The sequence below is a fragment of the Stegostoma tigrinum genome, chromosome 26 (assembly GCF_030684315.1).
Source record: "Stegostoma tigrinum isolate sSteTig4 chromosome 26, sSteTig4.hap1, whole genome shotgun sequence".
Lineage (NCBI taxonomy): Eukaryota > Metazoa > Chordata > Chondrichthyes > Orectolobiformes > Stegostomatidae > Stegostoma > Stegostoma tigrinum.
In genome coordinates, this window is record NC_081379.1 from 28,972,472 (window position 1) to 29,094,367 (window position 121,896).

General features: G+C 40.5%; 5 protein-coding genes and 2 non-coding genes across 9 annotated transcripts in view; 2 read left to right on the forward strand and 5 right to left on the reverse strand.

Moving 5' to 3' along the window:
* bri3bp (bri3 binding protein) overlaps positions 1–6,581 on the reverse strand; it is a 12,168-nt gene extending 5,587 nt beyond the window's left edge. Inside the window, exon 1 of the mRNA XM_048556621.2 lies at positions 6,316–6,581. Within this exon, the coding sequence (XP_048412578.1) occupies positions 6,316–6,522 (207 nt within the window). The 5' untranslated portion in view covers positions 6,523–6,581. The remainder of the gene's footprint in view (positions 1–6,315) is intronic.
* An 18,825-nt stretch (positions 6,582–25,406) lies between these two features.
* On the forward strand, positions 25,407–58,569 carry dhx37 (DEAH (Asp-Glu-Ala-His) box polypeptide 37). The gene is made up of 27 exons (XM_048556471.2): positions 25,407–25,607; positions 26,929–27,098; positions 27,888–28,000; positions 29,101–29,476; positions 30,590–30,738; positions 31,864–31,956; positions 32,565–32,661; positions 34,938–35,051; positions 35,552–35,653; positions 36,047–36,161; positions 36,467–36,565; positions 38,180–38,247; positions 39,722–39,866; positions 40,136–40,212; positions 41,378–41,610; positions 42,571–42,682; positions 42,855–42,961; positions 43,092–43,280; positions 43,824–43,948; positions 44,972–45,088; positions 46,374–46,546; positions 48,559–48,673; positions 49,738–49,875; positions 50,126–50,220; positions 52,653–52,726; positions 55,774–55,871; positions 57,757–58,569. Exons 1-27 carry the CDS (start codon positions 25,496–25,498, stop codon positions 57,837–57,839), a joined length of 3,489 nt encoding a protein of 1,162 aa, XP_048412428.1. The 5' UTR covers positions 25,407–25,495; the 3' UTR covers positions 57,840–58,569.
* Positions 58,570–63,883: 5,314 nt separating this feature from the next.
* trnaa-ugc (transfer RNA alanine (anticodon UGC)) lies at positions 63,884–63,955 on the reverse strand. The gene has a single exon. It is a non-coding gene; the product is annotated as a tRNA-Ala (tRNA).
* Positions 63,956–64,490: 535 nt separating this feature from the next.
* trnad-guc (transfer RNA aspartic acid (anticodon GUC)) lies at positions 64,491–64,562 on the reverse strand. Its single transcript has one exon. It is a non-coding gene; the product is annotated as a tRNA-Asp (tRNA).
* Positions 64,563–69,911: 5,349 nt separating this feature from the next.
* On the reverse strand, positions 69,912–80,809 carry iscua (iron-sulfur cluster assembly enzyme a). 2 transcript variants are annotated; one of them, XM_059655070.1, is made up of 5 exons: positions 80,379–80,809; positions 77,539–77,652; positions 75,342–75,452; positions 72,528–72,606; positions 69,912–70,299 (listed from the first exon to the last, which is right to left on the reverse strand). In XM_059655070.1, exons 1-5 carry the CDS (start codon positions 80,442–80,444, stop codon positions 70,232–70,234), a joined length of 438 nt encoding a protein of 145 aa, XP_059511053.1. In that variant the 5' UTR covers positions 80,445–80,809; the 3' UTR covers positions 69,912–70,231. The 2 variants fall into 2 exon arrangements, with proteins under 2 accessions (XP_059511053.1, XP_048411980.1); XM_048556023.2 differs by lacking the exon at positions 80,379–80,809 and adding an exon at positions 79,967–80,134.
* sart3 (spliceosome associated factor 3, U4/U6 recycling protein) lies at positions 80,438–111,560 on the forward strand. Of its 2 annotated transcripts, XM_048556020.2 has the most exons (19): positions 80,438–80,802; positions 83,695–83,821; positions 84,122–84,226; positions 85,552–85,736; positions 87,601–87,706; positions 88,886–89,010; positions 92,589–92,744; positions 93,768–93,906; positions 94,919–95,026; positions 96,693–96,770; positions 98,284–98,342; positions 98,872–98,981; positions 99,528–99,640; positions 102,821–102,897; positions 104,536–104,695; positions 106,312–106,757; positions 108,134–108,286; positions 109,137–109,324; positions 110,766–111,560. In XM_048556020.2, exons 1-19 carry the CDS (start codon positions 80,659–80,661, stop codon positions 110,953–110,955), a joined length of 2,769 nt encoding a protein of 922 aa, XP_048411977.2. In that variant the 5' UTR covers positions 80,438–80,658; the 3' UTR covers positions 110,956–111,560. The 2 variants fall into 2 exon arrangements, with proteins under 2 accessions (XP_048411977.2, XP_048411979.2); XM_048556022.2 differs by lacking the exon at positions 94,919–95,026.
* A 2,178-nt stretch (positions 111,561–113,738) lies between these two features.
* On the reverse strand, positions 113,739–118,724 carry ficd (FIC domain protein adenylyltransferase). The gene is made up of 2 exons (XM_048556172.1): positions 118,472–118,724; positions 113,739–116,170 (listed from the first exon to the last, which is right to left on the reverse strand). Exons 1-2 carry the CDS (start codon positions 118,698–118,700, stop codon positions 115,089–115,091), a joined length of 1,311 nt encoding a protein of 436 aa, XP_048412129.1. The 5' UTR covers positions 118,701–118,724; the 3' UTR covers positions 113,739–115,088.
* Positions 118,725–121,896: the final 3,172 nt, after the last annotated feature.

A 121,896-nucleotide genomic window follows, 5' to 3' on the forward strand; every position in this document is an offset into this window, starting at 1 on the left:
TGTAGTCAACAGCAAACTAATCTGAGGAAGTGGAAGGTGTGGGACTGTGCAATGGTATACCACTGAACATTAAAAAAAAGACAGCAATTCTCTAGCTGAACTTGACAACTGCCTGGAACCCAAGACACAAATATTTATTTTCCATTTATCATTTAAGGTCCAGATGGTGTATGTGGAAAGGTGATGTGGTGTAACAATCAAAAGATCACACTACTACTTATTGAGGCACATGGTCAGTGATATTCGTGCTTTATTATGCTGTTGTTTGCAGCAGGTTGCACTGTTCTTGCACTAGTTATGCTTGCTCGAAATCCATCAAGCATGAAGCCCACTTTAATTGATTATATGGCAAGAAATAAGATAAAGCAAAATTGAAGCTTTTCTTTTAAACAAAAGGGAGTTCATCAAGGAACTACAGCACAGCCTCTTCCTTTTAAATAATTACAAATACTTCAACAATATGCATTTACACAAGTTAAATTTAAAAGCAGTTAATTTGAAGTAGAGGAAAGACTTCCCAGAAAACCAAAGCAGTTAAACACAAACATTGAGAGAATAGCAGACAGGAAAAGACTAGACACACAGAAGTCTTGATCATATACATCAGTAGCAAATAGCTCCACCTTCTGGGTACTATCAAGTTCTGTTGACATAATGACTACATTTAAACAGTACAGATCAGGGTTGAAGGTATTTCCAGCAAAAATGGATCTTATCTATAATATCCACATAATTTTAGAGCTAGATACTGGGGGCAAAGAAAAATAACTTAAATTAATACATAATATTATATGTTATGTGCATTAAAGGTTCAGATGTGAAAGAGAGAAAAGGAGGTATGAAATCTAAAATAAGTAAAAAAAATCCACATACATAAAAATTGAAATAGAGAGCCAGTCAGCAAGCAGCTCACAGAAATAGATTAACACTCCAACAAGTCATTGTTACAACACACCATCTATCAATACTATATGCAACCACCTCAACTCAAATGCTAGAAGTGATATCCTGTGACTGTGACCACAAAAGCATTGTCCTTCTGATATTCCTTGCGGCTTTCAGCTCGGTCAAAACCACTATTTTCCTGCAAAACTCCAGGAACGGGAGCGAAGCATTTGGGTTAGAGCTGTTCCACCATTCAAAGAGATCACAAAACATCCATAGGATACCACTAAATTCCTACATTCTTACTTGTACATTCAAGTTATTGCAGTGGTAATAGTGGTTCTCCCCTAATTTCTGCACCTTTCCAGGCCATCTGTTGCCACTCCTTTCTTTCAGCATCATGCTCTTACTTTTTGGCATCACTTGTACATTGATTACATTCAGATATACCTCTCCTACCACCAATTTAAGCCCCTTCACTGCTCCTGTGCTGTTTAATGCTCATTTGATATCCATTCTTGAAAAAGCTGTGATTCCACTCAGCTAGACACTTGAGAGACCAAACTTGAAGCAGATCATTCATAATTGAGAAATTCAATCTAACTTTTCAACTAAACAATTGCACCAGTATTAAAAAAAACTCCACTAACAGCAGCCGTTCTTTATCATTTCTGAACCAGACTATCCCATGCTTCCCTCCACAAGCTAGATTCACATCTATAATTGTTGGTACAAACTTTGCTGACTGAACATCACCCTGCACAAAGTTCCGTAAGTGAAGGTGATGGCCTAGTGGTATTATTGCTAGACTTCAGGAATTGAGGGTCTAATGACTTTAAAACTGTGAACGACAATGACTGTTGTAGAAACCCATCTGGTTCACTAATGATCTTTAGGTAAGGAACTTATCACCTTTCTCTGATCTGGCTGACATGTGACTCCGGTCTCCAGCAACATGGTTGACTCTTGACTGTTTTCCAGGCAATAAAGTTGACCTACCATTGACACCCATATTGCATGATGCGTAGATAAACAATTTTGATCATCATCCCTATTCTCACCAACTTGCACAGTCATACGTAATAATTGTGGTCAAAACTAGAGGTAACTCAGCAGGAACTTTAAAAATAAAACTTAAAAAAATGTATGTGAAACAAATGACTGACATGGGAAACGAAATGCAATTCATATCACGAGCAACCATTATGTCCTGTACGCAATGCTGTCCTATGACCAGTCTAGAGTTGAAGATGACAAAGGTTTAAAAGAGACAGACACAGGCATACAAGAGGGAATCACATGCACGTTGTAGGGCAAAGTCACTGTAAGGTGCAACTATGCCACTTGAATTAGTGGAATCTCTCTCTCACACATGCACGCGCACGCACACACACAGCGTGCTCTCCCAACCCAAGGCGTGCACGCTCCCCCAATTTCTCTCTCCCTCTTGCACGTTCCCCATCTCCCTCTCGCGCGCGCTCCCCCAAATCTGTCGCATTCTCGCAGGCAAGCGCTCACCCCAATCACTCACTCTCTCACACATGCACCCTCCCTCTCCCTACCCCCCGAATCCCTCTCTCCCTTGCACTCTCACCACCCCTCTCTCTCGCGCGCTCTCCAACCCCCCTCTCTCTCCCTCGCGTGCGCTCTCTCACCCCACCGAATCCCCCTCTGCCCCTCTCGCTCGTGCTCTCCACCCCCCCCGAATCCCCCTCTCTCTACCCCACCTCGCTCGTGCTCTCCACCCCCCCCGAATCCCCCTCGCTCGTGCTCTCCAACCCCTCCGAATCCGCCATCTCTCCCCCACTCACTCGTGCTCTCCACCCACCCCGAATCCCCCTCTCTCACCCCCCAACGAATCCCCCCCTCTCTCTCTGTCCCGAATCCCCCCCTCTCTCTCGCACGCACTCTCCACCCCCCCAAATCCCCCTCCCTTGCGCAGACTCTCCACCCCCCCCGAATCCCCCTCTGCCCCCCTCGCTCGTGCTCTTCACCCCCCCCGAATCCCCCTCTCTCTACCCCACCTCGCTCGTGCTCTCCACCCCACCGAATCCCCCCTCTCTCTCCCCCACCGAATCCCCCTCTCTCTCTCCACCCCCGAATCCTCCTCTCTCTCTCCCCCTCGCTCGTGCTCTCCACCCCCCGAATCCTCCTCTCTCTCCCCCCCGCTCGTGCTCTCCACCCCCCGAATCCTGCTCTCTCTCCCCCCCGAATCCTCCTCTCTCTCTCCCCCTCGCTCGTTCTCTCCACCCCCAGAATCCTCCTCTCTCTCGCCCCCCCGAATCCTCCTCTCTCTCTCCCCCTCGCTCGTTCTCTCCACCCCCAGAATCCTCCTCTCTCTCTCCCCCCCGAATCCTCCTCTCTCTCTCCCCCTCGCTCGTTCTCTCCACCCCCAGAATCCTCCTCTCTCTCTCCCCCCCGAATCCTCCTTTCTCTCTCCCTGCCGAATCCTCCTCTCTCTCTCTCCCCCGAATAATCCTCCTCTCTCTCTCCCCGCCGAATCCTCCTCTCTCTCTCTCCCCCTCGCTTGTGCTCTCCACCCCCCGAATCCTCTCTCTCCCCCCCAATCCTCCTCTCCCCCCCCCCGAATCCTCCTCTCCCCCCCCCCGAATCCTCCTCTCTCTCCACCCCGAATCCTCCTCTCTCCCCCCCCGAATCCTCCTCTCTCTCCCCCCCGAATCCTCCTCTCTCTCCCCCCCGAATCCTCCTCTCTCCCCCCCGAATCCTCCTCTCTCTCCCCCCCGAATCCTCCTCTCTCTCCCCCCCCCGAATCCTCCTCTCTCTCCCCCCCCCGAATCCTCCTCTCTCCCCCCCCGAATCCTCCTCTCTCTCCCCCCCCGAATCCTCCTCTCTCTCCCCCCGAATCCTCCTCTCTCTCCCCCCGAATCCTCCTCTCTCTCTACCCCCCCTCGCTCGTGCTCTCCACCCCCCGAATTCTCCTCTCCCTCCCACCGAATCCTCCTCTCTCCCCCCCCGAATCCTCCTCTCTCCCCCCCGCTCGTGCTCTCCACCCCCCGAATCCTCCTCTCTCCCCCCCGCTCGTGCTCTCCACCCCCCGAATCCTCCTCTCTCTCCCCCCACCGAATCCTCCTCTCTCTCCCCCCCGAATCCTCCTCTCTCTCCCCCCCGAATCCTCCTCTCTCTCCCCCCGAATCCTCCTCTCTCTCTACCCCCCCTCGCTCGTGCTCTCCACCCCCCGAATTCTCCTCTCTCCCCCCCGCTCGTGCTCTCCACCCCCCGAATCCTCCTCTCTCCCCCCCGCTCGTGCTCTCCACCCCCCGAATCCTCCTCTCTCCCCCCCGCTCGTGCTCTCCACCCCCCGAATCCTCCTCTCTCCCCCCCGCTCGTGCTCTCCACCCCCCGAATCCTCCTCTCTCTCCCCCCACCGAATCCTCCTCTCTCTCCCCCCACCGAATCCTCCTCTCTCCCCCCCACCGCGAATCCTCCTCTCTCCCCGCCGCGAATCCTCCTCTCTCCCCCCCGCGAATCCCCCTCTCTCTCCGCCCCCCTCGCATCCCCCTCTCTCTCCGCCCCCCTCGCTCGTGCTCTCCACCCTCACCGAATCCCCCTCGCTCGTGCTCTCCACCCCCCAAATACGCCTCCCTCTCCCCTGCCGAATCCCCCCCTCTCTCCCCCCTTGCTCGTGCTCTCCACTCCCCCGAATCCCACTCTCTTCCCCCCCCCTTCGCTCATGCTCTCCAACCCCCGAATCCCCCTCGTTCATGCTCTCCCCCCCATTCCCCCCCCCCCTCTCTCTCTCTCCCTCGGGCGCTCTCCCCCCCTCTCTCTCCCTCGTGCGCTCTCCACCCCCCATTCCCTCTCTCTCTCCCTCGCGCGCTCTCCCCCCCATTCCCTCTCTCTCTCTCTCTCCCTCGCGCGCTCACCCCCCCATTCCCTCTCTCTCACCCCCCCTCGCGCGCTCACCCCCCCATTCCCTCTCTCTCTCCCCCCCTCGCGCGCTCACCCCCCCCATTCCCTCTCTCTCACCCCCCCATTCCCTCTCTCTCTCTCGCGCGCTCTCCCCCCCGATTCCCTCTCTCTCCCCCTCGCGCGCTCTCCCCCCCATTCCCTCTCTCTCTCCCTCTCTCTCTCGCGCGCTCTCCCCCCCCCATTCCCTCTCTCTCTCCCTCGCGCGCTCTCCCCCCATTCCCTCTCTCTCTCTCCCTCGCGCGCTCTCCCCCCCATTCCCTCTCTCTCTCTCCCTCGCGCGCTCTCCCCCCCATTCCCTCTCTCTCTCTCCCTCGCGCGCTCTCCCCCCCCATTCCCTCTCTCTCTCTCCCTCGCGCGCTCTCCCCCCCATTCCCGCTCTCTCTCTCCCTCGCGCGCTCTCCCCCCCATTCCCCCTCTCCCTCGCGCGCTCTCCCCCCCATTCCCTCTCTCTCTCACTCCCTCGCGCGCTCTCCCCCCCATTCCCCCTCTCCCTCGCGCGCTCTCCCCCCATTCCCCCTCTCTCTCTCTCCCTCGCGCGCTCTCCCCCCCATTCCCTCTCTCTCTCTCCCTCGCGCGCTCTCCCCCCCATTCCCTCTCTCTCTCTCCCTCGCGCGCTCTCACCCCCATTCCCTCTCTCTCTCCCTCGCGCGCTCTCACCCCCATTCCCTCTCTCTCTCTCCCTCGCGCGCTCTCACCCCCATTCCCTCTCTCTCTCTCCCTCGCGCGCTCTCACCCCCATTCCCTCTCTCTCTCTCCCTCGCGCGCTCTCCCCCCCATTCCCTCTCTCTCTCTCCCTCGCGCGCTCTCCCCCCCATTCCCTCTCTCTCTCTCCCTCGCGCGCTCTCCCCCCCATTCCCTCTCTCTCTCTCCCTCGCGCGCTCTCACCCCCATTCCCTCTCTCTCTCCCTCGCGCGCTCTCACCCCCATTCCCTCTCTCTCTCTCCCTCGCGCGCTCTCACCCCCATTCCCTCTCTCTCTCTCCCTCGCGCGCTCTCACCCCCATTCCCTCTCTCTCTCTCCCTCGCGCGCTCTCACCCCCATTCCCTCTCTCTCTCTCCCTCGCGCGCTCTCACCCCCATTCCCTCTCTCTCTCTCCCTCGCGCGCTCTCACCCCCATTCCCTCTCTCTCTCTCCCTCGCGCGCTCTCACCCCCATTCCCTCTCTCTCTCTCCCTCGCGCGCTCTCACCCCCATTCCCTCTCTCTCTCTCCCTCGCGCGCTCTCACCCCCATTCCCTCTCTCTCTCTCCCTCGCGCGCTCTCACCCCCATTCCCTCTCTCTCCCTCGCGCGCGCTCTCCCCCATTCCCTCTCTCTCCCTCGCGCGCTCTCCCCCCATTCCCTCTCTCTCCCTCGCGCGCTCTCCCCCCATTCCCTCTCTCTCCCCCCATTCCCTCTCTCTCCCCCTCTCTCCCCTCCCCCGAATCCCCCTCTCTCCCACGCGCTCTCTACCCCGCCGAATCCCTCTCTCTTCCACACACACACACACACAGGCTTCCACACCTTTTGCACCGCCTGCACGTTTTCCTCTCCGAAAACCGCCGCCAGGTTCCGGGAAATGCCGTTCGCCGCCCGCCTGAAGAAGTTATTTTGTTTCTCGTGTCCCGGCTGGCGGCGGGATTTCACTGCATCCACCGACACGAAGGTGGCGGCGAGCAGGACAGCAGCCATCACCATCAATGTCACTTTGCGCCCGCAGAACGCCGCCATCACTGAGCAGCTCCGGCCCAACTGTCACCGCGTGCAACCTACAAACAAGTCCGACCGCAGCACCCGGAACTAATCTGCTGTGTAACCCGATGATTCTTCCCGCCACCAACTTACAGACGTAGTGCTTCTCATCGTTTAAATACAAATTAGGGCTCTTCTGGCACAGTGGAAGGGACTGCTTTTCAGCTAGGAACTGTACGTTCTAGTTACACGTCGTTCAGAGGGGTGTAATACCATTCCTGAAAAGGCTGTTGAGAAAATATATATAAAACAAGTTTTACTGACCCCACTTCTGGATCAACAGGCTTGGTTTCAAGCGTACCTAACTCCAGAGGTGTGTAGGAACGTCTCTGAGCAAATCGATTAGAAATTAAAGAGAAGTTGAAAAATTAATGGAAACAGCTGGTTATTGCCCATCTGTGGAGAGTAACAGAATATTTTAAGATGAAGACCTTTCTTTCTAAATCCCCAAACCAAATATGAGGCGAGTTTGAGATAACGATAAGTTGTTTGTATGACAGCTGTCATTTTCACATGATAACTTTCATAATGCATTGTTGTTTTTATTCGTGTGAGGAATGTGGGCTACACTAGATGGGCCAGTATTTATTGCTCATCCTAAGTTGGGCATCGCTGTGAGAAGGGGTGGTGAGCTGCCTTCTTGACGCTCTGTACTTATATGTGATAATCCAGAGAATTAGTCTTGATTACATGTACATACTCATTTCAGTACATGTGACAATAAAGCCAATTTGTTCATATTTTCAGAACACTTAGATTGAAAGATGACTAAGCTATTCAGCCCCTAACTTTTTATTTTAAAACCGTAAGACCATTACATATATCAGAAGATGTAGATCATTCAGCTCAGTGAGTCTTTTCTATCAATTAGATCATGGGCTGATCTAATAATTCTGAACTCCACTTTCCCGTTTACTCACATAGCCAGGATGGGATGGTGGCTCAGTGGTTAGTACTGCTGCCTCACAGCACCATGGACCCAGGTTCAATTTCCCCCTTACACAATTATCTGTGTGGAGTTGCATATTCTCCCTGTGTCTATGTGGGTTTCCTCCCACAGTCCAAAGATGTGCAGGCTAGGTGGATTGGCCACGTTAAATTACCTGTAGTATTCAGGGATGTGTTGATTAGTGGGATCAGTGTGGACTTGTTGGTCAAAGGGCCTGTTTCCACACCGTCTCAGTCTTGAATATATTTACAGTCATGCCTGAGTAAGTGCGATAGTCCTACTTTTAAGAACACCCACAAATGATGAAATTTGAAAATGCGGAGCCCATTAAAAATGCCAGTTAAAATATGTTAAAAATCATGGATATGCACCTTTGTCTGTGGATCTTGAATATCATTGCCACATTTTAGCATGGATAGATAAAATCATGAGTCATGAATTCTCAGATATTGTACCATCCTAGCCTTGTCAGTTCTCTGCAGAAGAGAATTCAATAGAGTTACTTTATTCTGAGAAAAACAATTATTTCTCTGTTTTAAATGAGCAAATCCTTAGTCTGTGATTAAGCCCTCTGGTCCAAGACTCTCCCCATAAGGTGAAACAATGTCTGTAGTGCCCTAAGGTTCTTGAAATTTCAATAAGGTCCCCTCTTATACTCCTAAACTCCAACGGGTAGAATAACCCTGTACATTCAGAATCAAATTAGTGAACCTTCTCTATTGCCTCCAATGCCAATATATTTATATATTTTCCTTAGATAAGGTTTCAATGTTATTCATGACATTCTCGGTGTGGTCTTATTAGTACCTTATGTTGTTTTAGCAAGACTTCCCAATTTTTATACACCATCCATTTTGAAATAACAAATGAATAATTCATGGAAATAATAAATCAGTCTATTTGCCTTCTCTATTGCCCACTAACATGGATGCTAGCTTTTTGTGATGCATGGGCAATGACCCATAATCTCTCTGTGCTGCAGCTTTCTGTAATATTTCTCAATTTAAATAATATTCAGCTCTTCCTAAAAAGTGTATAACTTCAGATTATCCCACATATATTCCATATGCCAAGTAGTTACCCATTCATCTAACCTGACTATATCACTCTGTTGACTCGTCGTGTCATCCTCATTACTTAGGTTTCCACTTATTTTTGTATCGTCCTCAAATCTGGCAATAGCACATTCACTTTCCTCATTCAGGTCATAACATGCAGAGTAAATAATTGTGACCCAGCACTGATGCCTGTGGCACTCCACGAGTTAAAAGTTACCAATGCACCCTGGAAAATAACCTTTTAAGCTAACTCTGTCTTCTAGTTAACCAATTAATGCTATTATGATGCACTTGCTTAGCATGAAACTGCTCTTTGATGCTCAATTTAGGTTCCACCCAGTTCCCTTAGCCACTGGCTTCATTACAGCATTGGCTCAAACATGGACAGAAGAGCTAAATACAGAGGTGAGGTGTGAGTGACTGAACTTGATATCAAGGTTGCATTTGATCAAGTCTGGCATCAAGGAGACATAGCAAAAGTAGAATAATTTGGGAATTAGAGATAATTCTCCACTGATTAAAGTCATACTTTGTACAAGGGAAAATGGTTGTGTTGTTGTCATCTCAGCTCCAACACGTCAGAGTAGGAGTGCCGCAGGCTAGTATCCTAGGGACCAAACATCTTCAGCTGCTTCATCAATTACCTTCTCTCCATCATAAGAGTGTGAGATGGGGTTTTTTTTTGCTTATAATTGCACAATGTTCAACACCATTCACAACTCCTCATTTGCAGCATGATCTGGACACTATCTCAGCTTGGTTTGACAAGTAGCACACAAGTACCAGGCAATGATCATTTCAAACAAGAGGGAATCTAACCACTGCCCCTTGACAATCAATGGTTTCATCGTTACTGAATCCCCCGCTATCAACATCATGGGGTTTACTATTGATTAGAAACTGAATTAGACCAGCTGCGTAAATACTGTGGCTACAACAGCAGGTCAGGGGTTAGTAATCACGAAGTGGGTAAATCACTTCCTGACGTGCAAAACCCTGTCCATTATCTACAAGGCACAAGTCAGAAAAATGGTGGAACACTTCCCATTTGCCTAGATGAGTGCAGCTCCAACAAAAGTCAAGAAGCTTGAATCCGTCCAGGACAAAGCACCCCACTTGTTTGGCACAACATTCAAAAATGGCAGCAGATACATGGGAACACCACCACCTGCAAAAAACCAAAACAGCTGCAGATGTTGTACATCAGGAACATAAACAGAAGTTGCTGGACTAGATCAGCAGGTCAGGCAGCATCAGAGAAGAAAAATCAGAGTTAATGTTTTGCCTCCGGTGACCCTTCTTCAGAACTGAAGAAGGACAGTTCTGAGGAAGGGTCACTGAACCCGAAATGTTAACTCTGAGTTTTCTTCTCAGATGCTACCAGACCTACTGAGCTTTTCCAGCAACTTCTGTTTTTGCACCACCAGCTGCAAATTTCCCTCAAGACATTTACCATCCTGAAGTGCAAATATATCACTATTTCTCCAGGGTAACTTGTCCTGAAATCTGGAAAATTGTGGAATTCCCTCCTTAATAACATTGTCCATACACCTAAAGGGGTAGCACAGTGGCTCAATGATTACCATGGATTCAATTCCAGTCTTGGCTGACTGTCTGTATGGAGTTTCCCCAGGTCTGCGTGGTTTTACTCCAGATGATCCGGTTGCTTCCCAGAGTCCAAAGATGTGCAGGTTAGGTGGATTGGCCATGCTAAATTGCCCATAGTGCGCAGGAATGTGCAGCCTAGGTGGATTAGCCATGAGATATGCAGGGTTACAGAGTTGGATAGGGGTGGGTCAGTGTGGACCCGATGGGCCAAGTGGCATGCTTCCACGCTGTGGGGATTATATGATTACAGCAAATGGACTTAAACACTTCAAGAAGGCAGCTCATCACCACCTTCTTAAAGACAATTAGGAATGGGCAATAGATGTTTAGCTAGCCAGACCAGTCAACATCCCCTGAATGAATAAAAAGATATGTGTGCTGTAATAACGTTGTCATTTTTCCATATAGTCTATGAGCCATTTCATTTTGAAGTGCACTTATAAAAATGTTCTTCCCTCAGAATTCAAAACATTCATAACATCGCCAGGGGAGGTAATGGGTTCATGCTATTATCACTAGACTGTTAAGTCAGAGACCCAGATAACATTCTGGGGACTCAGGTTCAAACCCTGCCACAGCAGACGGTGGAATTTGAATTCAATGAATGTCTGGAATTAAGAGTCTAATGATGACCATGAATCCATTGCTGATTGTCAGGAAAAAAACTCCATCTCGTTCACTAAAGTCCTTTACCTGGTCTGGCCTGCATGTGACTCCAATCCCACGGCAATGTGGTTGACTCTTACCTGCCTTTCGGGCAATTCGGGATGGGCGATAAATGCTGCTTAGCCAGTGGCACCCTCATCCTGTGATGAATAATGAAAAAAAATCATCTTTATCAGCAAAGGTGATAATGACTACTCAGTCTGGATTTGGATGGGCACTGACATTGTTCGGAGGATATTTTATTTTCTGCTGCATAATTAGATACACTTTTCTCGCTGGTGCACTCTATTTTGAGAAGAAACTGAAATTGAAAATATTGTGTATAATAACATTGGTGAACTAACCATTATGTCCCTTAACGAGGAAGGAAAGTACACATATTTAATCAACAAGAGTGCAGGAAAGCATTTATCCAGTAAAAAGTAGTAAAGGGAAGAGTAAACTGGAGAATCATGCAACAGAATACTTACATTTTCATTACCGCTAAGTGTGATTTGTTTGGAGAAAATTATAAAATGTTATAAAAATATTAAAATGAATGCAATCAAACATTCATGCTGTAATCTGAAAGCTAGCCATCTATATTAGATGTTTCAGATTGCTAACTTGTTAGGTTGCCAGGTAGTTTTCTGACAGTAAGTCAGCACTCAAGGGACAGCCGGCATTTTATGGAATTAAACTACAGAAATAAATCGTTAGTGTTCACTTTTTGTTCTGTTTGCTTTTTATTTTGGCTCCGCTTTGTTTTAGTCTGTATTTAAGGAATTGTAATTGCATCAATATGGCAGAAACCTGTCCAGCAGAAATTAATATTGAAGGGCTGAAATTTACCAGAATTTGGCACAGTGTCATTTTTGCTGAGATTCCTGGATAGTTTAAGCTACGTGAGCCCCATTGCTTGGTCTCACACCATTCTCTGCAGTTTGCCTTATTAGCTATGCACCATGCCTCTGGTACCGTGCTCACACTATCTTCCACTTAAAAATGGAGGAAGTACTTGCTCAGCACCAAATGCACGATGACAGGGCGATGAAGGACTTGATTTCATTCCAGGTGCCCCTTCCTCTCAAAGAGGCAGTGTGGAACTAGCAGGCATGGAGAAGTAAACATATACATGCCCCCCGCTAAAAATCTCCTCAGAGGACACTGACTGACTGGCATCTTCAATCCAAAGCAAGTTCAAGTTCATTTCTTGATACTGACTTAGTTACCTGATTTCAACGTCTTCACATTAAAATGGTCATTTCAGTGTAGGTGGCTCTGTTTGTTCCACATGGGTCTCACAAATCTTGCCTCAATATATATTCAAGTGGCCAATGCAACCACTTTAGGTTTGATTATTTTTCATTCTGAAACAAAACTAATTCATGAAAGGTCTCAGGCATGTCAATCAATTGATGGAAGTTAAAATTTAATAGTTTTCTAATGGAACATTGTGTCCAGCCATATGAGGTAAAGACAGGACATGGGGGGGAAGTGACATTTCCAATAGCTCACAGTACATTGATTGACAGTGTCATCTGTCTGTGGTCAGGTTTGTATGACTGTGTGTGTGTGTGTGTGTGTGTGTGTGTGTGTGTGTGTGTGTGTGTGTGTGTGTGTTAGTGCACGCACACAAACGTCTTCAGCAAGATGTGGACCAATGCACATCCTGTCAGAAGGTTGCATCCACATTTTTGAGCTGAATTTCTCTCCCTGCCGGTATATATCACAAACATGTTCATAACATGTTTCATTCTTGTCTGAATAAACATACAGGCTAAAGTGCAAGATAAAGAAAAGCACTGCAAAAGCTGTAAGTTTAAAATAAAAATAAAAATGCCGGAAATACAGAGGAGGTGTATGAAAATATTGAAAAAGAAAGGATGGGTGTACATTTCAGATGCAATCATTGAAGACTAGCCATTCAACCGACTCATCATTTTGAAAAGTCCAAATTTTTAAAAATGCATTACACTGGTTAACACTAACTAAACTTGCAAATTACAGTCCCATTGGGTCAAAAATTCAAGACCGCGAATACTAACTGAAGAGTGATATGCCCAATTACTGAGTTCAATATTTGCATAGATAATGGCTAGTACTGGCCAACAAAGATCTATATTACTGCTAGTGTTTTGACATTCAGCACCTACAAACTGAAGCAGAAGTATGAACCTGTATAGCACATTAATAAGCATCATTAGTCTTTAGTCAAATGGAGCTGAAAAGGAAATCCTGTTTAGGTCAGTGTGCTAGCTAATTTAAAATGGAAATTATCTCCTGTTGGTTCACAGATAAAATCAAACGTAAAATGAAATCGAGGATAAAAGAAATGAAATAGAGAAAGAGGACACAGGCAAGCCTGCAAGTTAATCATTAAATAGTGACAAATGATGCTGTTAAGCTTTTAAATCTTCTTTGCTCATGAGTCATGTGGCTAAATTTAGAACAGCACTGTTAAATAATTTAAACATTTGGCATCTTTGGAGAATTAAGTGAAGTACGTCCAGTGCCTAGTTCAATAATAAATGCAGTTTGATCCATATAGTTCAATGCTGTGTAAAATTCAGCATGTATTAACTCAGAGGAGACATGCGGCTGGACTTTACCAGTTCATTGGAGATGCACAAGGGGCAGTAAATGCTGGCAGAAGGCATTAGGAAGAAAACCTGGTGCGTTCCTAAACCTCACAATATTTCAAAAGTTGCAAACAGCAGTAGCTTTGATGCCACCAATTATGGTGGGCTGCCAATTAAACTAATAATTTGGCCCGTTAAATGCCATTTTACTAAGCCACCAACATTCAACTGGTGTTGGACGAACACCCTGACATGCAAGGTGTCCCGCTGCTACATTGAGACAGACTCCAGTGGCTTCTTGGTGAATGGGTTAAGGGTGGTTTCTTTCCCAAAGGTCACACACAGGCTGAGTATCAACTTGCTAATCCTTCCAATTAAAGTTTACAAAGAATAGTAGGTAAAAGTGTATACTACAACAGCCTGACTCAAGACTTCCCATACAGATGCTGTGTTTAAGATTTAAAAAATGAAATAGAGAAAGAAGACATAGGCAAGTCTGCAAGATAATCATTAAATAGTAACAAATGCCAGGGAGCCAATATGCACGGGATCCAAAAGAAACTTCATGCAACCAAGAGACAATCGTAAAAACAGAAAGTGACAATATTCAGGAGGAACAATGTTCATTGATGATGGGAATAATACATGCAAAGTTTGAAAGTAGAAATGCTGGAAGTAGTGAACAGGTCTGGCAGCATCTGAGACTACTCTACACCTTAGCCACCTCCATTTATGCCTATTTTGTCTGATTGTTTGGCCTCCTCCTGCTGATCTGTAGAAACAGTCCTCTCACCTATCTCCAACAGCTCCAAGGAGTGTCAACTAACTGTGGGGCTGCCTTTCCAATGCACGTTGATGAGTTGGTGTTCCACTGTATTCTAGTCTCTGTCTCTGTCTAAGGTGCTGGTGTCCATAATCATGGATGTCAGGTTCCTTTGAGTCCAGCCCTCCACATGTACATTGCACTTTCTAAACTTGCCTGTTGTATCTCAACAGACAATAAACACTCAAGCAGGTCACTAATTGGCCATTTCTTGCAAAATAGCCTTACATGTCCTGTAACAACGTTAAGCAGGTTTGCAACCCAGAAACAGACTCAACATGGGTATCCCGATCCTAGAAAGAAATTTCAATCCATTAACTGTGTTTGTCTTTCCACGGACGCTGCAATATTTTCACAATTTTAGATTTCCAGTATTTTGCTTCTGTATGCTTAAAGCATTTATGCATTCAAATAAAAGTGTTAACAGAGCAATTTTTTTATTCCTGATATGTTATGAAAGGTATTGAAACAATGAGCCTACAATTTTGTATCTAGTTTTTTTATGGTATCAAGGCAAAGAAGGACAACATATTATCAACGTACAAGGCTTAGGAAAGTTGCTGAAACAATGAAACCCTGTAATAATCAGAAACATGTCTGAATAATCCTGCCATTGGGAGGAGGAGCATCTCTAAAGCAGCAAATCTATCTATGCAACCAAAATTATAGCTAACATATTGCCATGGAAAAAAGCTTTTTAGAGTTCCAAATTCTGCCACCGCATCTCCTGTAGTTTTAAACCCTACAGCAAATATTTTGATACCAAAGATTGTTTATTCAGCACACTCCTGCATTAGCCTGCATCAGCCGCTTTGGAGAGTATGCATACATTGCAGGTATGTGTCTGAAGACTCGGTGGATAGTGATATCAGTCATTCACTCCTGCTGATTTGACACCACACCACCATTTTTGACAATATCAATTCATCTAACACTCTCTCCTGATAGGGCAAACATGTTTTCACCCAGCAGTTAGTTAAAGATCATGCTCAGATTTTCAGGAATCCTTTCTTGGGATGTGAGCATTGTCCATTGTCCATATTGTCCATTCCTAATTGCTGAATCATAGAATCCTAACAGTGTGGAAGTAGATCATTTGGCCCACTGATCCTCTGAAGAGCATACCATCCAGACTCACCCCTTTCCCTATCCCTGTAAGCCTGCCTTCCCCATGGTTAATACACGTAATCCACACATCCCCAGACACTATGGGCAATTTAGCATGGCCAATCAACCTAATCTGCACATCTTTTCGATTGTAGAGGGAAACGAGAGCACCCACACAAATATGGGTAGAGTGTGCAAACTCCACACAGACAGTCGCCCAAGAGTGGAATCAAACCCAAGTCCCTGGCACTGTCAGGCAGCAGTGCTAACCAAGGAGCCATTGAGCTGATCTTCAAAGCATGGCAGTGAGCTGTCCTCTTGATCTGCGGTAGGCTCTCAGGTGTAGATACACCAAAGAGCTATTAGGAAGGAAGTTCTGGTTTATGACCCAGTGACAGCAAAGGAATAGTGACATAGTTCCAAGGAACTGTGATGTGTAGCTCGGTGGGAAATATTTGAATTAATTTTCCCGGCAATGTTCGTAGAAGTAGAGTTTGTAGAAGTGAACACAAGAAAGAGGTAATAGCAGGATTAGACCATAAAGTCTGTTGAACCTGTTACACCATTCAAGATGATCTTGGCTGATCTAGGACTCCAACTCCACATTCCCATTCAACTCTCTATATCCTTTGATTCTCTGATTGAACAAAAACATTTTTTTCTCTTTATCCTATCTGGGGATGTGGGTATGGCTAAGAAGGCCATTTGTTGTCTATCTTTAATTTCCCATGAACTGAGTGGCTTTCTGGGCCATTTCAGAGGGTAGTTATGAGCTAGCCTTGAGTCCCACGTAGACCAGATCAGGTAAAGATGGCAGACTTTCTCCCTCAAAGGACATCAGTGAATCAAATGGGTCTTTATGACAATCAATGGTGCACTTGCTGTGGTGAAATTTGAACTTATATCCTCAGGACATTTAACTGGATCTCTTGATTACTAGGTCAGTGACAATCCCACTGCATTACCATCTCCCCATCTATCCCAACTAGAAATATACTCAATAATGGTGCATCCATAACTTTTTGTAGTTGAGAATTCCAAACTTTTGCAATGCTTTAAGTTCAATAATTTCCCCTTATTTCAGTCCTAAGTGAACAGGCCTTATCTTGAGATAATGTGCTTCGAGTTTTAGATCCCCCAATCAGCAAAAACAATCTCTCAGCATTTACAATGATCAAGATTCTTCTGATTGTTGTATATTTCAATGAGATTGCTTCTCAGTCTTGTAAACTCCAGAAAATAAGCGCCATTTCTATGGTTGCATCACAAAGCAACCCTCTTATCCCAGGGACTAGTTTCATGAAACTTTGCTATACTGCCACCATTACAAATATATCCTGCCTTCAATATGGACATGAAAACACCAAGTGGTCTAGCCCAAATGTGCTCACCAAAACTTCACACAATTGTAACAAGACTTTTTTATTCCTATACTCCAATCTTCTAGTAACAAAGGTCAACATACCATTCACCTCCAATTGCTATATTTATTTCTGAATTTCTGTGCTGCTTATTTGACCGCATTCTCTGAACATCAGCATTTATAATTTTCAAAAGCAATTTCTTTTAATCTTATGGCTAACATGAATAGCCTCACATTAATCTTTATGATATTCTATCTGCCATTTTGCTTAAAGTGCCTGTAGCTGTTTGTAACCTCTGTACATCCTCCTCATAGTTTATGTTTACAGTGCTTTAGTTCCCATTGTTGTCTAAAGTTGGTGACACAACAGGTGAGGGAGAATTTGGTTTTGACTTCATGTGTTCCTGTCCAATTACATAGTCATGAGTGAGTCATGAGTACTAATAGTTAGCACTCTGCTAATGACCTTCTCGCCACTTACATGCCCCAACCTCCCACTCTCCGTTGCCCCACCTTTGGGATCCAAATGAAAGGTGGCAGCAAATAAGAGGACAAAATTCTCATAGTGAAGAAGAACAGAGGAAGGGGGGCTATCGGCAGGAGCCCATAAAAATACTTCGCAAGGCGAACTCGCTTCCAAAGGCATACATTTACTTGAAAGTAGAACCACTTGTTAAATCCTCTTGTTGCTAAATGAACAACATGAAGAAATGGGGAATACAAAGCACTATTATTAGATCCAAAAGAAGTTCCATTAAGTAGGTATTAGCAAAATTCCAATTTGTGCAATCAGGTGCCAACAATGATGCCACAGAGAATGTCAAGTTTCAGTTTGGTAAAAAGAGGCAAAGGCTTCCTGTCCATATTATGTCTCAATATGTTATTACTTCACATTCTCCTGCTTTTCTGTTTCTGGTTTTTGTTTTCTTCTATCCATAAATAACACTCTCCACTTCACCATGATGCTCACAGTATATTAGAAAACTTGGACTTCTAGCTCTCTGTCTTAAGTAACCCAATGTTTATGACTCAGCATGAAATACGAAAGCAGCAGCAAGGAGGTTTCAAAATTATTAAAAGAATTAAATGCATTCTGCAACAATGAGTACACAGATCCTAAATAGCACGATCTGATACTGAAAATGCACATACTCCAGAAAAACCTGAGATATTGTTAGGAAATGGAAGATGACATGGGCCAATTCATAAAATTGAGAAATGTACATTATCTACAGAAACCTATTGTTGAATGGAATATTCAACATATTAATTTCCTAATATTGGAACATTAAAAATCAATCCATTTCAGCAAAATTATTTGTAAATGGGATATGGTAGTTCTAATTCTGTTATTGCATTTTACCACTTCACTTTATCTGAGGGAACAGCTGCCAAGATAAAAGCAATAAACAGGACATTTCCATAATTTCAAAGAAATCTGACATTTCAACATATTGCATACCACTGGAATGGTTATTGATGTTATCAAAATCTGAAGGCCTTGAAAATTCAGTAATTCACATTAAGATGTTTAACAAAAGTAAACTGTGGAAGATTTTCAATTTTTACTGCAAATTGTTTCTCTGTCTTTAGGAGGCATTCAGTGACACTGAAAATACAATAGCAGAATCTGAGCAAAATTGTTTTACAAAATCTGGAACAAAGTACTAGAAATATGAGTTTAGGCCCTTTGTTTCTTGTAAAACATTAGATTCAAATTTACAGCCTGTTCAGAACAGGCGTAAATGCAGGAAATTTGAATGAGCTGTACTTTTCCTTGGGCATGATGGTATGTCAATGAGTGATATATACAGTCGTAGATCATAGAGATGTACAGCACAGAAACAGACCCTTCGGTCCAACTTGTCCATGCTGCCAAGATATCCAAAATAAATCTAGAACCATCTGCCAGCATTTGGCCATTATCCCTCTAAATCCTTCCTATTTATATACCTATCCTGTTGAATGTTGTAATTGTACCAGATGCCACCACTTCCTCTGACAGCTCAGTCCATACACACACCACCTTCTATGTGAAAAAGGTGCCCCTTAGGTCCCTTTTAAATCTTTCCCCTTTCACCTTAAACCTATACTCTCTATTTGTGGACTTCCCAACCTGGGGAAAAGATCCAGGGAAAAGAGTTGACAAGTGAGTATTACTTTAATTTTATTTGCCTGTAGCACCACTGCTGAGACCAATGGGGATTTCCAATGGTTCATCTAGATATAGAAAACCATTTTCAACTTGTAGAAATGGGGATTCACCTTGTAGATGCTGGCAGAGCAAATTTAGCTTGTGTGATTCTGTATTTATAATTCTATATTTATATTTTATATTTTTTCACTTCTTTATTTTGTATCTAAGATTTCTGCCAAGGTACTTTGTACTTAAGATGATGCCACGAGGAGTGATATTGTAGACTTTTCATTGCGCTGTTGTAACTCTGTGCTCGAGTACACGTGACAATGAACTTAACTCTAAACATAAATTATGAAATTATGATCAAAAATGGCAACCTGACATCCAGGAATCCACATGAATTTATTGTTATTTCACAATTATTTTGCAGACAAAGACTCAATGAGGCAGAAAATACTGGAAACAAAAACGTAGGAACATAGGAAGTACATTTGTGTGTACATGAGAATGAGAGACAGTGTTGTGGTACAAACTCTCTAACTTGTGTTGCAAAACAGGAAGGTCAATTTTCTGAGGAAGTTATAGTATTCTGTATATGTTTTTATTTGTTAAAATTACCACAATATAATCCTTACAACTTAATTTGAAACGTTTACCTGTGTGTGGCGTGTCGATGTTTTCTACATCTAGAAGGTCTCACAACAAAGAAGTGTGTAAATTGCACTGGTGTAGTGTTTCCAAAATAAATTTCTGACTAGCCGCAAGTTTGATCACTGTGATAGCAGGTCAGCCACAGACAGTTTTAGTTGACAAATTCTTTCCCACATTCACACAGTGCAGAGTAAAACTACATCAACGTGTACATTTATTTAAATAACATCTATCACCATTCATTAATGAGGGAAGTAAGCACTCACTCACAAAATCAAAAAGCAAGGAAGGATGTTATGAAACTGGAAAGGGTGCAGGAAAGATTTATAAAGATATTACAAGACTGGAAGATTTGAGTTATAAGTAGAGGCTGTATAGGCTGGGACTTCTTTCCCTTGAGCGTAGGAGGCTGAGGGGTGACCTTAGAGGCTTGTAAAATCATGAGGGACAGAGATAAGATGAATAGTCAAAGGCTTTTCCCCAGGGTAGGAGAGTCCAAAACTAGAGGGTATAGGTTTAAGTTGAGAGGAGAAAAATTTAAAAGGGACCAGAGGTCAGTTCCTTTTATCGTTAACAGAATGAGGGTGTTACTGGCTAGGCAGCTTTTATTGCCCAGAGGGAAGTCCAGAGTTAACCACGTTACTGTGGGTCTGGAGACATATGTGGGCCAGACCAGGTAAGGTTGGCAGTTTCCTTCCGTAAAGGACGTCAGTGAACCAGATGGTTTCTTACCCCAACAACCGCCAATGGATTCAATGGTCATCGTTGGTTTCCTCATTCCAGATATTTTTTATTGAATTCAGACTTCACCAGCTGCCTTGGCAGGATTCGACCTGGGTCTCCAGAATGTTATCTGGGTCTCTGGATTAAGAGTCCAACGATCATACCACTAGGCCATCGCCTCCCTGGTTATTACCACACTTTAGCTCGTGGAATCTTGCTGTGCACAAAGTGGTTCCCATTAATCCCAAATGACGAACATGACTAGACTTTAAAAGTGCATTATTGACTGTAAAGCATTTTGGAACTTCCATGAAAGGTGTTTCTAAATGCAAGCCATATCATTTTTGCCTTTCCTGGCAAAGTGCCCTGAAGTTAGACAAGGTCAGTGTAGCATATCCTCACAAGTCTTTACTATAGCAATGCTTCTGATTGTAAGAATTTAGTGAAAAATAATAGGAAAACAATAACTGAACTTCCGGATTTATTTCAGTGCTTCACGCAAAATCTTAACAGAAGCACAGAAAACAAAGCAAGAATGAGCCAAAAAGGTCACAGCAGCTGCTGGCTGATGGGTCAAATCCAAAGCAATTTGAAATACAAACAACTAATATATTGGACAACACTGGGCCAGCGATCCAGCACCATTGACTGTTAAGTGTGTGAGACCTCGGCTGAGGGCAAAATCCAAAGAGCTGGCACTTCCAGATTATAATACAGGCAAGAATGGACAATATTAAGTGGGGACTATTTCATGAAAATGCTGTTAACTCTAATCACACGTAATAAAAGTTGTTCTTTACCGATTTCCTTCTGAGTTGACATCATTATTTTCTCTACCAACTTTATTATTACAGCAAAATGTAGATTTTTAGTCGTATGAACATACTAATGAGCACAGACAGTCATAATTTTGACAAAATGTGAAGAGACTAGCTGGAAATCAATCCTCTATTTAACAGGCTGTGAAATTTGCACTGAATGTTTATGTACAATTTTACTTGATGTTAACTTGGTCCTGGGAATATTTTGTTGAAATTTTCAGTATAAAGGTAAAGATTGATATCAAAAGTAATGTAAATTGCATGTGCTGAGCACTGATCAAGAAGATGAAGGACTAAAAGAAACCCTAAAATAATAGCTATTCTGTGAATTGTAACTGGGATTTGCACGATGTCAAGTTCCTCAAAAGAAATAACAATATAGCTTTGTATATTCCTTTGCACTGAATTGTTTATCACCACTTTCGTAAGCCTGTCACCTCTGTCTGTTAGAGCATTTCATGTGTGTGAGTGATGATTTGTGGAATGAGCCATTCTCATCTCATTTCCAGATGGGATGTTGGTCACAGTGTATTCTGAGAGATCAAACAGTTTCTGTTGCTCCCATGAATATTAATACATCAACAGTAAACATTAGGGAGATTGCCTCATATTAGATTGATTATTCATTAGACATGAAACAAGTCCTGCAGGCATTACTGTATACTTATTATTCAGTTGGTGCTCACATCAAAGGAGTGCAATTAAAAGAGAAAATCTGTTCTAGAAGTATGCACACTTGTTTAGTTTTAATATTACTATTTTTGATTCTTTAAGGGGAGGTGACAGTCTAGTGGTATTATTGCTTGACTGTTAATCCAGAGACCCAGGTAATGTTCCAGGGACCTGGGTCAAATCCCACCATGGCAGAATTCAATAAAAATCTGGTATTAAAAGTCTAAAAAGGACCATTGTCAATTGTTGAAGAATAACTGTCTGGTTCAGCGATGATCTTTAGGGAAGGAAATCTGCCATCCTTACCCAGTCTGGCCTACATGTGACTCTAGGCTCACAGCAATGTGGTTGATTCTTAACTGTTCTCTGCATATTAAACACTGGCCTAGCCACCGATGCCCTCATATCATGAATGATTAAAAGAAAACTGTAAATGGAGGCACTGCTGTAATTCTGGAGATGTAACAATCATTGCCCACATTACAAACTACAATACCATTTAATACAGATACTGCCCCTCCCCACTCCACTTGCATCTAATACCTGTTCATTTAATACTAGTCAGAGCACAAGCCCTTCTAATAGGTTTCTTTTTTTTTATTAAAGCAGCCTCCAGTTAGCACATAAAATATGAACTCCTCCCCCTGCCTCAACCTGTGCTGTGGTGAAGAATCAGCCAATTTATATGTTAGGCATCTTTGGAACTGGGCTTCTATCTTCTGCTTTAGGACAACCTAGTAAACTTGCTTCTTTATCGACACTACTCCCATTTTATTTGCTATAGAGTTATTTTAGGCTTGTGTTACAAGTGATTATCGAGCAAGGGCATCTATTTGTCAGGTTACTAATGTCCATTGCAGAAGAGAAAGCTTATTTGTTATAGTTGGCATCACTGCAAAGCAACAGCAAGATACAGATAACATAGTGTGGAGCTTGAGGAACACCGCAGGCCAGACAGCATCAGACAAGCAGGAAAGCTAATGTTACAGTTTGGGACCCTTTTTCAGAAATGCCCAGTTCTTACTATCTCTAACAGCAAGATATATCCAGTTTTTCTGCTTTCTTGAAATTCCAGTCAAAAACTGCACCTACACCTCTTTGCATGCTCCCACCAAATAGCCCAGGCTGTTGGTTGACAGATCTAGCCCCTGCATCCGCAGTTAGGAAATCAAATAAGTTTTCTTCCTCAGTCATTTTAAAGCATTTCTCACCCTGACTAATTCAAGTTGACCTGAAAAAGCAATTGCCTTCCTACACCACAGTATTACATTTGCATCCAATCTTGATTTTTTTTTCCACTGCAGGCATTAGGCAGCTTTAGAAACCTTTTTGGACACAGCAAGACACAATTTCATCAACAGCAAATAAGATTAATGAGCAGTTAATCTGTTTCTGGTGTGTTGCTGGTGAAGGACAGAAAAAACACTCCTGGCCCTCTTCAAAATGTGAGATGGAATCATATGCAGTCAGAACTGGTTTTCTCAGCTGAAACAAACTTACAACAATCATTTGGTTTTACAGTGAGCTCAGTTAGTACGGTAGCAGGTTTGCAATGCATAGATAATACCAACAGAGAGGGTTCAGTTCACGCACCAGCTGAGGTTACCATGAGGGGCTCTTCTTCTCAATCGCACATGTTGCCTGAAGTGTGCAGCCCTCAGGTTAAGCTCACCACTATTCATCTCTCTGTAATGAGATAGCAGATCAATGGCCCAGTCAAACTATGATTTTTCTTTATATCTTCTAGTAGGATGTGGGCACTGCTGGCTGGGCTAGCATTTATTGCCCCTCTCTGCTTGCCCTTGAAAAGGTGGTGGTGTGTTGCCATCTTGAATGATTACAGTTCACCAATGCCTTGAATATGCGCACTGTATTTTTGATCTCCCCCAGGATGACTCGGATAACCATGATGATTACTAAATATTTTTGTTCATGTCCATGTGAATTTGACACTGCTTTCCCATTTGTATACATCCTTCAATTCCTGATCTGACCTCTGGCCTCCTGCACCTTTTGAACCACGTATAATGAAAGCTTCAGAAATCCTACCTGATCTGCTTGGCATTTTTGAGGCCCAACTGGTGGACTCCAAAAGGCATGAAATTTTTCATATGCCTTTCTTATCAAGATTACTCGTAATAATTTCAGATTTTATTCTGGCTTTCTTGAAGGGGTGGTGTAGTGTGGTGGCCATGGGAATTATTAGCTTCTGAAGAGGAAAGGGCCCATGTTAATGAACTTTTCCAACACCTCAATGATGTAGACAATGCTGAGTCAATTGGGAAAATAAGGAGAAATTGGAAAAATGAGATTCTCGACATTGAGATAACAGGTGTGATGTTGCTCTCAAGGTTTGAACAGTGAGATGAGAATCTCATTGGTGAACGGTGAGAGATCCAATTGTACGCGTTAGCATCTCATTCTTCTCTTGCCTCATTTATGTGGAGTTTGCTATTCTCCAGTGCAGCGGAGAGAAACTAGATGGTAACAATTCCTGATGTGTATTTCAGAACAAATTCTTGTCGGCTCCAGCTCACCATTTTTGCCTCTAGGCCTCCATCTTGGCTGGAAGCCCCTAACATCTCAAGGGTTTCTCTATGGATAGTGACTGTCTGCCTGCTCATTCCTGTCTACGCGGGTTAGCATTAGACCATCACCGGCCTCATCACATTATCATAGCACATCTTTGATTTACTAATAATAGTTACCTACTTCAATATTGCACTTCGATGTGCGTGGGCATCTTGCATTGTAGTACAGTTGCATGCTGGGACAGGCACCTGTTTCACGGGCCAGAGCAGGGAGTTTCTCAGGTCTCTTTGCTTCCCTGCCTTAACTCTCACTTACTCTGCAGCTACTTGAATGCTCACAAAATCCCTGCCTTGCATTGCTTTTTTGCAAAATACGACATCATTTGTAACTTACAAACTCAGTGTTCTTTTGTCTTATCATGCCTTGCCTCTTAGTGCAGACATAAAGTCAGGCTGTTTGTTATGTCAGCCAGCAGTAATCAATAAAGGGGGTTGACATGTTGCTTAATAGCACCATGGCATATCAATGACACTCGCAACATTTGCAAACAGCCTATATATCAAACATACTGAGTGTGTTTTCATTAAATGTCCATTTCTGAAAATCCAAGAGAATAAACGTCTTAGACGAGTTAAGGATTGTAAAATGTTACCATGCTGAAGTAGGCCATTCAACCCACCATGACAGAGTAAAACACTCCCTCAAACTCCCTGAAATTGACACTGAGCCTAATTTGGTGAAATTCAGTCCGGAGTTAAGAGATATTTACTCAATGGCTGAACTCAAGGAATGGACAGTAGGTTCTTACAGAGGAGGCTGAACCTGATTTGGTTTGGAAGGTCTCCTTTTTTTATTGCTAGACTTTTGAGTTATTTTAATCAGCCTCAGATTATGGCATCTGAGGCAGGCAGGACACTACCATAATACGAGAAGACTCGTGAGGACAATATTTTAAGGTCAACAAGGTGTAGAGCTGGATGAGCACATCAGGCCAAGCAGCATCAGAGGAGCTGCTTGGCCTGCTGAGTTCATCCAGCTCCACACCCTGTTATCTCAGATTCTCCAGCATCCGCAGTTCGTACTATCTCAGAAACAATAAGGTTTGGGTTTCGCCAGCGAAGAATTTGACGGAACAGTTTCCGCCGGACCGGATTCCAGCCGGAATACTTTTGTAAGGTGCCGACGGACACTTCCGGTGGGGACACGTGTGTTGGATCCCTCAACCCAGATTTCGGATGCATAACTGTGTTTCTAAGGGATTTTCTTGTACCTCTGAGGATGGGCAGATTGCGGAAAAGGCATAATTGGAAAGCGAGGCTTCAGGTTAAAGACGTGGAAAACTCTTCAGAACAATCCTGTAATGGAGTTAAAGTTGAGATTGAACTGGAAGGTGTGCTTTAAAAAGAATGTTTTACTCAAGTCTATCCTTCATCAGAAAGTCTTCAATAGGATACGTAGCCCATTTAAAATAAAATGGGGTGACAGCGTGCTGCCACAGAAAAACGACATCTTAATGGGCAAGATCTCGTTTAGTTTGTTCTCTAACGCGTTAGAAACATCTAGAAGAGCATTTTTAGTTTAACGCTGAGCCCTACGGCAGACTTACATTTCAATATTTCTACCCATAATATCGACTGTCTCCAGCATCTTTTGTTTTATGGACTTTATATAGCCCCATCTTAATTTGCTAAACGTACCAATCTATTCTGATGTAGATACTTATGATACAGAAGGAGTCTGTCTTGTTTCTGAAATAGAATGAACCCGATCGCGGCTTTTCGATGTTTGTTCCTGTTCCTGCAAGTTGCAGCACTGGAAATGTACCTAAATGGTCTTTTTAATCCTATAGTTGCCTCTACCAACCTGTCAAACAGTGAGTTTTAGGTCCCACCACACTCAGGGTGGGGGAAAACATTGAATTTTCTCTCCGGTTTTTCGGCCAGTTTCTTATGTTGTCCAGCTAATGGCTTCTGCTCAGGAAAATAAGACCTTGTTATCCACATTGTATTATAACACCATGAAATATGGCAGCAGAATTAAGTCATTCAGCCCATCGAGTCTACTCTGCCATTTGACCATGGCTGACGTGTTTCTGAACCCAGTTCTCCTACCTAAATAAAACCCAAAAAACTACAGATGCCATAAATTAGGAACAAAAACAGAAGTTGCTGGAAAAGCTCAGCAGGTCTGCCAGCCGCTGTGAAGAAAAATCAGAGTTAACGTTTTGGGTCCGGTGACCCTTTTTCTGTTTTTGTTTCAGTTCCCTTGCCTTCTCTCTAATTCTTGATCCCTTTAATAATCAAGAACTAATTCATCTCTGTCTTAAAGACTGTCAATGCTTTGATCTCCGCAGGGCTGTCCATAACATTTTGTGCCCTCATTAAATTATCCCTCAGCATTCTTTAATTGTGTGTGTATTTGTATTCTGAATTTCATGAAGGAGAAGAAGGAAAAAAATGGATACTACAATATTCTTTGTAGCTGTTGACTAGAGCTTTACTGGCAAATAAATGTTAGAAAAATTGGCTGGAAAACCACATGCAAGACTCTTTTCAAGTAATATATGTTTCTATACATTTTGATACCTGTGAATTACCAAAAGTATATGTTGTAACCATTTTAATTTGTATTTTGGTCATGCTCTGCATGTTTTCCTGTTGTGAAGTTGAGCACGTTTCAATGGACATATAAGACCATTTACACTATTACAGATGGAGTTACAATCAAAGGTATTGATGAAAGCAATGCTCTGGTTTTACCTGCAAAGAGAGCAAAAAGAAAACAGGTGAGCGAAGATGCTAGAAAATCAAAGCAACCTTTGAGCAAGAAGCAGAGGAAACAACTGGAGAAAATTCTAGAACAGAAAGAGAAGAAAACGCAGGTGAACTATGAAATACACATTTTAAAAACTACTGTATACAGTCAAAGCCTGTTTAAACACAATGTTTCAACACTGATATAACTTTAATTTGGCATGATTATGATTTTAGCTGTTCAGTTGTTGAAGACAAGTAATGTACTGAATTTCCTGGTGTTTGTTTCACTGCTGGGAGTGAGATGCCTTGCAGCCATGAACAGTAATCCAGCCTCAAATCCTGAAAACTGACCTTCATTAACATGTTCAGAATGACTGCCTGTGTGTCTGTAGGTATTTGGAGACTGTTTCTGGCTTAATATTAAGTGTGTACTGGCAATTAAACTCTGGTGCAGTAAGGTACTCAGTTCTGCTTGTGTTGGTTGTGTTTACGTTAGGCTGCAGTTTGAGGTGTCAGTGGCATTCAGACCAACTCATCTAGATGTATATGAACATTTCCTGAGTGGCGTTCCTGAGCTAACTGTAAAAAATTGTAGGTTTTTTGTGAGATGGAGTGCTTACCTTTATAAGTTTGCACTATATTCTTGTTGCACCCAATGCAAAAACAGCATTAAACAAATCTTTTCTTGATAGTAATGAGCTGGTCAAGGCATATGTAGTTGGAAAAAATAAGATTATTCTTGTTGCACCCAATGCAAAAACAGCATTAAACAAATCTTTTCTTGATAGTAATGAGCTGGTCAAGGCATATGTAGTTGGAAAAAATAAGATTTGACCTGTTTTGCTTAACAAAATGTACATATGTTGAGTGGTTATAAAATCAAATGAACTTTCTTTTCCCATTTTCCATTGCAGAGAAAAGACATTCTGAATAAATTGGCAAAATGCCAGGTCTCAGAGTCTGAGATGAAGCTTTTCTATACCACCTCAAAAATGGGCACCGGAAAGCGTTTATATCAACCTAAGCTGTATGTTATTTTCTTCTTTTTCATTGAGACAATTATTTGTTTAAGTACTGTTGGATGGTCAGAATGTCCACTGAATGCTTCATATTCACTTCAAAGCACTTAGGAAGATTCTGGTTGCTGTAGAGTTGAAGATTGATATTTATGTGCTGTGAAGTGTTTGATCTAGAGTTTACTTAAATAAATTACAATATTGTAGTTGTGGATAATCTGTTGTGAAACCCCAACTAGCATTTGAATCATTATTCGGACCATTAATGTTTAATGGAAACTTCTAATTTGAGAAATGTTAGATATAGAGACACTGACAATAAGGAACTTGCTAAATGTGCAGAAATGGCAGCAGATTGTTTGTTCAGCTCATTCTTGTTGGGGATGTAAGTATCATTCAAGAAGTGCCCATTTAAACCAATAAAATCATATTTAAACATTAATAGATTGGTGTGTTTACTAAAGTTAAAGTACTATCCATTTTAAATTTTACTCACAAAATATGAAAAAGAGCAATGGGTGTATCTACAGGAACATTTTACATAATTTCCTCGATCATGACTAATGTTTTTACAAAAAATTGTCACTTTTCTGTAGGATTTTTTCCAAGTTGTTTTAGATTTTAACTGCAATATATTAATGGCAAGACCAAAACTTATTGATATACTAGCTTACTCTTTTACATACCTAATTCTGTCACAACACTCAATGCCGTTACTTTTGATACACAATCTATACTTTGGTACAGTTGAAGATCAGCTGAATGTTGTAATTGTAATTGAAGTATTTTTAGTTTAAAGATTAAAGCAGGAAATGTAGAAATCCAAGCATAATCGCCTGATGTGGGAGTTGACTAGGGGCTTCAGTTTTACTGAAGGAAAAATATTTCTGATTTTCTTTTCCCTAGGACCAGTTTTTGCCATTTACAGGAACTAAAAGTAAATCAATGTTTACCCTGCAGCATGTAATAATTACCGAATATTCTGTCCCATGCTGAATAACTTGGCACTAGTTTATCAGTTTTACACTTTTCTCAAGGGAAATATATTAATTTCAGTACTAAGTTCTCATTTTGGTTTGATAGAAAGGTTTGCTGCTACTTCATATTTTAGGTCTGAACAGGAGGCTAACAGTGAGTGCAGAATCAGTAGTGTTAGCGGGGTCAACAAGAAAAGACACAGAAGAACCTCTGAGATTGTGGAGTCGGCATCAGAGTCTGAGACTAGCACCTCTTCGGACAGATCAGATGATGAAGAACAAGTGGGTGATGCAGAGAAAATGAAAAATGACAGCATGCAGTCAAGTGGAGAAGAAAGGGATGTCAACACTGCTGAACAAATTCAAAACTCCTTGAGCAATACAGAGATGATAACTGAGAAGCCATCAGCGTCAGTGTTGGTTAATGAGAAAACGAGTCAAAATGTAATGCAACAGTCTTTCTCAGAACCTGCTATTTTCATTCCAGTGGACAGAACCCCAAAGATTCAGGTACTCAATTGTGGTAAATTGTGAAATGTGTTTTAACATTTCAACTTTAAATTCAGTTATTATTTGAGTAATGAATTAATATTGGCTGCAATACGTATTCTTAAAAGACAATTCTTTTGGTATTCTAATTTCTTAATGACCAATACCATACTGCAGGTGGTGGAAATCACGATGGGATGCCATTTTATGTATATACATATTGTGTATTAGTTGTTATAAGTAAAATAGGAGCAGGAATAATTCAGTTTTTTTACAGGGCAGTTGTTTTTCTTCCTTTCTGTTTCCCTGATCACTGTAACAGTGGACAGATACTATTTGTCTATTGTACAAGAGGCAGTTTGAACGGACAAAAAGTCCGTCCGTTTTTTAAAATGCTATCTGTCTTTGTACTAGCGTTATGTATTTAAACAATAATTTCTAAACTCAACAGTGCTGTGAGTGGAACTCTTTGTCAAACAGGATTTAACCCCAGTATTAACTTGCATTGCATGTAATTGGTTCTGAATAACAGAATCAAAGAAGTGTTTTGGTGTCGAAGAGAACATTCAGTACATCATATTCCACTGTCTCCAACTGAGCTCCATGAATTGGTAGCATTTCCCTGCATTTTTATTTCCCATACTCCTGCACATTATTTCCATTTAAATAATAATGTTTTGCCCTCTTGAATGCCTCAATTGAACCTGTCTCCCCCACACTTCCAATTAGTGATTTTTTGCAAATCACTTTAAATCGATGTCCCTCATCATTTTGTGAACAAGCACAGTTTCTCACTATCTGTTCTATTCAGGTCCCTTGTGATTTTGCAAGCTTCTGTCAGATCGCCTGTTGGCCTTCTCCTCCCCAAAGAAAAGAGTTTCAGCCTCTCCAATCCATCCTCGACTGAATGAAGCCACAAGTTTGCTTCTGGAGTTATTATCAGCCAGTGAATTTCAGCTTGATACAAGCCACCTGAATTGGGTCCGAAATGGACAGAGGTCCCATAAGAAAAGTCAACCATTAAAAATATTTTAACAGACTCTGCTGTTTGTGATAACCTACTTCTATTTTCATTAACAATTTACAAATATGTCAATTAACTGTCTCTAACGGAGATATTTTCTTTTCTTCCAGGAAGCTCGTCTGCAGTTACCAATACTAGCAGAAGAACAAGTTGTCATGGAGGCCATTAAACATAACCCTGTGGTAGTTGTTTGTGGAGAGACTGGGAGTGGTAAAACCACACAGGTGCCCCAGTTTCTCTATGAAGCTGGATATGCCAGGTACAAAGTTCTTAAGCTTGAAAAGTGTATTTTGTGATGTTAATATGTCTAAAATGTCACAGAATTTCAGAGAGCCACTGAATTGTGACTGCAGAATGAGGCCATTTGTCACATCGTGTCTGCACCAGCTCTCTGAATGAACAATAACTTCATGCCATCTCCCTCTTTCTTTCAATAACCCTGAGCATTCTTGCTTTTCAGATAATAGTCTGATTCCCTTTTGAATGCTTCAATTTAATCTGCTTCCACTCAGGCAGTGCATTCCAGAACTTGACCAGTGTCTGCATCAAAACATTTTTCCTCATGTTTGTTGCTTCTTCTGTCAATTACTTTAAATCTGTGTCACTAATTCTTGACCCTTTCATGACCTATTCTGTCTAGACCACTCATGGTTTTGAATATCTCTATCAAATCATCTCTTGGCCTTCTTTTCTCGAAGGAAATCAGTCTTAACTTCACCAGCCCTGTTTTTTAATTGAAGTATTCAGTGTTCCTTAATAAAATTCTCAGTTGTTACAGTAGGTATTGAATTTATGTTTCTGAATCATTAGTCCATGCGTCTGGATTTACTGGTCGAATAATGTAACATTTATGGTCCGAACCCCTCTATATGACAGCGTTTAGAATGGGAGTTTACCAACAAGTCTGATGAAATTTTGTTACTCAATCCTGGATCAGTTGTATTCTTCTGAACAAAAGGAGATTTAAAATGTTGTACGTGAAAAAATTCTTCCGAGCACAATTTATCATCATGTGACAGGGACAAGACAGACTGTCATACTTTGGTCAGCTTCTGAGTGGGTGTCAATAAGACAACTCGTTTCCTTATGCCTATTTCTGCTTTTATTATAACCTAGACCATTTAGAATGTTTTGCTTTCTTTAAAAACACCCATAATTTTATTATTATCCATGATGATTTAAAAAAATTGAGGTTCCTGAGTTTTAAACAACTTAACCCACACCCTCCTTTATAAGGTATGATCCCATTCCACATTACAATTTTTGAGCAGTCTCTATTTCAATTCAAGGTTATCATTAATTATTGCCTAGAAAATCATCAGATCTGTGCAGGTGTTTGCAGCAGATGCCAGGCCATAAACATCTCTCTGGTCATTGTTTACAGTGGTAATGGAATCATTGGAATCACAGAACCCAGACGGGTAGCAGCTATAAGTATGTCCCAGCGAGTTGCAACGGAAATGAACCTTTCACACAGGTAAAAATGTTTCTAGATGTGAATTGAAACTCGATAGGGATTGGGGAAGGGAGGAGGTCAACAATACCAGCAGTATTCAATATTTTGCCTCATAGGATCATATGTGCATATGAAGGAGCTTTTTAGGTGTAAATAAGGTTTAAATTTATCTTTGCATTGATATGGAGATTTTTCAAGTAGCTAATGCAAACAGATTTAGTGTTCATCTGCCATTGAAGCAACAGTACCAAAAAAATTGCAAACCTTCAGGTCCACAGATTTAACCTAAATATGTTAGTATGTAGATAGCAGAATTGCTTATCAAATGGTACCTTTTAGTTATTTTAATGACTTTTAAGCTCAATTATGTTCCCTAGCAACCATATGCATGTCTGGGGTTTCGATATATACCACAGATCTTTACAAGGCATGTGACATGCCAGTTGCCAAGTTATTTGCATGTGTGGTGTCAGTGTAACTGGTCTAATTTTTGTTTCCATTTTCTTCTTATTATTTATATCTTTATCTAGTATGCAATACCTCAGTTTATACTATGAAGGTCATATAAAGACAGCTGATATTGTTGACTACTGAAGCTATGCAGTAGACTTAACTTGTTGTATCTATAGGGTGGTTTCCTATCAAATACGATACGAAGGAAATACAACTGAAGACACAAAAATAAAGTTTATGACAGATGGTGTGCTTCTAAAAGAAGTACAGAGGGTGAGTTGAATTTCCTTATTGAATATATGTTGAGTTGGAAAGGTAATTGGCTTGGATTGAGGATTGGCTGTCTGACAGAAGGCAGAGAGTTGGGATAAAAGGCTCTTTTTCGGAATGGCAACCGGTGACGAGTGGTGTCCAGCAGGGTTCAGTGTTGGGGCTGCAGCTGTTCACCTTGTATATTAATTATCTGGATGAAGGGACCAGGGGCATGCTGGCGAAGTTTGCCAATAAAAGAAGATAGGTGCACAGGCATGTAGTACTGAGGAGGTGGGGAAGCTGCAGAAAGATTTAGACAGTTTAGGAGAGTGGTCCAGGAAATGGCTGATGAAATTCAATGTGAGTGAATGCGAGGTTTTGCACTTTGGAAAAAAGAATACAGGCATGGACTATTTTCTAAATGGTGAGAAAATTCGTAAAGCAGAAGTACAAAGGGATCTGGGAGTGTTGGTCCAGGATTCTCTAAAAGTTAACTTGCAGGTAGAGTCCGTGATTAAGAAAGCGAATGTAATGTTGTCATTTATCTCAAGAGGGTTGGAATATAAAAGCAGCGATGTGCTTCTGAGGCTTTATAAAGCTCTAATTAGGCCCCATTGAGAAAACTGTGTCCAATTTTGGGCCCCACACCTCAGGAAGGACATACTAGCCATGGAGCGTGTCCAGCAGAGATTCACACGGATGATCCCTGGAATGGTAGGTTTGACATATGACGAACGGCTAAGGATCCTGGGATTGTATTCATTAGAGTTTAGAAGGTTGAGGGGAGATCTAATAGAAACTTAGAAGATAATGTATGGTTTAGAAGGGGTGGACGCTAGGAAGTTGTTTCCGTTAGGCGGGGAGACTCGGACCCGTGGGCATAGCCTTAAAATTAGAGGGGGTAAATTCAAAACTGAAATGAGACGACATTTCTTCAGCCAGAGAGTGGCGGGCTTGTGGAATTCATTGCCACGGAGTGCCGTGGAGGCCGGGACGTTGGATGCCTTCAAGGCAGAGATTGACAAATTCTTGATCTCTCAAGGAATCAAGGGTTACGGGGACAGTGCAGGCAAGTGGAGTTGAAATGCCCATCAGCCATGATTTAAATGGCGGAGTGGCCTTGAAGGGCTGAATGGCCTTACTTCCACTCCTATGTCTTATGGTCTTACGGTAATTAATTGCTGAGGATGGACTACAAGCTGGGAGCTATTTTAAGTAACTTTTTCAGCCTTGCTCCTCGTTCAGGTGTTAGTGAGAGATGGCATCAGACACTGAATTTATAAGTAGCCCTTATGGGATCTTTTGTAGTTTCTTGCATTTCTGTAAAAACATGATGTCTGTGTCGATATGCGCGATCTTCTTGGAGATCCTGTCCACTCTGAGCCAACAGTTCGTGGTGTCAATGTTCGCCTTGATGTGGAGGTGCCGGTGTTGGACGGGGATGGACAAAGTCAGAAATCACAAGACACCAGCTTATAGTTCAACAGGTTTATTTGAAAACGCAAATTTTCAGAGCTTCGCTCCTTCTTCTGGTCTTAGTGAGAGAGGTGTCCACCCCTGTCCAGAATCAGCACCTCCACAACATCATATAACTTTTTGTAATTGCTACTAAAGCTTTAACACAACTGAATACTGATCTCTGAAATACATGAAAATGTCAGACCTTATAAATTGTAATTGTTTGCACTCACCGATCTTGACTATACAAAACCATTTAAAGGTCTGACTGCAGGCCAACAGTTGTTGATTCATTGGTCGGATAGTGTGAAGCTATTTACTTCATGATGTGCCATGAAAGAAATTGTTGATCTCACACAGTCATGCATAATGCAGTAAAGATACATTCAATGCAGGTTTTTAATATTTGATTAAAGTTAGCAGTGTGTTCTCGTTAGTAATGCCAAATCGAGCCATTGAGAAATGTATTTAAGATGCTAGCCTGTGGTACAGAATTGAACTCCATTAATATGAGACTTCAGCAATGTGCTTTAGCGATGTTCCACACTCCTAAGGTTGTGCTATAAGGTATGGAAATACAATTAGGTAAACATCTAAATTAACTTGTGGAACTGCAAGAGTAAACTGTTCATTAAAATTGCCAAGATTTTGGTGATATGCTTTTGGTTGGATGATTTTCAGTAATTAAATGGTAAAGATGTACACTACAAAAAGTCTGATACACTTGTATATAGTCAAAACTAGGCTTTTGTTATTTGTAAATTTTGTTGACCTTCCTGTAATCATGTTTACCACAATTAACTAGAAATTGTTTTGTGAAAAAAAATTTAATCTTCCAGGACTTTTTACTGTCAAAATACAGAGTGATTATTATAGATGAAGCTCATGAGCGGAGTGTCTATACAGATATACTGATTGGCCTGCTATCTCGTATTGTTCCTCTGCGAGAGAAGGTAAATAGAGCTTCTGTCCGGTATGAGCCTTTTGTTTTGATTTATTTAAATGCATAATTTCTAAAATGGAGACATGAAATTTTTATATAAAATACTTCATGCCTCACCTTTCATAATATATGCAGCTTAAAGTAAGAGAGTGAAGAATCGACATGATGAAAAGTAATAGATTGTAGATTTAATATTTTGGACACAAAATTACAGCAAAGTACTCTGCATATCCTGATATTATTTATATTAAGCATTTATTTCCAAGAATATTGTTGAACAATTTGTGTGCTTCATAATGGGTTGAAATATTAAAAGGACTGGCTATTGGTGAAATTTCATTAAACCAAACTAACAGATACATTCCATCTAATTCTGATTTTGATGTTGACCATATCAATACAATATTAGATCCATTCTGACTTTCCTAATTGGATTCTTTACACTTGTTGTCTTTTCATCTTGTGCTGGTATAGAGCCTACCCAGTAAGTATTTTGCTTGTTCCCAACAGAAAGGGCAACCAATGAAACTGATTATAATGTCTGCGACTTTACGTATGGAGGATTTTACAGCAAACAAGAGACTCTTTCCAAATCCACCTCCTGTTGTTCAGGTAACTTTATCATGTACAGCAGAAATGTTCACGTTAAATTTATCACCATATGTAGTATGTCGCAAGAAAATGGTTAGTTGGCTCAGTTGGCTGGGCAGCTGATGTGCATTGCATAGGGATGTGAACAGTGCAGTTTCGATTCCTTTACTGGCTGAGCTCTCCAAGAAGGTCCCACTTCTCAAGCTTGCCTGAGGAATGGTGACCCTCGGGGTTAAACCAGCACCAGTCATCTCTCGCTAATGAGAGAACAGCTGTATGCTCTTCTGGGACTGTGGCAACTTTACCTGTAAGAAAACTTTGAAATATCTGCTGTCAGATTTTCTCTGCACTTGAGTTTACTTTCATTAATTTAAACAGAATGCAACCCAGTTGTTCCTCTGATAATTCTTTCAGGTGGATGCCAGGCAGTTTCCTGTCATTGTTCACTTTAACAGGCGAACTCCACTTGATGACTATGCAGGAGAGACTTTTAGGAAAGTCAGCAAAATTCATCGAATGTTACCTCCAGGTAAGACGATTGTTCTACTTTGTTTTCTTTCACAAGTTGCAGCTTTCCATTATACTGTAACTTAATTTCTTTTTGGTGTTTGAATTTTTTTTGTGAAAGATAGCTAGAATTTTCCAGCTCTTGGGCGTGTAAAGAATGAGAGTTTGTCACTTAAAGCACTTTTAGGAATTGAGCCCAGACATGACATGGATATTTCCAATTAGGATTAAATTTCTAATTTCTTTATTCCCAAATTGTTACTTGAACATTTTTGACGACTCCTTCTGGCATTTAATTTTGATTTGTGATTATTTGTTTCCTATTAGGAGGTATCTTAGTGTTTCTGACAGGACAGGCAGAAGTACATTCTATGTGCAGAAGATTGAGAAGAGCCTTTCCTTACAGACCTAATAGCAATTTGCAAGGTAAATATTTTACACTACCGTGCTCAAACACCTGTTTTTAAACACCATTGCACATTTTTTTTGTCAAATGTGTACCACTGAAATATTGGTTTGAGGTTGACTGATTATAGGTTGAAGACCATTCTGGAAGGAGTCTCTTTCGCAACTATGTGTGATGTCTCAATGTGAACACTTCCTGTAGCTGCTGGACAACATGCACTGGGTAGCATAAAAGCTAAATCTTGCATTGCTATAAATTACACATAAACACATAAAACATCATCAGTATAATTATGTAATACTGTCAGATAATTCTCAATATTTGTTTTCTGATCCTTCCCTGGCATTTCCTGCCTGCATTTTTGTAATTTCCTCCAGCCCTGCAACCTTCTGAGATATCTGCATTCATCAAATTTTGACCAGTTGAACAATTTTAATTGCTCCACATTGGTGACCATGCTTTCAGGTACTTGCTCACAAGTTCTGAATTCTTCCCTAAGCGTTCACCATGCTCCTTAAAACCAATCTCTTTGACCACTATTTAATGATCTGCCCTAATATTGCCATTTGTGGGTCAATGTACACTTTTGCTGTATTATTTCTCTGATAGGATCTTGAGATGTTTTATTACATTGAATTGCTGTGTAAATTTAGGTTGTTGTCAAATGTTCGTGCCTATTGAAATATTTAAGAGCTTAAGTTTCCTAACCAGAAAAAAAGTTGCCGAAAGCTTCTTCTTTCTGTTGATTTCCAGAGATATGTTGGAGATGACAATGTTTTCTTGCTTCTCATGACAAAATCCCAGAAGTGTTTGTCAAGGACACGTTCACAATTTGTTACAAACAAATTTAGGAAATATTCCACAGTGTTGAACTGAGGGGTGAAAATCATTGTCAAAAATGTTTATGGTATATCATTTTGGGCCATTTGGATTGAACTGTGGTACATTCTTGCATCAGGAAGTATCTGTTGATTGTTTGAGTAGCCTTTGCCAAGTTCTAGCCGGTAGGTTACACCTACAACTTTGCTTCCCAAACATAAGCCCACTATGATCCAAATTTCAATACTTAAAAATTGGAGAGAGTCACTGAACTGTAGGTAGTTTGTCCACACTTAATTTGAAGATTTTGCTGTGACCTCAGCGAAGAACCACATGCATGCATGTAATTGGCCCTTGGCTCTGATACCAAGGCTGTCTTGCCACAGTCTCTGCTCAACTGTCACCTGCCTTGGAGCTTGCAGTCCAAAATGATTGCCCCAAGAGCCTTTAGATGTTGCAATCCACACCCTGCAAACTCCATCAGATTTCAATTTGCAAAGATCCAAATATCCTTTTCTCAACAGTTTCCTAGGAGGAGACTCTCTTTGTCAGACCTCTTGAGAGCAGCAATAAGTATTCAACTTTTCATCAGCATATTTAGCTTATAATTGATAGCTAGGCTCAATCCTAAAATTACGATGTGTAAATTTAAATAGAAATTATGATCACATTGTTGCCAGAATTTGGGGTATAAAGGCAGTTATTAAGAAAGCATGAATGGCCCCCAGTCTAAAGGTATACATGAGAACGACTACATCTGAACAATGGAGGCCCAGCACTTTTCATGCTTTTGTTTGTTTTCTTTTAAATTGTAGAAGCTGATGCTGCCTCACATGATTCAGTTGAAGCAACCAGGAAGTTTAAAAAGGCCAAACCTAAATCTGTAAGTGTTCTAGTATTTTATTCCATACATTAATTACAGTATTATGATTCATTAAGGACTTAGAGTCAGTATATCCATTTGCTTAATCTTCTGATAACAAGACAACAGAGGGTGGATCATTGAACCCATGTCTATGTTGCCGAATTAACTTCAAGCAAGCACCATAATGTTGTGGAATTACCCTCGTACAATTATTTAATGTGGTGGATTCAACAGCACCTGAAATGGAGAAACAACTTATGACTTCAGACACCAATTTATCATTATGTACTTGCTGTAATAGATCACTAAACAAAACCTCTGTCTGATCTGACAGCTGAACCATCTTCAGCAGCAGTTGGTGCAGCTGCTTCAACAGAAGTCTGCTTCTGTAGACACTTGCAGGAGAGTGATCCTTGAAAAGCAGCACATATGCCTAATTTATCTTGTTGAACTTTAAGCATTGCTTTTTCAAAATCCCTCTCATTTAATTTTTCCTTTTTATGATTACTTGGGAGTGCTTATTACATCTGTTTAACTTTTTTGGTGGCTTAACTGGTTTTGTTAAGTTGCACTGTCAGATGCTTGTATACCATAATGGGAAAGTAGTCAGCAGTTTATTTCAAGTTTTGTTTTCCATGCTTCGTCTGATTTGAATTGCAAAGAAAAATTTCAGTTTCATTTTATTGTACTAACTGATTAAAATTTACTTGCAGTTTCAGTTCACGATTATAGCAGTTAGTACCATTTGGCTTTTCGCAGTGCATCATGTATACAGTTAAACATGTGGCCAAACTTTGTCCTTTTGTACCACTGGTGTGTACTTTGAAGTCTCTCATTATAAATTTCAAATTAATATTCCCAATAATTTGTAGGTATTTCAAGCTGCAAACGCTAAAAAATATTGATTCTCTAAATTAGGATACTGTGTCCACTCTTAGCAAACCATGAAACCAATAGAATTCTAAATTGGACACACAATGAGCAAGTGTACAGATAAAAACTGCATAGTGTCTGAACTTGTTGCATCTGACACCACAAAGTTTTTTTAAAATTTTAATTGAGAGGAAGGTGTCATTGACAAAACCAGGTAAAAGTAAGCCACCTTCTTGAACTGATGCAACCCATATGATGGAGGTACTCTAAGTGCTGTTCATTCAGGAGTTCCAGGACTTGGACGCAGTTGTGAAATCCGGATAATGTGTGACTTGGTGGGGAATTTTCAACAATTGGTATTCACATGTGCCTGATAACCTGGTCATTCTAGGGAGTAAAGATTTTTTTTTACCGAAAAGATAAGTCCAGTGTCTGTTGCGCTGTCTCTATACATCTGTTCGGTTATTATTTAAGTTAATGGAACTTCTTTCAAGTTTTAGAATACGTTTTATTCCTATGATTAATTCGCAAATTGAAAGCCATGACCTTCATTAACGCCCATGTGTTCTTTATCGCTGTTACAAATATTGTTAACTTTTGGTTTAATTTCTTTACACAGAATTTGCCAGAAATTAACCTTGATAATTACTCTGCAATGCCGGTGGATGAGGGAGATGAAGATCGAGAAGCTGGGATTGATGACGAGGATAACATTGGCTCTGATCTAGATCTGGATTTGGGGGATGGTGATGATTGTGAAGAAGGTACATGGTTTTACAGCTATCATGTCTGTCAGTTCTCTAAAGAAATCATGCAGTGGAGAGTGTCAGTGTTTTGTAGGATGAAAATTTAGGCTAATCCAAATTTGGATCAATTGGCCATACTCTCCTCCTTATTAAAATAGACTTTTAGTGAATGCCTTGGCACGTTGCATTGGTATATCTTTTGAAATGTTATTAGGGATTTGCACACAACTTTCCTTGATATGTAGTTTTTATAGAATCAACCTTAGTATCTGTTTTTTTATACACAGTTGAGATATCCGATCCTTCTATTCCACTGTATGTTCTTCCGCTCTTTTCATTGTTGGTGGCAGAGAAACAAGCGAAGGTAAGCATTCTCCTCCCTGACTAAAGTTCAAATGCTGAAATGTGAAGTACTAGAAAAGCAGATACATGCTCATGCTTTGCAGCTAGATTGACAGCATATTTAAATGGAAACAATAATGTTAATCCCTTGTGATACTAACCATGAAAGTTCTGAGAAATTTAATATCTTTTCCTGATTTTATACACTCGCTGAATTACAAAATATCATAGTATTCCAACTTCTGTGTTTTTAGTTCAATTCTTTTATGTGGAAGAAGTAAATGTCTGTTTGTAGACGCATGCATCAATGAGATAAAATTTAACAACTTAGGGAACAATAAATGCTGGCGTAGTCAGCGATTCCAAGGACCCGTGAACTAATTTTTTAAAAAAAATCAGTCTTTTGGTCTGGTCCATCACTTACTAAGATCGAATTGATCTGATTGTAGCCATAACTACTTTCCTTGACTTCCTGGTAGATCAAAAACTGTTCACTTCAGTTGAATATGTTCATTGACCCAGCCTACACTCCTGTCTTTGGAGTACTAGGATTATGCTAATTCCTTCACTGACTAACATTGAGTTCTGTATTGTTTTATACAGATTCTGACAGGGAACAGTCTGTTCATTTGTAACTTGAATGCCTGTGGTTTTACTGCACTTTCTGCAAACTGACAAAAAATACTGTAACTGTTGATGACTTTTTCTGTTTTTTTTTAACCTGTCAATAGTATTTTTTGGAGGTTGCTGTAGGTTTCAGCAATAATTTTTGAACTAAACAATACTGAAGATTTCAAACTAGCCGAATGATTGTCACCTTTTCCTAAGTAGGGTACTTTTTGAAAAAATTGAAGCATGTCCAGGGGACTCCCTCGTCTTTTCTATAAGAATGTCAGTTAACTGAAGAAAATCAGGTTTTAAAGTAAAACATTTGAAATTAATGTGGTAATAGGAATGGAGAGGTAAGAAGTCAACAAAGAATTTACAAAACAATGTACTTATAGCTAAGTAGATATTTCTGGGTGACAATAGAGAATATCTGCCCAAGAACTACCTTGGTGACCACTAACTGTAAGTTAAAAGCCTGTAAATTAATATATTTCCGTGCAAAACAACATTTTTGTTTCCTGCAAAATTAGAAGGAAATTACAAATCAGTATCATGAAATTGTAAATTCCATTACTTAGGTATTTCGTCCACCTCCAAATGGTACACGGTTATGTGTGGTAGCAACCAATGTAGCTGAAACGTCTCTTACTATCCCAAACATTAAATATGTGGTGGACTGTGGAAAAGTGAAGAAACGATTTTATGATAAAGTTACTGGAGTCTCATCATTCAAAATCACGTGGATCTCTCAGGCTTCAGCCAATCAAAGAGCAGGTCGTGCTGGCCGTACAGAACCAGGTCACTGTTACAGGTCAGCTGCGACAACTTAATTTTAAATAGTAACCATTTTTAAACTAAATGGGCCAAAATTCTGTTGCTTTGTGAAACAGCTGATTTTGAGCCCAGGACTGGAATTCTGCACGCAGTAAATTCTTAATTTCTCCAGACTGATAAAAGGTGAGTTGAGATAGAACATCTCCCACCTGCGTTGTCAGGAGGATAAATTATTAAGTTGATCTCAAATGTAATATCTATGTTGTTCTTAGTGGGCCTGCATTGGTCTGAGGAGATTGCAATTACAGAATGCTATGGAAATCTGGCCAAACCCACAAAAGGAAGAAAATCGTTTTTATTTTAATTGTAGAAAAAATGTTAATTAGATTTTGATTCAATTAACATTTTCTTTACAGTAAAGACATTGAACAGTTTGATTTGCCTATCATGGTCAGTGGAGGATACTATGTATTTGCACATTTTACTGCAGTACTGATGCTATGGTACATTCATTGCAAGATTACATGTTGTCTTGAAGCTTGAATATCGAAACAATTGCAATTTTAGTCTGGACCTTGTAAAAATCTTTTAAATCTCAACTGAAGATGATCATTTATTTTTTCTAAAACAATGAGCTTTCTCCGTAATAAATAATTTACAGTGTAATTTATGCCATCCAAGTCCCTAGAATAGAGCCACATCACAGAGAGTGTGACCCTGAGAGTGCAGAAAAAAAATTACAGTCCTAATTTTCTTGAGTCTTGCTCTGGCTGGAAATTTAGGAGCATGGAGTCACCCCAAAAAATTTATTTGCATGGTTGTGCGTTGATAAGCAAGTTTAATATTTAGATCTAACTAGCTGCCTTTTAAAAACAAATTCATGTCCTAGGAATGTAAAATTATTGAATGTTGTATTTGCTATTGAAGTTCACATCAATCCTGTAACATTTCAACATGTGAAGTATGGTAATTAAGTGCAATAAATGTTTGTGTACAGACTTTACTCTTCGGCCGTTTTTGCTGACTTCGAAAAATTCTCTGCAGCTGAGATCACAAGGCGGCCTGTAGATGATCTTGTTCTGCAGATGAAAGACTTGAACATTGAAAAGGTATGAACACAAGATGTTAACTTTGTATTTAAAGTACTTTCTGTTTTTGACTGCAACATGCTCTTGTTATTGAGGTTTAGTTTAGATTGAAGCCCTTCCCAGTTAAAATCAAATAATTCAGGAGGTAAAGATTTATCAAAACTGTTGTGCTGATTGAATTTTTTTTGGGTAGGTGATCAATTTTCCATTCCCAACATCTCCATCAAGAGAGTCATTGGTAGCTGCTGAGAAGCTACTTATTTCTCTTGGAGCTTTGCAGGAGCCACCAAAACATGGACGGTAAGGATTAGTCTGCTTCAATTCACGTTGTTAATTAGGGTTGCTGACTTAAAGGGTTACTTTGTAGATTGCTTAAGCCTTGACCAATTTCACCAAGAACTTGTGCTGAAATTATTGTTTGTCCTTTCAGGTTTAATGAATTAGAACAGGCAAAGCTGACCTGTCCTATCACCCCCCTGGGTAGAGCTATGGCATCATTTCCTGTGGCACCTCGATATGCGAAAATGCTTGCTTTAAGCAAGCAGCATGACTGTATGCCATATACCATCATCATAGTTTCAGCCATGACTGTAAGAGAGCTATTTGAGCAGATCGATAGGTAAAGTTTCCATTCATATTTAAGTAGAAATGTATTTACATGTCTAGTGATTATCTGCCTGCAGCAGAACATTGTTCTGGGATGCGCTGTGCCTGTAATCGCACAGCTCTAAATTTGTAATTACTCTTTAAAGTGACTGCCCTGCTGTATATTTCAAAGAGCAATGACTGATTCTATGAAAAAAACCTTTAAATTAAACTAAAAAGATTATTGTTGATTGTTGAAGTGGCTATTCAGCAGTTGTTTCTATTATGGAATTTAAATGTTAAATAGAAAATGCATGATTAAAATTAAAATTTGTGAAGAGTATGACTTAGATAAGGTTCTGACATCCATTGCTTTTCATCGAACCACAGTTCAATTTTAACTTAAAAAGAATCCCTATAACTTTCAGGTGAAGTGTTCAACATTTTTTCCTCTTTTCACTTGGTATCTTAAAGAAAAGTTCAAATAACATATTGTGTAATGATTTTGCTTTTTAGGTGGTGTGGCAAGTCATGTTTTTAAAAACAATTTTGTCTAACATTTTTGACTTGTTTGCAGACCAGCTGTAAGTGATGAAGAGACAGAAAAACTGAAAAGGAAAAAGGCCAGAATCTCTCAGATGCAGTGGATCTGGGCAGGCCAGGGTCCATCTCTTAAACTTGGAGACATCATGGTCATGCTTGGTAAAAATTAATTTAAATAATGTGCCACTACATTTTTGACTTGCTGTGTTAGATTCTCAAACATTTTGACAATTTCAGTTCTGTCTGATGTGATATTTATGCTCAAGCTCCCATTTTTTTCTGAGAAGGCAGTAGATAGAAAACCACGAAAGAGTAGAACCCTGTACTAAGGGAATCTTGGAAAAGATATCTGCAGACAATAGAATAATTGTTCTATATCAGAGAAGTGCACAGGTTCAAAATCCCTTGCTTTTTTACTATTCTGTTGTCCTTAAGACCTGCAATAAAACATTTATTTTGCCATCTGTCCTAATGCTGCTTATTTGTCTTGTTTATTTCTGTGAAGTGCATGTAGGCATTTTTCTGCATTAAATACATTAATAGTAAGCCAGCTAAAACTTTCCGTCCAAGTTCATGTATGTAAATCAGCAATTACAACTTGCATTTATTATGTTGCCCTTACTATAGTGAGACTTTCCAATATGCTTCATAGATGCGTTATAAAATTAAGTATGGCATTAATCTCCATTAAGAGATATTAGGTCACATGACAAAATGCTGGTTAAAGAGGTAGATTTTAAGAAATGCTTTAAGGGAGGAAAGCAAGATTAAGAGGCAGAGAGGTTTAAGATAGGAATTCCAGAGCTTGAGGGCCTGGATGAATAGAAAGTGAGCCAGTGGTATATTGTATAAGAAATTATGACACCAAGATAATGAAGAACTAATCCAATCATGTTCAGAAGGGTGGTGGTGAAATTTGAAAAAATGTTATTTGGATTAGAATTTAACTCAACTGTTTTGAAGTAGGGTTTAGGATGGAGGCATTAAAACTATGCAAAATTGATTCATTTCATAAGACTTTAAGATAAGTCCCAAACACAGGAAATGATTAGTGATTGATATTAATTATATACAAAATAGCAAAGTAGTGGTACTCGCATTACAACACAGTCTCAAAAACAATGACAACTTGATCATATCTGAGTAATTATCCTAATTTCTATACGTTGCTGTCAATTCCAGGTGCCGTTGGTGCTAGTGAGTATGCAGGATGTACTTCTCAATTCTGTAGTGAAAATGGACTTCGACATAAAGCAATGATTGAAATCAGACGTTTGCGAAGCCAGCTAACTAACGTTGGTAAGAATCAATGAGGACAAATGGACCAATCAATATTATGAAGTTTTAAAGAATGTCTCAAAATCTAATACAGAATGGAATTGGAGATGCCTTGCAATTTAGTTTGGCAGTAATAGCTTAGTACTACACTATTAAAGTTTGAACTTAATACATAAATCCAACACCTCTTCTATATCACTATACGTATAATAGAATTGATTTTTTTCTGGTTGAAGGAACAGAAAATGTCTGCTTGGTTTAACAATGGCTTATGTTATGTAAAGTGTATGGTCTGATAATAGCAAAATTGTTTATTACTGCAAAAAGACACATGTCATCCAAAGTTTTCATCTTGTACACATCAGGATGCTTTGCCAAAACACACATTCAAAGGAAGACAACATTTTATACTACATATTGGAGAGTGTTGATTGGTTGGCAGGTGTGCTTTTACTGATAGAGGCATTGCTATGGAGAATGCACTGATTAATGCAGATTGACAGTTAGCTTCCAAGCATTGTTTACATTTTAAAACAGATTGATTGGTCATGGCATTGTCCCAAGGAATGAATCAGTAAATGGCTGTCAGCCTATTTTTGTTCCGTTGAAACGGGTGCAGTGCTTATCTGTGATAACAAAGTGTGAAGTTGGATGAACACAGCAGGCCAAGCAGCATCTCAGGAGCACAAAAGCTGACGTTTTGGGCCTGGACCCTTCATCAGAGAGGGGGATGGGGAGAGGCTGTGAAATAAATAGGGAGAGAGGGGGAGGCAGACCGAAGATGGATAGAGGAGAAGATAGATGGAGAGGAGAGTATAGGTCCTCCCCGGACTGACCTATCCCCTCCCCACCTATACTCTTCTCTCCACCTATCTTCTCCTCCATCCATCTTTGGTCCGCCTCCCCCTCTCTCCCTATTTATTTCAGAACTCTCTCCCCATCCCCCTTTCTGATGAAGGGTCTAGGCCCGAAACGTCAGCTTTTGTGCTCCTGAGATGCTGCTTGGCCTGCTGTGTTCATCCAGCTTCACACTTTGTTATCTTGGATTCTCCAGCATCTGCAGTTCCCATTATCTCTGATCACATTGCTTATCTTTGTTCTGTCTGTTTGCAAGAAGCAGTTGCCTGTGTGTTCAGAAACTTCACACTCAGCACACACAAGTCTGATGTTAGATACTGTCTACGAGTTTTGCAAGCACAGTCTTTGATAGGTACAGTCAGTATATAACTGCTTATTGGAAAACCTCTGATTAATTTTATGTTGGTTTTTTTTCTGAATGGTTATTCCCTTTCCTGCTGTTCTACAGTGAACACTGTCTTCCCTGGAGCTGGCTTATTTATTGATTCGAAGATGAAACCACCAACAGAAGTTCAGGTCACATACTTAAGACAGATTGTAATGGCTGGTCTTGGGGATCACATTGCCAGAAAAATCCAGTCAGAAGAGATGCTGGATGAAAAATGGAGAAATGCCTATAAGGTGAAGTGCATTGAAATTGGACACTTACGTAAGATATTTGAGTAGGAAGGCTTTCCAATCAATACTGTCAAATGTAAATGAATGATTGGGTATCAAGGATTAGCAGCAAACCAGCACAGTCCAGGTTTTTTGAGTGTCATATCTTTCAGTCATATGGCAGTGTTGTTGAATGAGAAATTTTAAAAACACTCTTTAACCATAATAGTCTTCAAACTGAATCATTTGGGAAGTGGTATGAAGTTAGTTTTTGGATTTGCAATTGCAAAAATTTCATGTTTTTGTTCAGTTGTTGTAAAGGAAGCTTTTTTTTCAAAATTTTCTTGCTTCCTGGAAGAAATGGAAGTGGCACCTTAAATGTCTTCAACATTTTGTTTTAAAAGGTTAACTTTCTTGCAGCTATGTCGATTCTAAAGTAGGTTTTCCCTTTATGCCATATTGTTTAATGTCAGAAAAAACTTGATGTATCATTTAAACATTCACATACCCTGGTGACATCAGTTGCATCACTGTTTTTGGATTGTACCTTCAGAGACGCAGAAAGCTTCCCAGGCCCTGGAAGCAGCACCATAAGCTTGAGAAATGAGAAAGTATTTTTCCAATAAGAATTTTTTTGCTAAAGAGTTTGTCATGTCTGGAGCAAATCTTGACATTTCAAGCTATATCTTGTTGCCTTTATAATTGAGATGTTCAGGAATGGACTGATGTTCTCTGTATTTGGTTTTAATAGACTAGTTTAGCAGCAAGTCACACTGTATTCACAGGTATTAATGGTGTCACTTTTAAAATATGACCTTTCTCTCAGATTCGCAGTCTCCATTGCAACTGTTCTGATGATGCACCTTCTACGGGGGGAACCTCAGAAATGTGTGGGATTTTCCTCAACCAAAGATTCCCTTCCACTGTTGCTGACAGGCTCCTTAGCCGTGGTTGCCCTATATCCCGCACTTCTGCCCTCTTTCCTCCCCGATACTGATTGATGCCCTGCACCATATTAACTTTATACTCCATAGCATTTGCATCCAAAGGATCATAAGCCACCATTTCTGCCACCTCCAGTGGGATGCCACCAGACACATTCCCCTCTCCTCCCCGTCAGCATTTGACAGGGGCTGTTGCCTCTGGGACACCCTGCCCCACTCCTCCTCCACTCCCAACATCTTTCCACACTCCCATGCACCTTCCCCTGCAATCGCAGAAGGTGTAACACTGGCCCATTTACCTCCTTCTGCCTCACTCTCCAAGGCCCCGGACAGGTGAAGCACTGACTTACCTGCACTTCACTCAGTCTAGCCTACTGTATTCACTGCTCACAATGTGATCTCCTCTACATTGTAGGGATGAAATGGAGGCTCAAGGTGACTGCTTTGCGCAACACCTATATTCTACCCGCAAATATGATCCCCAGCTTCCAGTTGCCTGACCCTTCAACAAGCTGCCATGTTCCCTGGCCAACGTCTCTGTCTCAGGCTTGTTGCAATGCTCCAGTGATTCAAGCACAAGCTGGAAGAACAGCATTTCATTTTACAGTTGGGAACCCTGCAGTTTTCACGGGTCAATATCGAGTTAAATAGTTGTAGAACCTTAGCACTTACTTTCTTCTATGTCCTTTACCCACCCCAGGCCTTTGATGACCTGGGCTGCTTTCAGCACACCCATTCCATTTTCACCCACTTATGGTCTCCATTGTCAACCTATCTTTCTCCCTGGTATATTATCATCCATCCCTTTGTCTGCTCTTGTGTGCTCTCTCTCTCTCTCTTTCTCTGTCTGTCTCTAGCTGTCTTGCTCTCGTGCACTCCTCTCTCTCTCTCTCTCTCTCTCTCTCTCTCTATCACTTTTTTTCCTGGCTGCTGTCATTGTGAATAAGGATCACTAGATTTGAAATGTTGGCTCTGCTTTCTTTGTGCAGTTGCTGCCACACCTGCTGAGTTTCTGCAGCAATTTCTACTTTTGTTTCAGATTTCCAGCATCTGCAGTTCTTTGTTTTACCTTTTGACTGTTGTGTTTCACAGACCCCGCTCATAGATGAGCCAGTGTTTATCCATCCAAATTCGGTACTATTCAAACATCTTCCTGAGTTTGTGGTTTATCAAGAAATAGTAGAGACTTCCAAGATGTATATGAAAGGTAGGAAGGAACCAACTCTTTCCAAATTACAATTATTTTTAACAGTTGACATCACAAGATTTTTCTGATTAATAAATAGAAGGCACTGCCAATAACATTCAGATGTTGGTGCATATTTTATATCCCATCGCTGCAGAATTTGCCACTTTGCAGAAAGGAAGTTGAATTATGAATGAGGTTTCAACGTTTAACAACATTGAAACTACTCATTTTTAACTGTATTAGCTCTGTGAAATTTGCCTGAAATTTGCATGAATTTTGCAACAACTTCTTAAACAGCACGCCATATTATCTGGGCAAAATTACTTTTAGTGACAAAGAGTACAGCTGAATTTCACATGTGTAAGTAACTTCAGCCAATGTTTGTTCCATTTATCTATATTTAAATGAAGTTAATATTTAAAGTAGTTTAGCTGGAACTGCACACTTGGTAAATTCTCTTCAAGAAGACCACAACAATTAACTCTTTTTTTAGGTAACATATAATATCTGATGCAAGATCTAGGATGGCTATCTTTACCATGTTTCTAATGATGAACGTTGTAACATGGCATTAATAGTGATTTTCATGCAGAGTAGCTGAAGTTGATAATGCCATTCTGTTTGTGCTCGCTCTTTCCTTCTTTCTCATCTGTCATAAGGAAATTACTTCAAAGGAGAGTAACCTTATCTGATTTTTTCAGTTGGTTCTCGTTACAGTAGGATTGGAAATTATGAGCCTGTAATTAAATGATTTTTTAGTCAGAATTATGATTACTGAGAAAGTTGCAATAATGCTGAGCAGCAGTAAAACAGAAAACTTGATGAATATTTTCCATTGAAAGTATTCATCTCAGTCATGGTGGTTGTTAATAGAAGTAGAAGGGATTAACTCAGGTTACAGCAGTTTTTTGAATGAGGATCTGCTTGACTGGCTGAAGTACATTGTGAAATGTGTTGCATTTTTTAAGCCTTTCTGAGATATGACAGCAACCTTATTATGAGCATTATATTCAGTATAAGCCATATCTTTCTACTGTCACTTAATGCAAGCTGAAAGTTGTAAAATGAAATCTTATTACCAGGACTGACTGTGATTGAAGCCGAGTGGATCCCTCTCCTCCTTCCCCAGTACAGTCACTTTGGAAAACCTCTGGATGCACCTCCTCCACGTTACTGCCCTGAGACTGGGCGGGTTAAATGTCACCAAACGAGTACCTTCTGTAAGTTTGCATAATGGAATTTAAGGTTTGTTTTTTGGTCTTTTTAGTCTATCTTTCTCTACATTAATGGGTGGGTTTTATCTCTGTGGCTTAACAGTGACACGTAAAAATAAAGAATGTTTGGGGAAGGAGTTTACATTTATGCAGTTTATGGGAGTGCAACATAAATATTCTCCAATTTTTTTTTTGTTTGTGTAGATTTGGTAAGTACTTTATATTGATCAGTCTATCTGTTTCTCTCTGATTATAGTCCGAGTTGGCTGGCAGCTTCCTGCAGTAGAAGTGGACTATCCGGAAGGACTGGACCGATACAAATATTTTGCTAAGTTTTTGTTGGAAGGAGTGGTGAGTACTTCCTGTTCTAAAGAAGCAAATACTTGCTCTTTTTAGTTTGACACCCTGCCTAAAGATTTCCATTTCGATATTGCAACCTTTTCACTAAAATTATCAATGGGATGAGTTTAAGAGTGGGCAAAATACATCCGTATACTTAAGTTGCAACTTCTGAGAGGGTAGTGTTTTATTTTTGTTTTTTTTTATTTTCCCTCCCTAGCTCTGTTCTCTTAGAGATGTTTTCTGTTTACTGAGATACATTTTCATGGGTAACAATTGGTACCTGTTCCTTTGCCTGAATAATTGCCTTCATAAGTGGGCCTGGATAGTGAGTTCTAGTTGTGTTATTCAACTACATGAAGCATCGTGCTTATCTGTGTCTTTAATAAACACCCATGCTTGAATTTTTTTTATCCCAACTATCATCAAAGGATGATGTAGCTGAGAGCAGTAAAGTCAACACAGGAAACCTAGGACCACCTTATTTGTAATGCTGAGGTGCTTAAAATTTGAGCATTGCATTCTTAAATTGCAGCAATACATCAGTTCTTGAATCATTGACTCATTTTGTTGCAATGGTGGTGCTTTCGGGCAGTGAAGGTTGAAAGATTATTTCCAAAATATTCCACAAAACTGTTGATGTGAAGAAAGTTGTATGACTTTCAGAAAGCCTTTGATAAAGTCCCACATAGGAGATTAGTGAGCAAAATTAGGGCACATGGTGTTGGGGGCAAAATACTGACTTGGATTGAAAATTGGCTGGCTGACAGGAAGCAAAGAGTAGTGATAAACGGGTCCCTTTTGGAATGTCAAGTGGTGACCAGTGGGGTTCCACAAGGTTCGGTGCTGGGACCGCAGCTGTTTACAATATATGTTAATGATATAGATGAAGGCATTAAAAGTAATATTAGCAAATTTGCTGATGACACAAAGCTGAGTGGCAGTGTGAAATGTGGGGAGGAAGTTATGAGAATACAGGGTAACTTGGACAGGCTAGGTGAGTGGACGGATGCATGGCAGATGCAGTTTAATGTGGATAAATGTGAGGTTATCCACTTTGGTAGCAAGAACAGGAAGGCAGATTACTATCTAAATGGAGACAAGTTGGATAAAGGGGAAGTACAACAAGATCTGGGTGTTCTTGTACATCAGTCAATGAAAGCAAGCATGCAGGTACAGCAGGCAGTGAAGAAAGCTAATGGCATGCTGGCCTTCATATCAAGGGGAATTGAGTACAGGAGCAAAGAGGTCCTTCTGCAGCTGAACAGGGCCCTGGTGAGACCACACCTGGAGTATTGTGTGCAGTTTTGGTCTCCATGTTTGAGGGAGGACATTCTGGCTATTGAGGGAGTGCAGTGTAAATTCACTAGGTCAATTCCCGGAATGGCGGGACTATCATACGTTGAAAGATTGGAGAGACTGGACTTGTATACGCTTGAGTTTAGAAGGATGAGAGGGGATCTGATTGAGATGTATACGATAATTAAAGGATTGGACACTCTGGAGGCAGGGAGCATGTTTCCACTGATAGGTGAGTCCAGAACCAGAGGACACAGTTTAAAAATAAGGGGTAGCCCATTTAGAACAGAGTTGAGGAAAAACTTCTTCACCCAGAGAGTGGTGGATATATGGAATGCTCTGCCCCAGAAGGCAGTGGAGGCCAAATCTCTGGCTACTTTAAAGAAAGAGATGGATAGAGCTCTTACAGATAGTGGAATCAAGGGTTATGGGGACAAGCCGCATACAGGATACTGATTGTGGATGATCAGCCATGGTCACAATGAATGGTGGTGTTGGCTCAAAGGGCCAAATGGCCTACTCCTGCACCTGTTGTCTATTGTCTATCCCTACCAAAACTCAAAAATTCTAATTGAATGGTTACAAAAAGCATAGTCATGTACATTTTTACTGTCTTCAAATCAAATAGATCTTGATTTCATAGCTTCAGTATGTTCAATAGTAATGTGATAGTGCCAGCCTGAAGCAGTATGAAGGGATGATAATGTGCAGCACTATTAAATGGAAAGGGAACTTCATACACCTCCATCAGCCCTCGTTTCATTTATGTTAATGCTCTAAAATGCTGTCCAAAGTTTGGGAACTTCTCCATGTTAGAAACATGCTGGGTGAGCCCTCCTTGGGTTAGACCTCTTAATACCTGAACTTTGAGTGATATTGGGGCAGAAACTTCAGAAAAGGTACCCAACTGACTCATATATGGTCAGGGAGATTTAATTGGGGTTTTGAGGAAGGAAAATAAAGTATTGTCATGTGACTCACAGGGCTTTTGAAGTTTCTTTTGGTTTTGGTTGGAAAGTGAATGGACAGCTATTAATTCCATGGTCAGTGGATTAAGATGCAAGTGAACTTAGTTAAAAATTAATAGTGCAAATATTTTTCTTTGGAGATAATTGTTCATTTATTTTTTTTATCCTCCACTGAAGGTCATTAAAAAACTTGGTTCATATGTCAGTTGTCTACTTTCCAGTCCGTCAACAATGTTGAAAACGTGGGCCAAGTAAGTTTTCTACACTTGCATCAACAACCAGGTTTGAAATCGGTGTTAAGGATAACGTTGTATTTGATACTGCAAACCTCATATGCCTTTAAGACATATGTTGAGAGAAAAGCGACTTTTCATAGATTTGACAAAAGCCTGTTTTGTACCAAATTTGGAGGTGCACCATGTTGGCTTGTGCACATGTAGCGATAGGTTGTGACTTTGGGTAGCACCTTATAGGGGTCTGAACTATATGGACTGTGGTGAGAAATATGGGAAAATCACATGGGAGATCAAGCAAGGCCTACCTCAATGTCAGGAACATTTTTCCAGCAGAGTTTACAGGCACTGAGATGGTAGTGCCTGTCGGCACTAGATAGCTTCTAAATGTTTATAATTAGTGCTAGTTGTCGGCTTCATTAACTGCACATTTTGCCTCATTAATATGCTGTCTCTTAACCTTCCAATGAAATCAGTAAACTGAACATCGAGAATTCTCAGCAAATTGAGAATGATCAGCCATCGTCATCACCATCATCACCTGCTTGAGCGGGTGCCTGGTGAACATAGAACAGTACAGCACAGCACAGTACAGGCCCTTTGGCCCGTGATGTTGTGCCGACCTATTACCCTACTAAGATCAAATTACCCTGCATACGCTGCATTATATTATCATCTATGTGCCCCCAGTTTTCTCTCCCTGCTGCCTCAGAGACTTGTGCAAAGCAGGAACATCCACATGCGGAAGTGAATGTGTCAGCATACCATCTGGCATGTGTGGGGTCTCCAAGCAACTGCATGGCCTCGCAGCTTCAGGGGAATGTTGGGCACAAAAGGCTGGCAGGTGTTTGATACCAGTGCCCCATGGACAGCAGGTGAGCATGGCTGATGCCCTGGAGCACGTCCAAGATGAAGGACCAGAAAAGCAACTGCTGAGTTGGAGTCACTTTTTCCCAGGGTGAAAATGACTGTTACAAGGGGGCATAATTTTGAGGTGAATGGAGGAAGGTATTGGGGAGATGTCAGAGGTAGGTTCTTTACACAGAGAGTGGTGGGCATGTGGAATGCGCTGCCGGCAGTGGTAGTGGAGTCAGGTATTTTAGAGACTTTGAAGTGACTCTCGGATAGGCATATGGATGATAATATGGTATTGGGGCAGAAACTTCAGTAAAGGTACCCAACTGATTCATATGGGGGCTTTACCTAGTTCAGGATCCTCAGGGCACCTTTCTGAACCAAAACCAGAGTGCAATGGTTTAAAGTGAGAGGGGAAAGATTGAAAATGGACCTAAGGGGCAACTTTTTCATGCAGAGGGTGGTGCATGTATGGAATGAGCTGCAAGAAGAAGTGGTGGAGGCTGGTAAAATTACAACATTTAAAAGGCACCTGGGTAGATATATGAATAGAAAGAGTTTGGAGGAATATCGGCCAAATACTGGCAGATGGGACTAAGTGTATTTAGGATATCTGGTTGGTGTGGACGAGTTGGACCAAAGGGTATGTTTCTGTGCTGTACATCTCTGTGACTCAATGATTTACAGGATGCTAGTGCACTTTAAAGCTGCACTTCCAGGCATTCGAGCATGTAGCATTGAAATGCTGCCACAAGGTCACTGTATGTTCAGTAACAGGAACTCAGCACACCTTTTTGGACTAGACTGCAACTCAGCATTGTTCATGTGCTCCCTTATTATCCCTAGTCACCTTGAGACGGCCTGATGCGCACAGCATCCCTGCCTTACTTTTCCTATTTGCACTCTGACCTCCTTTCCCCACCTCACCAGTCAAAGATACCAGGCTGTGCAAGTCTGTTTTACTTTCCTGCTTAGCACAGATACAAAGCTAGGAAGTCATGGTTGTCAGAAGTCCTCAGTCAAGTCAAGGGACATTGGCCTTCAGTCAGGGGCTCTGAACACAATCAGTCAAGTGCGCCCTCTGATATCAGATCAGACACTTTGACACAGTTGGCCACTTGGAGCCGTCAGGGTCGTATTCTCATAGATATTCAGACCCTCAACATCCTGACAGCTTACCACCTGTCTTGGCTCAGGAATATGTGGGGGTTGCTGAGGTCTCTCGAGAGAATGAGCAGTGCAAAGATCATCCAGGGTTTACAAAGTTCGGGTGGGTAAGAGTGATTGTGGGAAGATGTGCATGTAACAGTGAGGGAGTCACGCATGACCCTTGGTACGTGCAGTCAGCAGAGTGAAGGCACTCCCCAATCCAAGCAGCACAGTTCATTGACTTTCTTCCCTTACTGCTGGACATTCCTCTGGATAGCTGTGACTGCAGTGACCAGGGCGCCAACCTCAGATAATGTTGCAGGATCTGATGGCATGGACTTCTCTAATGCTCTTGGGGAAGAGGACTAAGTACCTGTCCACAAAGCAAGATGCCATTTTTCCCTTTCCTGCCGCGTCTGAGGCAAATTTCAAGAATCTGTGGGCAACTCCAGTCAGCATGGAAGAGTTGGACCGCGCTGTACAACTCTGTGACAGTGTTTGTTTGAGTAACCCAAGGGCCTTTTGAAGATGGTGAGACAGGCAGTAGGGATGTCAGAATTTTTCTGGAGTGGCAGGTTCTTCGACTGCAGTGAGTGATAGAATTGATCTAGCGTCAGATATCAGGGTTGAGGCAGAAAGTTCATGAGGCAAGTTTAGGATGATATTGTGAGATAATTCCCTTACCTTTCAGAGAGAAACCCGACATGAAACTCAGCAAAATTAATGCTTTAGCCAAAAAAGGACTTTATACCCATCATCCCCTACAAGGAGCATTCAAAATCCCGGCCTTGCAATTGGAAGAGCTTAATAGGGTGAATTGCAAATCCACAGCACAAAGGTGAAGGAAACGAAGGGCATATTTGTTAAGAACATTTCCCACATTTCCTAGCTGTTGCTTTTCAGCCCTGGTTTTGGCTTCTCACTTGTTAAATTGGTGTTGTGCCTGGTCATTAAGTAGCAACAGTTAAAGTAGATTAAAAATGTACTTTGTAGTCTATATACATCTTATTTGGCAATGCCATTATTTGTTGATCAGTAATCGCAAATCTTGCATTTCACAGGCTTCAGCCGAGGACAGATGCGTTGTTGGGAGCTCTGGTTTCTGAAAATGTAGACAATCGTGATGCATTACTCACTGCCTGGAAGAAAAATAGTAAATGTGAGTATGCTGTTGTATTGGTGTCTTGTGCTGAGCAATCAGCTTTCACAGCTCAAAAGCTGCTTCATGAAAGTAGAAATGCTGCATAAAATTACAAGATGCCAATTATCCCTTTCATTTACTGCTTTTGTTATGGCCTAAAGATCTTTGGTGTGTATGTATAAGACAAAGTTTTTTTTCTGTTAAATTTGTGCCTATGCACTTTTTAAGAATCCTCAGTGTAGTTACAATATCATGCAACTGTTGTTTCTTGAAAATTCCAGATTCCATCACTTTATTTTAGCAAATTATTTTTAAAATGTGTGTAGAGGAGAGAAATTGGATACTTTACTGGATTAGCACATTGTCCTTTCACTAATGTAGCTAATACATGTTCAGTTTATAAATAATTTGCATTTATATAATATTTTTCACAATTTTGGAGCATTACAAAGTACTTTACAGCCAAAACCAATATGAAGTATGCTAACTGTTGTACCGTAGGAGCTAGTCTGAGACTGTTAATTATTAATATGGTCAAAAGAGAAGGAAAAGAAAGATAATGTGAAAACTGAAAGGTGCTTAAAGGGAGTGGGGGATTAAAGTAATGTTGCTGGCCTTCTATGTTTGTCTGTCACTTTCACTTGAAATAATTAGAAGAGGTTGGAGTTTTCAACTTTTTCTGTTATTACTAATTCGAAAGATGATATGCCTTAGTAAATGTCATTTAATTGAACATACAAAGTAAGCAAATTGAGAGTGAATTATATCTGTCAAATCAAAGAAATGAATTTTGTTTCATTATGTCCTTTAGGGAAGGAAACTGCCAACCTCACCTGGTCTGGCCTACATGTGAGACCAGATCCACAGCAATGTGGTTGAATCTTAACTGCCTACTGGGCAATTTAGGATAGGCCATAAGTACTGGCTTAGCTAGCAATGCCCATAATCCTGTGAATGAATTTTTCTTAAAAAGCTAAAACTCAAAAATATTGAGGAAAGAGATTTAGTTGGACTGCGTCTTAAAGTACTTTAAGACTTGGGCCATGGTTTCACTCTAGACAAGAGGGAGGCAAGGAAAGTCTATGTTTTTAACTGCTGTGCCAAATTGAGGTTGGCACATCTCACCCTGTTACCATTAGGGGAGGCAGTGGCCTAGTGGTAAAGACCCAGATAACGTTCTGGGGACCCGGGTTTGAATCCCACCACAGTAGATGGTGGAATTTGTATTTGGTAAAATATCTAGAATTACAAATCAAATGATGATGATGATGAATCCATTGTCGATTGTTGAAAAATACCCATCTCGCTCAATGATGTCCTTTAGAGAAGGGATCCTTACCTGATCTAGCCTACATGCTGCCTGGCCAGTGACACCCATATCCCATTAACAGATAAAGAAAGGTAAGAATAGTAATGCTTAAACAACGTTTGAACTGCTGCTAACATGTTAATAGTAGCCATGATGCGGAGGTGTTGGACTGAGGTAGACAAAGTCGGATATCACATGACGCTAGGTTATACTCCAACAGGTTTGTTTGAAATCACAAGCCTTCGGAGCGCTGCTTCTTCATTAGGTGAAATCTTCACCTTCATTTCAGTTTCACTTCGGAGCTTGCGATTTCAGATAAATCTGTTGGACTATAGCCTGCTGTTGTGTGACTTTTAACATTTTGACACAAATGATCAATCTCCTTAACAGATGCTAAAGGTATGTGGAAAATCAATTATGATGCATTACATCAAGGGATAAGTTGAGGAACCTTAAGCTAGCTTTAAATTCGTAATTGTAAGATGCTATAATATAAAAAAAGTTTTCATTTTGTCAAGAGTGTTGGTTAATTTTTTAATTTCCATGTTGTGATGGTTAATCTTCTATTGTTGCTTTCTTTTTCTTTTAAAACAGACCTGTTATCGTCGTACTGTCAGTGGCTTCCTGAGGCAATGCATGCTGATGTTTCACAGCACTGGCCTCCAACACAAGTTTAACGTGCAAATGAATAGTTCCTTTTTGATGGAAATTGGCTTTCACCAGCAACTCTGATCTCTGCAATACTGACCATTAGTGGAACCAGTGTTTGTGTGTATCTGATCAAGAACTGATTGAGCAATGAGAATGTTTTGCAGAAAGTATGAAGTATAGCTCAAGAAAGGTCTTGAGTGCACCTGTACCTCTGCTTAAGCTGAAGATTGAGGTATATAAAGACAGAAAAGTGCTGTAACTACTCCGGTCTGGCAGTATCTGTGGAGAAAAAAAATGGAATGAACATTTCATCATAACAGTATCAGCTGGTATACTTGCTTGAGGAGAAAACCAATTTGGATTATGGTTGTCTAACATTTGGGTAAATCACCTTTACAGCTGGACCCTTGTGTCCAAACAACTTGCAATTACTACGTCAAAGACCTTCATTCAATTTCTTGAATTCTTTTTACTGAACCATTTTTCTGTGCTGTAAACATTTGTGAAATTTGAAAAATGAATGCTTCTTGCAGCATTTTTTATTGAACTTGAACTGTAAATTTACTGTAACAGTAAACGTACTTATGTACAGTGCAAATACCTTGTAAAGTATTTACAAGTGTTTGTGGTCTTTATAGGACTTGGTGGGGTTGGGAAATGCTTAAGTGCACTACGGGGAGAAAAATACATGAAACTGTTTAAAAGTATATAAATCAAGATGTTTGTACAGCCTAATTCATTATTCTTGTGTGATTGGACGTGTAAAAACTGATTAAACTTTGGTAGCTTTCAGATGAAAGTTATGATAACTCTAAATTATCTTTTGTGTCTTTTGTCTCCCACACTATGCAATCGTTTTAGAATGTTCACTCTGAATTCATAACTTGGGCATCAGTCAGTATTTTTATCGGATTTATACAAATTACGTGCCTGAAGATTAACATGAAGATCGTTATCTTTGTAACCTTTCTTTCTGTAGAAACAGGTGAATCTTGTAAGCAACAAAATTTCGTACATATTCGTCAGGAATGTTTGAGCATTTGATTGTATTAGATTTGGCCACTATCGAGCTGTGCTGTAACTTGCTTCAGTTGGGATCCAAGTAAACTTGCCAAGTGAGATGGATTACTTGCACATTTATACGTTTTTGAATAATTTGCTGGTTAAGAATCAGGGATCAGCAGAAAAGCATGTATGCTCCTGCTGACCTCCAAAGAAAATTGCCCAAAAATGTCTAGTGTTTTTTCCTTTTTGCTTGACGTTAGAGTCATAGAGATGTACAGCATGGAAACACACCCTTTGGTCCACTTGTCCATGCTGAGCACATATCCTAAATTAATCTAGACCCATTTGCCAGCATTTGGCCCATAACCTTCTAAACCCTTTCTATTTGTGAACCCACCCAGAAGATTTTTAAATGCTGGAATTGTACCAGCCTCCTCCACTTCTTGTGGAAACTCATTTCATATATGCACCACCACTCATTCTGTGATGCAACCGCCCATTAGGTCCCTTTTGAATCTATCCCCTCTCACCTTAAACTTACGCCTTCTAGTTTTAGAATCACCTACCCCTGGGAAAAAGACCTTGGCTATTAACACCTTCTATGCTCTTTATGATTTTACAAACCTATAAGGTCACCCCTCAACCTCTGACACTGCAGGGGATATTGCCCCAGCCTCTTCAGCCTCTCCCTTTAGCTTAAACCCTCCAACCCTGGCAACATCCTTGTAAATCTTTACTGCACCCTTTCAAGTTTCACAACGTCCTTCCTATATGCAGGGAGACCAGAATTGAATGCAGTATTCCCAAAGTGGCTGACCAGTATGCCGCAATATGATATCACAACTCCTATACCCAATGCAGCAAACATTGTTGTTTGTTAGTTAATGATAAGGGGTTTGTGTTCATGTCAGACACAAATGGCCAAAAAAACAATTAGATAGGAAACAAGATTCCAAGCATTTTCATTTGTACGAGTAAGTCAACAATCACCCAAAACCCGACCTAAAAATCTTTGCTAAAATTCCAATCATTTATTTCCTATTTGTGGATCTGTGTAAAATCATGTGAGCCCGAAACAAACTAAGTAGAAACTGTTCCCATGGGGAGGAAGCTTGAGAATGAGGGCACTGATTTAAAATGAAGGGCAAAATAACCAACGATAACAAAGAAAAGCTTTCACTTAGCATGTGATAAGCACATAGAATATAGAACTGTACAGCACAGTACAGGCCCTTTGGCCCATGATGTTGTGCTGAACTTTTACCCTAAATCTAAGGTCCATCTGACCTACACCCCTATCTTATACTATCATCCCTATGCCTATATAATAGCTGCTTAAATGCCCCTAATGAAGCCGACTCCACTACCCTCTCCGGCAATGCATTCCATGCCCCGACTACTCTGAGTAAACATCCTACTGCTGACGTCTCCCCTATGTCTACCTACACTCACTTTAAAACTATGTCCTCTCGTAATAGCTACCTTGACCCTAGGAAAAAGTCTCCGGTTGTCCACTCTATCTATACCTCTGCTCGTTTTGTACACCTCTATCAAGATACCTCTCATCCTTTGTTGTTCTAAAGAGAAAAGCCCTAGTGCTCTCAACCTTTCCTCATAAGACCTTCCCTCCATTCCAGGCAACATCCTGGTAAATATCGTCTGCACCGTTTCCAATGCTTCCACATGTTTCCTGTAATGAGGCGACCAGAACTGGGCACAATATTTCAGATGTGACCGAACCAGGCTTTTGTATAGCTGGAGCACCATGTCACAGCTCTTGAACTCAATCCCTCTATTAATGGAAGCTAACACACCATGAGCCTTCTTAACTATTCTATCCACCTGGGTGGCAGCTTTCAGGGAACTGTGGACATGAACCTCAAGATTCCTCTGTTCCTCCACAATGCCAAGAATATTTCCGTTAACCCTGTATTCTGCTTTCAAGTTTGTCCTTCCAAAATGAATCACCTCACACTTTTTAGGATTAAACTCCACCTGCCACTTCTCAGCCCAGCTCTGCATCCTATCAATGTCCCTTTGTAACCTAGAACAACCCTCCTCACTGCCCACAATGCAACCCACCTTTGTATCATCCGTGAACTTACTAATCTACCCTTCCATTCCTTCATCCAAATCATTTACAAAAATCACATATAGAAGAGGACCCAGAACAGATCCTTGTGGTACACGACTCGTAACTGAGCACCATGTTGAATATTTTCCGTCCACTACCACTCTTTGCCTTCTAAGGGTCAGCCAATTCTGAATCCAATCTGTCACATTTCCCCCTAGCCCATGCCTCCTTACTTTCTGCATAAGCCTACCATGGGGAACCTTATCAAACACCTTACTTAAATCCAGGTATACCATACCCACTGCTCTACCCTCATCCATGTGTTCGGCTACTTCAAAGAATTCACTAACGTTTGAGAGGCATGATCTACCCCTCACAAATCCATGCTGACTATCTTGTATCAAACTGTGCCTATCCAAGGGATCATAAATCCTATCTCTCAGAGCCCTTTCCAATAATTTGCCCACTAAATTTGAAATTTAGAATTTGAAATTCACCACCCATGAATTTGATGATAGCAGATTCAATTATGGCTTTCAAAAAGGAATTGGATAAATACCTGAAAAATATTGATAAAGTTCTCATTTAATGTTGATCCCATGAATGTTATTTTGCTTAACATTAAGCTAATGGGACTTGTAACCACATTGAGTGTCAAATGAACAAATGAAAAATTACAGCACAGGAACAGGCCCTTTGGCCCTCCAAGCCTGTGCTGACTATCGTGACCTAATTAATCTAAAAACAAGCCTGCCATTTTTCGATCTGTATCCCTCTATTCCTTCCCTATTTATGTACCCATCCGGGTGCCTCTTAAATGTAACCAACATGCTTGCTTCCACCACTTCTTCTGATGATGCATTCCATGCTGCTACCACTCTGCGTGAAAAACTTTCCTTGCACATCTCCGTTAAACTTGCCCCCTCTGACCTTGAACCTGTGCCCCCATGTAATTGAAACTTTTGCCCTGGGAAAAAGCCTCTGACTATCCACACTATTTATGCCTCTCATAATTTGTAGACCTCGATCAGGTCTCCTCTCAGCTGTCAGTTTTCCAGTGACAACAATCCTTGTCTTTTTAACCTTTCCTCATAGTCAATGCCCTGGAGACCAGGCACCATTCCAGTGAACCTTCTCTGTACACTCTCCAAAGCTTCCACATTCCTTCTGGTAGCGTGGTGACCAAAATTGCGCACAATACTCCAAATGTGACCTGGGAACTCCTTTCAATAGTGTTTCCCATGTGACTTGTTGCCTCCAGATGGTGGCAATAAGAGCTCGTCCGCTCCATCATTTCTTTCTTATTTTGTACTTTTTTTTTCTATCTCTTGGTGTTTCTTCTTTTCTTCACTCCTGGCCTCAGCACAGACCCGGCAAGGCATCCTCTCAGCCTGGACTGGCTGGTGGCAGTCTGTTAGCCTGGTCTCTTGGCATATAGTTGTCTCAGCCTGGTGTGGGGGTGTCTCGGCCCAGTCTTCTGGCAGCCCTCGTTGGTGTCTTGGCCTGAGGTGACTGTCTCTTGGCCTGCCCCGTAGCAGTGTCTCAGCCTGGTCTCTTGGCACAGGGCAGTCTCTCAGCCCAGCATGGCAGTGTCTTGGCATGCGAGTGGGTCCTGCCTGGGCATGTTCTGGAGGCAGCAGCAATGGTATCTGTGGCATCGTTGAGAACGGGCAGTTTTGATCTCCCAGAGATCAAGATAAGCAGAAGACTCATCAAATACTGCGGAAAGAACTTTATTCCTTCATTTTTCTAATTTATATTAAGAAGGACTTTAATGTTAACTAGGTTTTTATTTACTTATTCTATGACGATAACACAACTTTTACAATGTTGCTTCTCTTCCTACTTTGGACCTAAGTTCGTTGTGTGGTGACATTATATACTTTTCACGGTACTCCTGTTCTTGAGTACATGTGACAATAAAATCTATATCTAAGGCTTAATCTCCTGCGCCCTAAATGTGATTTGTTGCCCCTCCCCTTGTGGCCTCGACCTGTTGTCCAATTCTCTGATTAACAGTCTGTCCCTGCTGCTTGCAGCCTCTCCCCATGCCCTGTGTTTATTGGAATTCACAAGAATTCGAGGCAAGCTTATTGAAACATTTGATATTCTTGGGGGACTTTTCAGGGTTGATGCAGACAGCTTGTTTCCCGTTGTGGGAGAGGCTAGGAAGACATAATCTCAGAATTAGTCTTGTACGTTTAAAACAGATGAGGAGGAATTTCTTTTCGCCAAGGGCAAGGGCCTTTACCGCATTGGGCTGTCGACAATTGTATGTGAAGTGTATTATAAATGGTGCAACTGAGAGGCAGAAACAGATTCAGCAATCATCGATTTTTAAAAAATCAATGTTATGTCAATATTTTTCAATTCTCCAGCATATGCAGTTTTTAGTTGAACGGTGATACAGTTGTAGAATTTTTTTTAATCAATCGATTCAAACATATCATGACAGACCTAGAATAGGATCACAGAACAAACTCACCTTGAGTAGGGAAGAAGGCCATTCGGCCCATCGAGTCCACACCGACCTTCCGGACAGCATCCCACCCAGAACCACCCCGTCCCTATCACTCTGCATTTCCCATGGCTTCTCGAACAGTTAGGATTTCAATATGAGACAGCACGAACTGCCAGTGCTGGAGTCAGAGGTAACATCTCTGTTGAACCTTCCCCCTCTGGAGCCAGCGGAATACAGCAGACCGGACAGCACCAAATTTTCTGAAGGGTCCCGACCCGAAGCGTCAGCTTTCCTGCTCCTCTGATGCTGCCTGGCCTGCTGTGTCCTCCAGGATTTCAACATGTAGGGATCGATTGACAACCTCTGCTTGAATTTCACAGCTTCCCCGACAACGAAACCGCTTCAGAAGGGATTGTTGCTTTACTTTGGCGGGAGTGAGGTAGGCGCAAAATGTCTGTGATTTTTAATGATTAAGGTTACCAATATGAAACCAAACAAAAAATGGTCACGTCAAAAATTAGTTGCTGCCGTGGAGATGCCGGGGATTGAACCCGGGGCCTCATACATGCAAAGCATGCGCTCTACCACTGAGCTACATCCCCTACAGCTGTGAGTGTGGCTACAATACTCCATGACATTATTAAAGTATGTGTTGAATGCTTTGTTTCTATTGTCGGGTCTAGATCACGTTTGTTGTATTGTTGCTAGAGACACTTATGTAGCGATTCTGCTCCCCACACGTGAGTACATCATTGTTACATTCTCGGGAAACACACACTGACCGCACATTTACCTTTGAGCCCATCAAATGAGATACAACCCTCCCCCAAATGAGAGGAATTATGTGGGGGTGGGGGGGCTGGATGAGAGGGTGAAAATGTTTTCTCTCTTTCCCCACTCGCTCCCCCCCCCCCCGTCGATGTGTGAGCTCTGACCCCCGGTGAGCGCGTGACGGCAAAGTCAATGATCGCCAGTAAGAACAACATTTGTCTCAACAACAAACTGGGGAATACTGTGAGTTAATTTATATACAGGCGCTCCAAAGAAAAGGAGAAAACCTTTACAGCAATGTTAGGAAATCAGAAAAGAGAAGGCAAAAAAGTAAAATGATAGTACAGCAAATAACGTAAAAGACTCCTCCCCGTCGGGGAATTGAACCCCGGTCTCCCGCGTGACAGGCGGGGATACTAACCACTATACTAACGAGGATTACACACATGTACCATCTCTCTCAGCTCCCTTCTGACAATTAGATACGGCTACAAACGGTGAACGCAGACACAGAAATGTATATGATCGAGTTTGGAGGGACACACAGTTGTCAGTAAAACTAAATTCGAGGCTGTGTTCATCCAGCTTCACACTTTGTTATCGTGGATTCTGCAGCATCTGCAGTTCCCATTATCTCTGATCACAATTTTAACCTCACTGCGAAGCCTCTTTCAGGATGCCTAACCTGAAGAAGTTACCCTCCTCCCTCCGGACCAACCTCAGGGAATCTGTCTCCCACTGCAACTCTCTTGTCTCCTCTCGACCTATCTTCTCCTCTATCCATCTTCGGTCCGCCTCCCCCTCTCTTAATGTTTATTCCAGAACCCTCTCCCCATCCCCCTATCTGATGAGGGTCTAGACCCGAAACATCAGCTTTTGTGCTCCTGCCTGCTGTGTTCATCCAGCTTCACACTTTGTTATCTCCGATTCTCCAGCATCTGCAGTTCCCATTATCTCTGATTCCATTTTCCATTGTTCAGGCTGTATCTGTCTGTTACCTACCATGTTCATCTATTAAATGTATCAATTAATATAGAAATGTTGCTGATGCTCACAACGTTATTTCAAGTCATGCCTTTAACTTGCGTAACATGTTTAACCACACTAAATTACCTTCAAAGCAATATTTGACAGATAATGATGCAAATGTTTCCAAGGCGCCGAATCTGTCAGAATTCCAGCATGCAATCTTCCTGGAACCGGGTCAAACCAGCTTTGAGTAACCATATTTGCTTTTGAACACACAAGATGGTGAATATGTTGCCATGATGTTAAATTATTTGCTTATGTCTAGTTTATTGAAAACAATAAATAAAGGATTATAGTAGTTTTAAGTGGTACAACATTACAGTGGAAGCTGACTGATTTGCAAGGTCCACTATATTTTCTGCATTAGTCTTACATTCGTAGTAATTAGTGCCAGCAGGAGGATGCAGAGTCTAATGGTTCCAAATTTGCTGATGATGCAAAAATAAGTGGGATGGCATGATGTGATGAGGATATAAGTAATCTGACAGGGTATATGGATAGGTTTGGTGAGTGGGCAAAAACTTGACAGGTGAAATTTAATGCAGGGTAGACTAAGGTCTTTCACTTTAGTAGGAGGAATCAAAAGGCAGACTATTATTTAAATGAGAGACTCCAAAGAGGTGCAACATAGTGGAATCTAGGTGCATGGACATAAAAACTTAGCATGCAGCTGCAACAAGTAATTAAGAAGGAAAATTTGATATTTTGATATTTATTTACTGGGCGTAGGAGTTCTTTGAATTCATTCATGGAATGTGGGTGTCACTGGCTGGGCCAGCATTTATTGCCCGCCCCTCATTGTCCTTGAGAAGTTAGTGGTGCTGCCTGTTGAATTGCTGTAGTCATTGTGCGGTAGGTAGATCCACAGTACTGTTAGGGAGGAAGTTCCAGAATTTTGACGCAGTGATAATGATTTGGTCTATGTTGATCATGGTGCCCATTCAGCTAGTTCTAATTGTCCAATTTGGTCCATATCCCTGTCAACCCTTCTCAGCAATGTACTTATCCAAATGCTATTTAAATATTGCTATTGTACCTGCCTCAATCACTTTCTCTGGCAGCCCATGCATATACACACACACCACTGTCTGCATGAAGAAGTTGCCCCTCAGGGCCTTCTTAAATCTTTCCCCTCTCACCTTAAACCTATGCCCTGTAGTTTTCAATTCCCCATCCCTGGGGAAAAGACTATACGTATTCATCCTATCTATGCCCCTCATGATTTTAGGTCAGAAATCACACAATACCAGGTGACAATCCAACAGGTTTATTTGAAAACACAAGCGTTTGGCAGCAGGAGGCTCTAAAACCTTGTGTTTGCAAATAAACCTGTTGGACTGTAACCTGGTATTGTGTGATTTCTGATCTCGTCAAGTGGCACTTCCACCTCATAATTTTACACACCTCAATAAAGTCACTCCTCATTCTCCTAGGTTCCAAGGAATAAAGTCCTATCCTGGCTAACCTCTCCCATTGACAAGTCCTGGCAACATCCTTGTAAATCTTCTTTGCACACTTTCCAGTTAACTATGTCCTTCCTATATATCAGGATGACCAAAACTATACACAATACTCCAAGTGCGGCCTCACCAATGACTTACAGAACTGTAACATAATTTCCCAACTCCTGTGATGCCTTGATGGAAAGTCAGCATGCTAAATGCCTTCTTCACTACTGTCTACCTATGACACTGCTTTTGACAAGTTGTGTACTTGTACTCCTAAGTCCCTCTGTTCCACAAGCCTTTGCAATTTCTTCCCCAGCCTTCCACAACATCTGAAGATGGACTTTATCAGACACAAAGGGTTTAATCTACCTTAATGCACGTTGAGGCTGTAAACTCCTGCTCTCTGGTATTATGTAGGGTAAAAGGTCAGAAGTTTTGTTTTTAGAAACAGGGAGTTCAAACATAATTGCCAAAGCATATTATTTAAATTAATACAAGCAACATGGGAGGTTCTTGATGAAATAAATATTTTTGAAGTTAAATTTAATGACTTACAGAGAAACAGATGACAGCTGCCACTGTTCAGAAATTCAGATTTATATCAGCAGCACTTTGGGGAAGTCTCCAGGTTGTATAATAATACATACAACGCATATGTTATAACATCTTTTGCAAAGAGGACTTTTTCCTGTAGTAAATTTGTTCTCCTTTATTAAAAGAACAATGGTAGCCTTGAGAGACTTTATTCAGCAGCTAACTACTAAAGGTATCCAAACTGTGGTTACTGAAATACACACTTGAGCAGTTTGTGAAATTGCAAAAAAAAAATTGGTGAACCTCTTATTGTATGGATGACATTTTTTGTGTGGAGATCATGAAGAAGAAATGCTTTGGTTGCAATGTTTGGAGCATATGGGGCAAGTATTAAAAACAAAGACACATTTGTCTTGCAGTGGAAGCATCTTCTGTACAATTTCTAGTTTGGTAGGATCAGATCTAATAGAGTAGATTGAAGCATAAAATTGTTTTGGCTGTTGAAATGTTGATTTGATAGTTGTTTCTGTTGAAAACAAGACTATATTTCCTCAGCATTGTTACCTGCAAGTTGGAGATTAATCACTTCCAGGAATCTTGTGGGCATCTCTTTAGCACAGTATTTAGATCACTTGTGCTTAAACATACATTTTTAATGCCATCCTACTTTAAAAAATTCTTGCTGAAGCTGCAGTCTGTACGATCCATCATTTTCCTGAGGATGCTTTTTGGAATCATTAGTCCAATTTTAGTTTAACCTTTTGTTGAATATGAATGCTGACCTTAAAGAGAGAGACTGTATGCTGGGTTGGGCACCCTGTTTGGGATGCGACAATGCATCATTTTTAAAATCTACTGACAGCATCAAACCAGTTTTTGGGTAAAGATTAGACAATGGAGAGGCTTGAGCTTGCAATCTGGAATCTTTGTTTAAAAACAAAAAAAAACAAACAGTGGTTTAGCCGTACTGACACTGGACTAGTAATCCAAGAAGTCCAACAAATGGCATGGGGACCTGGATTAAAAATCCTGCCAAGCCTGATGAAATCTAGTTTCAATAAAAATCTGGAATTAAGAGTCTAGTGATCAGAAATGGAGAATTTTATTCTCCAAAATTCAAAACATTACAGAGTGCAGTTAAGGTTTGTCACAGTATAAATTGCAGGACACAGATCTATCAGGTAAATAAATTCTTTATTCATCCATGCTATTTGTGCAATTTGTAACTTTGCAAAACAATGATGTATGAATTAGTCAAGCATTACTTTCACTTGAAGGGCTCAGGTATAGGTCTTATCAATTGTTTTGTAAATTTCCTGTTTAAAATTGCATTCAAAAACAATACAAATCAGTATGCCTTGTATTGAAAACTGACTGCAAGACTAGACTAGATTTACTTAGTCACCATTACATCTCCATAGATTTTCTTGAATGATACTCTGTCTTCCAGTATCAGGTTTGGTGTTGCATTCAGGTCTGTGCCCATATTAGCCAATATCTATTCATACAAACATTTCTGATCCAAATTTGGTAGTCATCCACATACCCTTTTTGTATTTCAGTTGGCAAACTGAAAACCTTTATTGAGATGAGGCCTGTTAAACTGCTTTATTTCAAAGAGAATATTGAGCAACAGTTATATTCAAATCCCATTTTAACTAAGCTCAGATAGCACAAGCAAATAAATATATGCCATACACTGATGGCAGGCTCACCCAATTTTTTTTTATTATAAAAAGGTGACATCCTGTTGCTGATCAGTACTGGCAGGCCATGAAAACTTTTCAAATGGAAGGAGTGACATTTGCATTAGCGTTTTGCCTTTCGAGCTTTGTTTCTCATTCATCTGTAAGCTAGTCAATAAAATCACATTCAACATTTTCCTTCCTACATAACAGCCACCTTCACCTCTTTTTCCCTTCTAAGTTGGTCCATAGTCATCTACTTCTATTCTAAAAATGAATTGGTGACCACTTGACATCCAGTCTGCAAAGAACTAATCATTATAGCTTGGAAATAAAGTAACAGCCACTAACAAAGCTATTTCAGTAGCTGCAAAGGGAATTTTAAAAGCTAATGAAGCAGCTTGATTTAAAACAAATTGGTTTCAGAGTTAAAATAGTTACATGCTTGCTTTTAAATACCAGTTGTGTATCAAGACTTTTTAAATAGATTAATCTGAAGTAGTGCAAATTACACTTTAAAGCATGGGAAATTACTTTTAAAATTACAGATAGTAAATAATAATGGAACACTTATGACAGATGTAAAGTTAGTATTTCCTTAGTTGATGCCACTGTAATTTGAAACTAAAAAATTAGTAGAAAGATTATTCTTAGTTGAGATGTTTCACTGTCTTCCATTAACTTAGAGCATTCACAATTGCTGTAACTTAATACTCAATTCAGAAAACTTATACTACAGGAGAGTGAAATTATAAAGGAAATTTAATTATAGAGCAAATCATTTCTTTGGCAATGTACAAATGAAATGACAGGATTCTTCATTGTGATAATGTTGGATAGTTAAATGTGACACCAGTGTCATTGTAGAAGGTGCACTGTGCAGGTAGAGACAAAAATTTTAGTTTTGCATCTGATTCAGTTCTTATTTTAGATGCAAAAGAAGTAGCACTTGAAGTAACCTTAGCCAGTAGAACTGAACAGCTTAGGATTCAAACCCATATCCACTGAATTGTCAAACAGATGATTAACAAGTAGACCAAAGTCTGTTAATTCTTGATGAAATTGAAACAGAGCAGACCAAGAAACGAAACTAATTACTTGTTTGTTTATAATATTTTTCTAGGCACAAATATTACAATCAAGCCCATTACACAGCTAAGATATTTACGTTTTCTCAATGTTATAAAATTTCAAGAAACTAAATATTTTTCCAGAATAATTTTCTATAACTCATAACAGCCACAATCACACATTAAAGAGCTTGTTTATAAACTAACATCTTGCTACTGCCATTTTTTACACTAAGATTTTTGGACAGATAAATTGCCCTTTGAAATTTGAATACACAAAACGGGGTCATTGCATTGGTTACACAGTTGTTGAAGCATTGTTGCATTAACAGTTTGTAGTCTCACGTTTTCTTTTGCTGTTTCACTTTGTAGTCAGCCAGAGCAGCTCTGATTGCATCTTCTGCAAGCACTGAAACAAGAGCAATTGCATTGTGAATTTAAGCTGCACATTTACTTAACCCCAAACCAAGAAAGAGTCAGACATTTCCCCTCAAATGCACCAGCTTTGAGCCCTTGAATCCAACAGTTTGTATAAAGGTTAGCAGTCTGAACAATACAAGTCATAAGGTGATATTCTTCAGAAGGGTCAGATCTCAGCCTGAAACAGAGTGGTTCAGTCTCATCAAATCCAGCATTCCCCACCCATTTCCCAATATGGCCACAATAGCTCCTCTGTAGATCAAAAATCTAACTCAATCTTGAATAAATTAAATGTCAGTCTCCACAGCTGTCCAGGGAATGAATTCCACCGACTAACAAAACACAAATTTCTCTTCACCAATGTAAACAGAGACTCTTGTTCTAATGATAATGGGAACTGCAGATGCTGGAGAATCCAAGATAACAAAGTGTGGAGCTGGATGAACACAGCAGGCCAAGCAGCATCTCAGGAGCACAAAAGCTGACATTTCAGGCCTAGACCCTTTGTGCTCCTGAGATGCTGCTTGGCCTGCTGTGTTCATCCAGCTCCACACTTTGTTATCTTGTTCTAATATTGATTCTAGTCTTCCCCACAGCAGGGAATTGCCTCCAAGAATCTAAGCTGAGGAGACTATATGAAGAATGCTACTTATCATTCTAACTTTAATGTGTAGAGGCCCAATCTTCCTACATAAAATGACCTTTACCTAGGAATGATTGAACAGAACCTTCTGAAGTGTCTAACAGTAATTTTAATTAAGAAAACTGGTATAATACACAGAACTCCAGATGTGGTATCACTAAGGTTTGTACAGCTGCAGTAAAACTTCCCCATGCATTAAGACCAACATTCAATTTGCCTGCCTAATCAGTTCTTGCACCTGCAGACTAAGTTTGTGATTCCTATACCAGGATACAGAGATCTCCCTGTAACACAATTTTGCAACCTTGAAATAGGCCAGAAAAGGAGAATGTAACTGCACTGGTCATTAAAGCTACAAGCTTCTGAATCAGGAGCACACATGCTCCACTTAAGTCACTGAGTCACACAGTAAGGCTATAAAAAAGAATCATATCAAGCAGGATACCTAAACTCTACCAATTTAAAAAACATTTTTGTTTAGAAATAAACAGACAACTCATCTTCACAAATGCTTTAGAGCAACCCTCTGCAAGCTTTAAGTGGATTAATTGTTCAAATCGAGAGAGACAGGTCACAAATTAAGCAATCTTTGCAAACAGTTCTAGACAGTTTAATAAATCCCTCAGTGCTTGCATTAAACATTCCAGCATACTGGAAGCAATAAGTGTTTTCATTGGTAGGACTCCATTTGGACCAAAAATCTTCCATTAGCAAATCAACTTTCAGATGTATCCCAAGGATATTCTATTTCACCTCCACAGTTAACCATGACAATTATATTGTTAAGATGCACATGCGAATGTCATGTTTAGTTGAGTACTTTGAAAACTTATAACTAGGGAAATTTAGGGGGGCTGTTACTCGCTGATTTAGTTCAATGTTTGTTTGTTTCAAATGAGCAGAAAAGATAAATACTGGTATACAAGTGACATTTCATGCTGCATTCTGTAAATAAAGTTAAGAAAAGATCAATTTCATAACTCATCTGGCCCAGAATTGAATTATCACATCCCCATTTCTGTTGGCAGAGATAGTAAGAACTGCTGATGCAGGAGTCAGAGATAACAGAGTGGAGCTGGATTAACAGCAGACCAGCCAAAAAGTAGACGTTTCGCGTCGGGAACTGAAATGTCAACTTTCCTGGTCCTCTGATGCTGCCTGGCCTGTTGTGTTCCACCAGCTCCACACTTATCTTTGACTGTTTGCCTAGATACAAGGCAACTTATGGATGCAGGAGACTTTCTGCAGTACAATATGGTCATGACCAAAACCATCCTCCAAACTCCTGTCATACGACCATATCATCCCAGTTTCTAAAACAATCACTTGCAAATCCAGAAAAAAAAGCAATAAACCACAATTACCCACTACCTCCACAATCCATCTATACAGCGATCTTAATGTTAAAAAAAATTTCAAACAGCTTTAGTGTAATTAGGAAAAAGTTGTATGTTAAGCCAAAGGAGAAAATATTAGGAGGGGAGATGTCAAAACAACAAAAAAGCCTTGAGAAATATAATCAAACAGAAGAGTTGCATCTGCATTACATCACCAGAAACCTAAACCCAACTTACTTGAGCAGTGCAGTTTGACTGGAGGGAGGCATAGTTCCTTAGCAATGTCTGTGTTTTTAATTGTTAAAGCTTCATCGACCTGTAAATGAATGAAAGTCAATGACATTTTCTTCATATTAAGCACATAAAGCACAAAAAATATTTCACAGGATGTAGTTTAAACATGTAGTATTGCAATGTGATTTTACTATGTGGTGCCATTGTAGAATCCAATACTAGAGATCTGAATTTGAATTAGATAATACATTTCCTATAAACAAAAAAAAAGCAAACTGAATAAGACAATAGTACATAGAAGCAGAAATTGGGCCATTTGGCCCATCGAGCCTGTTCTGCCATTCAAATCATGGCTGATAAGTTTCTCAATCCCATTCGCCCACCTTCTCCCTCAAAACCTCTGATTCCCATAACAATCAGGAACCTTTATTTCTATCTTAAATATACTTGTGACCTGGCCTCCACAGCCTTCTGGGGCAGTGAGTTCCATAGATTCACCACTCTCTGGCTGAAGACATTTCTCCTCAGCCCTATTCTAAAAGGGTCTACCCTTAACTCTAAGGCTGTGCCACTGGGTCCTAGCTCAAGTGTTCATGTGTTAAGCCGTTCATTCCTGGAATCATTCTCATGAACTCTTCTGGACCTGCTCCAGGGCCAGTACATCCTTCCTAAGAAGTCGGGCCCAAAATTGCTGACCAAAAGTACACGTGATAATGGGAACTGCAGATGCTGGAGCATCCAAGATAACAAACTGTGGAGCTGGATGAACACAGCAGGCCAAGCAGCATCTCAGGAGCACAAAAGCAGACGTTTCGGGCCTAGACCCTTCATCAGAGAGGGGCATGGGGAGAGGGGGGGGCGGGAGGAAGACTGAAGACAGAGAGAAAACAAGATAGGTAGAGAGGAGAGTATAGGTGGGGAGGTATTACAAGAGAGTTGCAGTGGGAGAGAGATTCCCTGAGGTTGGTCTGGAGGGTAACGTCAGCTTTTGTGCTCCTGAGATGCTGCTTGGCCTGCTGTGTTCATCCAGCTCCACACTTTGTGACCAAAAGTACATCCCTGCTTTTATATTCTAGTCCTTTAAAAATAAATGCCAACATTGTATTTGCCTTCCTAGCTACTAACTCAACTTGCACAAGTTACTTTGAGAATTCTGGACTAGGACTCCCAAATCCCTTTGCACTTCAGATTTCTGATTTTTCTCCCCATTAAAAAAAAATAAACAGTATATGCTTCTGTTCTTCCTATCAAAGTGCGAAACTATAAATCTAGAGACCCAGATTCAAACTCAAATTGAATTAGAGTTCAAAAAACACAACTGTCCTGCATGTGATGCCCAACCCACAATGTGGTTGACTCTGAAGTGGCCTCTAAATGGCCTAACAAGCCAATTAGTTGTACCAAGGTGTAGAGCTGGATGAACACTGCAGGCCAAGCAGCAGAGGAGCTGGAAAGCTGATGTTTCAGGCCTAGACTCTTCTTCAGAAAATGAAAGTTTCTGAAGGGTCTAGGCCCGAAACGTCAGCTTTCCTGCTCCTCTGCTGCTGCTTGGCCTGCAGTGTTCATCCAGCTCTACACCTTGGTATCTCAGATTCCCCAGCACCTGCAGTTCCTTCTATCTCTGAATTAGTTGTACCAATCGCTTCGAAATGAAAGTGGACAGCTCACCTGGAACAAGGCACCAGGAAAGATGACAGCAGAAACAAACCATCAACCCTGCAAAGCCCTTCTCACTAACATCTGAGGGCTAGTGCCAAAATTGATCTCAGACTAATCAAACAACAGCCTGACACAGTCATACTCTCAGAATTATACCTTACAGACAATGTTCCAGACACCACCATCACAATCTCTGGTGAATGTCCTGTCTCACTGGCAGGACAGACCCAAAAGTTCATTTACCTTATTTTGTATACTGCATGCACTCAGACAACACTTTCAGTCGTGTATTTACCATCCCTCTTCTCATTGTAATCCCTTTATTCAACGTGCTTGAAGTTAGATTCCTAACCCTTTTCAAACATTGTCCTAGTATGTTCTGGATACTTTAATAACCAAGTTCACTTTCCTTTTCATTTAATTTCTACACTTTTCCATGCAATTGATTGGCCATTATACTTCTTGCAGTTTTACAAGCTGGGGGGGGGGGGGGGGGAAGGAAGAGAGAGAGAGAGAGAGAGAGAGAGAGAGAGAGAGAGAGAGAGAGAGAGAGAGAGAGAGAGAGAGAGAGAGAGAGAGAGAGAGAGAGAGAGAGGGAGAGAGAGAGGGAGAGAGAGAGGGAGAGAGAGAGGGAGAGAGAGAGAGAGAGAGAGAGGGAGAGAAAAAAAAAGAGTATATCCTTTTCACTATAACATTAGTCTCAGCTTGGGTCAAAATATGTATCTGCAATCCATTTCTACACAAGTAGCTTTGCTGTACTATCATTTAGTATTGACTTTGGAGTTTTGGCACCAGCTTATCTTCAAGTTGTCCAAGAAGAATTTCTGTTCTGTCTCTGTTTATGACCAATGAGCTGTGTATTTTTCTACATTGTCCTCAGATACATTTTCAGGCAGCATCCACAACTGCCATGAAAGTAAGAAATAGCTTGTAGCCAGTACATTTTACAAAATCTCAAATCATACAACTGACTAGTCATGGGATATTGGATAAATTGTATATAGAAGCTGACGTTGTTCATGCAAGTCTGAGGGACTAATAATTTCTTGGGTAGTTACAACTGATTAAAGTTGGCATTCAATTTTAAAGTCATCATTTTAGGACTGATCCCATGTGATATTTTCATTAAAGTACTTCAGAGATCATTACTATCCTTACCGTTTTCCCTTTCACCCATTCTGTAGCCAGTGAGCTAGATGCAATTGCCGATCCACAGCCAAATGTTTTAAATCTTGCATCAATAATTTTCCCATTTTCATCCACTTCAATCTACAGAAGATAGTCAAAATGCAAACAAGTTGTAACAGTTATAATCTATCACAAAATTGACATCATTTGATTATTAACCAGGCAGAATTGCAGCATAATCCAAACTGAAACTACTAGATGACAGAGGAGAAACAGCAGCCACACACGTCCTTCCAGTTTCCACAGGACAATGCAACAGGCTGGTCATATCCTCCAAAGAGAGAGTCGGGGGGGGGGGGGGGGGGGGCAGGAGGAGGAGTTACCATTTGCTCTCAATGTGATCCTGATCTTTCAGGACAAATTGGCTAGAAATATGTGCAGCATAATTAGGAAGTGGCAGATCACTAAAAAATACTGAGGAACTTCAGTCAAACAAGATGAAACAGGATTGAAGTTCATGAAGGAACCACGCTCTGGTTAAGTGTTCAATGAAGCCAAACACTAAGAATGCAATTCTGACTAGAAAAAAGCAAACCTTCTCTGAAATATATGCATGTATATAAGCACATCCATGTCAGCCCATGGGTCATAAGCTCACTCTCTCCATACGCACCCAATGTTGCTGACATACATTCCACATTCGGCCCAAGCGCTCTCACTTCATCACCGTCCTTGGTACTATACACTCAGCCTATTGCTGAGATGTTAGCCCTATTAAAGGACACAGGAGTCAAGATAGAAAAGTGTGCTTTTGAGGTTACAAGGGAATAGAGTTTCAGCAACAGCGCACACTTACTTGGGCTGGTAGAGTCCAAGGCTCTGCAGAATAGGACATGAGTCCTATCATTTTCACAGGCATCCCCAAATTCCAACCCCATGGTATAATAGCTTAGGGCAAGGCTCAAAGTGGGGGCCAGGACAATCAACAGTGGGTGGGAAGGACTGAGGAACTGAGAGGGAGTACATGTTTGCATTGGCATACAAGAGAATGAGAATTCCTAGATGGGGAGCTGGATACATGTACAAGTTTCCTCCCTGCTTTATAAAAAGCTATTCACAAGACTAGAGGAATAAAAAAGTCTCAGACTTAAACAGCACACTTTCAAGCCCCTGCTTCACATGAATTCTGCCAACATCAGCTCAGTACTTGGCAGAAGCAAAAACAAGGTCAGTTTTAGTTAAACCTAAATCAGTTTCGATCCACTGCGATGATTGAGAATTAGGGATTCTGTCTGCCTCCAGCTCAGGTTTAGTTGGTTCCTTCTGCTGCTTGGTACTTAGATTGCCACTTAGTTTTTTCTGTTTGAATTATAATTACTTTAATTTTTTTTCAATGTCTAAGTATGTTTCATGTTGTGCCAAATCATATCTTTCTGAAATATGCATTCAGTCCTTGAGAGAGAAAAGAATTTGAAATCTGATTACTCAAGAAAAAGTTGGACAATCCCGAGTCAGACCTTTGTAGGTGCTCACTTCTGTCAATATCATGTCAGCTACAACTCAGTCAATCTGCAAATTCTCCAAACCATTTGACGACAAACTGTTAGCGATTTGTTTTGAGATATCACTGGATCCAAGCAACCAGGATACAGGTAATTCAACAACTATGTTCATTTTATATCTCCTAGGACAGTACAAGTTTCTATTAGCTGTAGCTATTATTGGATGTTAGTATGGAAACCAGCTTTCCCTTCGTAGGAAGTTTATACTTCTAGAAATACCCTATTAAGTTTGGGGAACTTTTAAAAAAAATATGCATGATTTCTGGTGTGCTATGCTATTCAGTTTTCTGTCTGTCTGTCTCCCCTCACTTGAACGTGCCAATGCTTGAGGAGATGGCTCCATAGACATTAATAGCTTTACAGGTTTGAAGAACATGCTACGTTTAAACGCAAACTTCTCTGGATCACTGATCAAAAGTTGAGCTCTAAATTTAATTCATCTAACTATGGCACTGAAGCCAACTGCTGGACTGAGAACAGCTCATTCATCCAAAGAGCTCTCTGAAATGGTGACCCATATCTTACCTTTGGGAAGCAAACTGAACCATTATACGCAGCCCTTCAACTTTGCTAAATAAATTAAAAAGGGACATAATGGCTCAATTGATAATGTTACATTTAAATACATTGCTACCCATATCCTGGATCACCTCAAAAAACTTTACCTGTAGTTTCATGACATCACCACAAGCCGGTGCACCAACCAGGCCAGTTCCAACATTTTTTGCATTCTTATCCAAGGATCCAACATTTCTGGGATTCTCATAGTGGTCCACTACCTACGGTAGAAGGAAATACAATAGTGCAAGTCATGATGACTCAATAGAACTCTAGCTTCTGATTTCAAAACTGTGTTCAAGTTTCATTAAGCACAAAGAAAGACCAAGCCTATAGTCTAGTTCAGGACCGACAGAACGCAGCGCTGTCGGAACTGTCGTCATTTGAAAGACATCAGTCTGCCCTATCAGGTGGGTGGAAAAGATTCCACCGCATTACCTCCACAGTTCTGGTCAGAATCTATCCAGAGATAATTTGGTCATAAGACCATACAGCTCTTTGCTGAAGTTTTATTTGTAATGTGCAAATTGGCTGTTGCATTGCATACAATCTGGACTAGACATGAAGAATATTTCACCAGCTGTACAGCACTGCTGCCCAAAATACTTTATAAATTCAATTACAACTTCCTCTCATCACCACTGCATGCCTACACCCCCTGCTTCTCCTCAACACCACATGCCCATGCCCCCTGCCTCTCCTCAACACCACACGCTCACGCTGCCGCCACACCCCCTCCACCCTTTCCATCTGGACTACGACCCCATCGCTAATCATAGGTTTCCACAGATGATGTTGGGACCTATCCCCATTACTACTTCCCACCTCATTATCCCCAACCCTGCACAGCCTGCTACAACCTTCTTCCCAAAATCCACAAAATAGGCTGCTTGGACAGATCCACAATTTCAGTCTTCTCGCTGATCCACATATTTCTTATTTTCCTCTTATTCACTTTCTTCCCATATACACGTGACTCTTCTGATGCTTTACATTGGCTCCACAATTTGTTTTTTTTGGCCCTAGCTGCCACCCCTTCACAATGAATATACAATCCCTCAATTTCTATCCTTTTCACTTCCACGAGGTCCACTTCTGACTCTTCCTGGTCTTCTATTCCCATTTCTGGGGATAGGGTGCCCACCAGTATCCACTACAAACCCATCAACTCTAGACAGTTGTATTTGGAACTGATGCTGAAGAATCTCAGATAACAAAGTGTACAGTTGGATGAACACAGCAAGCCAAGCAGCAAAGCTGACATTTTGGGTCTAGACCCCTTCTTCAGAAAACCCAAAATGCTTGGCTACACTTCCTTGTACAAGGACAGCATTCCATTTTCCAAGTTTCTCCATCAAGTGTTGACAGGGTTGCCTTTGAAATGTTTTTTTTCCTTCAACCACAATACCAAACATTTTTCCATTCCCCACTACTGATTCTCTGAGACACCCTGATCTATTTCTCTACTTCACTTCTGACACTTCCTCACCTCTATGGCATATTTCTATACAATTAGAGATTACATATCACTTGACCTCCTCACTGTTCACAGCCCTAAGTACACATTCCAGGTGAGGAAGTAGTTTGCTTGTACTACTTTGCATGTAATCTATCACTTGCTACTCACATTGTTGAGGCCAAACACAAAACAGACAAATGGCTTGCAGAATACCTTCACTTTGTAAGAATGAATTATGTCCCAGTTGCTTGCTATTTCAACTATCTCGCTGTCATTGAGCATTTTTGTCCTAGGCTAGCTGCAGTGTTCCATCAAACCTTAGCACAAGCTGGAGGAACAGCATCTCAATTCCCATTCCAAAAAGCAACAGCCTCCACAACATTGAGTTCAATCCCTCCAGGGCATGCCATCTTTCCTCTGTTTCGATTACAGCACACCACCCAAACTCTGGCACTTTGCATCTTGTCAACTTTGCTGTCAGCAGAGCAGACGCATTTTCTTCTTTGCGCACCTCTTTCAAGTCTCAATGTCTTCTTTGGCACCGTTAATACACTCTTTTGCCTTCTGTTCTGGTATCCTCGCCATCTGTCACACTCACTCCAACATCCCATTTGTCTACAGCGTGGTACACACGCTGATTCGGTTATAATGGACCGGAGGCATTGAGAAAACTTTCTCGTTCGACGGACGGTGCCAGACTTGCTGTGTTTTGCCAGCATTTTCTCACTCTGTTTCACGTTTCTAGTAGCCATTCTGCTTTACTTTTACAGGCATTCCTTCTTTACCCACCACTCCACTTTCCCCTGCACACCCTCTTAACTGCAGCCACAACACTTTTTGTATCCTTAGAGACTAAGTGTTAGAAACGCTCATGCCACACGGCATATGTAAGATCACCCTCATCACCAGACGGTGCTCTCATTAGCTAACAGCCTCCTACCTGCCGTTTTGAATAGATTAGATTAAATTACATTCACTACAGTGGGAATTTGCGGACTCCCCTGGCCCACCCCAACGTGGACAGCCTCGGGACCAGGCGCAGAGTAAAGGCTGCTACCATTCCCAAGCGCAGTTACCTTTTTGTGATAAGCAGCGACGAGGGGTGCCCGAGCCTTCAGCACAAGCCGCGAGAGAGAACCAGTAATTATAACCGCCGCCATCACTACCAATAGCCGAGTGCGTCACAACCTCCTACTTCACCGCCCGACGTCACCAACACTGACACCCCCTCCAACAAGTGCTGTTACGTAAGACTGACCACGCCCCCGCGTGGTTATGTCATGCACTGACCACGCCCTCCCCACGGGACGCATTGACGAGTGAGCAACGCGCCACTAACAAACGTGTCCCTATGTTGTTTTGTTTACCACGCCCCTTACGTGACCATGTGGCTGGCTGGGCACGCCCCTTGCGTGGTTGCGTTACCAACTGAAAACCGCTCTGGAAGGTAAACAAAACATCGCGACGCGCTCTGCATCGCGGCCTTACCAATATGGTGACAATTCGTACCCCGCTTTCGTCATATGCAATCGTCAGTTTCATTAAAGCCCACATGTCGCGTTGTTATGTTGTAAATATTACATCCATTTGTCCCATATTCTCCCGAAAATTTCTGTTTAAAACAGCTCCCGCTGTAATGCGTGGAATTGTACTTCAAACTGAAGCTTCTATTAAAATAAGGAATTGTTCTATAAGAAGTAGTTGTGTTTCTCAGGATGTGAAGTGTTCTATTTGATCGGGCGTCTCGGCCTTTCCCGCACTGCTGCGCATGATGGCGACTATCGGGAGGCGACGGTCGAGTGAGGCTGAGGAATTGGAGGTTGGAACCGGGGGCGACTCGGAGGAAGAAATGGAAGACTCTTCGGAGGACGAGCAAGAAAACGAGGCGGAAATCCAGCGTTTGGAAGAGCAGGTGCGACGTGATGGCGGGCGGGAGTGAGCCCGCGGGATTTAAAACTTCAGCACGAGCTCCCCCTTCCCCCAGCCCCGTCCCAGTCCCACTTACTCTCCCAGCCCTTTCGCCCTCATCCCACCTCTACCACGCACTCTCGACCCCTCCCCACTCACCCCGAAGTTCCCTCTCCCATTCCTCCGACCTCCTGCTGACTCCTGTCCGCCTGGCCTGTTCACTGTTGTGAAATAAGTAAACCAAAACATTTCCGTCATTGCCGAAGTAAAACAAACATCTGAAAAATCACTTGAAAACCACGTAGTCAGGACTAATCCTTCGAAGAGCCAAGAGAAAGGCAAAATGCCTGAGGTCATCTACGGAGAGAAAATATAATTTTCTGGGGCATAGTACTCAGGTTCACGCTGAGTTGAATGAATGGCCCAATTTCTAGCTATGTATGTATGATAAAGTCATGACCAATAAAATCCAAATGACTTGAAGCATATGCCTTGACTCACAATAAATCTCACTGGCAGCCAGTGACTAGTAAGTTACCACAGGGATTAGTGCTTGGATCCAGCTATGGAGTATAATGGATATATATGCAATTATCCACTTTGGTAGCAAAAACAGGAAGGCAGATTATTATCTAAATGGTAACTGGAAAAGGAGTAGGTCCAAGAGACATGGGTGACCTTGTACACAAGTCAGTGAAAGTGAGCATACACATGTAGCAGTGAAGAAAGCAGGTGGCCGCCTTAGTGAGAGGATCCTACTGCAGGAACAAAGATGTCTTGTTGAAATTGTACTGGGCCTTGCTGAGAGCGAAGCTAGAGTATTGTGTTCAGTTTTTATCTTGTTACCTGAGGAATAGTGTTCCAGCTTTGGAGATAGTGCAACAAAGGTTTACGAGGCTGACACCGGGACAGCAAGACTGATATACGAAGGCTTTGTTAGGACAATCTTCATTGGAGTTTACAAGTATGAGGTTGGAATCTTGTAGAAACCTATAAAATTATGACAGGACTAGACAGGCTTTATGCAGGAAGGATAGTTCTGATAAAAGGAATCCAAACTAGAGGTCACGATTTAGGAATATGAGAATGCCATTAGGGACTGAGATAAGAAATGTCTCATGCAGACTGGTGAGCTTGTGGAATTATCTGTTACAGAAAGCTGTTAGAGATAAGACATTGAATGTTTTCAAAATGGAGTTAGATATAGCTCTTGGGGCTAAAGAATCATAGGGTTTGGAGAGAAGGTGGGAACAGACTACTGAGTAGGATGATCATTATTGATGATTGCTAGGTAATTGAGTCCATTTAAGACGGAGATAGATAGGTTCTTAATTATCAAGGGGATCAAGGGTTCGGGGAGAAAGCAGGTGAGTGGAGCTGAGGAAATTATCAGCCGTGATTGAATGGTAGAGCAGACTCGATGGGCCGAATGGCCTAATTTCTGCTCCTATGTCTTATATGTTCTTATTATATTGAAAAGCAGATCAGACTTGAAGGACTGAATGGCCTAATTATACTCAGAGGTAAAAGGGAACTGCTGATGCTGGAGAATCCAAGATAACAAAGTGTGTAAACTGCATGAACACAGCAGGCCAAGCAGCATCTCAGGAGCACAAAAGCTGACGTTTCGGGCCTAGACCCTTCACAGAGAGCCTCTCTGATGAAGGGTCTAGGCCCGAAACGTCAGCTTTTGTGCTCCTGAGATGCTGCTTGGGCCTGCTGTGTTCATCCAGCTACACATTTTGTTATCTTGGCCTAATTCTACTCCTATTTTTTCTAAATTTCTCAAGACTCTATGATCATTACTAAACTTTAATTAGTCTTGATCTAGACTAAAGTCACATCTCAGAAATTTGGGACACTGTGGTTCCTCAAGAATCTGCTGCTTATCCTTTCCAATGCTATTGTGAAAAATTTAAGTGCCAGTTGTGATGGGCCAGTTTAATGAGTGTGATATTTAAGTCAGTTCTCTTGCTAGCAAATTACAGACGTAAGCTGTTTATAACTCTCACCAGTGCAATGAGATCATCATACTCAAACATAGTGAAAGTGTAAGATAAACTGTCAGGATTCACCGTCAACATCTCAAGTGAGGTCATTTATTTGAAAATTGTTGGATATCACGGACGTCTAAGAACGGTTTAGCTCTGGAAGCTGTATTGTGTCCCAGCTATATCTCCATGTAAACAACTTTCTCAGCAGTTTCCATATGTAAACTGAGTGAGATTCTGGAGAACAGTAATGCGATTCTTTATATTGTATACCGTTTATGGCAGTGGAAGTACTTTATTCCACTTGGGCGACTATGTTCAATTATGGAAATTACCACAATTCTGTGGACTGAAGTACTTCATGCTCAGTGAAATACTGAAATCTGATTTATTATAAATAAAATTATTCAGTAGGAAGAAAAAAGACACTGAAGAGTCAATCTTACCTCCGATTTGTTCCCATGTTTACAGAGACTTGCTGCCCTCAAAGCAATAAGGCTGCACTTTTACAGAAGAATATTGTGGTTTTCATGGTAGAGCAGTCCTCTATGCAACAATGTAAAATAGTGTATCATTTCACACTAAGTGATGATGAAAGGGTATTTTTAAACCCTCTGTTTATCTGTTTAAAACATTTTACTTCTGAGTTTCATATGGCTTTATGCTTGTTATGTCATTGGCCAGGAAGCTTGATGTTTTTATTTTGTGGCATTAACACAGTTGTCAAGGTTTGCCATAGACTAAATAGACGCCCATTTTTGTCTGATGTGAATGACAAGTTTAAAAATTGAGAAGCAGACTTATTGATAACCAATTGGCTATTAGAAAGTTTAATAAAATGACAGATGTATTCTAATATTAATCACTGGCATGAGGACAGCAGTAATCTGTGCCATTTATTTTAGCTTTCCATAAGTGCCTATGATTACAACTGTCATGTCGATCTAATAAAATTGCTGCGTCAGGAGGGGGAGCTGGAGAAGTTACGAGCTGCTCGACAGAAGATGAGTGAACTGTTCCCTCTTACAGAAGGTAAGACTATCCTTGTTAGACAATTGCAACACCAGCTGAAACCTGATAATGTAATGCAGATCAGACTTTGTAATATGTTTATGACCAGCATCCTGATAAAAGTTTGAATTAATCCACTTTCCACAAGATTTTGGCTGTTTTTTTAAAAATTTCTCCTGTTTCTTCGAAACTGATCATGTGAACATTCTGTTATTGACATGGCAACCTTAAAGCCACAGCTCTCGTAATCCTGACTAGTTCTGTTTGTGAAGGTTCTGTTCTCAGTTATATTGAGGAAACCAATCCAATTCTGTTTTTCAGAGCTTTGGCTGGACTGGCTAAAGGATGAGATTCTAATGGCAGAGGGATCAACTGACAGGGAGAAAGTGTATGAACTGTTTGAGAAGGCCATCAAAGATTATATTTGTAAGCTCTTTTTTACACTTTAGTGTTTGCCTGACTCTTAACATTGAGTAATCACAGCTTTCTTTGATGAATACAAACATATCCCCCACTGTTCTGCTTCAGGTAGAACGTAGCTGTTGGCTGGGCAAAGTGTTAATCTTTCTAGCTCCCCCAGTGAATTGAAGTGGGAAGGAGGAAAGAGACTTTGTTTATTAATTTGTGAATGTATCAAAAGACTAAAAGTATATGTAATTTCAAATAATGAAATCTTGAAAGTTAGTTCTTCTCATTTGCAAATACCCTCAGCTTTAAATCAACGCTGATGACTAGGCAATTTAAAAACCCAAGCAGACAAAAATTGAGTAATTAACTTAACTGTAAGTGATGATCTAGCACCACAGCATGATGAAGCTCCCCATATTTGAAACAATTGAAAACAGTGATGGTCATGTTCCCTGTTGTTCGTTCAGGTGTTTAAGCTGGCCCAATTTCAGGAGCTTCAAATACTGGTGGTATCCAGGTAGTTGGCACTCAGCTGTTGAAGCTGCAAAGATAGCTTTGTGAATTGATTCCTAAAGATTTTATATGATAAGAAAACACTCTCTGCTGGATAGAAAGCAGAATTTCGATCAGCTCCACAATGCAGTGGACTTTGTTAACTCCGTTAGGAAACCACCAGGACTTAAAAATGAATGACCACGTAGACCTTGAAAATAATATCATGGGATAAAAGTGTTTAAGTTTGCTAATGGTTACCCTCTGGTGTATTTTAGTAGGGTGTTAATTTTTTTAGAATAATTGGGTTAACATTTCTTCTAAAAGTAGAAGTAAGTGAACAAGCATTTATGGTCTGTTAACCCACAACATAATTTTTGAGTCTAATAGAATATGACATACAGATTGTTCCACAGCAGAGTCAAGTCTGTCAAGAATAAGAGTTCCACGGTGTGAAGTTGGAGGAACACAGCAGGCCAGACACCTTCGGAGGAGCAGGAAAGTTGACGTATTGGGTCAGGACCTTTCTTCAGAAAATTTTCTGCTGTGTACCTTCAGCTTTACACTGTGTTAGCTCTGACTTTAGCATCTGCAGGCCTTGCTATGTCCACATCCATTGGGAATGTGTTTTACTACTGTTGTGAAGTTAAGTGATGTCTGATGCTGACGGCGACTTTCTCTCTCTCGTGTGCACGCATTCACTCACTAGGTTTGCTGAGTTTGCAACACATTAATGCAGAAGTCCTCAAGTTATTATCGGATGCTGACATGAAGAGTTGGTTTTAAAAATCATGAATTATTTTAATTCTGTTTTGATGCACACTAATGTTAATAAATAATTTTCATTACAGGTCCTGAGATATGGCTGGAATATGCTCAGTACTCCATCGGTGGGATTGGTCAGCAGGGTGGTATTGAGCGAGCTCGTGCAATATTTGATCGAGCTTTAACTGCTGCTGGATTACATATGACAAAAGGAGTAGCAATCTGGGAAGCCTTTAGAGAATTTGAAAATGCTATTTTAGGAACCTTACAGGTAAGAGAATCTGAAATCCAGTTTAATTTAATGTGAATGAATGATAAGTTTGTCAACAATTTGGTGCATGAAGCAAAATGCAAACCGACGAGAAATAATTGGCTGGTACGGTAGAATATTTGAGATTATATACATTTCTTTCTTGCTATTTATTCATTCATTGAACCCTACTTAAATTTGGGTTTCTCCACCTAATGTACACGGTGAGAATATGTTGGTTTTGGCCATGGGAATTCAGTACCAGGGAATGGAATGATTTCCAATTTGTATTTCCAAATCTGATTTGAACTATACAGTTTGACTATAAATCAAATTGTGGCAGTGCAACAAATTTGTTTGAGACAGTTGTTATTCTCAGTCTGAAAGTGAGATTTTATTGACACATTCTTGATTATTATTTTGCCGATACTTTCTAATTAGAAACGAGATTGAGATGATTCAATCTAATTTTTAGCTAATAGAAAGGAGTCCTGTACCCCAGTACCTGTACTGGATTTTCATTTGGGTCTCAAAGATGAAACAGTCTTCACAAGCTCACGGCAGCACTGTACCTTGTTTTTGCCATTGGTGAACTTTCGGCTGAACTTACCAGTCTGTTTGTGATATCTACTTACGTGGAGAGAATGGCATGAAATTTTTTTATTTGGATGCTTGTACAGATACTTTGTCCATGTTACAGTGGTTTTCTCTTGTATTGCTTCATGGGATGTAGGTGTCAGCGTTTACTGCCTGTCTTTAGTCGCCCTTGAACTGAGTGCCTTATTGCACCGTTTCAGAAGGCAGCTATAAGTCAATCACATTGTCGTGGATCTAGAGTCAAATATAAGCCAAATTAGGAAAGAACAGATTTCCTTCCACAAAGAACCTTACAGAATCAGAAAGTTATTACAACAATCAGTGAAGGTTTTAATGATACCCTAGTCTGAGTATTGGTGACAGAATCTTATACTTCTGATTTATTAATTGAGTTAAGTCCCATCAGCTGTTCTGATGGGAATTGAACCCATATCTCTGGAGCATTAGTCTGAATCTCTGGATTGATAGTCAATTAACATTACAATGATGCCTCCATTTCCTCTCAAATGATTTGAAATTGTGAACTAAGAATGAGTAACAATATTAGAGCTTAAGGTTGCTAATTCTCACTGAATTTGGCATATGTTTATAGTTCTAAATAAAGAACAGTAATACCCACTTTGGTACAGGCCCTTTGGCCCACCAAACCTGCGATGACTCACATTGCCTTGTCTTAAACATAAACCTTGTTCCTCCACGTAGTCCATCTCTGTCTATTCTGTGTCTATTCATGTATCTGTCAAGATGCTGCTTAAATGTTGCTATTGTATCTGCTTCTACTACCACCTCTGGCAACGCATTCTGTGTTTAAAAAAAAATAAACGTGCCTCTCACACCTCCTTTAAATTCACTCCCTTTTGACTTAAACCTATGCCCCCTCGGAATAGACATTTCTATCCTGGGAAAAAGACTGACGATCCATGCCTCTCATAATTTTGTGAACTGCTGCTTCTCATAATTTTGTAAACATCTATTTCATGTTCTGCACCTTGTTTACTAGAAAACACTGAACATTTCTTCTTAATTTTCAAAAAATATGTCAAAAGTATTTGAGTGAGGAACTGCAATTCCTGAACTATGTAGATACTGTGAGTGGCAAGTAGACTGCTCCAAATTTGATGTGTCAGTCAACTTTTGAAATTTTCTCCTGGTTATTGTGAATGTTTAAATTGTTTGCTTGCAAGCAAAGTGTTTAAGATGTTTGGGTGAACTGGAATGTTCAAGCCAGTTCATCCAATTCAATCCAGGAACTGACAGATTAATTAAATGAAAGTCTTTCCTTCCTCAGGCCTCACCTGGTAGCATTTTGACTCCAGAACAGCAGGAGATGGTTAATGCACAACTTGAGCGAATACACACACTTTTCAAGAGGCAGTTGGGTGTCCCTTTGCTTGGTAAAGTGCTTTTGAATTTACTTATGGCTAACCATACTTCCTATGGGAATTGTAAAGTTATGTTGGATTTGTTTTGAGTAAGTGTTTGCGAGGCACTTATAAATCTTTTATATTTGAAGAATCAACGTAAATTACTCAGTGAGGCAAGGGAATTCTGCCACCATGCCCAGTGCTTTCAACAGACTGTTGAAAATTGTATATGTATGCCACACGTTTATCTTTAGATTGATTAATCATTAACACAAAAGTGAATAAATTTTGATTGTATCTGCATGATTCACATCTTTCACCAACGGCACAGATTGTATTGCCTAGGAATAGTTTTGTCCTCCAACATTAGCCTTATAAATCTGCCAGTAATGTCAGCCTATCCCGTACTTAATTCTGGAGCCTCTGGGCCCTCCACTTGTCACTGACTCGATTTTTCTCAATGTTATTTTGCAATATTTACAATACCTACCCAATGATATGGCTCCACTGTGTTCTATATACAGTCAAGTACTGTAGAACTGGCTCCTAAACTTATTGCCAACTTAAAAATGTTTACTTGTTGCTATTTTTCCCTCTTCCCTCTAATTATTTGTTGGGCTGCCTACTAGTACGTTGTTCATGAGGTTTCATACTAAACATACGTGTTAAGGAGAAGCAGTATGATGTCAGAGGCTGGAACCGTTTCTTCAATAATTCCCTCGCTTTGGGCCAGTGGACTAAAATGAAATAGTGCAACTGGATTGGAGAGGATCTTATGGCATGTTTGAGGCCTGTGAGATTGTTGAAACAATTTCATTGGCATAAATCTTTATGTTTTGAGCTTTACATCATGTTTGTCAAATTTTTGCTCCTTATGGCCATACCTGTCTGGGTTTAAGTAGTTCTTGGTGAAGTTGCAAGATTAAGAGCTCTGTATTTTGGAAGCAAGAACAAAAGAAATGATCAGGGCTGTCTGTTCTGGCTCATGTTACTGCACCCAGCGATCTTTATAAATTGGTACAGCAGGAAGCTTCCAGATTGAGCTTTCCTTCTTGAGAAAGTGCCAGTATATGAGCAAACGATATGCACAACTTAGTCTAAATGCATGCATCCTGATGTTGTGGAGTTATTTGAAGACTATCCTTCACCGTAATTTTGATGGAGACGAGTGAAATATCACTTGTTGCTTTCTGTTTGTGCCCCTTATAGATATGGAGACTACATATGCTGAATACGAGGAATGGGCTGATGAGCTGCCCAGTGAATCTGTGACACAACTGTACAAGAAGGCCCTGCAGCAGATGGAAAAACGCAAGCCCTTTGAAGAAAGTCTGGTACAGTTTGATCTTTGTTATTTTAGCATTTGTGTTCTGGAGGTTTATTCTTTGTTCGGGACCAGTTCAAAATGAATGAACGTGGAAAACCGGAGCAGGAGTAAGCCATTCGGCTCTTTAAGCCTGCTTTGTAATTCAGTATGATCATGGCTGATTATCCAGTCAATACCCTGTTCCTGCTTTCTCCCCATACCCTCTATATTTCCTAGGCTAAAGGAATCAATCTACTTCCCCCTTGAAAACATTCAGGTTTTGGCCTGAAATGCTTTATGTGGCAAAGAGTTTCTACAGGATCATCATTATCTGGGTGAAGAAATTTCTCCTGGTCACAGTGCTATATGGCCTACCCCAAAACCTTTAACTGCGTCCCCTGGTTCTGGACTTTATGGTGATTGGGAACATACAGTTGTATGAGATCACCCTCATTCTTCTAAACACCAGTGAAAATAGTTCTAACAGATCCAGTCTTTCTTTATATGCAAGTTCTGCTATCCCAGGAGTCAGTCTGGAAAACCTTGCTTGCGCTGTCTCCATAGCCAGAAAGTGCTTCCTCAGTTAAGGAGACCAAAATTGTACACTGTACTGTGTGTCCCAAATCCTGATATATTTGAACCTTCTTGCTGTGTAGGTCAACATACAATCAGCCTTTTTTACAACCTGCTGCACTTGTACGCTTACTTTCAGTGACTGGTGTACATGGATACCCATGCCTCATTGTTTTTCCACCTTTCCCAATCTCTCTCCATTCGGATAATAACCTCCCTTCCTGTTTTTGCTACCAAAGTGGATAACCTCACATTTATCCACATTATACTTCAACTGCCATGCATTTACTTAGTCCCTCAACTTGTCCAAATGACACTGTAGCATGTCTGCATCCTCCTCACAGTTCACCCTCCCTCCCAGCTTTATATCATTGCAAATCTGGAGATGTTACGTTTAATTCCCTCAACATTGTCAGTAGCTGAGGTCCAAGTTCTGATCCCTGTATTACTGTATTGGTCTCAGACTGCCACTCAAAAAAAAGCGTTATTCCTACTTTACGTTTCCTGTCTGCGAACCTGTTCTATATCCATGTCTGTACACTACCCTTAATCCTGTGTGCTTTAAGTTTTCAGGCTAATCTCTTAGGTAGGACCTGATCAAAAGCCTTCTGGAAGTTCAAGTAAACCACATCCACCGGCTCCCCCTTATTAACTCTTCTAGTTATTTCATTGAAAAATTTCAGTACATTTTGTCAAGCTTGATTTCACTTTCATAAATTCATGCTGACTGTTTCAAATCTTGTCATTGTTTTTCAAGTAATCTGCTTTAAATTTTTTTATAATGGACTCTAGCAATTTCGCCACTACAGTTGTCAGGCTAATTAGTCTATAATTCCATTTACCCCTCTACCTCCTTTTCTAAAACAGAGGGATTGCATTAGCTACACCCTTATCAGTTGGAATTGTTTCAGAATCTGTACAGTCTTGAAAGATGACCTCCAGTGCGTCCATGGCAACAAGAAAATTAACTTTAAAATTCACTGATAGTATTTGATGTTTCAATCTGTGTGGATACCTTGATGTTTTTCTCTGTTCTGCATGTTTTGAATAAAATTGTGCAATTCAGCAAATGAGGTGGTAAATAGGGTAAAAGAAAAGAAGTTGGAGGATTAAAGAGAAAGGTAAACATTGTTTGTTTGACTCCAGGACCATGTGATTACCTTGATCTGGCTGCCAAAATGATTACAATCTGTTTAGAATTTTATTTAATTTGAGTAATCTTTAGTGTCTTATTTGACCTATGCTGGTCACGAATAGCCTGTGAGAAGTAGCTGACATGATCCCCAGGCTTTTGATTACACTTACTGAATTAACTTCTTGATTATTGGGTAGTCAGACAGCGGAGAGACTAAATCAATGATTAGAGGAGCAACTCCTCACAGATTTTCTGCCTGCCATGTATTGGGGCAGCCTTTGTTCAATTGGGCACCCCTGTGTTTGACCTTTTGCGGGCGTATTAGGCGTTTTCTGGATGCATTTGCTGCCTTATCCTATGTATTTTGTCTGGTTGGTCAATACAGTAATGTTTGTAAAGGCATGAGCTGTTTGTCTTTTCTTCACAAGCATAAAACTCTGGAAAGTGACCTGTCTGAGCTGGTACTGAACCGGAAATGCTCCCTGGATGTTGGGATTGAGAATAAGCCATGTAACTCACCTATACTGCACATCCATGGACACTACAGGCAATTTAGCATGGCCAGTCCACCAAACTTGCACATCTTTGGACTGTGGGAGGAAACTAGAGCACCTGAAGGAAACCCACACAGACACTGGGAGAAAGTGTAAATTCAACAAAGTTATCCAAGGCTGGAATTGAATGAATCCCAGGTGCTGTGAGGCAGCAGTATGCTAACCACTGTGCCGCCCAATCTGAATGACTGTGCTGCCCTCTACCTTTATGCACCTCTTTGATGTCAACCTACTTTCCTGTAATAGAGCCGGAGCAGGAAAGCTGAAGTTTTGGGTCTAGACCCTTCTTCAGAAATGGAGGAGGGAAAGGGGATTCTGAAATAAATAGGGAGGAGGGGTGGATAGAAGATGGATAAAGGAGAAGATAGGTGGAGAGGAGACGTACAGATCAAAGAGGCAGGGATGGAGCCAGTAAAGGTCAGTGTAAGTGGGGAGTTAGGGAGGGGATAGGTCAGTCCAGGGAGGACGGATAGGTCAAGGAGGTGGCATGAGGCATTAATACCATTGGGCTGCAGTGTTCCCAAGTGAAATATGAGATGCTGTTCTCATGTTCCTTTATATTTCTGTTTCTGTTAAAGATTTAAAAATCAGGGCTGACTAACTGAGAAGTTTCGTTGCTTATTGTGGTGTTTTTGTTTTGTTTGTTCATGGAAAATGGCCGTCACCAGCCCAACCATCCCTAATTGCCCTTGAGAAAGGGTTTGTGAGTTTGTCTGTTTGCCCTTGTGTGTATGTAAATGCTGTGCTGTTTGGAAGGAAGTTTTAGGATTTTCAGCCTGTGACAGAGTGGAAATTGCAATATGGCTTTAAAGCAAGATGGTGTGTGGCCTGGAAGAATACTGACAGGTGGTAGTGTTCCCATATGTCTGCTACCCTTATCATTCTAGGTTGTGGAGGTTATGGGTTTGGAAGATGCCATGAAAAGATGTACTTTATTCTGAGAGTTATATAACATTGACCTTGGTATATAGATGTTCTTTTTGTGGAGCATACATTTAGTCTGTTTATCCTGCAGGGCATTCTTGTACAGTTGCATCATAAGCAGATGATCTCATCCTTGTATTGAATTGCCCATTAGGTTTACCATTGTGTTACGGTTTCCAAATTTGCAGAATTGGGTACTAATGTACAAACAGAAGGCTAGAGATGCTGGAAGTCTGAATAAGAAATGGAGAATGCTGGAAATATTTTGCAACTCAAGCAGCATCTGTAGAATGAGAAACAGTTTCTATAATGAGCACTGAAGTATTTGTTCTTTTAAAACAAAATTTCTTTTTGCCTTTTGAAGTAATTATTATGGAGTATTCTGTTTGCTAAATGATTTTTTTGTTTGTTCAATTACAGTTGGTAGCGGATCCTCCCAAACTAGCAGAATATCAAGCTTACATTGACTTTGAGATGAAGGAAGGTGACCCAGCGCGAATTCAGGTTATCTTTGAACGGGCACTGTCTGAGAACTGTTTAGTGCCTGACCTATGGGCACGTTTCACTCTGTATCTGGTAAGAAACTTCCCTAAAAAAGTGACCTTTGATTGACCATTGGAGTATTATTTCTGCTGTTTGTGAGAGCAGATGTTGATTGAGATCATTGTTAGCCAGGAATCAAGACAAACTCCGCTGCTCTTCTTAAACTAATATTGTAGGATATTTTATATCTGCTTAACGGGTAGGTGTAGCTTTGGTTTAAAAGAACCCTGAGGAAATTGATTTTAATACAAAGGTGGTCAGTTCAGGAATTAGATTGGAGACATCAATCCTGAAATCATTTTTGGGACTAATTGGACGTTGTCACTTTGGATTTTCTGATAGTTCTGAATGGATGGATTAAGAGTGGTAAATAGCCTTCCACACCTCTAAATGTCTTGCAACCTTACAAATTTAATTTAATGCTCTTGCACTGAATTAATCTGATGGAATTAAGTACACCAATGTGTTACAGTTCCATATTGACAAATGTCAATGCCAAAGAAAATTTAAGCTAAAAGGCTCCATGGTCTGCCCAGAAATCTTATACAGTCAGTCCCTTGGTTGTGAATGGGTTCCCTTATGCAATCCTTTCACAAAATCAGAGCACAATGCAGGACAGTGGAAAGCAGCTGCTCATAAGGGAAATGTTTGAATATTAGATTTTTAAAAGTTAAAACGATGTGTGGGAGCGTGCTCATAAATATAAGTTCTCGTACATAAATTGGTGACCCGCTGTTGGTACCTGTTATCTTCAATAAATCCTGAGGCATTTCAGACCACTGCTTCATTGTTGGACTACAGAAAAGCCTCCCTCTTGATTACACATCTTCCAAATAAGACAGGACCTTTACCTTATTGATCCACCATCAATTGGCAAGTTACAGAATTCCCATGACTGAGGAGCAGTGTACGAAGGGTTTTGTTGGAGAAGAGTTATTGGGATGGATTGCCTTCTCTTTATCCAACTTTATGATGTCTTTTCTCCCTGTATCTTGACTCAAGCTTGACGATTGATTTGATTCCGCACGATATATAAATGAATGTTTGCCATTCCAGGACAGACAGCTGAAGATTAAAGATCTAGTCTTGTCTGCACATGAACGTGCTGTTCGAAATTGTCCTTGGATAGTTGGGTTGTGGAAACGATATCTTCTAGCACTGGAGCGCCACAACGCTGAACACAAAGTTATAACAGGTAACCTTGTTCCAAGAACTGTCTGTTGTATTAGGAAAGCTTTATTTAGTTTCATGTTTAGGCAGAGAGAGCAGAATTCCTTCTGATTTACTTTTTAGCCTACCTTCATTCTCTTTTCCACTCAGTCAAAATCAATCCAGAAGATTGTAAATAGTCAAGTCCTTATGGTTGTGTTGAGTTACCTTGGAGCAGTGAAAGTAGCAAGGTCAGAGAATTAGAATGATATGACCCAAGCTTGTGGTCGTCCTTGTGGACTGAATGACAATGTTCCATCTGCCTTTGTGGGGAAGACTGTATCATTGGCAGTACTTGTAAGTATCTTAAATTGAAAAAGAACAGTAAATTTCTGATTCACCTAATAGGACTGTTTGGGGCCCTAGTTGGTGAGAAGGTTGGGGATCAAAGTATGCCAAGATGAGGTACCAAGGGAAGGGGAGGAAGTATTGAGGGTGATTGAAGAATGGACCTCCATGTAATGCAGAAAACATTCCCTTCAGAATGCGGAAGGCTGGAGGTGGATGGTTCATTTGTTTATGGCATTCCTCTGGAGTTGTGCAGAAATGATGGAGGACAATCTGTTGCATTTTGGAGGCTGGTGGGATAGTAGGTCAGAACAAGGGGAAATTTATCATGGTTCTGGAGGGAGTGGAAGAATGACAGCACAAGTGCAGGAAATAGGGCGCATGTGGTAACGTAGCTATTTATCGTGAGAAAGAGACATCCATGGTTGAAGGTGTTGAAAAGTATATCTGATTTGAAACATCACATTGTCATAACAAACAATACAAACAAATTGGGAAAATGGAATAGAATCCTTACAAGACATCAGGAGAAATTGTAGTCAGTATAGCTATGGAAGTTGATTCATGCACCATGTCAATGTGAGATTGATTTTTATAAAGTTATAGGTGATTAAGTTATGACATTCTTTTACATTATACAGTTACTCTTGGATATTACCTGTAGGAAATAACATGTATGGAATTGACTATGTTTGTATTGTAATTGGTAGAAACCTTTGAAAAAGCATTGAACGCTGGGTTTATCCAGGCTACAGACTACGTGGAGCTTTGGCAGGCATATCTCGACTACCTGAGACGGAGAGTCAATTTCAGCCAAGGTACAGCATAAAAGTAACTTGTCTTCTTCTTCAACCCTACCTCACTGACAATGCTATGAAATTGTGGGACACTAAGTGTGGTAATGGCAATAAAGTAATGTTGAGAATGGTAGTTTCTGACTACCATGGTGGATCATCCTGTAGGAATGCTAAAGCTTATGAAGAATAAATTTTGTTTATTTAGAAAGTATTCAGCACCCAATTATGCCAGTGAAACTACTGGACATACAAGACTGGTTCTCATGTCGATGATCTTTTTGGAAAATTGAATTACAATGGTAACTAAGATACTATATTGTGGAGTTAGAGTAAGTTAAGATGGAATTTGGTGATGTGACAAAATATATAGTGGTTGAGGTGAATAGAGAGCTTCAGTATGACAGTCTTTTATTGAATCAGTAGGAGAGGTAAGAGTAGAGTTTTTGATGCAAGATTAAATGTAATTTGTCATAGTAATTGATAGGATAACAGTTTTGAGAGTCACTAATGGGATGGATGGGACGCTGTAGTTGTGTATAGCCTGGTTCAGGCTTGGGAAATATCCATAAAGTTGGTGCTAAAGAAACAATTTTAGGTGAGGGCAAAAACCTTTTTACCTGTTGTTTGGTTGGGGACACATTGCTGAGTCTTAACCTGTTCAACAGCAGCTGAGCAGCAGGAGGGCAGTTCTGGACTGAATGAAGTTGTATAGTCGAGTAACAGGGTGTCATTACTTTCTGGTCATGCAAATCAGGATTGTGGCTAGTTTTGCCAGAGGCAGGTGTGAAAGCAGGGGCCAAGGTGGAATCTTGCAGGATTCTGGATGTGAGAGAGGTTTTTTTTGAGGGGTATTGTGCTGGGAGTGAGGCGAGGTGTGGCTGGTGGGAAAAGCTTCATTGATTGTATTGAGACAGGTGGCAGTGGAGGGAAATAAGTTCAGTCCTGTGTAGTTGGAGCATAGAGCGAAGGTGGTGAAGGAAGATGGTGAGACATCGAGTTGAATATTTTGAAAACATTGAGCACGCCAAGTGGGCACAAACCATAGGTCTCATGGCAGTAGAGATCATTCTGACTTCAAGTGCAATCTCAGTACTGCATATAAACTGATTGGAAGGGAATTGACCAGGGAGTTGAAAATGTGGGTGTGAATTGGGTGGCAACAATACGTTTAAAGACCTTTAAGGGAAAGTATTTGAAAAACAAATGGACAAAGCATTTTTGAATAAGGGATGTTGACTGTAGATTTGAAAGTGAAGCAATGTTTGAACTACTTCAGGCTTTAGGGAGTAAAATTAAGGTGCTCTGAATGTCAACTTAATATTTAGACATGGATCTGAACTGTTGGTTTTTTTTATAGCCATATTCGTACATTTTAATAGCTTACTTGTCGCAAATGAGAGAGACAGTGTTTTATTTGCAATTGACCTGTTGTTAAATAATTGCAATAGGAAGGAGTGGGAGATATAAGTCAGTAAGAGCTAGCATCAGGACATCTGATCTCTCCTTTTAACAGGAGGCAGAAAGGGTGGATGTTAATTCATGGAGGCAATATTGTCTTCAGCTCTGAGATTAAGATCGTAACTTTGATTTATTAGATTAAACATGATGCGCACCCATCCCACCCATCTTTTCTCTTTCCCTGTGCATGCATGCTTTCATGTTAATTTTTAAAAATTTATTTGTGTAGATTCCAGTAAAGAGCTGGAGGAGCTCAGATCAGCCTACAGTCGTGGTCTCGACTACTTGAAGCAGGATATAGAGCAACGTATGTTTGTGCTTTTATGTTTCAAATGTATATTACTGTTGGTATGCTGTAGTTGTTTATTACTGTGGCCAGTTAATAATGAGCAGTCTGATTTCTGCCATTTCCTGATGCACTTGGTATGTTTATGGGACGTAAGGAGAGCCAGACATGGGAGTTGTTCATTCCTTCATTCAAGAACATTTCTCTTTAATATGTTAATCAACCCATTGTAGCATTCAGATGTATTTTGAAATTTTGTATTATTCATTCTATTATTCTAGTGAGGCAATTTAGATATTCATCACATTTGTCAGCTGGGGTTTTCCTTTTTACAACCCACACTGGCCCTTATTCAGTTATTGCAGTACTTGCTGTGCTCCATCTATATTCTAGAATGGACTAATTTACTTTGGCTAAAAATGCAGAGTTAATGGGTCTGTAGATGCCTGTGTTAACTTTTTAATCACACAGTGCTGTGCTTTTGTGTTTTTATTTTTGCAGAACCTCAACAGTGCACAGAGAATAAATTGTTTAATGCTAGTGAAGTTCTGTGGGACTAAAATTAGATGAATGCTTTGAATAAATTCGTATTTAAATAGAATAGTTATCTCTATTGTTTAAACTATAATGGACACAGTTAACTAAGTTATTTCCACTCAAATGATTTGTGATGATACCTGGTGTCCCATATATTCCATCCTGCTGTCATTCAGAGTCCTATAGTATGTACTTTTAACCTACAGTATTTCTTTTAGACTTCTAGTTCTTTCTCAGATACTTATTTCTTTAACATCTCTAGGGTGCAGAAGCTGAATTGGACAGTTAATGTTATGATCTCCTGAATATTCCTAGAACATATTCTTTTATCATATCAACTATTTTGACATACCAATACTGGGCTTTTCTTTATTTGCTCTTTACCTGCATAACTGTAAGAACATTTCAATATTGTTAGCTAAGGGTCACTATATATTACATTACTTCTGTGTTACAGAAATTGTCATTGAGTGGAAACTGCATCAGCTGTCAACCCTGTCACAATTAGTGGCTTTTATTCTACTGTTCCACTACAAAAGAAAATCTAAATGTAATAGGACTTGGGAGACAGTTGGCATTACAGTTGTGGCAGTTCAGCTAATAAGCAGAGGGATGTTATTGGCCCTTTGCAGAGTGATTGTTATAGGTTCATTCTATGAGGTACTGTGGAATATGCACCTTGTTTAGTATATGGTGTTCTTTACCAATTGATAACTTATCTGCCTATTAGTACATTTCAAATTTCTAATAGTTAGTGCCCTCACTGTTTATTTAAATGTATTTTTTTCTCCCTTTGTATAATTGAGGGTCAATGTTTATATTCTAAACCTATTTCCATTGGTTGCAACGTAAACACTCCCTCAGGATATTGCTGCCTTAATGCCTAATTCTATCCAGTATTTTTCCTTGATTTCAGAATTATTTGATTTATTCACTGGTGAAATAGTTTTTAAACAATGGATGATTAGAAATTGACAGACTTCTAACCTTCTTGCAGGATTTGGTGAGAGTGGGGACCCCTCGTGTACGATTTTACAGAATTGGGCACGGATTGAGGTAAGTGTGCCAACAGAGAAAAGGGGCTTTTTGAGAACATATTTCAAACATTAAGTATTAAGGAAGCCAGTGAAAGCATCCTAGAACATCTAATTCCAAAAATAAAGATGAAATGCAAAACATGACTTCTGTTTGGTTCATGGTCTATTTGAAATGGAATGCTGTACTAGTACATTAAGGTAGTGCCTTCAGGAATGGTATTTTTATCTTCAAGTAGGTGATGAAAAGATTTCTGGATTAACTTGGATAAAGCTTGAGTTTATTGGGTTGTATTTCATTTTCTGGAAGCAATTGAAACAAAGTGAAATTTTATGAGGTAGCAATAAATTGTGTTTTCAGCCGTAATAAGTTCCCAGCAATCTCTTAGTAATTGACTTTTTTTTTCTTAATAACAGATATTACAGATAAAATTTTCTAGATGATAATTATGTGTTGTTTGAAATACTTTTTCCTGGTTTCGATTATTGGAAGTATTATGATTATTACAATCACATTGTTTTTGTGTTTACAATGATAAATAATTTTCTAGGCAAGGCTCTGTAAAAATATGCAGAAAGCCCGAGAACTCTGGGATAGAATCATGACCAAAGGAAATGCAACATATGCCAACATGTGGTTGGAATATTACAATTTGGAACGGTAAGAGCATCAGTCTTTCATTGAGCCACAGTTTACTTTTTATTTTTCTCAAACTATCACTTATCCTTGTCTGAAGATGAAATCTAATATGGTAGTGTGGTCTGCAGACTGTTGATGTTTTTTGCTACCCTGCTGCCGTTCCTTATAAGCTGTCCAATAGGGATAGGTTGCATCCAAACTGTGTGCGGATCACGCTCCTTGCAGAATGCATAGATGGGACAGTGGAAAGAAAATTCACAAGTGAAAATGGAGAGAGCTTGGGTGGATGTTTTAACAAAATAATGATTTTTTTAAAAATAAGGAGCTATGTTTTAAAAGCTTACTCCATGTTAGAAATTAATAACAACACATCTGATAAGAAAGAAGCAGGACCATTGAAAATAATGATGGCCCCAGGAATAGAAACAGAAAATAGAAAAATATGTTTTGATAAAGAGGATGAGACTGGATTTGTGGGTTTTGTTATAGGGGTCATGATGGTCAATATGTGTGAATGCATCTGGATATGTGAAAGCATTTGACCTACATTCTCTTTGCACGTTGCAGAGCTCATGGCGACAGCCAACACTGCAGAAAGGCCTTACATCGAGCGGTGCAATGTACCACTGACTATCCTGAGCATGTCTGTGATGTATTGCTTGCCTTTGAAAGGGTGGAGGGTGAGTTTTTACAAAATGATTGAATTAGTGCCTGATAAAAAATACCAGAGTCCTTGGAGCTTATAGTGTGGCTGAAAATGAAGCAAGACTGAGCGAACACGACGCTATTAATGCAGTCCTCGCCTTTGCTGGCTGAGTAAAGGGCTACCTGGTTGGAAAAAGTGAGCTGAGGTTAATTTTTGTTATTTTGGATTGAAATTTGTGAAGTATACATCTGGAACTGAGTTGTTTTGAAGGTAGTGGATAAGAGGCCTCGGAATATTTATATGAATCCGGGTACCTCTTAATCCCAGAGACCTAATGCAAATGCTGTCATATTCCCATTGATTCTCTAAGAATGTTGATATATTCCCTAGAACCTCTTGCAGATGTAAACCTTTTGCCAGAGCACCCGTCACCAATTTCTGATACTGAACTTTCATGTGCAAGGTCTGAGTAGCTGCATTTGGCTGTTTCAACTAAGTGGCACCTTTATCTTGTGAGAAGACAGTCAGGGCACATTTGTAGACATGAATCAAGAAACTGCCTATGGGTAGTCAAGTGCTGTTACAGTCTTACATGTCTGATTCTATATTTATGTAAAATTCTTTCTCAAACTATGGAACAAGTGCCCTTGTATGGACAAGTTTTGGGTTCTTCTGCTTTGTAGTTCCATAGAAATTGAGAGGTTTCTGACACATTCTGCCTTAAGAAATGCTGCAGTTTCTAATCTTCAGTGAAGAAACTATCCTTTTGACATGACAAATAAATGCCGTACGTGCTTTTATATTCACTCATCTAGACCTTGTGATACTAGATTCAATTCCTGCTATATGATGAATTGGCTGATTCTAGCCTGTTGTAGAAGCGCTATATTGCCCATTATCTAAGCCTACAACAAAAATTATTTCTGTGCTGGATGGAAACTATGTTTGTGAAAGGGTTTTAGTTAAGGACAGGATCAATTTCTACTGCACAATTATCAAACTCTCGAAAAATTTATCTCTAGATCATTACTCTAAGCTTCTTGAGAGTTGTACGGTGTTAAATAAGCTGCCTTCTTGCGCTATATGGAGTTGCACATGTGAAATACCCACAAGTATGAAATGCCACAGAACTGGGACACCAAACAGGTGTACCCAGCCTTAAGGAGAGATGAGCTGTAAATCATAGTGAGGAGGAAGGACTTAGGAGGAAGTAATGAAGACATTAAATGCTGTAAATCATCATCCTCTTATACAAAGTTAATGAAATGTCAACTTGACTCAACTAGTAACACACCCAACTTTGAGTCAGAAAAAATGAAAGTTTAAAACCTGCAATAATCTTGAAAATGGTTAACCAAGATGAACCTTGAGTGCTGTACAATGTCAGATGACATGTTAAGCTAAAATCCAGTGACTATATTATATGTGATAAGGGGCTGTAGAGGCACAGTGATAGTGTAGCGTAGTGCAGTGGTTCAGGTCCACCTTGTTCCAAAGGTTTGTTTTAATATCTCTGAAAAGATTGATGATCAAGAAAATCAAGGAGTTTTCCCCAAATCCTGGTAACCTTTTTCTTTTCTTCATTGCCATTAAAAACAATTATCTGGTCATTCATTTATTTATTCCATTCACATTGGGCTGCCACTTTTGCTTCAATATGATGCTTGTTTAAAAATTGATTTGGAACATCCTGAGAATGAGGTGTTGGTACATAAATTTACTTCTTCCTTTCTCTAAGTCTCTCTCTTTTGTTCTGAGCTGGAGATGTCCACTCTTTATGTTCCACACATACTAGCATTTCCAGTTCCTTAGTGAAATGACTCTCATTCATGTGTTAACTTCACTAAGTGAGTACTAGACCAAAGCGGGATCAAGGCTCAATCAGATATGGTGGCTCAGTGATTATCACTGCTGCCTCACAGCACCTGGGACTCAGGTTCAGTTCCACCCTGGGGCGACTGCCTGTGTGGAGTTTGCACGTTCTCCTTGTTTCTGCCAGGTGCTGTGGTTTCTTCCCGCAGTCCAAAGATGTGCAGGTTTGGTGGATTGGCCATGCCAAATTGCCCAGTGTTCAGAAATGTGTAGGTTTGGTGGATTAATCACAGGAAATGCGGGGTTAAAGGGATAGTGCAGGGGTTGATTCTGGGTGGGATGCTCTTTGGACTTGTTGGGCCCAATGACTTGTTTCCCACTGTTAAGGATTCTATGATAAATAATATTTAAACCTGGTGTCCAACATATATAATGAGCACATAACAGAATAGAGAGGAGGAAGAGGCTAAATAACAGATGGAAACAGTATCCAATGCTCATTTGTCTGTCTCCAGCCATGAACCACTGAGCTTCCTTTCAATTGTCTAAGCCTGAAGTCAGTTGGTGCAGGTTCTAGGATCATATCTGTTCTGTGTGACTAAATAGAAGCATTTGTCAAGAGAATATGACTATACTATGGCTTTAAGAGATATATTTTTCCCTTTTTTATGAAGAAATATTGTGACAGAGGTGATGAGCAGTCTGCTGCATAAAGCAATCAGCTTGTGAGTTCTTTTTTTTTCTAAAGCCAGAACAATAGAAGCAGCATGAATGGGTGGCATCAGGTTCCCACAGAACCAGGGTTTCAACACTTGCTGGGGTATTGAAGGTGAATGTGGAAGCCGTTATTTCCCCCCCCCTTTACAGCTGAAAGCTGGATTTCTCTCTGCTGTGAGAATTGCATATGAGAATCTACTTTACTGAATTTGCTCTCGCCAAGTGTGTGTTTATGGAAGTTACAAAATTAGAACAGTTGCTATTTAGTAGTTAGATAATCTATTACTTTGTTAAGTTCTCCAATAGAGTTAAGTTATTCCAATTCTTCTTTCTTTTGTTTGTATTTTTAATATAGGGTAAGAATAAGGTATGACTTGATTAAAGCTGAATAGTGTAACCAATCAAGTTACATCTAGAATACAGCACCCTACATTTGCCTTTAAATAAGATAGGCTCTAGACTGTCTCCTTGACATTCTCTACAAGAATGAAATCAGTTCTAATGGCCAGGCTGTTTTTAAGCCAAAGTTGATTCTGTAACAATTATCACCAAGAAAATAAGTTAAATCAACTCTGTTTAACACTGTGTCAACATTTCCTTCAATAATTTAGAATAAACCTAAACAGGATAAATGAAACTCATTCTGGGTAGTAAAACATCTTCTATCCCTTTTTTCCTTTCTCAGGGTCTTTGGAAGATTGGGATCTAGCTGTAGAGAAGACTGAGACTAGACTTAACCGGGTTAATGAGCAGAGAGCCAAAGTAAGTATATAACAAACTTTTTTTTTGTCAGGTGTGTTCAATTTTGCAGGTATGAAGAGAGAGTTTATTCATTGATGGGTATGGAATAGTTACTAAGATGATTAGTCAGCGCTGTCCACATTCTGGTTCTCAATATTCATTGAGAGAGGTGAACAAATAACTTATGCCAAAGCCGCTGTTAGGGCTAATCATTGAAATGACTGAACCTCTGAATTTCCTTTCTGTGTGTTCATTTGGATTAAGAACTCCCATTAACTGGAATGTGGAGCTTCTTTCCTATTTTTGACATTGGGTCTTCGTACGCCCAGGTTCAATGCAATGCAATGCAAATTGATGCTGCATAGTGCACCCACACTATACCACAGAGTGATTCCAGGTCAAGTGTGGTCTGCTGGCTGACTCCCCAGTCAATATAGCAAACAATGGAAATATCTGTGGCAGATAACGGATTCTCATCACATTAAAGTTTCAGTGTTGTTGTAGACAATTCAGAGGAATAGCTTATTTAAAAAAAAATTTTATTGTTGAAAAAGCCAACCTGGCTGAACCAATCCAACGAGACTTTGAGACCATGTTCTAAAAATCAGGGAAACTAATGTTCTGGTTGCAGATCAAAGAAAATATTGGAGATCAGAAATAGAAACAGAAAATGCTGGAAATATATGAGCAGATGGGTTAGCATCTGTAGAAAGGAATGGCAGGCTTTAACATTTGAATGTGTATCTTGCATCAAAAGGACAAGTAGACATTTTAAATATTGGTTGAATTAATGACAAAAAAGAAAGGGGGCAACTTAGATGTTTAGTCAGTAAAACCAAAGGAACATTCTGCGAAAGCTAGAAATTTGAAATTTAAACAAAAATGCTGGAAAATGCTCTGGTCAGGTGGGTAGAAAGAGAAAAGGAGATAACATTTTGGTCAGTGATCTTTCAACAGCTAACAAGCCTGTTGCAGACAGGCAGTACACGGTTTAAATACTTAATAGAAAATAGATAGATGATATAAAGCTTATCAGTCAGGCATTGGAAAGAACGTACAACTAGTTCAGAACATAAAAAGATATGGAGTGTCCAGGAAAAAAACACTCCCTGAATGCAGTTGTAATGAAAAGCAGTGACAGCACATTGCTGTGCTGTGAGTCTTATCAAAGAGTCTGTGAATCCACAGATATGGACACTCCACCAGCATTCCCTTGAGATGAAAGGTGTCCATCCCATACACCCTCCCTATCTTTCATCCACATTACATCACACATTCTCTACCCTGAGCAGACCCAATCCCATGTGATCAATATTACCTGTGCCATAAAGAAAATAGGGGAAGCAACAAGACTAACAGAAACTTAGGAGGAGCAGCACTTCTCCTTGATATCCTGAAGGCGTTCAGTCAACAATATTCTTAAAACTTGTGAAAGTTATGTTACTTTTTTAACAGTTTATCAGCTGACTGGTATTAGTCTTTGTGGAGTAAGGTAGGATTATGCAATGCACTGAGTTGGTGAATTAATGCTTATTAATACTCCTGTATGTCACTCAATCAAGCCACCTGGAAATTAGCTGCAAATATTATTAAAAGAATAAGATTCCCTCCTGAAAGTGAATTTAGTTTTTCAAGTTTGAATTTTAATACTTTACCAAGGCTGCAGAGAAGGAAGCCCTGCTCACGAAACAGGAAGAGGAAAAAAATATGCAACGGAAGAAAGGTCGATCTGAAAAGAAAGCTGCAAAAAAGGCCCAGAAACAAGCATTACCTGGAGACAAACGCAAAGCAGATGAGGAAGAATGGGGCACCCAAATAGGTATGATGCCTAGTGAGAGAACTCATGTAAGGAACTTCTTTCTTTATGAACCAACATTTTACTGAGAGGGAGCCAGTAATTCAGGCAGTTTTTTTTAAAATTAGTGTTCTGACTTGGGTAAGTTAAAGCTCTCATTCTTTCAGTCTTGTGAAGTAATGCTGTTTTATCAAATGTTTACAACAAAATAGTTTACAGGTACAAGTACTGTTGTGGGTGAACAGAGGAAATTTTAGTGATAGGCTTTGATTCATTATAAATATTGAACAAGTGAGGGGAGACTAGTCCAGTGTTGACATTTTTGGTCTCGTGTCAATTGGGTATTTGAGATGGTAAGTTGAATACTGACTGATCAACCACTCAGCATGACAGGGAGGAACAGAATTTTTTAATTTCACGTATATCACCATTTAATGCTGAATGTTAAGTACTACTACAATTCAGTTAGCAGCCGATATCTACTATGGATTAGAATTGTACAGCAGGCCAGGAGACCATTTTGCCTGTTACTTGTGGGTTCTCTTGAAAGTGCAATTGTTCGAAGGAGAGCTGTCATCTAGTGAGAGTTATCAACTTGAACCATTAACTCTGTCTCTCCACAGAAGATGAGCGTTTCTAGCATTTTCTGTTTTTAATTCTAATGTACTGTCCCTTGCATTATCTAAGGAGGCAAAGCAAAATGTGGTTAGAGAATGACATATTGGACAGTGCATGGTTGAAAGTCAACTCCATTTTAAATGATGTTTTTTACTTATTATTTTAATATATACTTCAAATATAAATAACAGAAATCTGATCAATAAACCATGCAGCAATTCAGGAAATAGGAAAGTGGAGTTCGTTAGAATGTTGCAGTTTTATTTTTTCTTAATCTTTTATCAGCTTGAGAATAAACCTAGTTTTTAAAAAGTGTATAAAGAAAAATAGATTTAAGAGGTTATAAGGAGTTCTTGCACTCCTTTGAACGGTTACATCAACGTATATTTCTATTGAGGGGTCACTATCCTGCCATCCATTTTCTCATGTCTCTCGTGCCTGCTATGAGCTATTTTGGGAAAGTTTGTTGTATTAAAGGAACACTGTGAAAGTTGAAGCTTTTATGGTTTTGGTGTAAATCCAAATCTTGCAATTATTCTCCTATTCTATTATTTTTTAACCACTATTTGGGTTTTTATTCAGGAAAGTTCCTAATTGCTTCAGTTTGTCTTCCCTGCAACAATCTATATCTGGGTGATGTAGATTTTTGCAGGAAAGATCTGGGTGTACTAATACATACATAATGAAGTGAATGCTGAGAAGATATGCGGGAGAGTGTAGAATTGGTGACACATTTTAATATATAGGAGCTTTCCTATTTTAAGATTTTGTGCAGAAAAGATCTTTTCTCCTACGTCAGTAGTCTTTGTTCTCTGGAGAAGAAAATTCCAATGGTCCATAGTATGTATTCTCACTAGTTAAATAGTTTTATCTGAGTTAAGTGGCTTTTGAATAATCACAGGATATGGGAAGCTGACAGGAAAATGGAGTTGATGCCACAATCACATCAACCATGATCTTATCTAGTGACAGAGCAGCGTCAAGGCGCGGGAGATTTCTAACAATGTGTCTTTCAATTTCAGATCAACCAAATAAAAAACCTCGAGCCCTGGAGCTGGAAGAAGCTGAGGAAGAAGATCTGTCTACAGAATGTGGTCTGTTTGGTCGTAAAAGCAAAACAAAGATCCTAGAGACTCCAGCATTACAAAAACAAAAGGCTGCAGTAGCCACAAGGAACAAAGTTCTTCATGATGACAGCAAGGATAACCTAACTGTTTTTGTCAGTAATCTGTCATATTCAATGCCCAACCCTGAAGAGAGGCTGAAGGAAATGTTTGAAAGCTTTGGTGAAATTGCAGACATCCGCCCTGTTTACAATAACAGGGGACTTTTTCGAGGATATTGTTACGTGGAGTTTAAAGAAGAGAAAGCGGTTACCAGTGCCTTGCGACTGGACCGCCAGGTGTTAGAGGGCCGGCCAATGTTTGTTTCACCCTGCATTGATAAAACAAAGAATCCAGAATTTAAGGTATTGTTGTTGGTGTTTGTTATGATATTTGAATATTTTTCCTTGTCTCTTGCAACTTTTCCTTTCTTTCAAGAAATTCTAATCCACCAAATTGAAGGGATCCATTTAACCACCAATCCTGATACACTCCTCAATCCCGTTGGTATGTTTGTGATATGGTTTCAAGCAATATTGAAACCATTAACTTAATGAGGTTCAACTCTAACCCAATTCTCTCATCTCAATCCTTCCTAAGATATTTATTTCGATCCTTAACAAGTCTTTGTTTCCCTTAAACATTTTGTAACAATGAAGAATGGAGAACTTTAGTTATGAGGAAGGACTGAATAGGCTGGGGCTGTTTTTCTTGCAACAAAGGATGCAGAGGTGCGATTTAACTGAAATGATTTAAATCGTCTAGAATTGTGATGGTCCTATATAGAGTGGATAGGAATGTCCAGCTTCTTTGACTAAAGAGGTCAGTATTCGAGAGTACATTTACATAAAGTAATTGATAAAATTAGATTAGAGGGTACATAATAAAGTTTTTCACTGGGAGAATTGTGGGGATCTGGAACTTGCTGCCTTAAAAATGATGGTAGAGTAAGAAATTCTCACTGCGTCTGAGAGGTGCTTGGACGTCAGCCATGGAATGTCAGTTGTGGCTCGGTTGGTAGCACTCATGCCATCAAATCATAAGGCTCTGGCTTCAAATGCTAGCAGTGTGTACAAAAATCTTGGCTGGCATTCCAGTACAGTACTGAGGAGTGTTGCACTGTTGGAGGTGCTGTCTTTTCATTGAGACATCAAATTGAGCCCCAATCTGCCCAGCAGATGTGAAAGATTGGGTGTGACTGTTTCAAAGAAGGTCAGAGGAATTTATCCAGAGTGTCCTGACTAACGTTTATCAGCCTCGCAAAAACAGATTATCTAGTCATTATATATTGCTGTCCATGTGACCTTGCTGTGCAAAAATGGCTGTTGCATTCCCTGTGATACACCGGTGATTACACTGCAAAAGTGCTTGACTGAGTCTAAAATGTGGAGATGTGCAATGATCATGAAAAACACTATAACCCACATGCTTATGGATCAAAAGGCCGTAAGTGAAATTTGACTGTATGTATAATTTTTGGTTGGTACAAGACCCGATGTGTCACATAGTTGTACCTTGTGCTGTTCAATTTCTATGACTCTAATGTATTCTCATTTTACTACATTTTTTGTTTGTCACAACTCCTGATAATTTAATTTTCTGGTATTCATTATTTTGCAAGTCATTCCCAGACAGTGAAATGCAATAACGAGGGACTGGTGTTTATAGGATTCACTACAGAAACCACAGAGCTTTAAGTAAACCCATTTTTCTCAATGTTTTGCTGCTGTTTCTTCTCCAGGTATTTAGATACAGTACCAGCTTAGAGAAACACAAGGTTTTTATATCTGGTTTACCTTTCTGCTGCACTAAAGAGGAACTGGAAGAAATCTGCAAAGAGCATGGAAACCTAAAAGACATTCGTCTTGTCACTAATCGATCTGGAAAACCGAAGGTACCTCCTATTACATAGTAACATGTTGAGAAGGCTTTTGTTGCTTACCTGTGAAGCAAGAATATTTTGGACCTTGAACAAACTTTGAGTAATTTCCACATGCTGGAAATTGATTGCAAATGAACTGTATGTCCATGAGTCTGGCAACTGTAAATCACCTTTCCTTGTCATTAGCACATTGCACATTGTACTGGCTGACCTGGCTTTTGATGGTTTTGCTGTGAACTCTCGTGTTGGATGAACTTTTTCACAGAGAGTGGTGTGTACATAGAATGAGTTGAGAGGAAGTGGTAGAGGTGTTTACAATTACAACATTTAAATGACACTTGGACAGATACATAGATCGGAAAGGTTTGGACAGAGATGGGCCTGACATAAACAAATGGGAGTAGTTCAGTTTAGGAAACCTGGCTGGCATGCGTGAGTTGGGCCGAAAGTCCGGTTTCCATGCTGACTTGATTTGTCCTGCATTAAATTATGGTTTCTGAGCTTTATTCACAGTATACAAGATGGTCAGTTCCTTGGATCTTACACAAACTAATATTGAAATTCTCTGTGGGAAGGGTAGTGCCCTTATAGGTAATTTTAATGTGAAGGTTATTGTGACCTGGTTGCCACAGCATCGGCTCCAACAGGTTGTCCTGTAGCCTACATGCCAGATTTGAGACTCAAATTTGAAGACTGCCGTCCAAAACAAGGAACATTCCCATAAGCCATTAAACTTGCTGTGTCATTTGAGGCTGTGTGAAAACTGTTTTCATTCATATGTGTCTGCCTATTAGCAACCATTAAATATGAATTAGTTTTTCCCCTACTTGAAGGCTGAATATTTGAATGAATTTTGTTTTAGGGTTTGGCATATGCTGAATATGAAAATGAAGCCCAGGCGTCCCAGGCTGTTCTTAAGATGGATGGTATGGTAATTAAAGATCATACAATCAGTGTAGCCATCAGTAATCCTCCCCAGAGAAAACAGACTACCAAGGTTGAATCTAGCAGATCTTCTGGCTCATTGCTTCCTCGACAGGTGTATGGAGCGTAAGTGTGAATCAAATTGTTATAAAAATTGCATCAGCTATTGTGGATGGTTCAGTTATAATTGGTGAGCTGGGAGTTGTCTATCTAAAGCTGATTGTATTGTCCAGATATTTATCTCAGACAATAACAGCACCTGAATAAGGGTCATATTTTATAAATGTTGAGTGTTTGTGTATGTTTTTAGTACAGAAAATTGAATCATTTGTGGCTCTATTGTATTTAGTTGTCCCTTTTGTGGTGGTGACAATGTAAGCTAGGACTAATATCTAACTATATGTAACATGGGACTAGGTGCATGTGTCAAAACCAGCAATGCAAATAAATAAGCAGTGATACACATTTGTGTATCTAATTATATATCATGGCTCTAAATATGTACCTGTTTCTTGTCAGTGAATTTAAGTTGTCTTTCTGAAATGTATGACAACATTCTACTCATAACCTTCTGCATTTCTAAGAGTTCAACTATTCCTCACTAGAAACACTTCTGATTTTTTTTGTCCCTCTTCTACATCGAGGAACAGGATATAGATTTTGGGACAGTATTGCGTATTGGATATAAGCATATTGCACATTTAAGTGCAAGTTAGGGAAAGGATAAAGGGGGTAAATGTTGCATCTTGCAAAAATGAATCTAAATGAAAATTCTGTAGTTTACTATGGCATGGTGATGATTTGAAAACAAGATAATGTAAATTGCCAAAATGACAACTGATTTTAATGGTAAATCATCACCTTGAAAGTGCAAGTTTCAGCATAGTTGGTGTGGGCAAGGCCAATACAGGAGGAAGTTGACTGATGTCTGCAAAGACCATGATGCAGTGGTCAAGGTGCAGAGAGATTTGGTGCAGGTTGTAATTGCTTATTTAAATAGGGATAGCTTGTTAAATATAAAATGCCACAATTCGCGCACCTTAAATGAGCAACAAGATGTAAATGAGAAGCCTCACTGTATTTAAAGGAACAGATTGAAATGAAACTGAAAAACACTATCATGGAATTCTAAGAATGGGGTGTAGTAAAATGTGATTCAGGGAGATTTTGATGAGGGAAGCCCCTCAGATTGCATTTGACTTTTCTCCTAAATTCTGGTGAGGTTCTTGACATCAGAGCACATTATCTAGAAAGCCGACATTTATTATAATCGTATGAAGTAGTATTTGAAAAATGCAAGAATAAATAAGAAGAAAATATAAATTAATGGGAGGATAGGATCATTTGAAAAGGGAGTACAGGTCCCATCCAGAGTGAAGTCCAACGTGCACGCTGAAACTCAGGGGAACTGAATAGGAACACTGGCATGAATATACAAAGAAAAGGTGATAGCACCAAGAAATATGACTTAAGAATTACTGTGTCCAGAACCTGCTTGGTTGAAAGCAAGTTTGATATTACATGTTGATCTATGTGAGTGCTATCATTAACCCTGATATTTTTCTAGGAGGGGCAAAGGTCGAACACAGCTTGCACTTGTACCTCGTGCATTACAACGGTTGCCTGTACCTGCAGCAAACACTGAAAATGGTACATGGAAGGATCAGGATGGCAATTCAAAAGGTGATTCCTCTGCTGTGGGCGAGACCAAAAAGATGACGAATGCAGACTTTGCAAAGATGCTGCTGAAAAAGTAACCTGATATTACAGCAATCATTCTTATACTGCTGAATGTCTGAAAAAAAAATGTGAACTGCCTTTACAGAAACTATTTGCATCTTTAGGCATATGACTAGAGATTCTTATTAGCAGTACTGAAATGTAAATAATTAATTTTTTTTTAAAAGTTCGACAAGTGTTAAATACCCTTGATGGAAGCCCCATGTTGCTTTGCTTTGTCAGCATTTTTTAAGCAGTTGCCTTATTGTATTTACAGAGAATGGCTTTAATGTTTGTTTTGTTTGTATTGTGTTTTATAATTGTTAATGGTTAGTTTTAAACAGGTGCCCTGAAAGCTATTGTTGTTTTGCATTTTTGGCAAAAATATCTATCACAGTAGGATTGCAGGGACCATTTCGTTGTTACTTCTGATATTGCTGTGATTTTTATATATGAATTGTAATGCAACATCGGTTAAGAATCATGTTTTGGATTCATTGGTGAACAAAAAAAATCAGTGACAAAGTTGTCTTTCGGATGTGTTCATCAAAGCTTCATCTGCCTTCTTGAAGGGCAGAAGGCTCCCTGAAGATGTAAGAATATGTCATTGAATACACGGCCTTGAACTAATTAAAAACTGTTTAAAACAAGGTATAAAAATCTATCCTTTCATTCTGAGCTATTGAGGCTGTCATTACTGATTTTGTATTCAAAATGTGAATGCATGTTTGGGACTCACTCGTAGCTTTGTCAAATGGTGCTTTATGGGCTGAACTTCCACTCTAGTGATTTTGCAGTACATTTGAGACTGCTGTACTATCAGAATACCAGTTTTAAATGAGTTGTATATAAACCAAGGCTTCATATGCTTCCAGGAGAGGGACATTTCCTGGTGGCAGGCTGCTATTCACCTTTCAACCAATATCACAGTTGTACTACTGTTTAACAGGACTTTGTGCAAATTGGAAGCAACCTTAAATACTGTATTAAGGTGGCTATAAAACACTTGTTTCTTAATTTCGAGACAGTAACACCCCTCTTATCTTCTAGAGGGAAGGATTATGACCAAGTGATATTCACATCACTCACTTGGGTCCAAATCATGTGAAATATTCTTTTGACTGGCAAAGGTGAGAGAGTGTTAAAAAAACGTCTCTCTGCCATGTTATGTACACTTGGGGCACGTATGTCACAATAGGTTTGACAATCCTGATATTGGATAAAAAAGGAGCCTTTGTGCCTTCAGAGATAATGGGTACCGCAGATGCTGGAGAATCGGAGATAAGATGTAGAGCTGGATGAACACAGCAGGCCAAGCAGCATTTGAGGAGCTCAAAAGCTGATGATGTTTTGGGCCTAGACCCTTCATCAGAAAAGGGGGAGGAGGAGAGGGTTCTGAAATAAATAGGGAGCGGGGCGGAGGTGGATTGAAGACAGACAAGTTAAAGAGGCGGGGATGGAGCCAGTAGAGGTGAGTGTAGGTGGGGAAGGGATAGGTTAAGGGAGCGGGATGAGGTCAGTAGGTAGGAGATGGGGGTGCGGCTTGAGGTGGGAACAGGTGAGAGGAAGAACAGGTTAGGGATGCGGGGACGAGCTGGGCTGGTTTTGGGATGCCGTAGGGGGAAGGGGAGATTTTGAAGCTTGTGAAATCCATTGGGCTGCAGGGTTCCCAAGCGGAATAGGAGTTGCTGTTCCTGCAATCTTCAGGTGACATCGTTGCAGGAGGCCCAGGATGGACATGTCGTCCAAGGGGAAGTTGAAATGGTTCGTGACTGGGAGGTTCAATTGTTTATTGTGAACCGAGCGTAGGTGTTCTGCAAAGCGGTCCCCAAGCCTCCGCTTGGTTTTCCCCACTGCAGAGGAGGCCACAATGGGTACAGAAGATGCAGTATACCACATTGGCAGATGTGCAAGTGAACTTCTGCTTGATGTAGAAAGTCTTCGAGGAGGTATGGGGGCAAGTATAGCACTTCCTGCGGTTGCAGGGGGAAGTGCTGGGTGTGGTGGGGTTGGAGGGGAGTGTGTGGAGCAATGTTTGGTCTGCCGGTCAATGAGATGGTGGCTGATCTGTTAATATTTCAAATTTCCACATTCTACCCCTGAATCTTTACTTTCCTTGCTGAACAAGAATATAATGCCTCTTCATAACTTGTCAATTTAGGGAAATAAATTTTGCCTCACCCTGGTCTGGGTGACTACTCCAAATTCACAGTAATGCAACTGACACTTACCTGCCCTCTGAAAGAGCAAGGTCTTAGTTCAAGAACTCATTAGAGTAGGATGCCCGTAAGACCCACATTGCATGAATGAATAAACAAAAAGACTATGACATTATTGTTTATTCATCTTGAGATGATCAAGGGCAACCATTGTTTTCCAATAATCAGTAAGGGTTAGCATAAGAAATAGGAGTCGGCCATTCAGCTCCTCAAGCCTGCTCTGCCTTTCAACAGGATTATGGTTGATCTGATGTTCCTCATGTCCACTTTCCAGCTGTAACTCTGTAAACCTTGCCTTAGCAGCGAAAAACAGTAAAAATCCTTGTAGCTAACAACATCTAAATTTGGTTGTAACACTAACCCCTTTTATCAATGCACCATAAATTATTGATGGTAAAGCAGGATATTCCATATTTTCCAAAGCACATTGCTGCTTTCACATCACCTGAAACAATTTAACCTTAGACAAGTTGAAATTGATTTGTTTTGTGTCAGTCAGTTAGAAATCAAATCTGTCAAGAAATATAGGTTCGGCAAGGGTTTTCCACATGGCCTTTGTTCCACAACAGCACACCAAAAGGAAAAAAAGTCGAGGCTACCACTGATGCCAAAATACTTTATTATTTACATCTTAAATACTTAAATATATTTATTTATAAGTATCTATGTTTCACAAACCATTTAAATAAGGCTTTATTTATACAAAGTGCAATTTCTCAAACATCTCACTGGCCAGATGGGTTGTTGTCCAATGAAACTTGTTAACACTGGTCTTTCATTCTAATTCTTGGTGATTTCAATTTCAAGTGCAAGATTTTAGTTAAAAAAAGATTAATAGAAATGGTAAAACAAGAACCAGTTTCTCCTGTCGTGACAGGAAATGATAGTTTGAAGGAATGCAGTTCTCAGTTTTTAATCAATCAACATAATTGTATGCATCTAACACTCCAGGAATACCAGCAGCTAGATACAATTAACCTTGACTGGTATCTTTCTCAATGTCAGCATATCTGAAACACTTCAAATGATTAGGTAGCTTTTTGAAAAAATTCGACATTTTACAGTTGCACTCAGCGATCTTTCATTGTATTGTTCAGTTTGGAACAACTACTGAAGTATTAGACTCTAGCTTCGCTACATGCTGTAATTTTAGCAAATACAAAACTATTGGAACAACGGAGTGTGATTTCTTTTTTGTTTAAGCCTACTGGATTGTTAAAAAAACAATGCCACCAAAACAAAGAAAAAAACCCAGCACAGATAATAAACTGGAGTGAACCTTATAAACAAAATAAAAAGCTTCTTCTAGCAAGTACTGAGAGACCAGACAAAGTGAATGAACAATACTACTGACCAGACATTCTCCTTCCTCCCGATCTTTCTCTCCACCTTCTCATTCAATCCAGCCTCTCAAATGATTTTCACCCCTCACTACAAGTTGTGGGCCTGACATTTTATTTAACTCTTGAAAGTATACACAGCCCATCTGTCATTACGTCCATCATGTTTATGTTGAGACCATCATAAAATGGACTCTAAACATGAACGCTCGAAATCAGGGGTAGCCGGGACAGTATGGATTACAGATCAGCTTGAAGAAATACAGTCCCAATTAAGCTATGGCAACAGCTCAGAACATGACCAGTTTAAATCACATCCTGTACCTGGGTATAACCCAGAATATGTAAATAGCTTCAGTGGGGTTTTTTTTTACAGCTCTAACCTGCAGGTCCAAACTGTTAAGTAACCAGCATTACAAAATGCAAACATGCATGCCTGGTTCAAGAAGTGGTGAGAAAGCCAAGCAAAAAAAAACCTAATGTGCACAACCCTTTAGAAATGAACTTGACAAGTTTCTGAACTGAAGGAACCAATCTTGACTAAAATTTAGACTGATGACAGTCCCAGCAACTCGACTGAAGTCCATAAATAGCGTGGATCAATGAGATAGGTTAATTTTTAATCAGAATTGTTTGTGTATAATCTGAATGGTTAGGATTAGCTTCAGGTAAACCTTTGTCCACAGAGTGATCGGTTGTTGCAATTAGCAGTAAGTCAAGAGTCATTTCTGTGCACTTTCCAATGAAACGAATAAATGGCCTTACATCTCCCTCATTGGCCAAGTCTAGTGCACTATAATATTCAGCCCTTTGTTCCTTGCGGATAGTGACAGGCGGGTAACCTGCCTGCATTAAGATTAGATTCATAAGTAGTCGTGCTGTCCTTCCGTTTCCATCTATAAAGGGATGGATGTAGACAAGTTTATAATGTGCAAGAGCAGCAATTTCAACAGGATGTAGACTCATGGCTTCTTCAGAATTCAACCACTGAACCAGCTCCTGCATTTGTTTCTTTACATCCCTTGGATGGGGAGGAATGTGGTGACCCACAAAGACTTGATTGATCCGAAATCTGCCAGCTTCCACAGGATCAACATATCCTAAAACTCTTTTGTGAATCTGTAAAATATCATCAATATTAACAGATCCAATTCTGGATACTAAAGATTTGTTGAGATATTTCATGGCTGCATCAACCCCAATAACTTCATTCTGTTCCATCAGGCTTTTTCCAGGCACAGCATACCTAGTTTCTATGATATGCCTGATTTCAGACAGCGTCAGTGTATTCCCCTCAATTGCCACAGTGTGATAAATATGATGGTAATAACTTTCTTCCAATACACGGTTCAGTGCTGCATTCCCTTTGGGTATAGCCATCAGTTTTTTAACTTTCCGGTCAAGAATACTAAATTGTTTTTGGTCAATTTCTTCCACCAACGGTAATGTCCTGTCACGGTTGACCAATGCTTTCTCATCGCACGGAGAAATGGTCAAAGCCTTTGTATATAAGTGGTCAGCCTGAATAACATCCTTATCTTCTTCCATGAAGACACCCAATTCAGTTAAAGCATCTACATAATTAGGGTCCATGTTGAGGGCATGCATAAATAGCCTGTATGCCTTCTCACGCTTTCCCAGACGTTTCATCTCCAGAGCCTGGTGCAGAGCAGCTTTTGCTTCCAACTGGATTTCTGAAATTAAAAATCAGTTTCTAATGTAACCATAGCCAATTGTACTGTGTAGTCTAGAATAGCACAAGATTTTTGGATGTTTGAAATTACTACACAGGAATAGTAACTCATTCTAATCAGATCTTTAACCAACTGTAATCCATTATGTAAAACGTTACACACTGGCTGCAATGTGGACTTTTGTTCTGGATTTCTGCAACCAGTAACTGTGGAACAAGTCATCTATCAGTCAGCGGATGTTAAAAAAATTCTCAAAACAGAGAGTAAAATCCAAGACTCATACTGATAGCTGAATGGTGTTGCACAGATCCAAAACAACACAATTAAAATTTTTTAAAGCATAGATGATTCAAATGGGAAAGAAATTTTTTTTCATTAACACTGCAATTTTCATTTTTTTTCTAAGTTTAGAATCCAGAAGCACATGGAACAAGGAACCAAATTTTATAACAGCATCCTGGTTGATATTAGGCAGCATACAGATATTTTTCTCCTGATGTTTTATTAAAATCTGGGCTGAATGTAATACTGCTCTGACTTTCTTTTAAGCATCGTGAGATCCTTACAGACCACAGAGAAACCAGGCTCTTAAGTTGCACTCTGAAATTCTCTGCCACCATTCATACTTATTCAAAAATAATTGATTTAGCCGAAAAAAAGTGACTAGTTACATAACAGTGGACAGGGTACCAAGATAATCTCCTGCTGGGAACTGATTCAAAGGAGCAGTAAGCAGAAAACTCACAAGTACATTAACTAACCAGATTTTATATAATGCAAATGGCCATAATCAGATGTTGTCAGATAAATAACACAATGCAAATGATCAACGCTCTCAAACAACATCATATCCTAAACTGATAGTGACCTTCGGGTATATTTATAGAAAATGCCGACAGGCCTGCGGCTGGATAATTCTCTCTCTCTAGCATCATTCACATCCGCTCCCGCCTCAACCCTGAAAGAGTAATTCAAGGATCTTTGAATCTACAGACCAATGTACCTTCTAATTTATTTTTGCAGTTTGATGGCAATTTATTCATGTGTGCAGGCCTTTTAAATATTTTGTGGGGAAACCTGGGCCAACTTGTGCATGGAAACCTTTGCATAATTACAGGTTAAAAGAAAAAAACTGCTCCAGATTTGACTATCACAATGGCTGCCTGCCAGCCAGCATCTACCACTCTCCATAAACCTACAGCATGCGTTCTGAACTTGCACTAATTGCTATTCAGCTTCTGCCCACTCATCCACATTGTGAATTTTGACTCCCACTACCCCAGTGTTAGTGAGTTTGATCCTTGCTGTGATTATACTCTTTCCGAGGTATGTCATCCTCGTCAGCCTTATAACGCTCTGAGAATGCTACATATCTCCAATTCTGGTTTGTGAATCCCCAACATCCACACGACTGACAGCTAATGTATTTTACTACCAAATCCTCAGTTAGGGAATTCCATTCCTAAGCTCTGTCTTACTGTTTATCCTGTTAAGTCTGACCCCAAAAGAAAACCGCTGAGCAAGCTTTGGGTCACCTTTGGCTTAGTGTTAATTTTTTGTGGTTTGCTGCTGTAATGTTTTACTGCATTCAAGGTGTGGACTGGCAAGGGCGCAGAGGAGATTCACCAAGATATTAGCTGGGCAAGACTGATTCAGCTACAAATTCTTCTAGGAGTAGAAAACTGAGAGGGGAACGAAATGAAGTGTACAACGTAACAATGGCCTTGGACTACAGTGAAAAACTTTTCACTCAGTAGAGGGGGCAATAACCAGGATGCACAGTTTTAAAGTAAGCAGCTGATGGTTGACAGGGGATTTGAGGGAAATAAAAATCATACTGTAGGCACTTGGAGCTCAATGCCTAAAAGGATGGTAGAAATAGGAAACCTCAATACATTTAAGTAGTATTCAGAGAAGCACTTCAAAACACCACCGCATATTAGGCAACGGGCCAAGTGCTGGGAAATGGGATCGGAATAGATGGACGTTTGATGGTGGGATACGATGGACCGAAAGGATGCTTACCTGCTAATTAAGGGATCTGCGTGTCTCTAAATGCTAACCGTTGCTGGTGAATGTGACAAATATGGTCACGATGAAGTTTTGAGAAGTAGCGAGTTGCTGAGGAGCCAGGAACAGGTTTGCATCGCCATCACTTTGAGGGTGATGGGGATGCAAACCTGCTGGAGGCCGCGGCGAATGGCCAGTCTGAAGCGATAGGGCCTCGGACGCCGGTCAGCAGCGGGAGGTGCCAGGGTTCTCCAGCAACGCTCCGACTGTGTGTGTGCGTGTGTGTCTTACCTGGTCCCGCTTTCCGCCTGAGGGCCCAGGCCTCCTCCAGCTGGCTCAGCTCCACTCCACTGTAGGTCAGGCTGAGCCCGGTACTCCGATCGCCGTCCAGGCCAATCTCCCAGAGGCGCCGCCGCAACGAACACAAGCCGTCCCGGAGGTGCGGGAGAAACACGGCGGTGAGCGAGCCGAGCAACACGGCCCCAGCCGCCGCCGATAGGCGCCTGCTGCTCAGGCCCATGGCGACAGCTCCTCTCCGAAACCAGGCCCGCCTCCCCTCTCCAATTCCTCATTGGTCCGCCGTTGGGAACGTCCCTCACCACCTATTGGGTGACACGCTTCTCAATCATTATCTGGACCAATAGAAAATGGCAACGTCGCTCGTACTCAGCCATTCAGGTTGTAAACCGCTGCGGGTGTGATGTCAACAATGGGCTTTTGTTGCACCTGCTGAGAATCCCAAAGAAGTGGTGATGAGGATGAGTGACTGCAGCTCCATCACTGCAACGAACAGCAAACGCTGTACTGTGCTGCACCCCATAGTAAGTCAGAAGTCACACGACACCAAGTTGCAGCGCAACAAGTTCATTTGAAATCGCAAGCTTTCGGTGAAGGGGGCAGCGCCTCGATAGCTTGTGATTTCAAATGTACCTGTTTGGGCTATAACCTGGTGTCATGTGACTTTTGACCTTGTCCAACACCTGCACCTCCACATCAAAACCCCAGAGCGGACCAGTGCAAGAGAATGCAGCTCCCCATTGAATAAAAGAGAGCAGGAGACTGCAGGTAACAAGCTGCAGAGCTGGATGAACACAGCAGGCCAAGTAGCATCAGAGGAGCCGGAACGCCGACGTTTTGGGCCTAGACCCTTCATCAGAAACGATGTCTGTGTTCATCCAGCTCTACACCTTGTTATCTCAGATTCTCCAGCATCTGCAGTTCCCACTATCTGGGAGACTGCAGATTATCGGTGAAGATATTACAGCAGGAGACTGCTGATCCGCACTGAACACACGAGAACCGGAGGCTGCAGATTTCTGTGAATAGACCAGAGCAGGAGACTGCAGATCCCTCATAAACAGGCCAGTCCTGAAAAAGTTTTACTTGAACTGAAACGTCAACTCTGATTCTCTCCACAAATGCTGCCAGATCTGATGAGCTTTTCCAGCAATTTCTGTTTTTATTTGAGACCACAGCAAGATTCTGTGTCACAATGAAATTAGCATAGACAAAAACGAGGTAATGAATTTCTTGCAGGCTTTAAAGCCACAATGTATCCCAGGTTGTTGAATTAGGCAAGGAAGGAAATAGCAGGAATACTTGAAAAAGAATGTTCAATTCCTCCCTGGCCACAGAAGTGTCAGAGGACTAGAGGACAGCTAATGTTATACTATTATTCAAGAAGGAAACAAAGGTTAAACTAGTCTAACCTCAGCAATAAGGAAACTTTTGGAAGCAATTCTTAAGGATCAATTTGGACAGGGAAGTATTGAGCAAAAAGAGCCAGTATGGTTTTGTTAAGGGGAGGTCACATGTGATGAACGTGACTGAATTTTTTGAAGAGATGACTTGTTGTGTAGATGAAGGCAATGCTTTTGCTGTAGTCTGTTTGGATTTACAGTAAGGCTTTTGATAAGTTACTTCATGGGAAGCCAATAGCAAATGGGATTCAAAGAAATGTGGTGAATTGGACCTGCAACTGGCTGGTGGCAGGAATCAGATGGGCCAGGGGTGTGTTTTTCTTCAACTGGAAGTCTGTGTCCAGTAGGTCCCATAAGGATCAGTATTAGGGCCCTTGCTGTTTGTGGTTTATATGACTGATATAGACTTGAACCCAGGATGGTTGATCAGTAAGTTTGCAGGTGATACAAAAAGTGGTGGGGTGGTAAATAATGAGGACGGTAGCCTTGGATTACAGCAGGATAAAGACAAGCTGGTCAGTGGCAAATGGATTCTGTTTGGGTAAGTGTGGCAGTGATGCATTTGGAACAGGAGAAACAAGGCAAGGGAATACATGATGAACAGCAGGATCCTGGGAAGCACTGAGAATCAGAAGCACCTTGGTGTAGACCAAGTATTTGGACAGTCAGCTAAAGTGATTAAGGTGGCAAAAGGTATACTTGCTTTTATGAGCTGAGGTTTGGAGTTTAAGAGCAGAGTGGTTATTGCTGGAACTTATAACATTCTAACTGTGGCCTGACATTTTATGTACAGTTTTGGAATCCACATTTTTTAGTGGTTACACTGGAGAGAACACAGATTTACCAAGATGGTGCCTGAGCTGGACAGTTTCAGTTATGAAGACAGAGTGGAAGCATAGGGTTGTTTTCCTTAAAAGATAAGGTTAGTGATAGGACACGTTTGAGATGTAAAAAATTGAGGAGCATAGATAGTGTAGGCAGGAAGAAATGTTTTCCCCTTGATGAAGGAACCAATGACCAGGGGATTTGGATTTAAGGCAAGGGGCAGAGGCAGATTTAGAGAGGATGTGAAGAAAAACATTTTCACCTAAAGCGATGGTGGGAAATCTGGAACTCATTGTCTGTGACGGTGGTACAGGCAAAAACCAGCATAACATGCAAGTAGTATGCACTTGTATGCCCTGGCATCACAAGACTACGGCCCAAGTGCTGCAAAATGGGGTTACAGTAATTTGGTAGTTGTTTTCAATTGGCCATCGTGTCTGCACCAAAGGCCCTTTTTTCTGGGCTGGAGATCTCCATGATTTTATGACTGCAGACACATACCCAATGAGCAGATCAGAGCAGGAGACTGCAGATGTTAGAGATGTGAAATGGAAAGTGCTTGAGTCCAGTGACTGGATAGGGGCTTGAAACTGATGGTGTTTATGCTGTTGAGAGGGAGGGAAGGAAGGAGGAGGAGAAGGAAAAGGAGGACGATTTACCTGGATGATTGCGGCTCCTCCAAGAACAGCCAAGAAGCTATAATCCTCAGTTAAGAAAAGTAGAAATATTGAAGGGATCCTGTAGTAGGTCTTTTGCTCTGAACAACCTCACCAACTGTTTCACTAGCTTCTCCAACCACTTCGTCAACAGCATGAAAATCATTATTTCCAGCCCCCATCAACACCATTATTATTGAGTCAAAACCTGAACTGTTTATCTCTCCACAGATGCTTTCAGACTAGCTGAGCATTTCCAAATATTTTTAATTTTTTATAACATTTTACTTTTGTATATAAAATGAAACCTTTCCATCAACGCCATGGCATTTTATTCAGTGAGCACTTCAGTATGTCCAGTTGAAGCCACTGAAGGTTATCCATTCATCAGCAGCAGATGCCATTAATCATATATTGGCTTTTAAAAAAAAAGCTCAAAAGAATCTGCTGCAATTTTACTGTTTACTGGAAACAGTGAAGTATCATGCATTAGAAAAAACACAGATGCAACATGTGCTATACAAAACTAAAGCAA

Coding starts and splice junctions, on each gene's coding strand:
- ficd (XM_048556172.1), bottom strand. CDS start 118,700: ATGGGCCTGAGCAGCAGGCGCCTATCGGCGGCGGCTGGGGCCGTGTTG. Junction 116,171..118,471: donor CAGGCGGAAAGCGGGACCAG/GTAAGACACACA, acceptor TTTTAATTTCAG/AAATCCAGTTGGAAGCAAAA.
- sart3 (XM_048556020.2), top strand. CDS start 80,659: ATGATGGCGACTATCGGGAGGCGACGGTCGAGTGAGGCTGAGGAATTG. Junction 84,227..85,551: donor GGCCATCAAAGATTATATTT/GTAAGCTCTTTT, acceptor TTTTCATTACAG/GTCCTGAGATATGGCTGGAA. Junction 92,745..93,767: donor CACGTTTCACTCTGTATCTG/GTAAGAAACTTC, acceptor TTGCCATTCCAG/GACAGACAGCTGAAGATTAA.
- iscua (XM_048556023.2), bottom strand. CDS start 80,050: ATGGCGGCGGTTATAATTACTGGTTCTCTCTCGCGGCTTGTGCTGAAG. Junction 72,607..75,341: donor AATGGGTGAAAGGGAAAACG/GTAAGGATAGTA, acceptor ATTCATTTACAG/GTCGATGAAGCTTTAACAAT. Junction 70,300..72,527: donor AGTCAAACTGCACTGCTCAA/GTAAGTTGGGTT, acceptor CTCTTGTTTCAG/TGCTTGCAGAAGATGCAATC.
- dhx37 (XM_048556471.2), top strand. CDS start 25,496: ATGGGCAGATTGCGGAAAAGGCATAATTGGAAAGCGAGGCTTCAGGTT. Junction 36,162..36,466: donor TCATCGAATGTTACCTCCAG/GTAAGACGATTG, acceptor GTTTCCTATTAG/GAGGTATCTTAGTGTTTCTG. Junction 46,547..48,558: donor AATGGAGAAATGCCTATAAG/GTGAAGTGCATT, acceptor TGTGTTTCACAG/ACCCCGCTCATAGATGAGCC.